Source organism: Clarias gariepinus, chromosome 21, assembly GCF_024256425.1.
Source record: "Clarias gariepinus isolate MV-2021 ecotype Netherlands chromosome 21, CGAR_prim_01v2, whole genome shotgun sequence".
Taxonomy (NCBI): Eukaryota; Metazoa; Chordata; class Actinopteri; order Siluriformes; family Clariidae; genus Clarias; species Clarias gariepinus.
In genome coordinates, this window is record NC_071120.1 from 27,621,112 (window position 1) to 27,728,864 (window position 107,753).

General features: G+C 39.1%; 4 protein-coding genes across 7 annotated transcripts; all 4 read left to right on the top strand.

Moving 5' to 3' along the window:
• Window positions 1–13,918: 13,918 nt before the first annotated feature.
• figla (folliculogenesis specific bHLH transcription factor) lies at window positions 13,919–21,157 on the top strand. The gene is made up of 5 exons (XM_053481422.1): window positions 13,919–14,179; window positions 18,301–18,450; window positions 18,545–18,634; window positions 19,617–19,766; window positions 20,894–21,157. The coding sequence occupies exons 1-5, from the start codon at window positions 13,955–13,957 to the stop codon at window positions 20,909–20,911; spliced, it is 633 nt and encodes a 210-aa protein (XP_053337397.1). The 5' UTR covers window positions 13,919–13,954; the 3' UTR covers window positions 20,912–21,157.
• A 2,156-nt stretch (window positions 21,158–23,313) lies between these two features.
• add2 (adducin 2 (beta)) lies at window positions 23,314–46,735 on the top strand. Of its 3 annotated transcripts, XM_053481072.1 has the most exons (15): window positions 23,314–23,560; window positions 29,508–29,764; window positions 33,564–33,696; window positions 35,350–35,501; window positions 36,285–36,365; window positions 36,727–36,876; window positions 38,746–38,889; window positions 38,965–39,063; window positions 39,150–39,326; window positions 39,518–39,760; window positions 40,361–40,477; window positions 41,359–41,445; window positions 42,774–42,900; window positions 44,381–44,476; window positions 45,788–46,735. In XM_053481072.1, the coding sequence occupies exons 2-15, from the start codon at window positions 29,612–29,614 to the stop codon at window positions 46,054–46,056; spliced, it is 2,028 nt and encodes a 675-aa protein (XP_053337047.1). In that variant the 5' UTR covers window positions 23,314–23,560; window positions 29,508–29,611; the 3' UTR covers window positions 46,057–46,735. The 3 variants fall into 3 exon arrangements, with proteins under 3 accessions (XP_053337047.1, XP_053337049.1, XP_053337050.1); XM_053481074.1 differs by lacking the exon at window positions 44,381–44,476; XM_053481075.1 differs by lacking the exons at window positions 23,314–23,560; window positions 29,508–29,764 and adding an exon at window positions 33,159–33,250.
• Window positions 46,736–48,679: 1,944 nt separating this feature from the next.
• Window positions 48,680–53,587, top strand: snrnp27 (small nuclear ribonucleoprotein 27 (U4/U6.U5)). Its single transcript, XM_053481076.1, has 6 exons — window positions 48,680–48,817; window positions 49,053–49,197; window positions 50,091–50,203; window positions 50,282–50,361; window positions 51,836–51,900; window positions 53,369–53,587. Exons 1-6 carry the CDS (start codon window positions 48,781–48,783, stop codon window positions 53,421–53,423), a joined length of 495 nt encoding a protein of 164 aa, XP_053337051.1. The 5' UTR covers window positions 48,680–48,780; the 3' UTR covers window positions 53,424–53,587.
• Window positions 53,588–54,441: 854 nt separating this feature from the next.
• On the top strand, window positions 54,442–96,622 carry mxd1 (MAX dimerization protein 1). 2 transcript variants are annotated; one of them, XM_053481290.1, is made up of 6 exons: window positions 54,442–55,361; window positions 56,062–56,161; window positions 73,172–73,201; window positions 88,991–89,105; window positions 90,744–90,903; window positions 92,711–96,622. In XM_053481290.1, the coding sequence occupies exons 1-6, from the start codon at window positions 55,295–55,297 to the stop codon at window positions 92,899–92,901; spliced, it is 663 nt and encodes a 220-aa protein (XP_053337265.1). In that variant the 5' UTR covers window positions 54,442–55,294; the 3' UTR covers window positions 92,902–96,622. The 2 variants fall into 2 exon arrangements, with proteins under 2 accessions (XP_053337265.1, XP_053337266.1); XM_053481291.1 differs by having other exon boundaries at window positions 92,714–96,622.
• The last annotated feature ends 11,131 nt before the right edge of the window (window positions 96,623–107,753 follow it).

The following is a 107,753-nucleotide window of genomic DNA, read 5'->3' on the forward strand; positions in this document are numbered from 1 at the left end:
TACATTTTTATATAAATACTGTACCTTTATGTATTACTTGTCTTTGTTTATTAAAAATATATTAAAGCAAAAAAAAAACTATAAACAGTTATTTTAATACAATAGCTGTCTTCTACAGAAATTATGTATTGTAGGCCTTCCTTTAAAAAAAATACACATTTAAAAATAATTTATAGATAGATAGATAGATAGATAGATAGATAGATAGAACTTTGGCATTGTATTGTACGGGTACTCAGCAACAAAATGCAGTTTAGCATCTATGAGAAGTGCAAATAGTAGTGTATATACACCTTAGGGCTAATACTGGCATTGTGTAACTTAAGGTGTAGGTTAATAAGTGTATGTATATAAACTCAATGTTGTTTAAATAGCGCTTTTAACAACGCTTTACATGATGGCCGGGAGGAGCAAGACTCAACATATAAATGCAGTAAATATAATGTAACAATAACGCTATTAAGTACAGATTAATAGAGTTGGCAGATGTATCACAGGTTATAGGGTGTCAGGTGTTTAATTGGGTTAATGGTGTAGTGTAGAGTTTAGCATTGTGATGGCCGGGGAAAAAAGCTTCTGGTTCTGGTGCAAATGTTATATGTTACTCTATTACTCTATTATCAGGGGTTCCTTTTAATATAATGCAGAACTAAATTATAGTCTTAGTGTATGGGTGTATACAGTAAGAACACACAGTGCTGTGTGTAATGTTCTGATGCTTGTCGTTTCTTCTTGACATTTACCGCAGTTATTGTCTCTCACCATCAATCTATGTGCGTCTTAGCACGTAGATAATAAGAAATAAAACGTTTCTAGTTGATCCCACACACGTGTCACATCACCCCGGGCCCTGCCGATGTAATGAAATAAAAACATACCCTATCTTAAACATATGAAATGTAGAACTTGGGCAGAATAAAACCGTAAGAAACCTTTAAATACTTAATATTGCTAAGAATGTAGTACACAACACCCCGTTTATTTCTTCATATTTTGCTTCCAAAGCTCCAGACTTTCTCATATGTTTCATGTAGTCTTGAGGAGCAGTTCTCCAGGCTTCCTGAGCAGTTCCAGAGGAATGTTTTTTTTGTTTGTTAAGCCAAACGAGCAGAAGAAATAGGTGCAGATGATGACAGATGATCAGGCCGGTGATTAGTGAACTGCTGACACTGAGTGCTGAGTGTTTGGAACAGACGAGAGGGGAAATGAGATCGCTGCTGAGGTTTGTTACATAAACTACCTATTTTAAAATAAGCTTTATAATATAATAATTATAATTATACTGTTATCTTTATCTGTATCTTTAGGCACTGTGCAGCCTGTCACAGAAAAAAACATTAACTTAATCTAAGTTAGTTAATTCATCATGAAAAAATAAGGGGGGTCAAGACTTTTGTACTTACATTTTTTTACAAATTGTATGTTTAGCAGATGTTGAGCAGAAATCAGTAGTAAATAAATACAAATAAAAAAATAAAGCAGACATACCTTCATATTAACTATCCAAGGATCTAAACTCTTATTTATGATAGCACTTTAAGCTAGCACCCAATTTCTCATTTATTAAATGTTTTCTGTAAATCGGCACATAATGAACTGTTCACAGTTTAAATGCAGAAACGTTCACGCTCGAGAAACAGGATCGAGACACACCGGGTATGTAAAGAGTCTGTGGATGTGGGAGTTATTTGAAGGAGTGGTCGTGATCATCCAGGGGTTGTGAACCCGTTCATGAGGGTGTGTTCAAGAATCACGGGAAGTGTCTAATCAGCAAAGAGCCATTCTGTACAAAAGCTGGAAGAACCTGACGGGTCGCATTTCACGACACGTCACATGGGACTGTACAAACAGTCCCTAATGTCAGCCTGATCGGGTGTACGGGTGAGGGTGGAAACGAAATAAAGCCCTATTCGGTTTATACTGAGGGCTGACGTGACTCCACAACTCTGAGGTGCTTTGAGCAGCCGCGATGGTGTTTCTCTCAATCCTTAAAAATCAGGTGTGCTGACTTATGTCATGATATCATCACACCTCTGTTTATTTAGTCAGATCTGAGCATGCGGAATCATCAACCTGACAGCCACAGAGCCTCTTAATATTCACATTCCTCAATTCCACAATGCTTAGTTTTCAAAGTCCTTTTGGAGATTTGCCTTTAAGTTTTTCCTCACTTTTATTTCCCACTAAATGATACAAAATAAATAAATCATTCCAAACAATCCGGTGAATTCATAGCTGTTGTCCAATTTACAGTGTTATTTTGTCCATAAAGGTCAATGAGTTCATCATAGTTATGATCCATATTTAATCACGACAGTGTTGAAGAATTCTCCTCCTTGTTCCTGATTCCGTCCTCCAGTTCCACTGGAATGCTGCCACCACCATGCTTAACAGCTGCTACAGTGTTCGTGGGATTGAAGAACACCTTTACTCCTCCAAACACATCTCTGGTCAAAAGTTTAATATAGATGGCTTTTTATTCGTCCATGTGGTCAAACTTTAGTCAAGCACACTTTAAATTCTCCCTGAGATGGCAATAGGAAGAAACCTTGAGAGGAACCAGACTCGACTAACCAATATATTATAACATGAATATGTGTAGTAACTACAGAATAACTTATACTAATATACAAAAAGAACAGTGCCAGATAAAGTTTATATATATATATATATATATATATATATATATATATATATATATAATAAGAGAGTCTAGAGATATATACACAAATCTACAGTTATAATTATATATTGTATACAATTTAATTATGTTTCACATGTATGATACGGTGCCCCTGGAGCAGGTAGGGCTAAAGACCTCAACAGTGGAAGTCTGGCAGTGCTGGGACTTGAACCCTTAACTTTCCGATCAGTCCAACCCACAGTCTTAACCGACTGAGCCACCACTAACACCATTATGAAGCAGGAGCTTCTTCCTTGGATGGCAGCCTTCCAGTTCCTGGTGATGTAAAACTATCTTGGCTTGACTGCAGACAGTGACACTGGTCTTCCAGCAGCTTCAAGTTCATAGCAGGCCTCCTGTGCCTTGGAGGTTCCTGAGATGTTCCTGACCATCCAAGGCCGTTTCCTCTCAGTTGACGGGGCAGACATTGGCAAAGTGCCTCCACCTAACAGGAACTTGTTCTTAACTACAATAGTTTGACCGGATCTTGAACTGAGCAACTGTTTTGAAATGGCTCTGAGGAATGTTCCTGACTTGTGTAAAACTACCTTTCTCAGTTCTATACTGAGCTCCTTGGACTTTCCCATTGGTCAATCCCATTAGTGCTGGCGCACACACACACACACACACTTTTAATGTTGCAAAGAGAAGCTACCAGCTAAAGTCTATCATTGTAAGCCCAATAATGCCATGCGTTGACCGCAACTGTACTGCATATAGTTAGATTTAGACTTTAGAAATCCCAACTGAAATAATTTGCAGTTCTTTCATTAAGAATCAACATAGATCAATTTAATAAAATTGTAGTCAATTATTTGTCACATGTACCTTACAGCACAGTGAAGTGATGTTTTTTATATATCCCAGTTAGAAAGCTGGGGTCAAAGGGCAGGGTCAGCCAGGTTACAGCACCCCTGGAGAAGATAGGCTTAAGAGCTCAACAGGTGCAACTTGACGGTGCTGGGGCTCAAACCCCTGACCTTCCGATCAGTAACCCAGCAACCCACAGCCTTAACCGTTTGAGTCACCACTGCCCCTGATTTACAATGTTACTTCGTTCATAAAGGTCATATGAATGTTCATATGAGTTCATCATAGTTGCGATCTATATTTAATCACAAAAAACCTCAACTGATCAAATTAATTTATGAAAATAGGATGGGAAAAAAAACAACTGAATTTATAAGATAGATATTATTTCCTTGTATTACTAGCATATTATTGCAAATTCAGCAATAACAAACGTGTCATTTAATATTTTTTTTTTTTTGGTTAATTTGAAAACCGCAACCATCTGCACCCTCTGTTGCTCAATCAGCTTGTTTGTGGATGTTTCGAAGGATGTAGTTTGCACATATACAGTATTTCTCGAAAATGCTTTGTGTTTGTGATTAGAAACCCGGCACTTTTTCGCAACCAAAGTTTCCTTCCCTTTTTCTATTAAAACTGATGCGGAGTGCGAACAGAGGGCGAGCAGCCAGACACTATGCCACGGAGCCAAACCCGGGTCCCAGGCGTGTGACATCCGCTGGTGGCTGATCCGTTCAGATTCCAAACCTACTGCTTTGCTTCCTGCAGTCCTCATGATGCTCTGGACTGAAATGTGAAGGCTTTTACAAAGTTTTTGCTTTTTAATAAGGAAAAAAAGACATTACAAAACTAAACAAAAAAACAAACAACGTTCATTTTGTTGCATATTTCCGGAGATAAATACGGAGAGGTGTTTTTATGGTGTTTTGGGCTCATCAGAAAGGAAACACTTTGTCAGATTTCACACCAGTAGCTGTGGATAATCTTACTGCTGGTGCTAGAAGTGATGCCTTTTCACTAGTCACTGGTGTGGAAAAAGTTAATCATATCTCCTGACATTAGTTTTCATTCTTGGTCACATTTACGGCTCAAGACAGGGCATGAGTGCAGACGTGCGGCTCGGCACATCGTCTATTCTGGCTTTAGTCCATCTTATGAGAGTCACTGACTTCAGTTTCCTGTACTCGGAAACCTTAACTTCGCAGCTTTTTTTTTTTTTTTTTTTGCGCAACACTACCTCTCCTCCTGATTTCAGATTACATCGAATTTTTATACAAAGAAAGTTTTAACGCACAGAACAACCAGAAGACTGTATATCTGACACAATGCCTTTTTGAAAACAGAAACATCAAGGCACATTTTCAGGCACATGATGTCAGCTAGCAGCTGATCCGATCAGATTCCAAACCTACTTCATGCCAGTTTCTAAAAGAACACCCACTTTTCCTGCAATCATCTCACCAAACTGAATGACCCGAGCCCACGATGCCAGATATTTCCAGACAGGAAATCTGTTTGAATCTTCTAGTTTATTCTGTGGTCGTTTCACTCACCTCCTCCTGTGTAGGTGGTACACGAACAGATCCAAAATAATTTGATTGTATACAAAAAAAATACATATATTGTATACTGTATACAAAAAAACTTTCTATTTTTGCTTTTCCCTTGTCGTGTTTATTGTTTCATTTAATAATTTGAGGGCTTTTTTTAAAAAGAAAAAAGAAAAAGAAAAGAAATTCACTTTCTTACTTTATCCAGTTGATTTTTTTTCTTTTTCTTTTACAATTTGTTTCTTTTTATATCATTGCTTCACTTGTATTGGTGGTGGGGTTCGAATAAAGTCCAGTACAAGATATTCAGAAAAATAAATTCTTTGGTAAATGTACCAAAAATTGGGCCGTTTTGAAATTTTTTTAGATGTAAACATTTTTCTTACTCAAGTTAAGAGAAAAAAGCAAATACTATTAAATCGACTGCATATGTGAAATTTAAAATAAGAAAATATACATTAAAAGGTTTCTAGCTTCATTTCAGCATAATACACTGATTTTCAAAACCAAAGAAAATAAAGCAAAAATATTAGCTAGTTATATATCTAGTCATTAGCAGGAAGAACTATTGTATTGACTCTGTATGTTAAAAAGAAGCATTGGCATGATGTACAGAAATGTCATTCTAGATAACATGTAACGCTAGCAGAAGTTGCCACAAGCAGAAGTTGTCGCAAGATTCATAGCACTTACTTGCTGCGATAAGAAGCAGGAATTCAGAAGATTATTTGCAAAAATTCTAGAACCAAGTTTGAAGGAAGGGACGAAGTGTCGAGAAAGAATTAAGCTGATGGGTGAATCATATGGTGGCATATCGTATCAAGGCTTGGGCTTGCAGCATTGATGCATCTGGAAACTTTTTATTGCTGATGGAACTCATGATAGAGCGGTAGAATGAATTCCGAAATCTACAGAAACATTCTGCAAACATACATGAGACTTGGGAGAAACTTTATCATGCAGCAAGACAACGACCCAAAACGCCATTAACACAACAAAAGGCCTATTCGGAGGGAGGGGGAGTGGAATGTTTTAGATCAGACTTAACGCAACTGAGCAGGATCTCATCTCTTGAAGCAGAGACTGAAGGGAGAAACCCCCCTCCCCCAAAAACACACAACAACTGAAAGAATCTGCACTACAAATTAAGGCCGCACCAGGTCGGTGATGTCACTGGGTCAACAGCTCGATGCAGTTACATTTACGGCAACTGTTCCAGTACTTTTGCACACCTATGAAAGTGGTGCCATGTTCTGAGTTGATCGTCACATATTCATGTGAATATCAGTAAATTAAATTTTGATCTAATCATCTCACGTTTGTCTTTTGATCTCAAACCCAAAGGGCGTCGGTCTAGAGCAAAAACAAAAGAATTGGCCTGGCTGTTCCAATATTTTTATGTAGCTCTGTTTTTGTTAATTGTCAGATCTAGGATTTCGTAACTATGTTGCAAAACCAGAAAAAAGACATGGGTGTGTGTGTGTGCAGGTGTGGTTGTGAAAATATATATAATTATAAAGAAATAATGAAGTAATATAAAACACCTTATCATTTTCAACTTTGATGCACTCTGTTCAACACCTGACTCATGATAAAAAAAAATTATAATGTTATTTGTATAACAGACATTCTCGAATATTTCTACAATAAAATTTTATGTATGATGTCTCAAAAGAAAGCTTTAGAAGAGAAAGGATGGAGGACTGTCTTTGTTTAATTTCCTATTATACTAACAAGTTAACATGAAGCAAGTTTAAATTAGGGCCTGGTTCAGATCCAATTGCTAGCCCAGATCCAAATTTTGGCATATCCAGTTTGAAATCAATTTTGAAATCAGATTGCTTTCATTTAGTTTAAACAGCACACTGAGTCTGAATTTGGCAAATCTGACCTGAACCTCATCCAGAGGTGGTTTGTAATCAGATTGAATCTAAAGACATGTCTCAGTCAGGGCGCTCTACCAACTCAAATCAGATTTCAAACTGTCCATCACTTCACTTAAAACCCGACCAGGAAGTTCGAATCCACACCTTTACATGGTATAGAACATGAATCCATGGTAGGTTATGTTAATGTGCTCTGTTTTAGGAGGTCTCGGTGGGTCTTTTTTCTGCTTTTGGTGCTATTACCGCGAATCATCTAAAAGCTGCAGCTAAATATTCCATAGGACTAAACTAACCAAGTTTTCAGAAAGATCGCCTAGCGTAAACCTATGTGTCACGGCATGCACCTGTGATGGGCATGCACCCAAATCAATATCGCTCCTCGCTCACTAGATAGGCAGCCTCCCCTATCTGCAGGTGTGCGAAGGAGTGGGGCTGAGTAGAGGAGCTGGGAAGAGCGGCTGAGAGCAGAGTCAGTGCGAGTGGGCAGAGGCAGGACCTGCTGTTCACGCGGGCCACTCTGAACGCTGTCCACCGCATGCCAGCGGGGCACTGCCCACCATACCTGCACGTGCACATTCTTTCCTTTCTTTCCCCCTTTTTGCTAAATAAATGACCCTTTTTCCTGTAAGACCTTGCCTCGTGTTCGTGCTTTATCGTGCCGCCCGTGCAACATGGGTCGAACCCATTACAATAGAAATGGAGAACAATAGTCCCTGGAAGGAGGAAAAAGTGAAATTAGCAAAGCGAGAGGGGATGGCCCAGAGTGTTATCACAGCAACCAATGCAGATAAGTTGACAATGTGTCAGATTTGGGCTGCTAGTCTAAACAGAGGCAAATTCAATCTGATCAGTTTTAAATAAACCTGTGGCCAGTCAGTCCTAAAGATCAGATTTGTGAAACAAGTGGGGTTTTCAGTATGAGTAAGGCCTGAGTTTTGATAGACACCTTAGACAGACACGTAGCTCCATTCCCTGTTAACGTTCACTTCATGCTAGTGTAAGTTACTTGTTGACCAGGTATCTATTTAAACCTAAGTTATAAGATTCAAGGGGTTGGTAAAAAAAATAAATAATTATTTTTAAGCATCAAATCATCAAGCAACATTATAACACAGTATAGTTTTGGGAAGTATAGAATCTCAGTTCTAAACCCCTACAAACCATTTCATCATACCTTATTTATACCAGTTACAATATTTTCAATTGCAACATAAGCACTGAATGAGCTAGCCTTAGCATATCTGTGAGTCCTTACTTTCAATTGCTTATGGTCAGTGACTGTGGCCTGCTAGACTTTCTAAGGTCACCCTGCTTACCTAAAGCAATAAGCGCTGCTCTGTTCAGAAGTATGTAATAAAATATATACCAGAAATAAAGTGCTTTGTTCTATTTTCTTTTACTCTGTGTCTGGCATGATCTTTGTAAGCTCCACATCTTTTCTTTACTTAATCCTCCATGACTCCTAAAGACTTTAATATCTTTTATGATGGGAAGACAAAAAAAATCTTCCAGACCTTAATTTCCACCCCAACCCCTTCAGTACTCCCCTTCTCCTTCACTAGTACATTTTTTTCCAACCTGGCATCAGAAGTGATCCAGCACATCATAACAATCTTCTGTTCATTGGATCCAATCCCTTCCACAATGCATCAGGACATCTCACAAGATCTCCTCCCCTTACCACAACTATCATCAACAATTCCATATAATCTAGTTACGTTCCTGTTGCATTTAAGAAGGCCAGGGTTACTCCTTTCTCCAAGAAACCCAACTTGGAAATGCAGCAGAGATCAGCAGGTCTCAATCACTTCTCTCTTTTCTGTCTAAAATGCTCAAATGCATTGTATACAATCAAATGTCTCTTTATCTTTCGCAGAACAACCTCAAAAAACCATTGCTAATAAATCAGCAAAGCTGTCATTTGTCCTTATGTTCCTGGACTTCTCAGGAGCATTTAACACGATAAACCACAAGATTCTCTTGTCAATCCTTGCAAGCCTTCGAATCTGTGGCATGGCATGGCAATGGTTTGCTTCCTAGCTAAAAGATTGTGGTGACATGGAGAGGATCCACATCTGCTCCATGTAGACTCTCCTCAGGCATCCCACAAGGTTCAGTACTTAGTCTACACTAAACAATACAATTATAAAATTATACAATTTCCCTTTAGGATTAATAAAGTTTTCTATCTATCTATCCATCTGTATATCCATCCATCCATCCATCTATCCATCTATCTATCTATCTACGGCCCCTGTGTGAAGGCTTACCCTGACATGGGTTTTCATACTATGAGGACGACAGTCAACGCATTCTCTCCTTTCCTCCCTCAAACGCTTATGTTTCCACAAAGATGTCAGCATGATAGCAGACTGATCTCATCTTAAGTGCCATCTGAAATTTCCCTTATTGTACATGAGCCTCAAATAACGAAACTGGACTCCATGTTAATTCAAAGACTTCCAGCCACCTACTGTAACACACAGTATGATGCAAAATAGTCCCTGCTATCCATTATCACCCAAGTAAAGATGGGTTCCCTGTTGAGTCTGGTTACTCTTGCTAAGTGTTCCTTCCTATTGCCATCTCAGGGAGTTGTTCCTTGCCACTGTCGCCCTCTGATGGCTCATCAGGGACAATCTGATAATTTTGATTTATACATATTTTTCACATTTTATACAAATTTCCATAATTTTCTTCCAATTGTGTAAAGCTGCTTCACGAGAATGACAATTGTTAAAAGCGCTACAGAAATTAAATTAAACTCAGGTGCTTGTTCAGGCAGCTGCATGATTTGTTTTCACCTTCCTAATTTCTCCAACAACACCCCACTACTCATCTCCCATCCATTGGCTTTCTGTAGCTGCCCGCAACAGACTGATGCTTGCCTACAAAACCAAAAACAGGCCAGCACTCACGTACCCTAAAGTACTAATCACACCCTGCTTTGCTCGACTGACCCCACCATTTCTTTGGGACCAAGGGACACATGCATAGGGTATTTGGGTTAACACCCATTCCAAAAAAAACTTGGTAACCTAGTGAACAAGTGTGTAAGAATGTATTCATTGATCGAAACTTCAAAGCACTTATGTAAGTCGCTCTGGATAAGGGTGTCTGACAAACGCTGTAAATGTAAAGTGTGACAATAATTTTTCTGACTGGTTGATAAAAAAAAGCTTCAAAGCCTTTGCTTTTAAAGAAGATAAGCCACAAGCATGCGGACCAAAGTATGTGGGAACAGTGATCCTTTGAAGTTGGGTATGCCTTTCGGGGTGAAATAGGGTGGCAGGTAAGAGGTTAATGCAAAACACCAATTAATCATCAGCCTGGAGGTGGGATAGGATTTCTTGAATCATGAAATATATTTCTGTCAGTTGAAATGATGAAATACAGATATGGTACTTTTTCCCCGAAACCACAAAGGGTGCCGATTTCTGAGAAATTCCCAGGAAGATGATTCACAGACAAAAAAATTGCTTCAATTTTAAATTATTACATGATAAATTTAGCTCCACTTTCACCACACGAAGTAAGAGGTTTAGTAGAGAACATTAGCTAGCTATGTAGCTGCATTTTAAGAGAAATTCACTAAGACTAAATAATTGCGCAAATAAGTTCTAGCGTCTGTTGTTATGGCTGCGCTAGCTTGATGTATAGAAGTAATGTCAGTATGCTAGCTAATATTCTGTAGATATACAGTAACTCAAGGGATAGGAGTGGGAATTCATTATATTTAGGAGTGCGTTTAAGTTAGTTATCCTTATTCCTGCTCTCTAACTTTAGCTAGCATGATTATAACTAGCTAATTTTAAATCGCTAGCTGTCACAATACGAAGCGTGGTAATAAATACAAACTAGCGCAGATATGTAGATTACAGAAATTGGTGAAAGAAATCATTCTTGACTTGGAAAGAATTTAAATCAATTCCATAAAACTGTTTAATGATAAAAAGTCACTTCAGGCTTAACGAACAAGTAACATAAAAAGATAACACTGGAGGAGCAAACTTTTTTTAACAAACTTTTAAACACTTTTAAACTCTTAAACGCAGCTTCTTTATGCCTTTTATCTTTAATAATCATTTAACATTTTTTCCCTAACACGATAATCCCACTTCTTATACGCACTAAAAATTTAAACACAAGACCAGATCTGTAAACCCTTCTAAAGGAAATATCTCAGTAAACCACGGCACACCAGGACGCATAGACGCTAAATGTAAAAGTGAAAAAAAAAAACAAGACTTTCTTTAGCTGATTAGCAACCTCTCTAGAAAAACGTTTCAGACATTTTCAAAATCATTTTTTTATGCAAAGTCAAAGCACATACCAGCCTCTAAGCAGTGCTTCATTAAAGTCCTGGCCTTGACAAGGGTGACTCCATGACGGCACTTTATGAATTCATGGACGACTTTACTTACTTATCAGGCATTCGTTTGATTCACGCTGTGAGATGAGTCATGATAAAAATGCATGTTATAATCACACAGCATGGGTAATCAGAAATCGTCAAAGATGTGCTAGCTGTGGCTTGTTAAGATGCTTAGCACCCAATTAATTTTTCCATCAGAGTTCACTGACACTTACTGCACCATTAATCTAGCCTGGTAAATGCTATACGGGCTACAATATATACATAATTATGCTGTTTATTCAGTTATGTTAAAGCATTTCTCTAAAGCGTTCGTCTGAAGTGATGTACAGTACCAGTACAGAGCTGTTTAACAACAAACAGTGATGTAAAAGAAGCATTTTCCACTTATTACTGTACCTTATACTGTACATAAAGATGGAGCCTTGCTTTTATCTTACATTCAGCATGATTTCTTTTTCCTTTACTCAAGACACAGCAGTACAAAAAGATGGCATTACAAGAAATCACACGATTGTGCAAACTATTTAAGGTTACTTAAATTAGCAGTGCTGTGAGGTTTATTGCCATGGTGAAGAGAATGTATAGAGATATTACGATCTTAATAAGGAGCACTGATGGTTAAAACGGTAAAGGCTCTGGGTTACTGATCAGAAGGTCGGGGGTTCAAGCTCTAGCCCCTGAGCAAAGCCTTTAACCCTCTCTGCTCCAAGGGGCGCTGTATCCTGCTCTCTGACCCCAGCTTCCAAACTGGGATATATGAAAAAAGGTTATTTTATTGAACTGTAAAGATAGTTAGATAGATAGATACTTTATTACTCCAGAAGAAAATTCCAGATATCCAGCAGCAATAGAGACAGTGACACGAAGACAGGTTTGAAGATGTGACTGCACACTGTACAGGTATATCTTACATATAGACAGTAGACACAGAGTAATGGGAGAAGAGACCAAAAGTTACTAGTGCAATGCTAAGAAAAAAAAGCTACAAGATAAATAAAAAGAATATAAATAATGCATATACAGTAAGTCACTAATAAACTTAAAAAGGCTTAAATTAATTATACTTACAAGTAAAATGCAGTGCAGCCATAATGTGCAGTTGTATTTATGTCAATATGACAACAGTGCAGATAGTAATAATTGTGCAAAGAACAGCATGAAAGTGACACTGACTATGCAAGTGTATGCGTTATGGCATAACCTGAATAGATATTTTAGCTTTCCTCCAGCTCATCAAAAAGTAAAGATGCACATGCTGTTTTAATTGAGATTTATGTAAGGAGTCTCCAGTGTCAGAGAGAGAGAGAGTATAGTGAGGGAGCGAATGCTTACAGCAGGTAGGATGAAAGTGAGAACAGGAACAAACTGGTTTCTACACAACAAACTGCTGTGGTATAAGTTTTGACATAGGAAAATAATTATTCATCGAACACCACATTGCTGACTGATTTTGTAAGAAATGTTCGCCTTATGAGTGTGGGCTGTTAGCAGGATAGATGAGTTGTTCAGCTGTGGACATCTAGTGGCGAAAACACCAAAGGGTGGATAGTTTTGGTTCTGAAATCTGATTGGCTGATTGTCTATTCGCGTTCTAATTCATCCCTCTCTCTCTCTTTCTCTGCACACACAACAGGATTTAAATTATTAAAACCGTTATACTAAACATTATATCCATCCATCCATTCATCCATCTAGGAACCTCTGTAGTCCAACTAGGGACCGTGGAGGCCAATGGTGACCACCGTGTTTATTCCCATTTTCACAAACATAGTAGAATGCCCTTATCCAGAGCAACTTTCATTTTCATCTCATTATACGTCTGTGCAGATGAAGGACCTTGCACAAGGGCCCAGCAGTGGCATCTTGGTGGGGTTTGAACCTCTGACCCTCTGATCAGGAGTTCATTGTCTAAATAACTACTGAACTACACCTTCCCCCTTTCACACATGGGCAATTTGGAAATGCCAGGTAGCCTAACGTGCATGTCTGTGGGACTGTGGGAGGAAACCAGAGTACCTGGAGGAAACCCACCAAGCACGGGGAGAACATGGAAACTCCAGACTGAAGATAGGAATGGAACATGGTCTTTGAGGTGTGAGGCCACCGTGCTGCCACTACGCCACCGTGCTGCCACTACGCCACCGTGCTGCCACTACGCCACCGTGCTGCCACTATGTCTGACTGTTATCACCCTGCATAGCTAATAATAAAAATAATCATATTTTTTTATTCTCGGTAAACTTTACTTTGTATGCCTTTATCACAATTATCTGTGTTTGAAAAAAAAAATCAGTGGCAAGACTAATCATAATTTTGCATCTTCAATAAATTAGTGTAAATACATAAATCATATGTTTTATTGGTCAAATGTTCAAACTATGATTAATATAGTATTTATCTATAAAAATCATGCTTTCACATTTTTTTAAACACTAAAGCAAAAATACTTTGTATATGCAAAATATCATAAAATCTCATTAAAATAAGCATGGTCAGGTGGAGGCTGATTAAGGGGCGGGGCTTAACACAGGTGCGCGCGAGTTTTGATTTTAGTTGCGACTCTGTGGAATTTTCTTCAGTGCGTTAAAACTTCAGCTAAACTTTTACACACAAAAAAACCCCTTATAATCGGAGTGTGTGTTGGAGGATGAGCGGCAGGAGGGTGAAGCTGGTGGGGGGGGTGATGATGAAGGTCCCCGACAAAGAGTTAATGAGCGACATTCTGCTGCGCGAGAGTACCGAACACTCACTTCCGGTGCACGTGAACATCGGCAAGCTGCTGCGGACCGAGGATGGACAGTATGTGGACATGGAGGACAGAGACGATGCCGCCAAGAGGAGACAGATAGCCAACGCCAAAGAGCGGCTCCGGGTTAGTGCATCGGTTATTAGAGAAAGAGTCGACTCTCTAAACCAACCGCCGAGAGTCGACTCTCTGAACCCAAGGCCGAGAGAGTCGACTCTCTGAACCCAAGGCCGAGAGAGTCGACTCTCTGAACCCAAGGCCGAGAGAGTCGACTCTCTGAACCCAAGGCCGAGAGAGTCGACTCTCTGAACCCAAGGCCGAGAGAGTCGACTCTCTGAACCCAAGGCCGAGAGAGTCGACTCTCTGAACCCAAGGCCGAGAGAGTCGACTCTCTGAACCCAAGGCCGAGAGAGTCGACTCTCTGAACCGAACACGGAGTTTTTGTTTTTTTTTTCGTATATCTTCGTATTGGCGGGGGGCAACTATAATGCAAATAGTAGTATGCATACAGTTATGAAGGGGTGCAAATAAGAATGTGTATATATAATTAGAAAAGGATTGACTCTTTGAACCGAACACTGAGAGTCTGCTCTTTCAGATCTTTTAGTAACAACTGTGCTGCAAATAATAGGGTATACATATATTTATAGGGGGGGGGTTGCAAATAGTAGTGTGTGTGTACTGAACATATACACACTAACTCTTCGAATGGCGTTATTGTGTGTGTGTGTGTGTGTGTGTGTATATATATATATATATATATATATACACACACTTATTTATTTATACACACACATTTATTTATTTATATATATATATATATATATATATATATATATATATATATATATATAGGGAGAATTGCAAACAATAGTGTAAATATTATTAGAGAAAGAGTCGATTCTTAGAACCAAACACTGTGAGTCGGCCCTTTTAGATGATATATAAATTCTAGGGAGTAAAAACTCCCTTTATGTCTCTATAATCCCCAGCTACACTAATGAACTTATCCCAGTGTTTTACTATTGCTTGGACACCATGAAGGTAGAAAGTTTTCTGAGTGCGCCGCGGCCATGATCGGACTGTCAGCTCTAGGTCTAAAACACCGGCCTCCCAGTAACCCCTTGAACGGCTTTTCCAAACCCATGAAAATGTCTGAGGTCAGGACTGTACAATAACTCCCAGCAGAGTCCCTGTACCGTGCAGGTGCTGCTGGGAATGATTGTATGTACAGTTTACACAGACAGATGCGTCTCCCCTGCAAGTGTGGGACAAATTATCTATCAGTTTCCAAGGACTCGCTGAATGTTGACAGGAATGAGCATTGAGCCACGCAGTGAGCTCTGAGCCACCTCGGTAGGGATCATCATACACGGACGTACTGCTTTCTTTAAACATTCACACCGTCAAATTGTTTTGAACTGCGGTCAAGAGTCTCATTACCGTACTGTGCTTGACGTCCTCGGTAAATGTCAATTTCTTTTATTCACCAGAAATTTTAACAAAAGTCCTGGTTTGACTTGAAAGCTCCTCGTAGAGGACATGATCTAAAGCCTACACGCCTCAGGATATTACTGAAAAAAATTTTTGTGAACATGTGGTCATTTTTAATCTGTTTTTTTAACCTTTATTTTCCATCATCTTAGGGATGTTTTCATGGACTACAGAACACTAAAAAATATAAAAATACAGAGAAATTCTTCCTTCCTGGTGTATGTAATGGAGTGAGAACAAAGCTAGAAAAATGAATTATTGATGCTTTGGCTTCGGCTGTCGGTTTAATAATGAACGACGCTGATTTACAAATGCATGAATGCTTCAGAAATTAAAGTGGAAAAGTTTCGTCAAGGTTTTCCCGAAGGAAAAATGGACATGCAATAAAGAGGTGATCTTTTAATCTCATTAAGCTGCTCTGTGCATTTCACACTTTGGAACAGATTAAAAATAGACTTTTCAGGGGTTTTTTGACCGGTCTGCGCTGACTGATTAATTCATTTCTTGATAACTGATTTAATTTTCTGTTTTTTTCTTCCTGTAATCCTTGTGGAATGTTTTAGCTCTGAAAGAAATCAAAGAAATGGTTTTATGATTTAAAATTAATTGGAAATTAATTGGAAACCTAAATTATTTAACCAGGAAAGATTAGTTAACACTGCACTTTTATGATATCAGTATTGCCAGTAGTATTTTCGAATGCAAATTAAATGGATATTTTCAATAACGTTAACTCCACAAACTTTATATTACAACAGGAAGCCCCGCCCACATAACTAAACGTCTTGCTCATGCTGATGGAATGAGTAGGCCACATGTAATGTGTTTTTCACAGAGAAAATGACACAAGGATGAAGAGACCACAAGGACGGTAAAAAGCGTGGAAGACACGGGACAACTTGCTTTTGAGGCGGTAAAATGTCATCATTTCTTTAATCCGACAGGTGGCGCACTCTGAACTATTTTACACATTTTTATCTAGTGTGGTAGGACTGAATTATTTGCTAAGGTTGTTTAGAAATACTAATTATGACAGAGATGTAACAGAGATGCGTGCTACTCATTAACAATGTAGCTTTGTGTTTAATTTAATTTGAAATTAAATGTTAAACTCCTCTTGTATGACTTCATGACTTTTGCAGTTAGTTTGTCCAATTTAAATCTTGTGCTTGGGTTTTAAGTAAGAAAACTAATGTTATAATAAACGCACTACGTTTAATTTTCATGTTAAAGTTTTTTAAAGGTTTAAAATTTTAACTAAATTGGGGGGAAATGTAATATTGAATCTGGATATTTATGAAATGGTGATACTTGACGTGTGATTAAATATAGAATTTAATCGAATAGGCACCAAGGTATCATGATATCGTATCGGGAGGCGACGGCTGATTCCTTCACTAAAGTGCAGATATGTTTTGAAAGGTCTAATTAATTTTTGCAGAGTATGGGGGGGGGGGGGGGGGGGGGGGGGGGGATATTCCCATGTGAAGAATCTTTTTCTGGTTGTTTGCGTCAGACATGTTTCTTTGACTTTGATTATGATGAGCCCTGGTCACATTAACTAAATATGCTTCTTTTTTTTTTTCTTTTTTCTTTGTCCCTGATATACTCATGACAAATTTGCATGTTCCAAAAATGTGTGTATGTATACAGCTCTGGGGGAAAAAACACTGCAAAATAATTAGTTTGTTTATTTTATTTATTTATTTTACTTCTTTCTTTATTTTTTTTTTTAACAGCTACATGTATTGGTGAGAAACAGTTTTGTTTTATTTTTTGTGAATTGCTGACTATTTCTCCTAAATTTAAAATATAACACTTGTTAATCAGAGTGTATATTTAAAGGAAATGACATCACAGCACATTAAAATAACCCAAGATCATGTGATATTTGCAGAGCTTTAATAAGTCACATAAAACAAAATGCAAATAATTTGTGAACAAATTGTCAGTGCTTTGCCTAAATCACATTAAGAAATCATTTCCATCAATGAGCAATCATCAATACCGTTTTTGGTGGAATAATCCTGATTTGCAGTTACAGCTTTCATGTGTTTTGGCTCCAGCAGTTTTTCACATTGCTGTTGGGGAACTTTATACCACTCTGTGCAAAAAAGCAAACAGCTCAGCTTTACTTCATGGACTCTCCATCTTCCTTTTAATGACATTCCAGAAGTTATCTGGACTAAACTGCAGGTTTTTTTTTTTTTGTTTTTTGTATTTTGTGGGGAGGTGGATGGGCAGTTATAAGCTATCAATAAGCATTTATTTTGAGTGTTATGTTATAAAAGAAAAATCTATATATTATAATCGTTACTTAAACATTCAGCTGTTAAAAAGATTCTACATTTTATTCTGGTTCTTGAAGTTGAAATAAAAGCTGAAAACATCTTCAAAGTGACCTTCAACTCAGCATATGTAAGAAAGTTTCATGTTTTTCTGAAGAATATCTCCATGTAACTGTCTAGTCGAAGGTCGCTTTGAGTTGTCGCATTCAGTTGTTTTATTCAGTGCTCATGTTTATTGTGTAGAATAAAATGCAATTAAAATGTCTAAGGTGATGTTTCGTGAGATTGGTTGTGTAACGAGTTTCTTTCTGCAGGAAAGTTCGCCGTCCTTGGGTTTAAGTGTATTTTTATCTGTGAGAAAGAGTTTGTGTGATAATGGAACCTGTTGGATTTGTGTGTGAGAGTGAGGGACAGGGAAATGTTTGGCCCTCGGTGTGATGTCCTGTCCTGTGGCGCCCTCTCCAGGTGCGGAGCCTGAACAGCATGTTCTCCTACCTGAGGCGGATCGTCCCAGTGATGCCCCGAGACCGCAAGCCCAGTAAAGTGGACATGCTGAAGGCAGCGACCGAGTACATCCGCCTGCTGTCCTCCGTCCTCAGCGACACCTCAGAACACGTGAGCACAGATCTCAGGGTCATCACAAACGTCACACACAGGTTCAGATTGCAGTATGATGATGATGATGATGATATTGAAACATTTCCTTTAGAGCAACACGGCTTCCAGTGAGCTTCTGGAGAACATGAGCAGCTGTTCCCACTCAGACGGCATGTGTGCTGACCTGTGGAGCGTGGACGACGTGAGTCTCATTTGTGTGTTGGTTGAAAAGGAAATACTTCTTTTACTTTAAAAAAAAAATTGGAAACCCCTAAAAAAAAAACTCTCTTGCTGTTCTTAAATTAGACTTAATATTCATTTTTAAGTCAAGTTGCCAGCTTCAGCTGTTTTGGAGAGATGATTTTAGATGTGCCCCAAAAATGGCAATTTTTCAGCGCTATACGGTCTTACTTCAAACTATTTAAATTATTCACATTTCTTTAAGTATCTATCCTAAAATTGTATCATGATTTTATAATAAAGCTTCTAGAAGTATATGACTTGATAAAATGAAGCATTCCGTGCAAAATTATGATTTTTTCCCCCCAAAATTACTAACGGTGGTTTTGTTAAATGGAAATGCTCCAAATTAGACACACCTCTTATGTTATAAAAACTATAGTTTATTTATTTTTTTAAAAAATTAATCTGACCACAGTTATTCATTAAAATTATTCATTAAAATTAAGTGCTTTGCATGAGAAATTATTTTTGTTAAAAGCATAAACAGCAAAAAATCTGTAGTGTCTGTAACCATGTCAGATTCATGCTGCATTATGTTAACAATTTTAGACTTTAAAATAATACGCTTTTTCAGATTTATGTCTTTTCATGTGAAGTCTAAAATGGAGTCTAAAGTTTTATCTGAATGTCAATTAAGATCATTAAAAGATTTTAATTCAAAAAAGTTACTGACATAAAAGGGCCTGAAATTGTATTTAGCAAATGTGTTTCTTTTTATCTGCTAAAAATATAAATGTGTATGTATTTACAAAAAAATGAAGCATGCATCGGATAAGAAGCATTAAGTATAACGAGAAATGGTGTTTTATGATCTTATCTGAAAAGACACTTTTTAGCACCAACACCATGTTTTGGCCGGTTGTCACATGGTCATATTTATTTACTTACATTCTAATGACACTAACAGATTGAATTTCTTTCTCTCCCACTTCGTCTCTCAGATGCTCGACTCTCTGTCCAATCCGTCTCTGTCAGTCACGTCCCCATCTGTCGACGCCGGTGCAGAAGCAGACGATATCGAGCTGAGCAACATGACCGTTCAGTGTGCCGTCCCCATCTACATCATCCAGGTCGGATCTGACCACACCCTGGTAAGGACGTACAGTCATGTGCGTACATGAACACGTGCCTGCCTGGTGTACTGCAGGAATCTTTCTTTACAATCATAGCGGTAAAATTAAAACCGTAAAAGTATCTGGCTGCCTATGAAATTATAATGTAGTTTTTAAGGAAACTTTTATAAATCTTTAATACACCTCCTATGAGGGGCGTTCGAGTCAAAGCAGGAATTTTGATTGTGGAGAATAACAGAGCCTGGTTCTGAGAGTAAAAACTCCCTTTGTGTCTCTACATAATCCCCTGATACACTAATGCACTTATCACAGTGTTTCACGAGTGCTTGGATAGAAAGTTTTTTCAGTACGCCGACGCTGTGATTGGAAACGCCGGCCTCCCAAGAACGGCCCAAACGTGTAATTGGCTTGGAGTGAGGTCAGGACTCTACAGGAGACGTGGCAATAACTCCCGCCCAAGTTCCTGTAATTCTCATCACTGGACTTTGCTGGTGCGTTGTAACCAGTCCCGGTTTGACTTGAACGCCCCTCATAGGATGCATATTAACTGACTTATAAAAGTTTCCTTAAAAACTACTTATTACAAAGTATTTTTTAGTATATAATTATATGAGGGCTGTTGAGAGCCAACCCCTGTTAAGAGGCTGGTGAGGGATCAATGGATTTTAGCTGCTCTAATGTAAGTAAAAACAAGAACTTGGATCGAAAACATTAAAATTATAATGGTTGTTGAATTGCTGCTGTATAAAAGGAATAGAACGCTTGACAATTATGTTGTTCTAAGGAAGTAACCATGGTAGGGTGGGAACAGAAATGCCGCTTCATCACTGCACACCAAAAACAATCATTAGATTGTTTATTACATCTAAGTATTTCGCCTGGATACTTTATTCACACACTGCAATAACATTAAGGATCCCTTTAGAAGCTCCCCGTCCCATCGTTTTCTATGAACAGACTTTGCGTCTTTGATCGATTTCAGGTTACATTATAGAATTGAGGTTTAAGGATTGATCATTGTCGGTTCAGGGGGGAAACTAAGGCCAATACGTCTTGCAAGCAGCAAGCTAATGTTACAATCTGTTTGTTTGAAATATTACACACGTCAGCATTTGATGAGGAATAACTGAATCTCTGCACTGCAGGTCTATGAGACGAGATGAGGACCAGTTTGACGTTTCCTTTCCCGCAGCATGAATTTGACCTTGAATGAAGAAGGATTGTGTTAACAGCTTCTGTTCATTTAAAGATTGATAATTTAATTTAAAATGTGAACAGTTGCTGAAATGTTTTTCTGTTTGTTGTAAAATTTGTTTAGGTGTAAGTGAGTTGTGAAGCTGTGTGTGCACTTTTTGTTTGTTGTTTGTTTATTTTTAATTGTGCACTTTCTAATAAAATACCTGTCAGCACACAGACTAACTTATTTCTAATAAATTAAGTGAGACAAAAGACAAACTGTAATACCTCTAACTCACCAGAAGGAGGTGTGTGAAATGTGAAAACAAAAAACAGTGTGGATGGGAAAAGTGTGTGTGTTTATGGATGTGTATATACATCAGCTTTATATACAATACTCAATGTACATCATACAGTTTAACATTAGGGATTAATTTACAGAATTTTATGATTTGATTTATTTTATCTGTTCCTAATTGTTTGTCTATTTTAAAAGAACAAATTAATGTGTATGTCAATTACTTGAATCGGACATTTCATAATGTGTTTATCCCTCAAGAAGCTGATGCACTTGGATGCACTTAAAGCATTATAAGCACTTGTAGCACTAAACTTCCTTTTCATGTCACATACATAGGTTCGTGTTCATACAGTGCCTTGCAAAAGTATTCATACCTCTTGAACCTTTCCGCATTTTGTCACATTACAACCGCCGACATCAATATATTTTATTGGGATTTTATATGATGGACCAACACAGTGGTACATCATTGTGAAGTGGAAGGAAAATCTGCATGTGGTGTGCATTTGTATTCCACCACCTTTACTCTGATACCCCTAACTAAAATCCAGTGGAACTAATTGCCTACAGAAGTAAATAGAGTCCTATTCTAATTAGTAAATAGAGTTCACCTGTGTGTCATTTAATCTCAGTATAAATACAGCTGTTCTGTAAAGCCCTCAGAGGTTTGTTAGAGCACACTAGTGAACAAACAGCATCATGAAGCCCAAGAAACACACCAGACAGGTCAGAGATAAAGTTATGGAGAAGTTTAAAGCTGGGTTAGGTTATTAAAAAATATCCCAAGCTATGAACATCTCATGGTGCGCTGGTTAACCCATCATCCAAAGATGGAATGAGTGCGGCAAAACTGCAAACCTACCAAAAAATGGACATTCACCTAAACTGACAGGTCGGGCGAGGAGAGCATTAATCGGAGAAGCAGACCAAGGTAACCCTAGGAGCTGCAAAGATCAGCAGCTCAGGTGGGAGAACCTGTCCACAGGACAACTATTATTAGTCATGCATGCCACAGGTCTGGTCTTTATGGAAGAGTGGTGAAGAGAAAGCCATAAGAAGTCCATTTTGCAGTTCCACTTGAACTGCTAAATACATCGGACAATGGATCGTGTACAATCGTTTCTGTGGCAGTTACTTATGCCAACTCAACGAGCCTCAAGGGGCTCGAATCAGGGACCTCCTGATTAGTAGTCCAACACTTTAACCACAGAGCTAGCCCCGCCCCCATAACAACTAATAACACATTGAAATCTGGTCAAAACTGCTACATTTTTGAGGCCCTGCAGTTATACAGAATTAACATGAGAAATATTTACTTAATGTAGGAGTATATTTAGAAAAGGTTTTGTACGGTGGCCCTAAAGTGCAAAACAAATGAACAAAACTGAAAACAACAAAACTAAAAAAAATAACAAAACCCAAAACAAAATAAGTTCAAAACCAAATTAACTAAATGGAAAACAAAATAACTAATTTAAAAACAAAATAGCAACCCCCCAAAAAAATAGCAACCAAAAACAAAATAACAAATTCAAAACCAAATTAACTAAATGGAAAACAAAATAACTAATTTAAAAACAAAATAACAAAACAAAATAGCAACCAAAAAACAAAATAACACATTCAAAACCAAATTAACTAAATGGAAAACAAAATAACTAATTTAAAAACAAAATAAAACAAAATAGCAACCAAAAAACAAAATAACACATTCAAAACCAAATTAACTAAATGGAAAACAAAATAACTAATTTAAAAACAAATTAACTAAATGGAAAACAAAATAACTAATCTAAAAACAAAATATCAAAACCCAAAACAAAATAAAAAAAAAAAAAAACTAATTTGTTATTTTGTTTGGGTTTTGTTGTTTTGTTTTTGTTATTTCGTTTTGCACTTCACGGCCACCGTAGTTTTGTTTAAAGAAGATTGTTTAAATATAGCATGCAAGAAAAAAATTGGTGCATTGTGGTTCAGGTGATTCAGATTTTCCCCAGTGAATCAATCAGTTGGGGTGAATCAGAATCGATTATGAGGAGTCGACTCAGTGAAGTGACTCGTAGAGGATGTTGAGTGATGATGTGAAGCTAAAGCTGAGGCGCGGCAGTGAGCTGGTCCACAGAGGGATGCGCGCGCGCTCGCTCTCTCTCTAAAGCATTAACGGGAAGAAGCTCGAGTCCCACCAGGAAGGGGGAGAACAGGGACTGGGGTTCGCTTCCTGGCTTTGATTGGGTTTGTGTTGTGTTTGGTGTGTTCGGTGCTCTGGGCTGCATGTGAGACCGAATTACACACACACACACACACAAAGGCCAAACCGGAGAGAGGATGCTGTAAGGTAAGATCCGCCTTTACTTCTCTGCCTTTCATTCTCTAACAGGAATAAAATGAATCCCTGGTGCTTATTAAAGATGATGGTTATTATGATGATATTTTTATTTCTAATTGTGATTATTATGAGGTTGAATTGTGAGTGTGTATGTTTGGGCACGGCCTTGTTTTTTTGTCTGTCTGTCCTGTGGATATAAACTAAACAATCAGATATTATAATATAGATCTATATTATTAATATTTATATTAATATTATTATCTATATTAATACACATGTTTTATATTCGTTTATTCGTCATACATACTTAGATTTTGGTATATTTATAATTCTAACCATATTGATGCAGTTTAGCTGGCATTAAGGGCACTGCAGGGGCATTTAATTTTAAGCACAGCCCTTGATACTTGGTATTGCTTTATACAAATCCATAATGGGCCTCGTCCCAAACCGAATACTATCCTCCCTTAGGCCCCTTAAATAGCTCTAGTGTGCAACTTCAGATCGTAACCATGGTGACCCAAGAGACCACTGATGACGTAATGTTTTGATAAACGAGTAACACATAGAACAGAAACAACAAATAGGTGCTAGTCCTTCTAATAGGTCATGGTACAGCGCGGATTGGGACGTGGCTTTCCCTGTGGTTTGGGACGAGCCCATACATCGCCGTTATAATGCTGAATAAACATCCGTTACCACAACGAGAAAAAAAAATCCGTTACAGCGAGTTAACCGTTAAACGTGTATTTAATTTAAATATTTTCAAATATTTGTTCCGCGCAAGGCGCGCGCGCGCGTTGTGCTGGTGCTGATGTTGGCATCAGCACGCGCCCTGACAGTTGCTAGGCAGCCGCGCGTGGGCCACGAAATCACCCTCGATTAGCCTCATGCTAACCAAATGAGGCCTGATTTGATTTATTGGATGTTTTAGCTTTTATTTAATTTGTGTTACATATTAAATTTCACACTGTGCTTCAGTAAGGGGGTGGGAAGAGTTATGGGGTATATACTTACAGTAGTGCACTCTGAAACACAGACTAACCCACCTTCAGAGGGTTACAGACAAACTGTGGGAATGAATTCATCGGGTCTGTGGTAAATTAATCTTTTGTGTATTAAAACGTGTTGCATGGAGAAGGAGGACGCAAAGCAGCTCAAACTACCAGCTTATAATGTACAAATTATTTTAAAACTTATATATAAACAAAATAAACCAGTGCAAAAGGAAATAAAGGCATTTTTTTTGACTGTTTGTTACCTGTAAAGAGGAAAGAGGTGCATTAGTTGAACAGAGGTTCCCATGGTGTTAAGTTCTCTGGAACAGTACTGATCATTGATTGGACCTTGGGGAACATGATCAGGATTTTCAGGGTTATTAGGAACAAAGATGTTTAGTGATTTTTGGGAACAGTGGTTATTATAGATTGGTCATTGGTTATCAGTAATTGATTGCTGGTGATCAGTGATTAGTTGCTGGAAACAGTCACGGTCAATAATTGGTCAATGATAATTAGATTAATGATATAGTAAACTCACAATTTATTAACAGTATCTTCTTTTGCATTCTATAATGAACTAGGGGTGTGGCCTATTGATTGACATGCTGCTATAACTAATCAGTGTCATCCAAAAACATTCAAAAAGACGAGGAAAAAATGTTGCAGAAGAGCAGGGTTGTGAGAAGGTCATATCTACAAAACTATAAAAGTCTAAACTTCAATTAAATAAGTTTAATTGCTTAACAGCTAAACTTATTCTTAAACTTCAAATTGTTCATGTGCATGAGCTAAAACGCTAAGTCTTAGTTACTTGTGTTTAAAATGGCGGGTCTCCGTCTCGCTCCTGGGAAGTGTACAGAGTAAAAGTGTTATAGAAACCTGACTCATGCAGAGAGATTCGTCTTTATTAGATTCCTTACAGTAAGTGCATGTAACCCAGCTGATGGAGTTCATGGTTGTGGTATGTTGTGTATTTAAGTGGTTTTGGTCTGGAAATAGATGCTGTGAGAAATATCATTGAGACAAGATTGACGAGAAGACCTGATGCTAGACATTGCGACAGGAACTGAAGTTGCTTTTCACCCAACAATGAAATGTTTTCCAATTGTTCCAACAGGTGGCCAGCTAATAGGATGTGAAGATAATGTTAATGTTGTACATGGCGCCATATGATAAATTTACAAATTAGTCATTTAGAGATGATAATATAACCTAAAGAAACCTTACCAGAATTCCAGCATATTCACTTTCAATTGTGCTTTATCTATTTATCCATTCATCCATCCATCCATTCATCCATCCATCTATTGTTAGTGACCATAAAACCAGTGGATGTAGCATGAGTACAGAAATTGGTACAAAATGGTAATCTAAGATCATAAAGAGCACTGATGTATCTTTAAAGTAACAAAGCATCTTTATATCTTGGATATCATGCTTTGATTTGCTTCACTTGTTCGTTTTGTTTCTGATATTATCTCGCACAAGAAACTGCTCTCTGATGCACTGATTTTCTCCCAGTTGCTTCTTCTTTTCTCTCCCCAACCAAGACGCCCACGCTGTTTGTTAGTCTGTCCTCAGGGAGACGTTGGGTGGTAGGCATGACGTCCCCCTCCTTGCAGGGTACACAGAGATGATTTGTGTGTGTGTGTGTGTGCGTGATGTGTAACCTTTTCCCATCTGTCTCATTTTCTAAAGTCTGTGAGATGAACGAGTGAATTAAGCAGTCGGAATTAATCGACTTGCTCGGTATGTTGTTGTTTTTAACCCCACTGCTGTTCAGCACAAACGTCTCTCACACTCTGTGAACAACACTCCATGTGGACTAAAATGTGTTGTTTTTACAGTGCAGTGAAAAAGTATTTGTATTCCGAAAAGTATATATTTTTTATATTTGTCACATTTAAATGATCATCAAACAAATGCTTATATTACACAAAGATAATCCGAGGTAAATACAAAATGCAGTTTTTAAATGATTTTATTTCTAAGGGAAAAAAATCTGTCCAAACCTACCTTGCCCTATGTGAAAAAGTGAATCATGAATGAACTGTGATTTTTTGGAAAGCCGAGTTAAATTTCACCTGCCACACCCTGGCCTGATTAACGCTAAACTTGCTGAATTGGGGGGGGGTGTATTTTTTGATGCCACTGTACTATAGAATAATAAAAAAGGAAATTACTGCAGTTTTATGAAAGCAGGTTGGATTTGATTTGCAGCCCGTGGAGCTTTAGGGGTGATTATAGGAGATCAGATCATCCTAAGCGTCAGTTATGCGATGATGCGTTCCCTCTAAAAGCGTTATAAAAGCGTGGGAAAGACTTCACATCCGGCCAGTCCGATCTTTTCCTTTTTAGCGGATCGATACTCTGCACACTTTCCTGCTCTCATGTACCGCTTTGTGGACAAGCAGGAAGTGCAAGAGTGTGGTAAAGCGTCACACTTAAGAATAAGGGGGCGTGGCTCTGGGTTAATGGCTCTCTGAAAGTCCGGATGTGCCTTAGAAGGGGTGTGGCCTAAAGTTTAAACAAGAAAATTTGTGTGGTTTTATCTAATAAATTACTTCCATATCAGGACGTATAACCGTACAATTATTACTGAAGTGCAAGATTGTCTTGGGGGATGAAGCTAATGCTAAACCGGTAACTTCAATTGTTTGTTAGCAGCATTAGCCTTATAGCTTTAACGTAAAGCTCTTTTCAGACACCAAAACATCAACTTTTTTTTTTCATTTCATCATCTGACAAGGGCAAACTTTTTACGATATAAGTTTAGGATTTTAATTGATCAGAAGATCCATTAGCTTTGCGGATTAGCAGTGCTGAAGGTAGCAGGTTCATATTAATTTGATCGTTCTTATACATTATTATTTCTATTAAAAGAGCTCATGCACAGGAATGTGCACAGCGGACGTAGTATTAAACAAAAACATGTTATGATTTATATAGTGTTTATGGAAGGAGTCTCCAGTTTCAGAGCTTTGTAACAGTTTTCAGGATTTCCTCATTTTATTGGTTTCTGTATTTGTTGTTGTTGGTACATTAACTTCAAGTGCTTATAGCGGATTTATGTTGTAATCTGTTCCCGACTCGAGTGCAGTGAGAGAACCTGCTGGCGACTGCAGACTGGCTCCAGTCGTTAAAGTTCTCCCCAGAGAGAGGCGAGTGCACGGAGCAGCTGAGCCCTCTCTGCAACAAAGACCATCATCATCATCATCATCATCACAGATTTGCAGTCAATAATCACAATCCGAGAAATCATAACATTTAATATGAAATTGCAGCTAGAGGTTTAGGGTGTTCTGCATACGATTTCACTTTGGCGACTCAAAGTCAGATCAGCACTCACTTGCTAAATGGACATAAGCTGCTGAAAGACTGGAGTCATCACTGGGCCTGTGGGTTTTATTGATTTATATATAAAATGTATCCTTTCCTGCTTTTTTTATTGGCATAATTTTATGACTATAGATTAGGATAAAAAGATGAAACATTATACCTGGAAGATCAAATGTCTTTGTTATAAGATATAATAAAATTAATAAAGTTAAGCTATGTTGTGCATTAATATTGGGGTATTAAGATATATAAGCTATTTAATTTATTAATTTCATTTAACATTCAAGAAAGTTAGTGAAGTTAATTAATTAATCTATTGGTTATTTACTTGGTTATTTATTTTGAATAGTAGACTAATCTATTGTTTTTTTTATTCTGTTTTTTTTCTGGTTGGATGATTAATCCTTTTATTAACTTTCCAGTAAATAATTACCATAACTTTAATGTTTAATCTTTTAACCTTTTTTCAAGCATTTTCGCATAAAAAATACTGTATTTGACAAAAAAAAAAAAAAAAAAAAACTTTTGTTAAGGATTAAACAGTCCAGAGGCCATGTGGGGCACCTATACAGTGACAGAAATTATTTAGAAAAAATCTTTTTATTAATAGAAAAACTTGCACACAGCTTAAAAACACAGAGTTTTCCTGTTAAAGCGTAACTAAAGGAAAGACATCACGTCAAAAAGAGACACGAGTAAAAACACAAGGCTTGGCGTGAACATGACCATGAGTTAAAGACTGGCTGCCAGTAGAGTGTGTGTGTGTGTTGACTGAGATCATTAGTGTTAGACAAGTGTGGGTGTGTGGGTGAAAAGTCTTATCTCTTCTCCACAGGATTGCCTGTAAACGCGTGCAAGCGTGTGGGTGTGTGTGTGTGTGTGTGTGTGTGTATGTGTGTATGTGTGTGTGTGCGTGTGTGTGTGTGTGTCAATTGTTTAGAAATGTTACCTACTCCATGTCACATTCTGATTTCTCTTTACATTTTTTTTTGGATTAAATCAATACCTGTACTACGTCAGTAAATTCAATAATTAATACTGTTTTTAAATATTTAATATACTATTTGCAGAATGATATTAATAAACAAACAGACAATTCCTGGGAAAATTGTGAAGCACAGATCCATGGCTTTGTCTGAGCACAATGGTGGAAAAAGGCTCCTGTTTAAGCCGTGGGGTTCTTGAGATATGGCCGCTCACCCTACTTGTGGTTTGAAGTTTAAATACAGTATGCTGTTTGTGAGGAATAAACACCTGGTGTTGTCCTGTTGAAAGAAACTAACCAGCGATAGCATGATGTGATAAAGCGGAGGACCTCCTGTTATTACCATGAAGTTGATTATTTTACTATATACTCTTAAAGAACAACACAAGGGGCAGGATTTAAAGATTACACGTCCCTGTTAATGAGCTGTCGCTATGGAAACGATAATGTATTAATATAAACCCACGTTACCGTCTGAGCCGCTGTTACAGAAAGTTAATAAACTGGGCCTGTGTCCTGACCCCAGTCCTGTGATTCTGCTCACGGTGGAGCCGTCAGTGTCTATAGAGTGGAATTACACTACAGATCAGGTTTCACTCATCACCACTGATCTCTTCTTCTCTTTCTCTAGCTGTGTGCTCCGGTCCCGCCCTGCGTCTCTCTCTCTCTCTCTCTCTCTCTCTCTTTGTCTCTCTCTTTCTCTCTCTCTCTCTCTCTCTGTCTCTGTAAGAGAAGATGAGCCGGTCTCCCACTCCTAAAGACATGTCGGCGCAGCACAGCCCGGTGGACGGAGAGTGCGTGGTGATGGACGCGGTTCAGTCGCCGCCGGAGCAGGTCACACCAACCAGCAGCTCAAAGACTCGCATCTCCAGCCTTCTGAAGAGCCCCGTGAGTGTGTGTGTGCGTGTGTGTGTATGTGCGTGTGAGAAAGAGGCTGTACAAAAAGTACACGTACTGTACATGCACACACAGTCATGTGAACGCTATCCTAATTTTACTCCTTACACCCTACTGACCCACTCCCATCCCTCTCTCCTTCTCTTTCTCTCCTTCCCTCTCATTAGGTTCCCAACGATATGATTAGCTCTACAGCTTAGCCATAATCTGTCCTGAATCACCTCTCACAGCTACACACACACACACACAGACACAGACACACACACATACACAGTGCATTAGAGAGAAATTGAGAACAGGAGTGCATTAGTAAGTGCAACAGATACAGGGGGAGATAGAGAGAGACAGATGGAGAGCAACACAGAGGGAGAGAGAGAGACAGAAAGAGCTTAGAAATGTGCATTAGGGCTAGAAAGTATATTAAACAGTCTGTCAGAGAGAGAGAGAGAGAATGGATAGTAAGAGTGACAGATAAAGGGTGTCAAAGAAGGATACAAGGAGAAACTGAAGCAAACTGTGTGTGTGTGTGTGTGTGTGTGTGTGTGTGTGTGTGTGTGTGTGTGTGTGTGTGTGAGAGAGAGAGAGAGAGAGAGAGAGAGTAAACACTTAGTAGAGAGATGATGCTATAAAGTTTCTACTGTAAGATCCTTCACAGGACCCAGAGACCCGGCATTAAGCCGCCTCAGTGTGTGCTTTTACGACTGTAACCGATCCTAATGCATAAAGTGGGATGTGTGGTAAAAAGAGGTTTTTAACATCGCACGGTTTTCCCGACAGGAACCCTCACACTGGATAAGCGATTTTAGTAAAGTTAGAATAATAACGTTTCATAACGTTAATAACGATTATGTTTTTCATGAACCAACAGAAGTGTGGAGCTTCATGCTGATTCACACGACATCCCTGGCTTTTTAAATATCCGGGTTTAGAATTTCAACGGACACAACAGCTTCCCACACACACACAGTGCGTGTACCTCATCTTACGCAGCTCTTAGTGATGTAATGTTTTATCTCATGTTCATTTTCTTTCCGAAATATTTTCATATTACCAAGTGTCTTAGCTCCTACATCACTCTACTGTAATACACTACATCACGTCCACTTACACGGAACACATCTCAGATGATTAGCGAGTTTTTGTACCACTTGGCTACTTGCTGATGTTGTTCTGTATTTTTTGTAATACTTATTCTTATACACACACGTTAGCTAGCATTATGTTCCCAAGTGGTCCAGGGATAAACATACCGTTATTTGCTGCAGCAGCTGAAGTTTGAGTCCATCAGTTTGGTATTAATATAGTTTTGAAGTCATTTTTGCAGCGTTGTGTTTGGGCCATTCGTTATCCCACCATATAGTCAACGTTGTTCTGATGTCATTTCATCAACGTGGTTCTAACTTTCAAAAACAACTCAATACCAACACTTTCCTAACGTCACCACAATGTTCTGTCAGATGAAGATTCCTCACAGATATTAATGCTGTACGAGCTTAGTGCCGTCACTAGTAAATATTTTAAAGACTGCTAATCAGACTCAATCTCACTTATTGACGTACTATTCAAGTGCAGTGGGTATGTCTGATCTGCTCTATATAAGATATCTGCAGTCTGATCTACGCTGTAAAAGTTTTGTGTTCTAATGTACTCTATACAATATACGATATCTGGGTTCTGATCGATGCTACACAAGATATCTGTGATCTGATCTCTATATAAGGTATCAGTGGTCTAATCTACTCTACATGAGACATCAACAGTCTGATCTATTCTATTTAAGATATCTGCAATCTGATCTACTCTGTGTAAGAGATCTGTGGTCTGATCTATTAAATATAAGATATCCGCCTTCTGATCTGTTCTATAAAATATATCTTTCTAACCTAATCTTTAAAAGACCTGGGTTCTGATCTGCTCCATAAAATATATACAGTGAGGTCAATAAGTATTTGATCATCCTGTGATTTTGCAAGTTCTCTTACTGAGAAATCATGGAGGGTCTACAGTTTTCAGCGTAGGTGCATTTCCACTGTGAGAGACAGAATCTAAAAAAGAAAAATCCGGAAATCACATTGTATGATTTTTAAACAAATTATTGGTGAATTACTGTGTCAAATAAGTATTGGATCACTTGCTTATCAGCCAGATTTCTGACCCTCAAAGACCTGCTTTTAAATAGTCCAGCTACACTCTGCTCATGATTCTAAATTAGTAGCACCTGTTTGAGGTCGTTAGCCGTCATAAAGACACCTGTGCACCCCACAATCAGCCAAAGTCTAAGTAGATACATGGGGTATCAATGATGCTAAGAATGGTGAAGAATCAGCCCAGAACTACACGGGAGGAGCTGGTCAATGTCGTGAAGAGAGCTGGGACCATCGTTTCCAAAGATACCATCAGTAATACACTAAGACGTCATGGTTTAAAATCTTTCATCGCATGGAAGGTTCCCCTGTTTAAGTCAGCCCATGTCCAAACTTGTCCAACCCATGTCCAAACTGCCCATGTGCAAAGCCCCGAAACCTGACAGATCTAGAGAAGATCTGTATGGAGGAGTGGGCCAAAATCCCTCCTGCAGTGTGTGCAAACCTGGTGAAGAACTACAGGAACCGTTTGACCTCTGTAATTGTTAACAAAGGCTTCTGTACCAAATATTAAAATTTTTTGATTCAAGTGATCAAATACTTATTTGACACAGTAATTCACAAATAAATAAATAAAAAAAATCATACAGTGTGATTTCTGGATTTTTCTTTTTAGATTCTGTCTCTCACAGTGGAAATGCACCTATGCTAAAAATTGTAGACCGTCCATGATTTCTAAGTAAGGGAACTTGCAAAATCACAGGGTGATCAAATACTTATTGACCTCACTGTATATGTGTTCTGATCTACTCTATATAAGTTGTCTGCGGTCTGACCTACTTTGTGTAAGCTATCCATGGTCAGATCTACCGTCTGTAAAATATATGTGGTCTGATCTACTCTATATGAGATATCTGTGGTCTGATCTACTCTATACAAGATATCATTGGGTTAGCTGTTAACTGTTTACTGTCGTCTAAACCTCTGGAGACATGTCTCACACATCAAACACATAAAAATGTCGGACTCCACTTCCCGTAATCAGGGCTGTCCCCTTTTACACAGATCTCATCTCGCCCCAGTGACCGCCACCGCTCCCGGCTTAGAGGCACAACAACAACAACCTCAAGTCTGTATCTGTGCCTTTTACACTGAATGCCAAGGCGCAATGATGGTGCAATATTCCCACCTTGAACAAGCTGTGTGAAAGAGATAGAGAAGGAGAGAGAGAGAGATAGTGTGTGTGTGTGAGAGAGAGAGAGAAAGAAAGAGAGAGAGAGAGTGTGGGAGGGAAATCAGTTATACTATCAGCATGTTGGCGTAGCTGTCGCTAGAGTGGAAAGAGAGGGAGAGAACTTTTATATGCAGGAATTACTGCAGGCTCTACTAAGAGGTACCCTGTGTGTGTGTGTGTGTGTGTGTGTGTGTCTTTGAATGTGTGTAGATAGATGAGGGTAAGTGTCAACTTGTTTGTGCTGTGTTTGTTGAGTATGTGTGTGTGTGTGTGTGTGTGTGTGTGTGTGTGTCTTTGAATGTGTGTAGATAGATGAGGGTAAGTGTCAACTTGTTTGTGTTGTGTTTGTTGAGTATGTGTGTGTGTGTGTGTGTGTGTGTTCTTTGCTAAAATAGTGGGTGTAATTTTTTTCTTTCTTTCTTTAGTGTATTTGCATTTGTGTTTATACACATGTGTGTGTGCGTGTGTGCAGTCGTTTCGTGAGGAGTTGGACATGCTGATTCAGGAGCAGATGAAGAAAGGCGGGAGCTCATCCAGTCTGTGGGCTCTCACGCAGATCGCTGACTTCATGGCCTCTCATGGCTCTCCTGCTGCACTGCCTTCCTGTGAGCAAAAGACACGCACACACACACACACACACACACACACACACACACAGTATATGTAGTGATTGTACTGTAAATACTGTATTAGTGTAAAAGTGAAGCCACAATGGCTCCGAGGCCATCTAGTGGCTGGTTGCGGTACAGTCGTTTAGTTTTACTCATTCACCTGTAACTGAACTGGAAGAGTCACTTTTCGTTAGTAGAAAGTTATGTATGTGCAAATTATTTTGTTGGGAATAGTATTCTGTCAGATTTTTTGGTTTGTTTGTATTTTTTTTTTGTTTATTACAAGTTTACTTGTTCTTAATACATTTACTCTCTCTTGTTTTCCTTCTTATAAATGTGTTTAGATGTGTTTAAAAGGGCGTGGTTGATGAAGTGATTAACAGTAGACACACACACACACACACACACACACGTACACGTACACACTTTCCGATATGTTGCTGAAGCTCTGCCCAGTTCAGTAGTAAAGCCCTCTCGTTAAAGTCCCTCAGTGGGAAGTTAATTGCCATTTTTCTGGAATATTCTGGAACATTCTAAAGTCTGAGCTAGCTTGTTTTGATACGATAACTAACAAACCAATGTGAGTGACGGAGTGACCACCTTCTGGTCTTGCTCTCCCTCATCTTCCTTTCGGTTTAAATCCTTTTTTACGAAAATACGAATTCTTTCTCATCCACTTTCTTTTAACAGTGTATTCACCCTTTCCAAATTCCCACTGGTCCCACTGGTCCTTCCCTAAAGGAGAGCGCTCCTCTAGCATTAGCTAGTTTTAACCAATGTTAGCTAAGACGAGCCGACATGGTCCAACACTAGCTAAAACTAGCTGACACTGGGCGTGTTTTAGAGGTCAGAATGAGAGGAAAATCATAAAGAGATGCAGTTTTTCTCCTCAGAAACTCTCTTGTGTTTGGTGTAAAAGATGACGCAGGTGCTTCCATTAGAATATTTTTAGGTGATAAATGCTAGTTTACATTAGCATTAACACTGCAGATTACCATAGAAGATTAGTGAGTGTTGCTCAGTCAGTCATAACTCAGTGCGCAGAAATCTTTCCCTGAGGAGGTAAATGAGTAAACCTGTGAGGAACTCGATTCTGACTGCAGTGCTGTAAGCGGTGTACACCTTACTGTAACGCTCGACTTCATGCTCTCAGCTAACCATTAGCATGACCTGTTTACTCTCATTCACACAACACCTTTCTCATTTACTTCACTCTCTCTTGATATCTTTATCGTTCTTTTTTTCTCTTATTCTTTTCTTAATCATTATCTCTCTCTCTCTCTCTCTCTCTCTCCTTGCTTCCTTATTTATTTTCATGTCTTTTGTTCTCTCGTTCCTTTCGTCCTGTTTCTCTGTACTATACTGTATCTAATCTAATTTTCCTGTCTTCTCTCTCTCTCTCTCTCTCCTTTCTAATTTTATCTCTTTATTCCTCTCTGTATTTATCTTTCCCTCCCCCTTTCTCTTTCTCTCTCTCTCTCTGTCTGCAATTTTTATTTCTCAGATTATCCCCCTCTCTTCGCTTGTAATCCATTCCTCCTTCTTCTCTCACTTCTTATTAAAACTTTTTTTACACACACCCTCTCTCTCTTTCACTCTCTCTCTCTCACTCGCTCTCTCTCACTCTCTCTCTCTCTCTCTCTCCAGCTATGACCATGGTAACGCCCATTAATGACCTGCATGGCTGGGATGGGGTTGCCATGGTGAAGGGGGAGCGGCTAATGCGCTGTAAGTTGGCGAGTGTTCACCGCCTGTTCGATCTGTATGGCTGGACTCAGCTCACTACGACCCGGCTCACGGTGCGCCCTACACTTATACACTACACCTTCACATTTACACACTACACCCTACACACTTAGACACTACATCCTAAACCCTACTCACTTGCACACTATCCCCTATGTCCTATAACCTGCACCCCACACACTTACACTCTACACATTTACTCACTATACCTGACACCCTACACACTTACACACTACATCTTACACTTTACACATTTACACACAATACACTACACCCTATACCCTACACATTTACACACTGCAATCTACACACTTACACATTACACCTTTTTCCGTCCACACTTACACACTATACCTTACACCCTACATACTACACTCTACACACTTACACATCATACCTCACACCCTGGACACTATACCCTACTTACTGCGCACTACACACTGTATCCTACATATACCCTAATCAGTATATCATGCTGAGTCCTATATCCTGCTCAGTACACTATAAACCCTACACCTTATACCCTACTCTTTAACCCATAGCACCCTACACACCACACTACACACAATACGTTACACACTTCACACTTAACCTTACACTCTACACCCCGCAGTACATACTTCCCGAGACACTATTCCTTACACACTAGACAGTCACCACATCCTAGCTCACAGTCCATCCTTCACACTGCAACCTGAGCCCTGTATAGAGGATGGATATATTCACAGACTTTTACTGACATCAAGTGACAGAACAGTCATGTAGGCAGCTATAGGAAACACTTCTCTAAAATGTACCATGTCTAAAATGTCTCTGGCTGTCTGCTCCGTCTGTAGATGCGTATCAGTAAAGAGCAGGAGCACTTCCTGGTTCTACCTGACGGCCTGACCTACGGCGAGGTCACCGCCTCTAACCTGGTGAGAGTCTTTATTTTATACAGAATGGAGGTCATGACGGTCACCAAGTAGATATGAATAAAAAAAATGATTCAATATTTATTTACTCCTAGGTTTCATTTTACTTGGCTGTTCTATTTTTAGTCTATTATTGGGCAGATTAATTTCAGCCGGGTCTGAATTATAGTTTCATTATAAGTGGAGATGTGGAGGATAAAATATGCATGAGCTCATTTTTAAGACATTGTCTCCTGTACACTGTAGTCTGGCTGTAATAGCTTCCAAAATTAAACTCGCCCTACACCAGAGTAGCTATATTTGGATCAATGAATGATGATGATGATGATGATGTGTGTGTGTGTGTGTGTGTGTGTGTGTGTAGGTGAAGGTGAATATCCTGGGTGATGTGATTGATCAGGGCAGCACTACATTAGGAGTGGACGTTTCTGCCTTCAGCCTGCACTCGGCCATTTACTCCGCCCGACCCGATGTCCGCTGCCTACTACACCTCCACACCCCGGCTACAGCTGCTGTACGACACACATGCGCACACACACACACACACACATAATAATAATAATAATAATAATAATAATATCTCAGTTTTATATAGCACCTTTCAAAATACCCAAGGTCGCTTTACAGTATGAGGCGTGTGTAATGTAAGCATATAAGTGGGGGGGGGGACTAGAGGCCAAGGGCCTCTGTGAAGAGATGTGTTTTGAGATACTTTTTGAACAGGGGTAGTGAGGGGGCACATTGGACATGAAGGGGTAGCTTCATTAGAGGCTCTGTCGCCAAAGGTCTTGAGTCTGCTGTGGGGGACGATCAGCTGGGTGTTGGGGTGGAGGAGGTCAGTAAGGTAGTTGGGAGCCAGTCCATGGAGAGCTTTGTAGGTGAGGAGGAGGACTTTGTAACTGATGCGGAATTTGATGGGGAGCCAGTGAAGCTGTTTGAGAATGGGAAGGATGTGGTGCCAGGGCCTAGTGCCTGTTAGAATCCGTGCAGCAGCATTCTGGACGTATTGCAGTCTATTCAGGGCTTTGTTTGGCAGACCTGACAAGATGGCATTGCAATAGTCCAGACAGGAGGAGATGAAAGAGTGGATGAGGGTCTCTCTTACTGAACAGAGAGTGAGGGCCTGAGTCTGGAGATATTCCTTAGGTGATAGAAGGCAGATTTGGTAATTCTTTTGATGTAAGACTGAAATGATAGAGTAGGATCCAGGATGATGCCCAGATTGCAGACTTCAGGGGATGGAGTCATGGAACAGCCATTCACATCTAGGTGGAGGTCCCCAACCTTCCTTAGTAGTGGTGCCTCTGCCACCACCATGAGCTCTGTTTTGCTGCTATTTAGTTTGAGAAGATTGGTGGTCATCCAGGTTTTAATATCTTGCAAGCAGTGGACAAGAGGCATTGGGGGGAGTTGGGCAGAGGGTTTGGTGCTGATGTACAGTTGTATGTCGTCAGCGTAACAATGAAAACTGAGTCCATGAGAGCGGATAATTTGTCCTAGAGGGAGCATGTATATGGTGAAGAGAAGGGGGCCAAGCACAGATCCCTGGGGGACCCCATGGTTGATTGTTGTTGTTGTGGAGTGTGAATCTTTCAGGGTGATGTATTGTTGCCGGTTTGATAAATACACACATATAAAAATAAAATTAGACTCATTTATACAAACTAATGCAAAGACACACAGACAAATTAAACGTTTTGATCGATGACTGACAATCAATATTCAAAAAGCAATATTCATTAAAATCAATATATAAAAAGTTAAATAAATTTTTATTATCATAAAGCACTATCTATCATTATCTAGTGATCTTTAGCAGACCACGCCTATGTCAGTCATCACTTGCTCAGGTTTTAATTTCCCTGATGTTAGGTTCAATGGCTTAACCCTAAACCATTCACTAACTACTTGTTTTTCATTTTTTCCCACCTGCATGTGGACGACTAATAATATCTAAACTGTATCTCCACCTGTATCTGAGCGTATCATTACGTCATGAAGAACGCCATTAGCTACCTGTAACTCTTGGCTGCGTCTCTAAGCAGATTTAACTATAATGGTAGAGTGCTAAAAATTATTTTAGAAAATATTGATGCGTTATTGTTATTATTGTTTTGCGGGTGCTAAGATAAAATTTCCGTCGTTGCAGCACTACAAGAAATAAACTCTTTAAACTAGCAAAATTATCTACACTGGCAAACAAAACAAGAATGGATCGGCATGTAAAGAAAGTGAGGTTTATGTTTGTTTTTTTTTAAGATAATGCTGACACGGATATCCTGCTCACGGCTACCAGTTTAGCTTCGCAGCATTAGCGTTAATTTGTGTAAAACCCCTCTACACATGAATCTTTAGCACCTGACCTGTGATCTGTTTAATCCAGGTGTCGGCCATGAAGTGCGGCCTCCTGTCGCTGTCCCATGAGGCTTTGCTGGTGGGCGACGTGGCGTATTACGACTACAACGGCGTGATGGAGGAGGAGGAGGACAGAGTGGACCTGCAGAAGAGTCTCGGGCCTACGTGCAAGGTGATAAACACTCAGTCATCATCATCGTTAGCACACGCACGCTCACAGACACACTAAAATGTAATGGGTTTTAAGGTTCTTGTCCTGAGGAACCACGGCTTCGTGGCTCTGGGAGAATCAGTAGAGGAGGCTTTCTACAGCATCTACCACATCCAGACAGCCTGTCAGATTCAGGTAGGAGTTCATACAAGTATTACTTTAGACTACATAGAGATGTGTGTGTGTGTGCGTGTAGGTAATAGAAATATGCGATGTTGTAGGTTTCAGCATTGTGCTGCGCCGGAGGAGAGGAGAACCTGATCATGCTGGACCGGACCGTGCACAGACCGATCTCCACTGGCACCGTGGGCTGGGCCGGGTCCACGTTCGGTCCCATGCACAAGACTCGGCTCGGAGAGCACGAGTTCGAGGCGCTCATGAGGACTCTCGACAACCTGGTCAGAGACTGCATATATTATTAGCACTAATATTATCATCATTTTTATTATTATTAATCCCACTAATAATTTAGCATCAGCACTAGCTTCCTTTAGTGCCGTGACAATACTACAAAGATCATTTGAAACACACATAGTGGATGTTGATGTGTCAGCTCTGTGCTGTAACCTGAGCTGACCCGTGTGTTCAGGGTTACCGAACAGGATACGCCTACCGCTTTCCCGTCCTCCTGGAGCGCTCCAGGACCCGCCGAGAGGTGGAGGTTCCCGCCACCGTCACCTCCTTCAGCTTCGACGCAGAGGGGAAGCGGGTGCAGACGCGACCTCAACCTCACACCCACAAACAGCAGCTGGAGAAAACGCGATGGCTGAACACTCCGAACACGTACCAAAAGGTCAACCAGGACCAGACGAGCCCCGGGCACCGCACCACGGTCAGAACAACACCGGCTTCCACGACACTCGGGCGCAATCATGTGGGATTCAGCGGTGTTTACTAGGGCTGGGTGCCGCGATAAAGATATTATATCAGTGTGTGTACAGGAATAAAGCATTTAACACCGCGAAGGAGGAAAAAATTAAGATCTAAGAAGCCGAGTTTGTTATAAAAATTAAACACGGGTATTAAACTCAAACATTTTATTAAATTAGATCATTCGCACCCAGCCGTAGTGTTCACTTACTGAAAGTATCTATCTTTCTATTATTTTTTTTCCTCCCACTGTTTCCCTCTCTCTCTTTCTAACTTGTAATGTCTGTCTGTCTCATATAATAATGATACCCAGTGCTTATTGGAAATACCTTTTTTCTCTCTCTCTTTCTCCCCCTCTCTCCACCTCTCTCTCTCTCCGTCCCTCTGCAATGCAGTGGAGATATTTCAGGATTATGAAACCGACTGCTGCAGTGTCTCTGCTGCCCTCTGGCTGATCCTCTCTCCCTGATCCTCTCTACCTGTTTAATAGTCATGATTTCATTATTCACCTCGTTTACTCATACACTTCACCTCTGACCCTGTTCGCTCCTCTCGCTTTCAGTGGCTGCGCACCGACGAGGTAGCTCAAACCGGAGGCACAGCCATCAAAATCGAGAACCCCAACCAGTTCGTTCCTCTCTTCACCAACCCTCAGGAGGTCCTGGAGACGAGGAATAAGGTACAGTGAGGTGACAGGTTTACATAACACAATTTTTAAAAAAGACACTTTAATATTCATTCACCTTTAACATGAACAACATTGAAAAGGTAACAAAGTAAACATAAAACACACAGAATTTAATGTGGAAATTAGTTCCTGTTCTCATGTTTTCCTGTTTTTGGTTTGAGCGCGCGCACTGGAGACCCATCTGAACGTTGAAAACTGACTAAGAAGTGAATTTTGAGTCATTTATTGGTTCCGTTGACTAGAGATACAACTTTTGTTTAATGTTTTATAATCAGGTAACATTAACAAGTGGAAGACTAAAAATCTCCCACAACGTACCTGGAGATGCACAGCGATAACAATCTCGCTCTATCCTCTGGAGATCGGATGCTGTAGCCTAGAGAGAGCTGATTGACCGAGTCCTCTCAGAGGGAGGCACTCTAATGTCCTTTACAGCCAATCACGGGTGTCTGTGAGCTCACACGTGTCAAGAGTAGAGAGTGCTGTCCTCCAAGTGTGTTACACCACTCCCTACGGTGAATGAGCGACAAGATCGAAATGATGCGGTCAGAGAAATAGCGTGATAGTCATCGTCCTCGCTGGTTGGTAGTCGTAGCCTTGATGGAGGCGTGGCCTATTGAGGGGTGGGAATTGGCTACAACTAAATTAGGGAAAAAATCTTAAGGAAATTATATATTTTTTTAATTATGAAAAAAAACCTAAACAATAACGTATTAGAACAAGCGCGTTAATATAAACCCTCGATTTGCATAAATAGCTTCTGCTCAGATGGGTTGGAGAATCTGAGCAGTGTTGTGGTGCAATTTATTTTAGCTCCCTGTAGAATTTGATAATACTCCTATATTCTTTTGTCTGTTTTGTCCTTGTTTCAGATCCGACAGCAGAACCGCCAGGACATGAAGACAGCAGGACCACAGTCTCAGTTATTAGCCAGCGTGATCACAGAGAACAGCCCACCGGTACTAAACCATCTAACATTCATGATGTAGGAGGCAGAATAGAACAGCCGTAGGTGTGTAGGAGCCGGTAGGAGCCTGGGGGCTGTTTTGAGTCATCAGCCAACCGGTCAGGTTTATCAGAAGGTGGGAGGAAACTGGAGAACCCACAAGCACAGAGAGAACACACACACACACACAAGCAGTTTCTTGTTTTGACATAACTCTGTATACACTTTTGTTACGTCCATTGATGGTGTGATTAATTATTCTCAGTATAATTCTCATTCAGTAAATCTTCCCTTATCATGTGTGAGTGGCTCCTGATCTCACACTCATGTTAACTCAATCAACGGTAACGTTAATGATTCTGGTTAGCAACGCTTTTCTCAATGGTGTCAATGGTATCTTCATATTTAATGATTGGGATTTAATGTAACCGATAATTATATTCACCTTTAGTTCATGTTATCTTTAGTGATGCAGATTTCAAACACATTTATCTTAACCAAGAGTTGAACATGTTCACAATCAATAATCAATTAATAATAAATGATAACAATTAAGGCGGCACGGTGGTGTAGTGGTTAGTACTGTCGCTGTGCACCTCCAGGGTCCAGGGTCGATTCCCGGCTCTGTGTGCATGGAGTTTGCATGTTCTCCCTGTGCTTGGTGGGTTTCCTCCGACAGTCTAACTGACCATAGTGTATGAATGAGTGTGTGTATGTGTGTATGTGTGTATGTGCCCTGCGATGGATTGGCACCCTGTCCAAGGTGTCCCCCTAAGCCTCCTGGTATAGGCTCCAGGCCCCCTGCGACCCAAAATACAGGATAAAGCGGGATAGACCATGAGTGGTAACAATTATTTGTTTTGCGGTTTAAGTTTTATTCGAACAGTTATTACTATAATAATAACTTGTAAATTAGTTATGTGAGACAAATTAATGAAGCCCAAAAAGCTTTTTAAAAAAAGAAGAAAGAAAAAAAAAGTGAAGCTTCTAAAAATACACTGCCTAATATTGACCATCGCCAGCGATAATCTGCATGTGAGAAATAAGACGCAAAACACAAACGAACAATTAATAATTCCTTAAATGGTTAAATTCTTTAATTAGATTTATCCATAAGCGATTAATAATTACCTTCCCTAATTATCTCAGGTGCATTCTGTGTACTGTTTATGCTCACGTTGACTTGATGAAGCATAGCGATTGTTCAGACTGAAGGACGGAGGGTGTCCCAGCTTTTATTACTAAAAGAGTCGCAACTTTCCAATAACAAATCTGACTTGGTTGTGTTTGTGTGTACATGTATGTGTGTGTTTATGCATGTGTGTGTGCATCTCACCACAGTCTCCAGAGAAGTTGGAGCCCCCTTCGACCCCTGAGCCGGAACCCCCGAATCCGTTCAATGAGCTGACGGATCAGGCGCTGGAGGATTATCGCAAAGAAGTCCAGCGCAAGCAGCTCACTGAGGATGGTACGACCTGTACACCACGGACGCCTCGTCATCCCACAACACACACTGCATGTTGCACATTGTTAGCCAAACCTGTCACTCGTTCACGCTAGCAAGCAACAAAACAAGAAGCAAACGTCGATTTTTTTTTTTATATGTTTGTCACTCAATTAGAGATTTTCTCGGTATTAAGCAAATTAGATAAGAATGATTGATTAATCAGCCTGATACTTTTGCACGTGATCACTTTCACAAAAATGACTTTTTAATTAATTTCTTTGTTTTATAAATGTGTAATTATTTTAGTTCTTTAAACAAATATAATATATGAAAACTTGTTGGGAGACACAAAATACATTTGTTTTTAAAGGATTATCTCATTTATTAGAAATAAAATGTTGTCCAATGCCAACTGGCCCAGTGTGAAAAAGTAATCACACCCTTGGGTTCACAAATTAACCAAATTTAGTTGATAATCAGCTTTTTTTTTTTTTTTTTTTTTTTTTTATAAATTTAGTCCTGTCCAATTCTTTTTTCGATTTTCTCCCCAATCTAGTCATGGCCAATTCCTCCCCGTCACCAGGGGGCTCCCACATTAAGGCTACCACAACCACTCAGTCGGGAGGGCGAAAGCTATCCCGTGTTTCCTCCGAACCACGTGACGCGAGCCGACCGCATCTTTTCGAACTGCTCGCTCACGCACCGTTAGGGGCGGAGTAACACACTCGGAGGAAAGCGCTAGCCGCCCCTTCCGCGTGCGCGAGCTTACAGACGCCCCTGATTGGCTGTAGAGCCGTGATTAATGCGGGAGCCCAAATACCTCTCATCCCGCCCCCCTGAGAGAGCCCGGCCAATCAGCTCTCTCTGTGCCTCCGGCTGTGAGAGGAAAACGGCATCACCCGGGGTTCGAACCAGCGATCTCCGGATGATAGGGCGAGCGCATTACCACTGCGCCACTCGGAGGCCCCGATAATCAGCTTTAAGGGATCCGTAAGGCTGGTCGTTTAAAGTTATGCTTTGTGTGTCTCCTGATCTTGTATTACATTCTGTGTGTGTGTGCAAAAACTGATTTATCAGGAGACAGGTTCTTAACTCTACTGTATATACACATAGTGTTACCGAGGGAAACTGTCTTTGGAAAGTTTGCTGAACTAGGGTTTACACGTCCTGGTTAGCTTGTTAGCGCCATTATTGTGGTACGAAACTAACAAACTTTAGACATCACACTTGTCTTAGCTGATCCGCTGAAGTAAATTGGAAATGATGCACTGTATATTTCATGTTTACAGCTGTGATGAATCTTAGTGTTAATCAATTCTGTTCCTGTTGAACTATAACTCGTTAACATTCCCGAATCATTAACTACTTTCTAATGTTAAGGTTTGCGAGCTTTACACACAGATCTCTGTCCTAACACACCCTCTGCCCTGTCTCACTATTTTAACTCACTAATTACTCTCCTAACTCTCCTTCCCGTCCCGTGTCACCCCCATGTCCTCAGTGTCAGGTGGGGAGGAGGTGATGAACGATACGGGGACTCCTCCCCCCGCTTCTTCTCCCACAAAAGTGCCCTCCCCCACCAAACCACCTGCCTCAGGTGAGCCCTCGCACCAGTACACCTCACCCTCACACCTCACACACCTTTTCAACACACTCACAGCATGCGCTTACTAATGACACTATGGATTAGGGGTTTCTAAATAATTTCAAATGTGGGCGGGGCTAGTGAGCTGATTGATCCTCATAATGATTCCAACTAGAAACCCTTTTCTATCGGACAGTGTCAAGGGTATCATCATATTTAATGTTTGGGTTTTAATTCGAATTTACCTTGAATTGATTTTTTATTCATGGTATCTTTGGGGTTGGAGATTTCACACGTTTAACTGAACATGTTAACAATTATTAAGCAATTAATAATTAATTATAATTATGTTTTCTTATTGTTAACAGTTATAACAATAAATTAGTTAAGTGAGACAAATTGATGAAGAAACAAAAAAAAGCAGCTGAAAATACACTGTCCAATATTGTGCGTTGCCAGATATAATTACGATGGCCCTGAAGTGCAAAACAAATTAACAAAACTGAAAACAAAATAACAAAACCCAAAACTAATTTGTTGTTTTGTTTTTGGTTTTGTTATTTTGTTTTTGAATTTATTTTGTTTTCAGTTTCGTTCATTTGTTTTGCACTTCACGGCCACCGTACAGTATACACGCTTATTACATACAGTGTAACATTGTGTTGGCTAATTTCCCCGGCATGTAAAAATTTAAAAACCTTTTTGGAGGTCAAACACTTGACACATGAACAAAGAGAAATACTTTCGTTTTTGGATCATGTGACGTGCCACCGTGTACTGATTTCATGTTGTGTCATGGTAAAAGACTTTTCATCCCGTTTTTACTAACAGAATTCAAAACCATTTTATTAACCAAACAAAAAGACAAGATGTTTTTTATTTTTTATTTTAAGCACTTCACAATCAGTTTTTTACTGTTTATCCAGAACGCTTTTTTCAGCCGTACGTTCAGCCGTAAATGTTCAGTGTTTGCTGAAAATGTCCTCGTAAAATGTTTCCACACTGATAGAAAAAGTAAAACAAATCCCCACCAAGTCTGTGTAGAAATTACAAAAATAGCTTGAGCATAAAAAATATTTTATAAATGTATAAATAACATTTTGTGTGTTGCATGGAATTTCCGCAATACTACAGCTCTGTCCTTTTGGCTCAGCTTAGTAGCTTCACCAAGAGAGAAAAAAAAACATTGCAACAAAACACTGAAATGTTTAATTCAAAGTTTCTCACTGATATGCAACGATATGCAATAAATCAGTCAATCAATCAATTATTCAATCGATAAACTACTCGTTTAACCCTTACACCACCTCTTCTTGGGGACAGAGATGGACGGGAAAACTACGGACGTCGTCCCGAACGGGAAGGAGGAGGACGCGAAGCAGCAGGAAGAACTGGAGAAAGGATTAAAAGCTCTCTCCACCAGTGACACATCAGAAAGCTCGGTGGTCCCGCCTACCGCCCTGCCCACCAAGCCTCCAGGCACCACCCCCGAGGGCTCGCCCTCCAAATCCCCGTTCAAGAAGAAGAAGAAGTTCAAAGCGCCGTCCTTCCTGAAGAAGAGCAAGAAGCAGAAGGAGAAGGCTGAGGCTTGAGCTCACACTCCAACACATTTATACTTACTTATACACACACACATACACACACATCTACCGTTCCAGTAACACAAACACTCGATTAAAACAGTGTGTATCCATCTGTTTGTCCATGAAGCATTTTCAGATGATTGTTTTTAACAAGCTAATTCTCACCATAATCTGACTAACCCCCTCTGACGTAACAAAAAATCGAGCTCTTCACACACATTTTAAACTTGTATCACACCTGTATCGCACGAGCAACGAGCAAGAACCCGGCATGAACTCAGCACTTTGTTGATTCGGATTGTTCACTGATAGTTATATTGCACAAGTGCTTGTATAATCCAATGATGTGTCAGTTTTACCGACTTCCTGTTCAGCCTTTCACACCTCACGTGATTATGAATAGAATAAACAATTAAAAAAAACACCAAATAAACATGACTTTGGCTTGTATATGCAAAGAAAAAAAAAGCCCAACTTTAAAACAGCACTCAGACATCCGGCTTTCTGAGTTTTATTTTATACAATCAACGATTTTTCTTTCGCAGTTGTAATTATTTTTATGATCAGTAACTCTGATTTAATTGCCTTTTGGTGTATGTGTGCTGGTCTGAGTCAGTGTCATGTTAGAATGTAAAGTGATAGCCTGAATGCTAGGTTGTACCAATCATTAAAAAATTGTTGAAAAGAATTTCAGCCTGCGCTATTGTGTGTTTTTTTTTTTTTTTTTGCTCTTTAGGGAATTCTGCTTAATGTCACATTCATTTATTTATTTCAGTATTTTTATTTGAAAGGTCCATGTTCAATATTAAACATAAATGCTGCCATTAGATGTATTGTATTAGTTTGGAGCATTAAAACATTAAAAGACCCTTACTGCATCAGAAGAATACTAATTAATACTAAAGAATATAATCACAATGAAAAGAAACAACACCAGACAAATAACCAAGAACAACAAGACATATTATACCATAAACTAATCAGAAAACAAAGTAGTAGTTTTGTTAAGAACTCAGTGTCACAAGCCCTTTAAATCTTCTGGAAATTCTTTATTCAGCTTAATTTTTTATTTTAACTCGTGAAGTCCCCTAAGTGACATCTAATGGATAAAGAGTTAACAGTCACCTCATAGAGGAGGAGCCAAGCAGTTTATAATTCTATACACAAGACACAAATTTGAATTTAATCTGAAATTCTCAAAGATGAGGAACCATGTTTCAGATAAAAGTCCAGATTAGACTCAAACAATAAATTAAGCAGCCGATCTCTCTTGTTTGTTTGTATTGTTTTATATCCCTCCTTAATGGGTCGTATTTTAGTTTTGAGTCAATGGGAACAAAACATTGGTCTATTCAATATAATGTATAAATCTGCTTTAATCTTATTTTCTGACATGATCCTAACATCAGAACAAGTGCTTTAGATTTGTTTTATTCTTATCATGGTTTCTCATTTGTTTTTGTTGTTGTTTTTCTGCAGAAAGAGTATTTATCAGAATACTTCACTATAATACTTCTCTAGTGTTTGAGTTTAATCTCATAATATTATTCAGTATTTATGCACACTGCTTGTAATAATAATATAAATAAATTTATATTCACCAATAAAAATACTGACGGTTTATACTTTCATTAAGATTCAAATATTGGCGCCCTGGTCTTCTTTTGACTTACTGTAGTCACTACAACAAAGGACATAACCATCATTTTTAAAGTTAGGGTAAATCTTCAGTCTTCATGAGTGAAAACAAACTGTAATAGAATTAAAATGGGGAAAATGTTACATTCATAATAGTTCTTATAATTATATACATTCGACAAATAGAAATTTTTATAATAATTATTATATGATGGAAACAAAAAATCCTACTGTAAAACAGCTGTTTTATTTATAATACTGTGCAAAAGCCTTGGGCACATACAAAAATATGGCATAAGCAAAATATGCTTTTGAAAACATTTTTACATGAAAGAAACTTCTATGCAGAGCAATAAAGAGTAATAAAATAAACAGTCAATATTTGAAGTGAAAACTCATTGCTTAAAATTAGGAGTGTTAGACACAGATTTGTGCAGTTTTATAAGTAAAACAGTTGTCAGGTTTTACTGAGCTTGCTGGGGAATATGAGTTCATCTGATAACTTTGTCAAACTCACACTTTTCTATTTTTATAGAATACCAGGAGTGTACGTTTTTTTTTTTTTTTTTTTCCATCAGAAAACTGGTCTGTCTTTATATTTATATTTCTTTCTTTACATTTTTGTTATTTATTTATTTATTTTTAAGTTATATATGGAAATTCTGAATGATTTTGTACATAATTATGCAACATGATAAACATATATAACAAAATTAGAACATCATATAATATGGTGCCTAAGACCTATAAACAGTTATATATATATACAACTTTTAAAAAATAAAACTGAACTAACTTTGGTTAAACAAAATAATTAAATGCAGATGTAAGTTTTTCCACTTATCATAAGTATGTAAATGTTCATATGAAGTAATTTGCTTTTAAAGCTATTATGTTCTTTTTTCGACTGAATGTCTCGATTTCAGGTAGGAACTGTTATCCCGGAACTAAGAAGCCGCGGTGTGCTGTTTCCCTTCGGAGGATGTTCTTTGTCGTGGAAAATGGCGTAGGGCGAACGTTTACATTGAGAAATTTCTACAAGCTTCTTTTCACTGCGGGCTGAAATAAACGGATTAAAATCTGTAATTGAAAACGATGGGGAGAAGCAGGAGCAGATCGCCTCCACGACGAGGTCGGGTAGCTTTTTATACTTATAATTGTTTATTCTATCTTAAAATTCTTCTCAGGTGGCTATCAGGAATAGCAGCTAGACGTTCGCGCACACTTAGATAAACAGATCGTTTGAAGTGCTAATGTAATGTGTATTTATTTAATGCGTTCGGGTTTTTAACATTATTTTAATATTAGTTGACATAATGTTTATACATTTAATGGTTTTGAGTTTTTAAACATTTTTGTTTCTGCAGAGAGACGCCGCTCGCGCTCGTCTTCCCGGGACCGAGAGCGCAGGCGCAGAGAGAGGGAACGTGAGCGAGAACGCTCGCGCTCGCGGTCTCGAGACCGCGACCGACGTAGGAGCCGCTCGCGCTCACCGCACAGGCGGCGATCCAGGTGAGAGACCATAGTCACGTGACATGATGCGCGACGTCGCCAAAGTCTAGGTCAGAAGTGTTTAAAATAAACTTAACAAACAGCGACAGTCACAACTGAGGCACATTTTAATTACTATTATTATTATAATAGTAATTATTATCTCATAATTCTCCTTAAAGCTGGGTTTTACACGTTATATAGTGGTTGGAATCAAAGGTTACCTTCTGATTCGATTCGATTAAAATTGCGTATCACGATTTTATAATAATCCGGATTTGATTTTACATTTCCATCTGATTACAATTTTAAACTCTTAAAGTTTAATGATGAAATAAAAATCAAGTGCAGCATTTAAGAATCCTAAGTAACTTCAAATACAAGAGTTTAAAATTGTTACTGAGCACCTCATATTTGTCATCCACTATAATTATGCCAAACATGGCAAATTATTCCCCCCCATCTCTAGGTCTAGACGTCACTGTCAGATACGACTCACATCAGATATTAGCTAACTAGAGAATAGTTTGACCAGGAGGAAAAAAGTGTCTTTCTTTTTATTGTCCCAGTCTACTCTGGTATCCAGAGAAACAAGGGGGGGAGGGGGAAAAAACTACAAAAGAAAAATCTTTATTGACTTATGACGTGGATGCGCACAAGTGTGGTGCTGGATAAAGACACTGGCAAAAGACACAAGTCTTGCTTTTCCATTAACATAGCCATGATTCAAATGCCAGACAGAAAAACAATAACGTTTAGTTTTAATCTCTGGCCCGGATTGTCATAACGATTTCCAAATATACTACAAATCTAAGATTTTGTTGAGGAGTATTTTACTGTAGGAAACATACACTTTATTACGTTTGTGTTATTTCTTTGCTAATTCAGCCGCATCTGTGCGTGTTTAAACGCAGGTCTCCGAGGCGACACCGTTCATCCTCGCCATCGCCGCTCAGGCAGAAGGACAGGCGAGAGGACGACCGCAAAGATTCAAAGGATAAGCCTGTGAAGGTCCATCAGATATCAGGTGGGTATGTGTGGGGGTGCTTGTTTAACAGACAACAGGAGATAAACAGGATGATGATGTATATTGTGTGTTTTGCAGCGGAGGACATGCAGGGTAAAACAGAAGAGGAAATCGAGATGATGAAGATGATGGGATTTGATTCCTTTGACTCCTCGAAGGTGAGAGCACGGCGTCACCGTGATGCACACGTGTGTCTGTTTGAGCTTAGTGTATATTATGTGCTTTGAGTAAGAAACATAATAAATATGTAAATCCCAATTAAATTATGAAAGTGTCTTCAGTAAGGTCTGCTCACTAAGGCGCAATGCTCTCGTTTGTTTTGAAACATTTAGATTAACAAAGTGAGGGAAAGAAATTATCAAAGAGTCATTGATCATCACTTGCTGGTGTCGACAAATCTCAACTTATTTGATTGTTAGATGTTTTATGCATTTATTTAGGAACGTGACGTCCCATACTTTAATATTTTTATATTTTTATTCCTCCTAAATAAGATATACTTTACATTAAATTGTGGCACTGCTGCATGCTATGGTACATACGCCATGGTTGAGGACAAAAATGCCCGGAGGCTGAGCTTATACTCTCATCTTTGAACCAACAGACAGACAAGTCGGCCATACAAATCAAATGTATACACACTCCAGGAAATGAAAAATAGTATGGTGTTTATTATTTTAATATAATTTAAAAAATAATATAATATTAACTTAAAATGTATAGCAATACATTTAGTATTAAAATATTTAAAGTTTGTGTATTAAAGGTTTTTCTTTTCCTGTAGTGTTTCTACTTTTTTTTTTTTTTTTTTTTTGGATTTGTATATATAATATGAAATGTCTTTTTGTTTTTTTTCTTTAGTATTACAATTACCTCATGTTGTTGGTTTACAGTTTTTCTGTCCGTTTGCAACTCTCAACTTTTTTTTTTGCAAGGACGTTTTCAGCTCCATGTGCACCTCAGTAGATTTGATGTGAAAATCAAACTGAGCATTGGACAGGCACTGGAAATGACGTTGCTAACGATGACCACATGATGGTGCCGTGAGACAAGATTTCCAGCCGGCTGTTGCGTTTCATCCATTTCCTCTGTCCTGCACCGAGTCACTGCGAACATCGAGGAGACGTGTTTCGGGGGGGGGTTGCTTAATTATACCGTTAACGTCATGGTGCGGCCTCACCTTACACTTTACTGAGATACTGTGAAGATCAGGACACTTCATAATTTTGTCAATGATAAATAAATTTTTTTTTTTTTTTTTATCCACACAGGTTTTTTTTCCTCTTTATGTACTTTAAAAGCAACACCTTTTGGTATAAAATTTGCTGTATATCATAAGAAACATCATGTATGAAAATGTCTTAATTATAATAACACTGATCTTCTCACTGTATCGCACAGCTCTGGTTAATCATACATACACTCGCACCATGGTGGTCTGTGTTTGTGTGTAAAATCTGTGATCGACCATGAGTCTGTGCTAAACACCACAAATGTGTGAGATCGTTTCACATCACTAGTTGTTTAACTCTTAACTTCTTTAATCTGATAAATAAACTCATGCTTCTATATAATACTTAATTAAGCATTGGTTTCATTAATTAATTAATTGATTTATTTATTTCTTTACAGGGCAAGAAGGTGGACGGTTCTGTTAATGCCCACGCCATCAACGTCACTCAGAAGCGGAAGTACAGGTACATGATTTTCTTTATAATACTCTATACTATATAACACATACTATTCCATTTATGTGCAAGAGTTTAAGTTTTGGCACCCCAACCCTAAAGCCTGTCCCCAAGGAAAGCAAACAAAGTGTAGATTTGCTACATGTTCATCTTCGTTCACACACTAACCTGCCCATCTCGTAAATCCAGATTACTGATTCACAAATTTTTTGTTACATTTTTTTTCTCCATTGGAAAGCATTCTGAAGTCGGGACTCTATTGATCCCGAATGATAAATTGCAGGAACGTGATTTGAGACACTGTTCATTTATACCCAGAGCACTCGCAAAACCTTTTTTGGCTGTCGAACGCACCGTATGCCAGTGATTGTAGACGCAGATGGAGGATGTGGTAAAGAATAATAATCCCGACAACAGGTGCACTAGGAGCACTGGGATATGTAGTGCACTTCTGTTCATGTACGAGGTGCGTTCGAGTCAAAGGAGGACTTTTGATTGTGCAGAATAACAAAAACTCTCAAAACAAACAAAATAATCTCTTGCTACACGAATGCACTTATCCCAGTGTTTCACTAGTGCATGGATAGAAAGTTTTCTCAGTACACCGATGCCATGATCAGACCACCTCGGCTGAGATGTCATTGACGTTCCTAAAAACATTTGCACCGTTCCAATGTTTTACTGCGGCTAAACGTGTCATCACCATACTGTACCTTAAAGTCTCCTGTAAATGACGCTTGCTTTTTCATCTTCGTTCATCAGGAACATCATTAAGTCCCAGTTTGACTTTAACACCCCTTGTCATTTAAACACAGTGTTTTAAAATACTATAAATACTAAGAAATAATAAAATTAACACTAACAAACATTACTGTAGTCTGTTCTGTCTAAAAGCATGACTACAATCCCATCTCAAAATCGTACGAGAAAAGGTTATAAGAAAATAAACATAACTAATGTCGGATGAAATGGTTGTACCAATTATTTGGAAAGCCATGATTACAGTAAATAAATGTATAATAATTATATATACATTATAAATAAAAATATACATGTGAAATGTAAAGTCTAGTTTAAATAAAATGGAGGTGTAGAAAAGGAAAAATCAGAATTGATGCACATCTGTCGGCTTTGGTTTAATTAAAAAACAGGTTTTGTTTAAATACTTTCCTGTGAAATAAATCTCAACACAATAAAAAAGCTCAAAATTTCTATAATTTGCCCCCTTTCACGCTCCCATGACGTGCCGAGACGTCTGCACAAGTTTTATTTGATTTTTTTTATCCATCTGCATGCTGCTGAAGAGATGCCGTGTTGTTTACTCGCTCTGTTAGCAGCAGCAGCTCCTCGTGCCAGCCGGCCAATCACATCCACAGTCATTTCCCAGCTCAGAGACAAAGGCTCTCATTGGCTGACAATGATGTAATATGTTGGTGCAGAGAGGAGACCAATGATGTAATCATATTTTCTTTCACAGGCAATATATGAACAGAAAAGGTGGCTTCAACAGACCTCTGGACTTCATCGCTTGATGGAAGATGGATCTCCAACTTTTTTCACTTTTTCTCTTCCATCATGTGTATATTTTAATTTTTGTTTGTGTTAATACTACATGCGTAAATATTGTTACTGTTATATATCCATAGTATACATACATGTACGGATTTCCTGACTTTGAATAAAATGTGGCAACTAATGCTTGCACCTTTTTTATTCTATAAATAATTCTGGTGTTTAATATACTGTAATTTTCTATATGATGTAGAACAAATCCACCCAGAGTCAGGTTTTATTATTTACATCCACACACACAGACACACTGCACTTTATCGAATCATTCCAGTTATTTTATTCTACTTTTAACATCAGTCACATATTAAATGATAACATTTATTGCTAATACATATTCCATATAAAGGTCCATCCAAGGATAGATTAAAATGTAAGCACTGAGCTGAAAACTTTATAGCACGATGTTACAGTTGTAGATAATGGACATCACATGAGAAGTCATGTTTCTGTAAAACAGCATGTGCAGAGGAGAGTGGGCGTAGCTACGATAGACTTCCGGGGGTGTTGCTGCTCTTCAACCAATCACACGCGAGCGTGCTCGTGCGAGGCGACCAATAGCGATCGAACCACAAAACGAAGCGTTTCCGACTAAAACTAACAGCAATAACTACACCATTCGTGTTTTAACCTTACGTTTGTTTTAAACCTTACCAAAATTATTTATTTTCCACCTCCATTCTACAGCGTTGATTAATAGGAAAGCGGACTTGTGGTCACGTGCGGCTCTGGTTTCTATGACAGGAGCTGCTGACCAATAGGGAACCCGCTTCCTGACTCGCGTCACCCAATAGCAGACCGTTTTGCGGTCGCGTTTCAAAATGATAACTAGTGAACTCGTTGAACAGAAGTTAACGTTACGTTGGTGCCTAGGTAGTGCGCGTGAATAGGGAACAAGGATGTGATTGAGACCGAACCGGCGGTGGAGCGAGGGGATAATATGACAGTCGCTTCGCTGCCGTCTCAGCTGCCCGAGAGAAGGAAAGAGAGAGATAAGAATTCAGCTAGCTGCGCTTTTTAAAATAAAACAATAATTATAACAATAAATGATTATTGATAATGCACCTTAGTGTTATTAGTTGATTTGAGTTTACGACTTGAGGATATTTTTGTGCACAGAGTCTGGCACTTTGTGTTTGTTTTTATTTTTTACTTTTCGAATCAACTAGCAGCTCAGTTATTGTTTATTTTTATATAAATATCTATAAAAATAATACACTTTAAGAGTGTAGAAGGGGAAAATCTTTAACAAGGATTTGCAATCTTTAACAAATTGAATACATTATTAACAATCCTGGGCTAAGCTGCTGCTGTCGGAGCTTGTTTTTGTTTTTGACAGCTTGGAGGATTTACAAGAAGAAGAAGGGAAAAAACACATTTATCTTTTTAAAAAAAAAACAAAAAAAAAACAGCAAAAACAAATTGTTTTTTATTTGCACCAAACTGTTTTTGTGCATTCGTTTTTTTTTTTGGCTGCTTGTTTTTGTTTTAGTTTTTTCCCCTTTTCTCAGTTTGTCTCTTAAAAAAGAAATAATAATAATACAAGCTCAAAAAGCTGGCTCACTGACTGTATATTTGTTTATATATATATATATATAAAATAACACTTTTTGCCCCATCAATGCTGTCATTGAGCTAGCTCTTGTTTTTTCCCCCTTTTTTTAGTTATTTTTTAAGAAATAAATATATTTATATATACATATGTTTTTCCTCCTTTAATCTACAAGGACGCGCGCGAGACAACCACAGCAACATTTGCCCATTACGTCATTTATTTTTATATAAATTTTTTTTCTTATCTTTTTTTTTTTTAATATTGCTGTTATTGTTGAACATGGCCGCCATCGGGATGGTGCAGATGTTGATCGAAGCTGCTGAGTATCTTGATCGTAGAGAAAGAGGTAAATAATACACTTGAAAGAAAATATATTGTTTATTATTACTTAAATGCATTGCATGCATTTTTTTTGGTTTGCGTGCATGCACGCGCTCTGTGTTCGCGTGCGTGCGCGCGTGTTCGTCTGCGTTTCCTAATGTAACCCTTTTATCTGAGATTGCAAAGCATAAGATTAATATATATATATTTTTGCATACATTTTGTTGTTGTTGTGGTTCATTTGCAAGTATCACGTGGTCCCCCCCCCCCCCTCGTTTTTTTCTGAGCTTTGCATGCATTCTCATGCATGCCACAATGTGTGTGTGTGTGTGTGTGTGTGCATGCTTTTTTGCTGGGATAATCGTGGGATTAAAATTTTTTTGAGTCCTGATGGAGGTTTTCCTAGCTCATCATCATTGTCCTCCGACTCTTTTTTTTTCTTCTCCCTCCTTCCTTCCTCTCCCTCCTCCTGGATGTGTTGTGGTTTGGGCTCTTGGGTTTACTCCAGTTCAGATGACATCATTGACCCAAAAGCTGTACATTTACCCTTTTTTTTCTTTCCTTATTTTTTATTTTTTTTAAGACAGACATTTCCCGTTTTTTGCACGACAGGATGCTTTTAGAGCATGCACATATTTTAATAATAATAATAGTAATTATTATTATTGCTACTATAATCATTAAAAGATCAGGTTATTTATTTGTCCATGTGTTTATTTTTGCAGAAGCAGAACACGGGTATGCCTCAATGTTACCGTTCACCAGCCACAAAGACAGGGACGGCTCCAAGAGGAAAAATAAAAGCAAGAAAAATTGCAGCAGCAGGTAAAACGTGTGACCTAGTTTCAGCCATTTGATGCTCATCCCACATACTCACATACTCATACATCCATAATACACATTAAACCTAAAAATTACTTTCACATTTTACATGTGCCGATTCTTAGGCACTAGATGTGTCTGCATATTTATACATGCATATTTATGCGTTAAACATTTCTCTGTTACAGATGCAATGAATATCCATATTCACTATACACTATACACTATGCACGTATACAAATAGTTGTGTACCAGATATGAAAACTAAATTTATTTATGCATTAACCATCGATGCACTATGCAGGTGCCAACTTTTATGCATTTAGACATGTATACATGAAATGTATATATGCACTAACCATGGATGCACTTGGCAGGTGCCAGTACTTATGCACTAGATGTCTGTACACTAAATGTACATAAGCATTAATCAAGGGTGCAGTTGGCAGGTGTCAATACTTATATGTCAGATATGTGTACTCGAAATAGTTATATGCACTAATCATTAATGTACTATGCGAGTGCCCATACTTAATCACTAAATATTTATGATCTAACCGTACTTGTAGGCTACAGATGCACGTTCAGGTGCCAACACTTGTGCATTTAGATATGTATACATGAAATTTATATATGCACTAACCACTGAGGCACTAGACAGGTGCCAATACTTATTCATCAAATATTTATGATCTTACCATACTTATAGACTATGGATGCATGTTCAGGTGCCAATACTTATGCACTTGGGTGTGTATACACAAAATGTACACATGCACTATCCATGGATGGACTAGGCAGGTGCCAATATTTATGTACGAAGAATGTAGCAGTCATAGTGCCAATACTTATACACTAGGTATATGTGTATTGATTGCTTTACACTTAACATGTAAACATTAGAAAGGTGCCAAAACATTTGCTTCGAAACAGAAAACTGGAACTTGACTGCAGGTAGGACTGAGGAAGGGGAGTCATTTGGGGAGTCATTTGGGGAGTCATTTGGGGAGTCGAAGCTTGCGTGATCACCGGGACTCTATCCAACACCATATCTGTATTTCTCCAAAATAACAACACATTTGTATAAACACTCACTTAACCCTCCCACACGAACTCCTGATCCTTCACTGCCATCTCTTTTTCCTTAACATACCCCTTCTGCTAACCGTGACATACGTGAGCCGTGTAAAAATACGGTTAGCACGGGCACGGCGTGTTGGGAGATCTCCTCAGGAAGCGCTGCAGCCGTGCTACTCCACCAATCAGCAGGATTTTACACCCTGTGTCTATTTCTGTCGACCGGCGGCACCCGAGCCAAGATTCAGTCTCAGTGCTCAGGAGGCAGATAAATGCGTCTCGAAATACACCTTCATTACTACGAGGGGCGTTCAGGTCCAACAGGGACTTGTGATGAAATTTCTTGTGATACGAAGGCGATTGACATTTCCAGAAGACTTCGAGTACAGTACGGTGATGAGACTCTGTCAAATGAGCCTCAGTAAAACATTTAAACCATGCGAACGTTTTAAAGAAGTTATTGCCACATCCCCTGTATGGTCCTGAATTCGTTTTAGGCCATTTCGACAAGGAGTTCCTGGGAGGCCGGTGTTTCAGACTGAATCAGACCGGCTCTGGCGTACTGAGAAGACTTTCTACCTTTTGACATTGAGATAAGTGCATTAGTGTAGCAGAGGACTACAGTATATAGACGGATCTCGGTTTATTGATGCGCAAAAAGTCAGCTAAAATCAGAAACTGGTCTTATTACTGAATCCATTATCATGATGAATTGTCACACTTCTTTGTGATGCGACGGTAGTGTTGCTATTCCTCCAGCACTGGTTTAAGATAAAAATTTAATACAGATTTTTATTTCTGATAGTTTGAGTTTTTTACATCATTAATTCAAATAAATGTATTTGTCCTGAACACAGTCTGATATGCAGGAACGCACTTAAATGACTGTCTGTGACCTAAACATTATAGATAAGATATAATAAAAGGATCGAAATATTTTTGCAATAAGAAAAAAGAACAAAATTGCACTTAGAAAAAGATTTTAATAAAATTTTATAGTATTTTATACAAATTTTATAAAATTATAAAATTATAAAATAAATTTTATACAAATAAAATTGTATAAGTAAAATCAGTATTATTGTGTTATTGTCTGTGATAAATTATCTTAACTAATTAAAAAAGACGTAGGTTAAGCAAGAAAGGATGTTTTAAATAAAAAGAAAGGAAGAAATGTAGGTAACGACAAATTTAGTAAGAAAGAAAGGTGAGGAATGAAAAAACTACAAAGACATTCATAAGAAATAAAAGGAAATGATAATGAGAAAGAAGGAAAAAGACAGAAAGAAGAATAAAGAAGGTAGTGAAGGAAAAAAAAGCAAAGAAATTCAATAATAAAAAAAAGGTAAACAAATAAATGAACAGTTTTATCACTATATGATGGCGTGTCTCATCCTGCAGCCTCAGAAGCTCTTTACTCGGCACAGATGATTTTTTTTTTGTCTGAAATGTCTTGTTTCTATGGAAACGTTGTGAACTTTGCTTTATTTTTACATCTTCTACTATTATCAGTGACGCTGGCTGAGGCCGCTGCCTCGATTAGTTCAGGTTTTTATGAAGTGCATGAGGAGACGCTGCCTCCCACGCCGAATCACCGCGCAGAGACGCCACTCGCTTTTCTCGCGCATGTGACCGTCTGCACCATGGAACAGTAACGCTGTAGCAATAATGTCATCGTGGACATCTGAGGATCCACTCGAAATGAGAGAGAGAGAGAAAGAGAGAGATTGTCTCATCATATTCCATTGTTAAACTGTTCAGTGATGCTGGTATTATTTATGGCAGCGAGGACGAGAAATGAAAAACATTTAAACAGTAAATCAAATCGATATCTGTACTCGGCCGTTTTTAATCCTTTTTATTTTCCTGGACGTCGATCAGAGGTCAAAGTCACAGAATTTCATTTAAAAGACAGGGGTTTTAAAGAAACGACTTATTAAACGTGTCACATCTGTGCACTCTGAATAAATGTGTAAAGATGAACGTATCATAGCGGTTTAAAACGTTTGAAGCGGTTTTATCGTCCTCCGCGAAAGCTGCGTCGAATTCTGGATTCCGGGTCCTGATCGGTCGGAAGATGATGAAGAAAATTCGTAAAGTAGCACAGCTGCACGTTACAGGGTTAGCAATAATCACGCCGCAGATATCCCTCGAAGGCTTCGATACAAGACGCAGATCTGGCAAGTTACTGGGTGCCAACCGCCGTAAAACAAGGAGAGCAAAAAGAAATACGTTCTCGTTTCTATGGCAACATAGGAGTCACGGACACCCTATCGATGTCCACTTTTCCCCCGCACTCTCAGACACGACGGATCAGCCACTAGATGGTCTGACGGTCTGAGCCACTAAACCGTGGCCTCGTCCTCAGAACTTATTATCATCCCGCGTTCAAGTGCGACTCGAGAGAAAGGCCGTGTGTCGTACTTCCGATTCATCACACACACACTCCCACGCTTCTCCTCCACCCCCACTCCTGTTAATTACTCAACCATCATTCACCACCACAGGACTCTGCACATCACGACCCCCCCCCCACCCCCATCGTCCTCGTCCTCTTTCCTTTTGAACAGGACCGAGCTGATTGTTCTGTTCATCGCCTCATTATGCAGCCTGTCATCCACACCAGCTTTGATTCTTTTTTTTTTTTTTTTTTGGGATTATGATTATCGTCGGTGCTAAACGTGAGCTGTTTTCAGGTCGTAGCTCGAACGAAGAAATCAACTCGGGTCAGAGACGCAGACGAGGCTGCGGCGTACGGACGTCGCGGTTTAGGACGCGGCAGGACCTTGAGCGGGAGCTAGGGGTCAGAGAGGTCGGCCATGTCACACATCGTGTCTCTTTTCAGTGTAAATGGAAGGAAAAGTTTCACTTCAGGCTTTAATATAATACATTTATTATTTTTCAACTGTAAACAAAATAGCGTGGTTTCTTTCCTTCTATCTGACGTGAGCCGTGTTAGCTTCGTTTCCCTGCAGCTTGCATTTAAAATACATCTTCATCCTGGAACATGTTCACGTCATTCTCGTCACACGCCGGCCCAAACTCGCAGAATTAACGCTACTACACGGGCCTTTAAAAGGCATTGTGGGTAATTTAGGAAATTGTCAACCAAATTGGCTGTGTGAGTGTTTATTTTTACGTCCAAGTCAAATCAAAAGGTGTGTGTACAAATGACATGCGGACAAGCTTCTGGTGTGTGTGTGTGTGTGTGTGTGAGACAGAAGATAACTGGATATAAATGTCGGATATGGGTAACCCCAGGGTCAGCGCTATTTATACTTATACGCAGCAGTGTTGGTTGTGGTCAAGAAGGAAAATCCTATCGTTGCAGGATGTAGTGTGTGTGTGTGTGTGTGTGTAAGAGAGAGAGAGAGTGAGCTTCATCAGCTTTCTGAAGCAAATCCAGATCGTCTTGATCTTCCAAACACTGAACCATATTTCTTCCCCAGCTATCGCACGTTGTCATGGCAACATCTTTGCGTTTCCCGTGGAACCTCCCTTGCCGCGTAGGGAGACCGCCTCAGAGATCCCTCAAGCTGAGGAGACCCTAACACGGCAGCCAGTTTATTTCTCGTTAGATTTGTGGTTTTTACACATTTTCTTACAAAAACAAAAAAAGTAGTCATTGGCGTGTGAAAACGTTCTAAAGTTTTTCATTAAATATCGTACAGCAGTCGGTCATTCTGGTGTAGTGGCGGACAAATTATATTTGGTATACCAGGGAGTATCAGGGGAGTCAGCAGGGACCCACTGATACCATATTATCACGATACTCAGGTGTCGAATCCGTTTGTCTTTCCTTTCTGTAAGTGTCGCGGTTTAATAAACGCCCAGATTTAATGTTTATTTTAGATTTTGTTCCAATTCTAAAGAAATAATTTAGTCCTAACGTACAAGATTTAGTGAAGACGCAGCACCACGTTAGCAAGAAGAAAAGGTTTCGGTTTGGTTTTTAAAGCAGTCGGTGCCGAGAAGAATCATAAATTAAAGTTAAGTGAGGTTTGAAGTTGATTTATTATATGTTTTTTTCTCATTTACATGTCTATTCTAAATGTTTGGATTGTTCTTATATGCAAAAATATGATTATAGTGTTGGAAATATTGGTAATATTGGTAATTATGGATGGAACGGATTATCAGCATTTACATTATTTCTTATGGGACAATGCGCTTCACAATACGGAATTATCTCTTTAACAACTCGGCTCCTGAGCAGATCATACTCGTATACTGAGGTACGGCTGTATTTCCCTGGAATATAATCAGAATTCTGTTTCTTTCTCTACTTTTAGTTCTATATCATTAAACAAACCGTGTGTATATTCAGTTCTGTATTTTTAACAGGTCTATCTGATACAAATCATGTATTGAAAATTTCAACAAACACCTCGAAACACCATGGTATAACATTTCTGGTGTCTCGTCCATCCTTCGAAAGAAAGACAGAACCAGTTATTTAGTGGCTACTGAGCTGAAGCCCGTCGGCGTGGTGATCTAATAAAAAGAAAACAGATTGCTTTGGTATTTTGTGGTTGTAGATTTGTTTGTACGGTGCACATTGTTTTGCGTAGCAGCAGGTCACACTGACATGTTTTTCCCTTGCAGTTTATTTTTTTGTGTTTTGTCCTGTTGCCGTGGTGATCGAGTATCCTCCACGTGCCCGAATGCCCGTCGGGTGCCAATGTTCGTGCCACGGGAGTTTACATAAGGCCAAAAGGTCACTTTCTATTACTGTTAGTATGTATTACATGATATTGTGTACGCTAATTAATGAAATCACTCAGTGTTACAGATTCATATAAAATATATTTGCTGGATATAAATACAAACTAGACACAAGCCCCACCCCTACTCTTTCCAGTGAACTGGTGCACTTATATGGCTGTGTATTTGCATAATGAAATATGATTGATTAGACTTTCCAGTACCAAGGAGGTTCGGATCTCGTCTTTGGTGTCTGTGTGTGGTTTCCTCTGGGTTCTCTGGTTTTGTCCGGCAGTGTGCGGTAGGCCGGGTAGTGTTTTGGCCTGGCACTCCATCCACAATGTCCCCCTCCCCCCACATTGTGTCCCGAGGGTGGGCTCCAAGCCCCGCATAAATGATTGATGGATTGAAGGAAAGGGACTGTTTTAAATAGTCTCAGGATTCGCACTGTTCTTCCGAGGAATCAGTGTATTAATGTAAAGTGAAGGCGTTTTTACCCGAGCGTTTTGGAGCACGGCCTACAGGTCGTCACCCTGAGAGAGCTCTCCGACATTTGCATCATGTGGTTTGCAAATCAGTGGCGTATATGAAAGTAACTACTGAGGGTTTGAGCTCGGGAGCGGTGGGATACGACTGATCCTCTGGGATCTGTCCGATCGAGCTGATCCAGTTTTAAACCCCTCAGCACTTCATCCTCATCCTCATCATTCCACTCAAGTCATCAGTATTGACTTCAGGTTCTAATCAGCTGGAGCCGTAATCAGCGTCCCCTCACAGCCGGATATTTTACATCCTTGCATTCTGCGCGTTTTAGATGAATTGGAGTCTAAGTAGCTTTTTGTTCCAGGGTGTTCCTGAAACCAGTGTAAATACCAGAGCTGAATAAAATACAGCGTCACCTCGGCATACGAATTTAATCCATTCCAGAGGCGAGTTCGTATCACAGTGCTCTCATGGGAAATAATGTAAATGCAGGTAATCCGTTCCAGCCAACTAAAAATATTACTAATATTAACAATTTCCAACACTGTAATCATATTTGTACATATAAAAACAATCAAAACGTAAAAAAAAACACATGGAAATAAAGTAAACTATGAAATGAATAGACAATAAACCTCACTTAACCCTTATTTATGATTCCTCTCGGCACCGACGGCTTTAAAAACCAAACTGAAAGCGGCTCCCTTTTCTTCTTGCTACCGTCCCTGATAACATTCTTGGGTCCCGTAGTGCTGCGTCTTCACTAAATCTTACACAAAAGGCAAAAAAAACACAAAAAATACGTAAACTCTCTTTGCTTGGCTTTCCACTGACACAAACTTTGACGGATGAGCGATTTAGCCAGCGTTTGTTCGCAGGCCGAGGTACCGTTGTATTTTCATTTTATACATTTTAAAACGTTTAAAACGATTGTCCTAATAAAGCGCTCTCTAATATTATATACTGTATGCCCCGCCCCCAGGGGCGTGGCTTGTGCTCCTCTAGCAGTAAACATGGTTAGTTTAAATGTTGTTTTGTTTTCCGTACAACATCCACTTTTTAGACCACAGCTTAGTTATGGAGTTTAAGGTTTTTTTTCTTTTCCTTTTATACCCCAGCGATTTTGTTTATTAGGTAAAAAAAAAAAAAAGCAGACCGAATGTTTGTGTGTGTTTATAGTTAACTTTTAACTATTAAGTCCGGTCGTCTTCTCAATTGTTCGAGCCGCTCTAAAGCGTCTCTCTTTCACCGTCACGTGTCAGACACCTTAACGTTAACACTCTACGTCTGGGTGTCACGGAGCGCTGATACTGGAGACTCCTTTCTGGAGCTAAATAGATTTTAAATAATATTAAATATCAACACGTTTGCGTTCGGCTCAGCGCTGCAGAGTGACAGCGTCTCATCCAGTCGGAGCAGCTGGTCGATCCAAAGCTAGTCGACTGACTGACAGAGTGTTGGCGCTAAGAAGCCTTCGGGAGAGTCTGAGAACCGCTGTCAGATTCGTTGTGTGTGTGTGTGTGTGTGTGTGTGTGAGTGAATCCTTCATCACAGGACTTGTACGATTCCTCCCGTCTCCATTCTCTTCCCTCACTCTCTCTCTCTCTCCGTGCGCCTCCCTTCTGCTTTGGCTTGTTACGTTTCCTCATGGCTTGTTGGGGGAAGGGTTGAGAGTGTTACACACAGTGTGTATGGCTATGTATGTGTGTGTGTGTATATGTGTGTGAGTCTTCCTTCCCTCCCCCTCCGTTCTGCATCGCTGCCAGCTCTGAGCAACGAGTACAGTTCCAGCTCCAGCATTACACATATGACAGATTTCCACCTACCTTACACGCACACGCACACACACACACACACACACACACACACACACACACACACACACAGCATCACATCCTTTCCAAAAGCTGCCAAGGATACTAATATCACTCTTCACTACGTGTCAGATGCAATGAACAGCTCTAGCGTTAGCGTTAGCATTATCCAGAGATTTTAATTGGAGGTATAAATTCCGCCATGATGAGGATACGGCGCAGTTGATACGCTAAAGACACGTATCGGCCAAGATCGTCACGCGCCACCTCGGATTTATCCTAAGGGTAATAAATTGGCAGATGAAGAAGAAAAAAAAAGGTTATTCTAAGGAGTCAGAACCTCTTTGAAGTTCCAGGAGATTTGAATATATATTCCCAGGTTGTTTTTTGTTTTTTTCCTTCTCGAACACGCACCAGATTTGTGCAAATTCTGACTCTTGCCCGGATGAACAGGTGGCTCACAGCACTACACTACAAGTCCCTGTCGTGCATCGAGGGTTGTTATGCTAGCGCTAGCTGCCTCAAACGCACACACACACACACACACACACACATACAGTATATATAAGAATGCAGCTGTTATGAGAGCGTAGGCATACAGGTGAGACGGTCCCTTTTACACTTCATTGCGTCCCTTAAAGCACATAACATGTCCGTCACGCTCTCTTCACCTCAAATCACTAACACACTGACGTGCACGTGTCTCACATCTGACGCAAAGGTAGAAAGAGACCAGAGACGGTGTTAAACGCTGTGTTTGGGTGTAAAAAGTGCCACAAGTGTCTCACTCAGGTGGAAATAATGACAAGGTGATGCAATTGTGATGTATCGATTAGTGATCCGCTGTCTTATGATTTCGAGAATAAAGTTAATTTCATGTTAATGTTTCGTGTTAATTTTTACCAATGTCATATAATATTGCAAAAAGAGTCGGATCAATCAAACACCCACGCTAGTCGAGAACGTACTGGTGAGGGAAAGAAACACTTCGCAGATACGCTTACCCATAATTCCTTTTTCAGATTGGCAACAGTAATACTAGAACGTTAGGATGAGGGCAACAGTTGCCACGGTAACATTCTGTGTGTTTTGAGCGCAAGGGGTATTATTAGACGAAGGGTCAATACAGGGGGCACCGAGGGTCACACGAGGAGACGGCGTAGGTGGGGGAGGGGCGGAGCCAGACGAGTAGACGAGTAACGCTTATATTTCTGTCTTTCCTCTCTCTGTCTGTCGCTTTAGTCTTTTTATTATCAATGAATTTATGTTATAATGTTTTGTTTATGATGTTTTTGTCCCTGAAAAAGCATAAAGGCACAAAAAAAAATTCTAGAAACAAATTTGTCTACAGCACAGATTTATTTTCCATACGCCACACACTGTGAGGGCCGTAGCTAAAAATCTTACGTACATTTTATACGTTCTGTAATCCATGAGTTCATAAACAAATTTAGAATAATTCTCGTATTATTATTATTAATAATTCTCGTTTCAACACCTGAACGTTATTTTTATTTTGTATAAACACCAGTAAATGATACAAGTGTTGCACATCAATAACGATCCGAACTTAGATTTTCATTTCTAAAAGTCTTCTCTAAATTAGTTTCATACTTCAAAGCAAAAAATCCCAGCGTAGTCTAGCCACGCTAGGTTAGCCATAAAATTGTCTTCCCTAGCGAGGAAGCTTGTATCTCATAGAGCACTGTTATTAGCATTAGCAGTGTGAATAAAAACATGTAGCCTAAACAACTACCCCAAACTCAAAATCTGCCCCATATGAACTTCATTTCACAATCCTGACTATCCACTGTTAAACGTTCTGTAATCATTACAGTCAACTCGTGAATTTTATATTAAGCAGAATAAAATTATTTGCAATTTACCTCAAGAGATGTTTTAGAATTGTTTCAAATGCTATTTATTACATCCAGAACATGGTACTGGTACTAAAAAGTGTCTTACTTAGATAAAAAAGTGAATTATTAGACAGGCTTTTATAACATTATTTTTCATTATACTTAACGCTTCTTATCTCCCGATCCATGCATCATTGTTTATAAATATTTATGCACATTTATTTTTTTTTATCAGATAAAAAGAAACTCATTTGCTAAATACAATTTCATGCCCTTTTATGTTTTAGTGTCTGTAACTTTTTTGAATTTAAATCTTTCAATGATCTTAATTAATGTTCAGATGAAATTTGGCCAATTTAGATTTCACATGAAAAGACATAAACATGGAAAAATCTATCATTCTAAAATGCAATATTGTTAAGATATTGCAACATGAATTTGACACGGTTACGGACACTACAGATTTTTTTTAACCAAAAACCAATTAAAGCAACAATTTTTACAGTTTATATGCTTCTAGAAGTTTACACCAATTTTAGTATCAATACTCATAAAGAAATATGAATAATTAGAAATAATAAATAATAATAATAAAAATGCACCTATACTGTGTGTTTGGCGGTAATTAAATAAAGACTGGCTGAGTAGAACAGGTAAAGCGATTCACTGGTATGCATCATGCATTAATAATACACGCAGGAGTAATATACAGTACAGGCCCACGTTGTTGTAATATGTTACTGTGTTATATTTCCACATAACTCCACATAGATCTCCATAAGATGACACTTTTAGCATCTTTATTAATGAGCAACACATCAGGCTTTTTAACTGCGAAAACACGTCACGTACGTTACAGCAGCTGTAGACTTATTTTCCTCACCAACTTCTAATTTATCTGTCTCTCTTTTTTGAAATTATTAAATTATAAATATTAACATTGTACATAATGTTGCAGAAAGTTCACGAGACATTACATTAGTGTGCGTTTCTTACTTACAGTACATTATAGTAGCTTATGTTGTTAAAAAGTGCTGAAACTGGAGACTCCTTCTACAAATGTTGCGTAGATGCCTAACGTAAAGCATCAGCATAACAACTACATTTCATACCACAAAAATACACATTGTTATTTGTTGTTAAACAATTTAACAGTATTTAATTGGTTAACTGTTAGTTGTAGGTCTTGCGCGGTACTAGTCTCTGTAAATGAGCTGTTACTAGAGAAAAGATAACGTTTAGGAAAGTTAATATAAACCTGTCGGATAAAACAAATAAAAATTGAAGCCTCTGTTCTGATTTGAAGATTCTAACAGCACTGATGTATAAAATCACTCGTAGGTTTGTTGCTGTTTCTGTATTATTTTAAATTCACACAGATATACCAAGCGTAAAGTGTACGGGGCGTGCATTTGCGGTTTGTATTATGGGATGTCATGGAGCCCCAGACAGCCGTGATAATAGCTGCAGAGAAACGCAACACCGGCAGCCATTTTATTTCCTGTAGCTTCCATTTGGAGCAACGTTTGAATTTGTTTGAGTTTTTTCCCCCCCTGTGCAGTTCTATGCAAATTAGTTGCGATGCAGGAGCCAGAGGATCAGCTCACGTGAGGCCAGATTGTGTGCACATGTGTATGTGTATGTGTGTGTGTGTGTGTGTGTGTGTGTTCCATTGCTAGATTGTTCCTATCTTTTCTTTCTCCCTCTGCTCTCACTTGCATGCAGCCATATAATGCACTGACTGAGGTGTGAAAACACATTTATCTCTTTGTAACAACCTAAAAAGATTTCAGGTCCTCATAAAGATAGGGCTGCGTCCGATGTCCCCGCAATCAACCGGTCCTCACAAAGACACGGTGTTTGTACTCATGTTATTGCATTAAAACAGTGACTAAGAAAAAAAATTATATGCATTGTTTAAGGTTAGAGATTATTAACATGTTAGTTAGTTAAAACAATTATTAGGTCAGGGGTCCTTACAAAGATAGATAGTGTGTGTGTGTGTGTGTGTGTGTGTGTGTGAAGTACAGTAAAATGTATAGAGTGATTGATGGACACCAGGTCACAGGTCCAGCACTTTCAGGGATTGCTTCTGGTTACTGCTGCTATATTTGTGTGTGTGTGTGTGTGTGTGTGTGTGTAAAGTGAGTACACTATGAGCGCTGTTATATTTCTTCAGAATTTAAACTTTCTTTCTTCTTACCAGGAATGATGGAGTTAAATATTTCCTTCTTTCTAAGAATTCACACCTTCTGCGTTCGTTAATTTTTTTAAAAAATGTATAATTAACTTTTTAATAGCACAATCATAGTGTAAGGTTTACTATAGTGTAACACACACACACACGGCATACTGTATGGCATTTATTGACCTTGAACAGTGTATGTTAGGAATGCCACTACAAGTGTTGTGTCTGCAACTTGTGCGAGCGCCGCTAGCTCCGCCCACAAGCAACATGGCGTCCTGTTTGTGAGCTTGATGCTGCAAAAAGGCATCAAAATATATTCTGTATACTGTCCTGATAAGCTGTTTTTCCTGATTCTTATACACTTTCATCAATTGTGTACAAACCGTTATTAATAACCATATTGTAAGCATGGGGACTTGTTTTTGTTAGATATCATTTAGCATTGATGGAAGGAGTCTCCAGTGTTAACGCTATCCAGTTGTTACAGTCGTGTTGTGCAGAGTAGTTTACGGGTTTCTTTGAACTATAACAAGCCGTTTTGTTTTGTTTTTCAAGTGAGAAAAAGAGTGAACGGAAGACCTGTTTATTGTTGTTATGACGTTGTACATAGGGCTAGCTTTTCTCTAGCTTGTCACGTTCCAGGACATGACATGTTGTCTAGCTATAAGTTGTTATACTGTGTAAAATTGTTGGTTATTAATACAGGAAACAATGTAATGGGTGATTTTGTGGACTATCACATCTCAGACCTGCGTTTCTACTAAGAAATAGTCAGATTTACGGTTATACCAGCCTGACATCGTGTTACAACTCGTGTTATTCCTGATAAGTTTGCTTATGCTAGCATTAACAAAAGCTAGCAAAGTACAAAAAGTTTTGTTGACGGTCAAATTAAACTTGTATGAAAGATTTATTTTTATACACATTGTAAACAACCTTGGCCACCATGGTGCTTGGAATTATAATTTCCGTGATGTCGCCTCATTTCCTCATCAAGGCTTCACATGAGCTAATAAAGTAATGGAACGACCGCCGTTATGATGTCATTGGGGGACAGAGGGTTGACAAGGGCACCTGAAAAACCATTTATCCGAGTAAACGGAGCTGTACGATTGCATGTAGGATTAAATCTTCAGGATAGCTCTCCCCGCTGCTGTACCTGTAGAGGAGCCTCGCAGCTATAAATAAAGGGACGCTTTGGTTCGCTGCCTGTTGGAATTTCTCTCTCATCACCGCGCTTGAGGGGAAAAAAAGAAATAGTTTCTCTCAAGAGGTCATACCAGCCTCAAGAACCTGCATAAAACGTACTGAAGTATTTTTAAATCCATGTTTCTGTGGATGTTCTCGCTTGACTAAAACCGACGCTACAGAATTCCAGTGTATATACGGATCATCAAACACAGAACCCGATCAAACCTTCGAGGTGATCATCATGCAAAGGGGCGTCAGATCGCTCTGTGTTAAAGCTCAAAGCGCAGGAAGAAGGCGCGTGATATTGTCGAAAGGGGGAACTTTCCACCTGTATCGTCCTGCTGACTGACTGGAATTTCCCATCTTGCGGCGAGACGTTATCTTAGAACGGGAAAATGAGCGCATTCGAAGAGATAACAATCGTCTGGAGTCCTGTCCTGTCATCACGTTCAAAAGAGCGTGCGTCCTAATCCTTTCATCTACTACATATAAAACTGCACGTGTAACGAAAACCAATGTATAAAGAATCAACTTGTCAGTTTTAGTAGAACGCGGTGTGGCGTCAGACCATTTTAGCTTTTTCACCAATCAGCAGTCGAGTGGGAAAAAAATCGACGCAGAGGACTAAGCGCCGAGAAAATCTTATTTTTGTTTGTTAATAAATGTACACAGATGAGCTAACTAATTAGCCAGTGCAGTCAAGGAGGCTGGAGCTGTTGTTGCCATGGTTACAGTGCGTAGGAGAGATGGTTTTTTGGGTGGGGTTGGGGGAGGGGGGTTGAAAGCCGTATTAGAGTGGATATTTTTGGATATTTTTTTAGTCCTGGAATGCAGCAGTGCCTCTCCTGATGGAACAATTATTACAACGAGTCCAACTACACAAGTGGCTTTACTGCTACATGTTACTCCTACTCGCAGATACACACAGACTGCAATTTTCTTGCCTTTTTCTAATTAAAACAAAACTCTTATTATAAAACTGTTATTACTCAAGTATTATTTCACCTCATTATGATTGTCTTTCTTTTGGACGACTATAATAGACAGCGGAAACGACATTTCTTTAACCTTTCATTTATGGGAAAAATCAACTTTATATTCATGCAAGTGGTGTTCAGGTCAAACCGGGAATGAAGGCATAAAAATGTGATTGACATTTACAGAAGGCTTCAAGCACAGCACAATGATGAGACTCTTAGCCGCAGTGAAACATTTAAACGATGCGAAACGTTTTAAAGTAGGTTATACATGATGATCTCTGAGCCCACTGTAGTCGTTCATATGAACACTCAGAGTGGAACGTCTGATCCTTAAAAAATTACGTTGCGGAAGAGATGCATCTGTGTGTGTGATCTCTATGGTACACACGCTCATTTAACATCACCACTCAGCTGGACGTTATTGCCACGTCCCCCGTACAGCCCTGACCTCGCTCCAAGACATTTCCACAAGGAGTTCCTGGGAGGCCAGCGTTTCAGCTGGAATCAGACAGACAGTCCGATCAGAACGTTATCGGAAAACTGTAAGAACTGTAAAAACATTTCTCTCAGTTAATTTTAGCAAACTATCATAAGCCTTGCGTTTTATTCCAGTCATTTAATGCTATTCTTAATGGTTCCCAAATTGTCAACTTTTACAGCTCTTATGCAGTGTGTAAAAACTTTCTCCAGTTTTTTTTTTATTGATAAGGTTTCTTCTACAAGGGCTCTTATTACATCCCCTGCATGTGACCCATCTATCTCCATTTCCGTTTCTAGCTCTGCTGTTTTTAACCAGTTTGAGCCTTTTCTCTTTCTTTTCTCTTAAAGATTTGTAATATTATGAAGCCTGCACGTTCTCCTGCTGATCCCATTCCTCCATATCTTTTTAAAGAGTTGGCTCCGTTTCTAGGTCCTATAGTCTTAAATATTATAAATAGCAGCTTGGGATCTGGGGTGGTACCCAGAAATTTTAAACATGAAGTGGTGCAGCCTTTGTAAAAAAAACTAATCTTGATCCGTCTGTGTTTTCTAATAACAGACTAATCTCTAAGCTACCATTTCTGTCTAAGATTCTGGAGAAAGTAGTATATACACAATCAATAAGTTATCTTAATGAGCATGAAATTCTTGAGGTCTTTCAGTCTGGTTTTAAGGCTCTTCACAGTCCTGAAACAGCTCTGTTAAGGGTTTTAATTGATATTTATTGTATTACCGATTCTGGTGATTCTGTGATTCTTCTGCTGCTTGACTTAACTTCTGCTTTTGATACAGTAGACCATGACATCCTTCTGTCACGCTTGGAACACTGGGTGGGAATTAGAGGGACAGCTCTAGACTGGTTTAGGTCCTATCTTATTTATAGAACATTTTCTGTTAGTCTTAAAGATTTTGAGTCCTCTTCAGCTTCTCTGACATACGGGGTCCCACATGGGTCTATCCTTGGACCCCTTCTGTTCTCTTTGGATTTGTTGCCGCTCGGCTATATCCTGAAAAAACATGCCATCTTCTTTCACTGCTATGCAGATGATAGTCATTCATCTTCCGTTAAAACAGAAGGAAGGCTACTGTGCTACTGTGTGATGTTATTTTAATTAAAAAACAATAATTATTGTTTAAAAAAAATAAACCTAAAAAAAAAAAAAACAACACCTTCTAACCAATCACAATCCAGAATTCAAGAGCACAGTGAAATCAAACGTAACGCTAACTCACATTCTAGCGACCAGTTACTCATTATTTTTAATCTACATTTCAGTATCCAGTAGCTTAAACGTTACTGTCGAAATGATTAGTTACTCGGCAGCTAAATCCTCATGTTATGCGTAAGAAAGCCACAGAATTGTTTTTTCCGGTGGTGTGAGACATAACGTCATCTAACACGCTCGCAACAAAACATCCGCTTTTATGGCTAATTATTACAACTTTGACAAAGTCAGAACCGTGTAATTACGGCAATCCCGACATGTCGAGTACACAGCACGCACGGTCAAGTAGCCGCTGGAATGCGATTGCTCAATTTCTTATCGCTGTCGTTTTGTAGGTTTAAACAGCAGAGCGTTGCCGTGGATACGTTGCATGGTGTTTTTTTTGTTTTTCACGGAAACGTTAATGTAATTTCCATTTGATCTTTTTAGCACCGTGAACAAACCACATGGATGTAAATCTGGAGTTCAAAAAACAAAACAAAAAAAAAATGGGTCTTTTTTTTTTCCGGAGAACAATACTTGTCATGCTGAACGAGAGCGGAGGAAAAAACACATCCAGCCAGCTTAGAGCGAGCCGGAATAAAAGACATCGCTAGGAATTCAATGTTAAACCTCAGAAGCATTCACACGGCCACTTAAACTGACATTCAGCTGTAATCCTCTTATTATGTAACGTATTGTGTTGAGGATTTTCACGCTACGTAGCCGGTTCTGGAACTAGCAGCCCCTTTTTAATTTTTTTTTATTTTGTTCTCCCACACACTCACACTCTCCCTCTTTCTTTCACACACATATCATCATCATTATGAACATCATCATCCACCTCCGCAGTGCACACTTCACACAAATCAGCCGTGAGCGCATCAGGACACTTCCGGAGAGCCTTTTATTTATTTATTTATTTATTTGTTTTTGTTATTTTAATGCACTCTGATTTTAACCACGCTCTTTCTCTCTCTCTCTCTCTCTCTCTCTCTCTCTCTCTCTTTCTCTCTCTCTCTCTTTCTGCAGGTCTACGCATAACGAGATGGAGAAGAACAGGTACGCCCACTTTACCCAGCAGTATCAGTCTGTCTCAGTTAAAGCAGGAACAGAATTAGTTAACCTTTAAGTGCAGACTTCAGTTCCATTTCCGTGATTAGTTTACTTTTTGCATGGCTTGGAGGGGAAGTGGCCAGCACCGTGGCCTCACACCTCTACGGTCGAGGGTGCGATTCCCGTCCTGGGTGTGTGTGTGTTCTCCCCTTGTTCTGTTGGGTTTCCTCCGGGTATTCCAGTTTCCTCCGACAGTTTCATCCAAAGTCATGCAGATTATTCTGATACTTGTTTACAAATTGCCCCTAGTGTGTGCGTACAGTATGTGATGGACTGGTAAAAACCCCTGATAGCTTCCAGCATAAACGCTATAGAAAATGAGTGAGTGAGTGAGTTTACCCTTTAGCCCTGCCCCTTTTGCCCACAGCTCCGCGCACATGAGCTACCTAGGGTTAGTCATGCTGCACGTGATAAGTGATACATATTTTCCTCAAAATCTACATTCTTACATACAGACACACATACATACAGCCTAAACCTCCAGTGAACTTTACACTTTAATCAGTAACTAAGTGTGTATGATATTTGATCACAATGTGATAGTATTAGCATAAGCATGAAAATTGGAGCATGTTATTAGAGACGGTCATGATGTCACATTCAAGCTGAGTAGAGATGTGAATCAACCCCCCAATTAGATATTATCCTGATACCTCTGTGTCGAATCGATTAATAATTTTACCACTTTATAAATCTCCCGATTCGATATTACACCCCCCCTATTTTGTTACAATTTTAAACCCCTAAAAAAGTTTCATGAGTAATTAACTAATTAACTATAGTTTGTTCCTTATACCAATTATAAAGTTTTCTCACTTAAAAAACCCAAGCGCAGCATTTAGACGCTACAAACTAACTTCAGATACAAGAGTTTAACATTGTTACTAAGCAGCGCGTATCTCTGTTACATCATCCACCAGGATTATTATTTCTAAACATTTGCTTACAAAGGCAAATAATTCACTCCTAGCACACGGGAGGAAAATCTGTGAATAGTTTTTTAGGAGTGTATCATCAGCAGGAGTGTAAAGAGAACTGTGACGGTTCACTGCCTGAAAAAGTTGAAAAACTCAACAGTGAGCGCGTGGTTTAAGCGGCTCCGAGCACGTGGACGCATCTATTTAGCGCTAATTAGCGCTTCCGGTGTTTTGAGACTGGTGTAAGTGTGTGTAAAGAGGCAGTTTGAGACTTATTCGCTCACAGAGTTTGGAGAAAAAGGCCAGATCGGAGGGTTTAAATGTGCGCGAATTTTAATAATGTAACGCCATAAAAATGCGCCATTTAGAAGCTTCTGCGCTCGGTACAGAATCATTTATATTTTAAGCTAATCAGCTGATCACCGGTCAGGGCCACTGAAAACCATCCGATTCTGCTCACTGACCAATTGAGCGTTCATCTTTATCATGATCGTGAAAATAGTTAAAAAATATATATTTTGGCGGCATGGTGGTGTACTGGTTAGCACTGTCGCCTTGCACCTTCAGAATCCGGGTTCGATTTCCAGCCATGTTCTCCCCGTGCTTGGTGGGTTTCCTCTGGGTACTCTGGTTTCCTCCCACAGTCCAAAGATATGGTTAGGTTGATTGGTGTTCCCAAATTGCCCTTAGTGTGTAAGTGAGTGTGCCCTGCGATGGATTGGCGCCCTGTCCAGGGTGTGCCCCGCCTCGTGCCCTAAGCCTCCTGGGTTCGGCTGCAGGTCCCCTGCGACCCTGAATACAGGATGAAACAGTAATGAGTAACATTTTGGAGTCAGTGTGGAGACACGTGAATCACACACAAAAGAATGGCGGTTCGTACCTGAATTGATTTTCCCATCTCTAAGGCTGAGTTATATAACCATCAACATGCAAACATCTGCCGATCTATAACACGCTGTGTGTTAACATGGCTAACATTGTAGGCCGTACAGGCGTTAGCCCGCGCTAAATACAGTTCTGTGCAGAGCATTTCCTTAACTAACTGTCTATGTGATAAAATGTATATCTGCGTTATTGTGATTGTTCACACAGTTCTATAGATCGGGTTTACATTAGTAACTCCGCACCCAGCTGCGTCTGTGGGTTCTGAGTTCACTCTGTTTTTTTTGTTGTTATTTATTTATTTTTTGCTTACAGTCTAATTATCTGGCTGCGCCGGCGCTCCTCGAGTTCAGACATGTTTATTTCAAATCTCTGGACAGGTTTAGGAGAAAGGGGCGGAGCTAGAAGACGTTACGGTGTGCCTGTAGAAGTAGGCACGTCGTGTAAACCAATATGAGCTCACGTGTTTTTTTTCCAGCCACGTCATACACACCTGTTGAAGTTTTTAAGCCTAAATCTTTATTTTTTTTTTATCATGCTTTATATGTTTTGCTGATTATTTCGACTAGTAAGAATTAACAAGTGATCTACTGTATTACACCTTTGACACCTTCACCAATATCACACTATATCAGGACGAGTTTATGTTTAGCAATGTGGTTCATCGTAATTATAATTTTCCATTTATTAATTGAATAATAACACGCGATAGGTTATCCGCACCGTCGTGAAAAACATCCTGTTAGTTCTCCTCACACCGGTTCTTACTCATCGAGGTGACCTTCTAACGTTTTGTGGTTCTTTGAGCTAAGCTAGGTCACGCACACCACACATGCACACATCACACACACACACACATATGCATGCATACACACAAATCCAGCTCAGCTTGCAGACGGCGTTGAATAATACATTTTCGCCGAGCTCAGCAGCGCGAGCACAAACAGGCCGCCTGAAACCGCTTTGAAAAAGCCGTAACGCCGTCGCGCCTCGGGTCTCAGACGGGCTCGGGCCGCTCCTCCCTCTGCAGACATCCAACACCGCAGGGTCCCACGGCTACACCGCACCGCTTCACTGTTCATGTTGTTTAAAGATCTCTGAATCGATCGAAAGTGGAGGGTTGAGAAAACGACAAAGTAAATAGCTGAGCGCTTCGGTACAGATCAGTAAGTGGGTCAAATATAAATATATATATAAACAAAGTGAAGGTAGGAGTGCGGTTGTAATTCTTTTGCTGTATAGAATGATTATAATTATTAAATCAGTTTAGAAACACAATCGTGTGATTACGCCTCATATTGGCTTTTCTGCTATAAATACTTGTACACACACTCAGGTTATAAATCAAAGCGAACGTGCAGTTTAATAAACAGTTCCTATGATGATCTATAATGTGCGGTTCTCCTTATGATGCTCACTTCCAGAAAAAAAATGTAATCCTCGCAGAAAGCCAGAGGTAATTAACAACAATGTGTTTTTCTAACAAAAGCAGCGATGCACGCCAAAAACACAACATCAGCTAGCTGAGATCTGACCTACTGTAGATATGATGTAGGGTTGGAAATTCTGCATTATTTCTTCACCAATAGGCGAACACGTTAGCGATCAATAATTGATGAATCGTTATTTATTAATGATAACCAGATGCACAATTCCAGCCTCGTAAACCTTCGATGAACATAAAACAGGTGATGCCTTGAACAGTCAGATTACGAAAGTGTTCTAGTAAAAATAAAGATGGCAGAAGTGGGTCGTGACCAGGCGAGTGAATCCGGTGTTCGTGAAAGGAATCACGCAAAACCCGACTCTAAATAATTTTATTTTATTTTATTTTATTTGTATACCGCTTTTTTATAGAGCTTTACAGAACATAAGAAACAAAAAACATTGATGTTAGACCTGAGGAAAAACTCCTTTAGATGGTTTAATCTTCTAAAGAGGAAGAAACCTTGAGAGGAACCGGACTTAAAAGGGAACCCGTCCTCATTTGGGCGACACTGGAGAGTGTGATTATAAATTATACTAAACACCGGAGGGGTGTGTGGGTTGGATAAGCTAAGCTAAGCTAAGCTAACATTAGATTAGTTTTGAATCTGGGTAAACTTGGGCTGTTTTACATAGAAGATTAAAGACAATCTGAGATTATTAAGATCGAGACGTATTTGTCTGCGTTTAAGTTTGTCTTAAACTTCTGTTAAACCTCTTCTGTTGATGGACGAAACGCGTAATTAGCGGAAACATCTGCTGGTTGAACAAGAAGTTAAAAGCCGCTAGACTTCTATTGGAAAATAAATGATAAATATAAGTATTTGTATGTGTTATGCGGTCTGTGTGTGTGTGTGTGTGTGTGTGTGTGTGCTGCCGAAACGTTCTCTTCCTATACGCTAGGCAGGTCATGCTAACCAGAGCATCCGCTAATCTGAAGTGTTTCTGCTATAACCTATATATAAAATGTAAAAAAATATTTTAAATATTTATCAGGTTATTCTTAGCAAGAAAAAAAACAAGATTATTTACAGTGAATGTTGTGGAACGGTAGAGCGTTAGAGCACTTACGCTAGAGCAGCTGCACGCGGTCTCTCAGTCACACGTCAGCCTCCGGCATGTTTTTGTTCCTCTGTCTTTAGGCTAATAAAACAAAACACACACACACACACACACGCACACGCATCTTGTCAGCCGTGAAACCTAAATTTTGAACACAGACGCCACGTTAACGTTTACACGCTTTGTTTTTTTATTTGTTTATTTATTTATGTTGTAATCTGCTTGTTATCAGTGGAAAGTCCTGCGCACACGTCCCTGTGAACGAGTCGTTGCTATAGAAACGATAGCGTATATAATTAAAACAAAACAACAACAAAAAAATAACGTTTTTATGTAAACCTGCGACAGTGCCGTTATAGAAAATGAATGAACACCTTGTGACCAAACGGACTCCACTGTGGATTAATGCCGATAGTGACGAAAAGACGAGTTTAAGGGATTTCACGCAGTGTGTGAGAGAAGAGCAGGCTTTTCGGCTGCTGTGTGAAACATGAACAATGCGTGTGTGTGTGTTTGTGTGTGTGCGTGTGTGTGTTCTTTTACTGCAGCGCTGCGTCGAATGATGTAACATCTCCTACACCTAGTGTAGAGAGAGAATCCCTCCGTTGTCCTCTAAGATCCAGCGCTCTTCACCGACCTTCCCCCGTCACGCATCCTGTAGCTGTTTACCACACACACACACACACACACAAACACACACACACACACCATTACACGCGAGCCGGGAGACAGGCAGAGAGAGCAGGGAGCTCTTTAACAATGACCTGAGAGGGTTGGCAAACAGCCAGCGTGTGTTTTCTGTGTTTGCAGAACGAAGGAGTCGCTCCAGGGAAGATCCTCGTTAAAATAACAAACGAAATGTAAAAAAAAAAAAAAATTGAGAGAGAGAGACAGGGGGAGGGTAAGAAAGAAGAGTAAAAGCAGGCGTCAATTTTTCCTTTTCTCAGTTATCTGTTCTCATCTCGACACCACGACGCCACCTGCGCTATAAGGGTTAAAACGATTCCCTGGAGGTCAGAGGGTCAGACGGGGTTAAAGAAAGTTTTACAGCACCAAGGGTCAAAGGTTACATACGAGCAGAGATCGAAGCATGATGTCCAACATGTCAACACCAAAGATGTGGAGTAAGAAACGCTCAGAACGCAAAGAGGATCCATTAATCAGGGTTCTTAAAACGCAGACTGAATGTAAACGCCAAAACATGTTGGAGCTGAAAAGTGTCTCAAGAAGTGAATTTACAGATCAGGATCAGATAACATCGTTTTTCATAACACTTCTTATCTCTTGATCTATGCTTTGTAAATATGCATACACATTTATACTTTTATCAGATAAAAAGAAACACATTTGCTAAATACAATTTCATGCCCTCTTATGTTTTTGCGTCCAACGTTTTTGAGTTCCGATCGTAATTGGGATTTCACATGAAAAAGTGTATTATTCTAAATGCAAAATTAAGATTGCAACATATCTTAGACATGGTTACAGACACTACACATTTTTTTTTTGCTATTTAAGCTTTTACCAAAAAAAGATTTTAAGCAACGATTCTATACAGATCATACACGCCTAGAAGAAATTTTACAGTAGAATCAGTACTCATAAAGAAAGTGAATAATTGCATTTTAAATCATTATTATTTGAAGTGAGACAGTGTAATGCTGAAATATTGCTCATATAAAATCATCTCTCCAAAATGGCTGAAGTTGGCAACTTTAATTTTTTAGAAAAGCGAGATCGGTCACTTCCATGTTGCATAAATTTCAGAAGTAGCTTCTTTGGCCCACACACATTTTCTTTATTATATGTATAACATAAATGTTTTTTAAAATCAGCACCAGTACAGTGTTTTGGCCAAAACTAGTCTGAGCAAATGATCAAAGATGAGCAAATGAAATGTTTTGTTTGTTTCTGAGAACTGAAGATCTCACAGCTGTGCTGATATTCAGTACAACAGCACAGCCTTGAATGTGATGTCGCTTTCCTAAGGGTTAAAAAGGGATTTGGGATTCAGACTTGTGCTAGTAGCTAGTTAGGAGACAGCGTGTTGTGTGTTCTTGCTAAACGCGCGTCTGTGACGGGTTGTTAATGTGGGTTTTGGCAGGAGTACTTTAACTAAACACTTAGTATAATTAACCACTGTAGAACATCTGGGACGCCGAGTGATGCATACAGTTAAACATCACAGTGCTGTTATGCTCTGATATCGGCACTTGTTGAATAATACGTCCAATCAGATTACTCGTTCAGAACTAACTGTTGTTGAATGATATGAAATTAAATAGAATTTCTTGATCAGACTCGGGACACAGTGTGTGTGTGTGTGTGTGTGTGTGTGTCTTTAAATATTTTACGCTGATGTTTTCTACACTTCCATGCCCAACATACGTTTTATTTAAAAGCGCTAAACGGTTCGCGTAGTGGTTTCATGGTTTATTTGAGGTTATTTCTTAGTTGTTTTTTGTTAAAGCCCTGCTTTTTGAAAGCATCTTCAAATGAGTTGTGGTGTCTATTGAAACTAGTAAACCCCGCCCACTTTATGCTCTCTGAGCCTGGTAACTGTGTGGCTAAATAAGACAGCTAGCATGAAGCGCTAGGTTTCTGTAGGACTGAAGAAGACGGCAGGGTGGTGAAAGACGCGCGGAGCGTCCACGTTATCTGTCCTTATCACGTTTTCTCGCTGCCGGTCAGACGCCAGGACTCGTCTGATTATAATTAGACCTTCAGTACACGCAGGCTAATGGGGGCGACGCCGTCATTTACAGTCCTGACTTTACCGTTTACACTCAGAGATAAGCACACGCAGGAGCCTGAGTGTGTGTGTGTGTGTGTGTTCACATTTGTTTAACAAATAGCAGAGCCCTTCTGGTCGTTATGTCACGGCGGTGCGAGCGAGCGAGCGAGCTCCAGGGTTGTGTAATCCAACCCCGCTGCCCTTTGGACCGGCTGAAAGAAGAGCGTCCTGCTACAGACCTGACCTCTGAGACGTGTGTGTGTGTGTGTGTGTGTGTACGTACGTTTACCCAGCTGAGACAGGATATATGTTGATCTTGTCTACTTGCTGTTTGCACAACACTGTCCTTAATAAGCAGAGCTCAATCTGTCTCTCTCTCTGTCTCTCTCAGTCTGTCTCTCTCTCTCTCTCTCTGTCTCTCTCTCTCAATCTGTCTCTCTCAATCTGTTTTTTATCTCTCTCTCTCAATCTGTCTCTTTCTCTCTGTCAATCTTTCTCTCTCTCTTTCTCTCTCCCTCCCTGAAGTTCAGTTCAGAAGAGCTTTATTGGCATGAATGTTAACAAAAGTATTACATTGTTGCCAAAGCCATTAGAAAACATTAATTACATTAATCTGAATTTATAAACCTATACAGTATAAACATTATAAACATATTAGATATGGAAGAATATCATATTAGGTAGACATAAACAAAACAACCACCTCCTCCCCCTACAAAAACAAATATATATATTTATATACATACACACACACACATATTTATATATACACACACATACATACACATATAAAAATAGATATATACTAATAATAAAAATATAATAAATAAATAAAATAACATGTATACATATATCCATATACATACATATAATGATAATAAAAGAAGATATAACATCAATATTAACAACAACTCTCTGTCTCTCTCTCTCTCTCAATCAATCTCTGTCTCCCTCTCTCAATCTGTCTCTCTCTCTGTCTCTCTCTCTTAATCTGTATCTATCTGTCTCTCTCTCTAAATCTGTCTGTCTCTCTCTGTCTCTTTCTCCCACACTATTTCTCCCACTCACTCTTTTTCTGTCCCTCTGTTCAAATAAATAAAGGGTACATACATATTACATTATATACAGATCTGTGTGTGTGTGTGTGTGTGTGTGTTATGTATACAGGCTCATGGCTCAGCGTGCTGCTTCAGTTTCATCTCAGGATTTATTTAACCCCTTTCTATTTTTAGACTTTTTTCACTTCCTTAAACACACACAGGCCCGCGGCTGATCAGATTTTCGCCCATCACGTTAACACAATCGGATACGTTGCTTTCGGTTACATCAGCACGCCTCTAACGTCTACGCTAAAGATGCTCCACCGCTTCAGCTCCAACAAGTCCGAGGAAGTTAAACACACACCTTTTAAACACGGTATAAGTCGTGTGTGTGTGTGTGTGAGAGAGAGAAAGAGAACGAATTACGCGATCATCATGATTGTAAATGATTTTGTCATTTTTCCGCAGTGTATTCAGACTGGACGATTTCGAGCTAAGCAAAGAAATCCGTAACCTGAAAGTTTTCCCCTCGAATTATTTCTGCAATTATTCTATAGGACGTTGATGAGACGACCATCGATTATAGTCGACGATCAGACGATTTCCTCTGCATTCCAAGCAGTCGATTGTGGAAAATTGCTCAAATTTAAATAGTTGAATTTAGAATCGAGAGGAGTGCTCATGCGTATACTGCACAATAACCTCACATGCTCATAACACGGTCGTGTAAAGACGCAGACGATCTCATGCCGTCCTGTTATACAATTTTCATAAAGAGTGTGATATACAAAGTCTGTCACTAGTGGTGATGATGATGCACTTCTGCTCTGACGCAGGTGTCGTGTTTTATCTGGGACTCAATCAATCAATCAATAACACTTATTAACAACTTAAAGTTGACCAAAGTGCTTTACATAACAAATAAAAAAGACAAAAAATAAGAAAAATAAAAATAAAATCAAAATTCAATTAAGAAAATTAAGACAATTAATAAACATTAAAACATAAAGCATGAAACTGAATATTAGGAATGTAGCTCATCAACATTAAGAATGTTCTGTAGATTAACATAGGATAAAAACAGAACATTAAGAATTATAAATGAAATAAACATATTATCTAACTACTATAAACTAAAAACTAGCGTAAATAAGTGCCTGTTAAATGTCTTAACTTATCGTTAACACCTTAAGGGCGGCACGGTGGTGTTTGCATGTTCTCCCTGTGCTTGGTGGGTTTCCTCCTGGTACTCCGGTTTCCTCCCACAGTCCACAGGCATGCAGGTTAGGCTAACTGGTGTCCCCAATTTGCCCGTAGTGTGTGAATGGGTGTGCCTCAAGTAAGCAGGTTTTGAAATATTTAAAACTACTAAAAAAATATATACTAAAAGTATTTAATAAATACTAAAACACTATGTAACTTCACTATCTATTTTTTCATGCCCTAAGTATCCTGGGATCGGCAAGTTTTGTTATAAAAACATTTTAAAATGGAAGTGTTTTTACAAGAATACATTACATATAAGACGCTTAAAAAGGCTGTGGAAGTGTAAAGTGGGGCAGTTTTGCAGAAGCTGCTTTTATTGCACTTACTGGAGATGACTAGACATCAGTAAGTCACCAGAACTACCTCGGTGAACATAACAGAACATCTAATCACTGACAAATGGTAGCTGCGATCACTCACTCTGGGCGTGTTAGAAACTGAAGAACAGTTTTGTTGAAGCACAAGCCAAGTTAAAATTCAGATAGCGGACATGGTCGTATTTAATTAATCGCGATTAATCGCAGACAATAACTAGATTTTTTCTTTAATCGATTGTCAACACTAGTTTTAACATTAATATATTCAGTAATAGGTGCTTATGCGAGTGACTGTAGAGGATTACATATGTATAGTGTACTCATTATAAACATTGTATTATGCGATTAACCTGATTTTTAATCGAACATTAATCGATGTTTTACTCATGATCAAATACAGAACGGTTTCCGACACCCATCACTAGTCAGTTTATTAGTATATTACACATTATAATTTTGGGAAAATGTCCGGTTAAGATTAATTTTAAATTATTTGTCACAGCACAGACTGAGGATTTTTTCACACATCCCAGTTAATTAAGAGCGCAGGGTCAGCCAGGATACAGATCAATGCTCAGGGCCTCAACATAGGCAGCTTCACGGTCTGTGCTGGGACTCGAACCCACAACCTTCCAATCAGTAACCTAGGAGCCGGCCTCGGGCCACCAGCCAATCACGCATGTCTGTGAGCACATGCAGGTGGGGAGAAAATATCTGGAGTGTGTTATTCCTTTGTTTTGCACTAGTCACAGGAAGGAGAATGAAACCTGAACTCACACCTGAATTCACAACCCGAGCGTTCGCTTCCGGGACGAAGCCGGCCTTTTTTATTTTAAAGCCCTTTAAAGTGTCAGTTTCCGGAATTACCGGTGAATCAAGATTTTAGATTGTATAGGAAAAAAATATCGGTGATGAAGTGTGTGTTTGTGTGTGTGTGTGTGTGTGTGTGAAAAAACCTGTTTGGTGTGAGGATTACTAGGAGGGTGCAGTGATCACTTTCCAAGGAAAAGGATGTGTCGCTTGGCTGTGATAATGAATATTTGTGTGTGTGTGTGTGTGTGTGTGTGTGTGTGTGTGTGTCAGAGAGAGATCACTGATGACCTTCAGAACATATATAGACTTTAATGAGGCGTCTCTGAACAAAAGCCTCACGTTTGTTGTTTTTTGTTCGACGGGTTTCGCTCTGAACTCTGGCGTGTGTCTGTATTTCTGTAGCGCAGCACAAAAATTCTTAGCCTGACTCTCTACACAACAGCGTCTGTCTCACACACACAGGAAGTTGAGTTGCTTCAGTGCAGAAAAATTAACCCTAGAGACAATTGTACTTCCTGTGCCAAAGTTTTGTTTTGTCAAATTTTATTATAGAGGCGATTTATTTTGCTGTATTATATTATAAGTACTTGTTTAAATTTGTTGTCATTGTTTCCATAGCAACATTTCATTCACTTTGTACTAAATATAAATCTACGTCCGTATTTCTATATTAGTAACAATGTTGGTTGTTAAGATCCCACCTATAAACCTATAAAATGCGATCGAGCTTGTTTGGTCGGACGTTCCGCGCAATCAAAGAACAGGTTTTTTTTTTTCAAAAACAAAGCCGTATTTATAGATATATGTGAGGCTTTACATAAGCCAGAGCTATAAATAAACGCAAAATAAATGTGTTAAAGTAAAAAAAAAAAACAGGCGAACCTTGAAGTCTTTTTAATATGCGGACGTTTCCAAACACCGTACTGAGGAATTAGGAGACGTACGCGCACATTAACACGTGAAAATGGCACAGAACGTTTCTTTTAATCAGAGTAGAGTTCATGTAGGAAAAGATGAATCAATCCTCCAGCTTTGTGAAAAACAAAAAAATTTGTAAATAATGTTTGAAGATTTTTAAAAGTTTCGAGAGAGGTTTGTTTTGCATTCGTTCATGGAAGGAGTCTCCAGTACGAGTCAGAAGGTAAAGCTGGACCTTTTCCCTTCTTCCTCAGAAGGTGTTACAAACCCGAGTATACAGTACAGTGTGCAGTGTGGTGTACTGCCCGTGTATATAAATATAATAATAATATATATTGTACTGTATATTTAAGTCTGCGGCAGCGCGAGCTGTGAGGGAGTTGACTCTGTCGCGGCTCCGCGCGTATGAACCCCGGCTCGTTATAAAGACCTGAAGCAGATGCTTCATTATAGTAATTTATGCCTTCACTTATTACAGGGACAGAACTATAATTTCACTCAGGCTTCCTCTCTGGGTTGTGATTATACGCCTGATTATACAACATATCAGCGTGTTTAACGTCGGCGGCGTTGTCAGCACGTGCGTCTTATGAAATCCCGCCACTTCCTCGGCTGGGCGGCTGTTTTAGGTTTGGAGCGACTTTCCGTTTAAGATCAATTTAGTTCCCGAGGGAATCTAATATGCAGGATTCACTTCACAGTCACAATCACTAGACATTATATACTGTAGGTGTCCAGCGTAGGAAAAAGGAATTCCCGGATTTTTTCCCACTCTTTTTTCATTCCACCCGATAACCATAAAACTGGTGTAAGCTTCTAGAAGCATATTGTTGATAACATTAACGCATTTCGTGCAAAATTATGGATTTTCTTTTTACCCCAAAAAATCTCACCAGCATCAGAAATCACCAATTAACAACCAGCACCTCGGATTAAGGCCGTTATGAAGCTTTACAGAGCAGAAGTAGCAGATAAACATCTCAATATCAACTGTTCAGAGGAGATTATTGCATAGAATTAAATAAAAATAAGGAAATAAGGAGGGAAAGACCATGGAATTAGAAGGTGTGTCCAAACTTTTGACTGGTTGTACGTGTATGTGTGTATAGTGGCAAGAAAAAAGAATGTTTTTATGGTTGTTCTCAATTAAGACATGGAAAATCTGATATTTTTGTTGTGTGTGTTATTATTTTAGCCACAGTATGTCTGTCTGTCTTGACTTAGATGAAGATCAGATCACAACTTAGTGCAAAAAAGCAGGAAATTCCAAAAGGTTCACATACTTTTTCTTGCCTCTGTATATAATTCCAGGTTACAATAATAAAAATAAATAGTTGGAATCACACATTCTCAATCTCGTGACTCATTGCTGAACTGAAACCAGCCTCGCACACAAACATGTGACTTCCAGTAAACAAGAGACTGCGATGGTCAAAAAAAAACAAAAAGGGGGAAAAAAAAGGATTGTGGAAGTTCAGCGTGCCAAGGCTTGTAGAAGAGAGCGCGCTCACACGAACAATACACAAAGATAGGATGCTTTTAATGCTTTTACTTCATATTTAATCATCCTCCAGATGTCCTGCAGAATCGAGTTTTTGAAAAACATAACACTGTTTTACTGCTTCCTGCCTTATAGATGTCCAGACTTTAAATCGTATAGCTCTTTAGGCGGGTCAGTAGAAAGTATTGGTGCGTCCTTCACAGTTCTAGAGTAAAAGTTAGAATAAATATGAACCAAAATTACCAAAATATGTATTTATTATCATGAAGATTTATTACACTGAACTCCAGCGCAGGCTGTGCTGTTATAGGAAAATAATCAACGGTGTGGAGGTACAGGATTTTGTCAAGTGTTTTGTTCCTCTTACACCACAGCATTTCACCAACGATTAGAGATTGTTCTGAAAAAAAAAAAAAAAAAGGCACCGTCTGTATTTATCTAACAAAACGTGTTTGGTAAGAGCTTTCCACTGGATAATTACTGCAGTGATTAATGATGAGGATTATTTTGTCTCTCAGTTGAGGAATGACACAGAAGTGCATCAGTCGCTCAGTTATTTACAAAAATATTTTTATGTATTTGTTCATCGACATATTTTTTTTCTTTTATATATATTTGTTCCCTGTTACATCTGTTTAGCGGCTCCGATTTACATTTCTAAGAATTTCTCCTTAAGACGTCAAAGACAAAGCGCTGACACTGGAGACTCCTTTCATAACGATTGCGCACCCCCTATGGTGCATTGTCTGAGCGGTTGCTATGGAAACCATAACGTATACATAAGCTATAGAATCCAGATTTTTTATGTTTGGAAAACTGCAGGTCACATGACAGGTTAATGATCGCTTAGACACGGTTTACTGACTGAAGTGTGTGTAAATTTGATTAATCAAATAATGTGTTGCTAAAACACACACACACACACACACACACACGTGATGCATGTCAAGTAGCGATATGACTTTAAATTCTCTTGTGTGGGTCATTTTTGTTGTATTTCCTGTTTATTTCCAGTAAATCAGTTCAGCATGGTCGATAATTCTCACTGTGAATTTTTCTATTCTCTCGTTTCACGTCTGTACTTTTCCCTTTTCTTTTTTTCTTTCTCTTTCTCTCTCCCGCTCTGTTTTTTTTTTAGGGTTTAATGCAGAGGCTCACAAAAAGCCGCCCACACGAAAAAATACCCACTGATGTTTTTCTGGAGCTGGAAAGTACACACACATGCGTGCACACACAATAGCTAAAAGCCAGGCAGGCTAGGTTGTGACCCACGCCTCTGTATGTGTGTATGTGTGTGTGTGTGTGCTTTGCTGGAGTGTGTGTGTGCTTTGCAGTTGCATAAGAGGTCACGTTGGAGCAGACACATGCCACGCCCTCAGCAGCTGGGAATGCTGTCGCAGTCGTGTTTAACCCTCCAGGAGTCCCGCGCGAGCCGCGTGTCGTGTCGAGAGGAAAACAGACGCGTTAGCTTTTCAACAGACTTCACCTGAAACTAACATGGATGCCACGCCTACTTTACCAAAACTGACAGAGAGACCACACCTCCCTTTATCAAATTTACTCATACACAACCCAGGCCTACTTCACTGAGATGAAGGAGGTGGGCGTGGCCTCTGTGTAGGTCACAGTAAATAAAAAGAGCTGTCAGACTGGGTATTTGGAGGTGCGGCCTGTGTGACTGACAGGTGTATAGGGTTTGTCTTAGATGAGGTAAGAAGAGGTCCAGTTTCTTCGTGGTCAGATTCAGTAAAAGCAGCCGTGGTCTCTGTCTTACAGTCAGTATAAGGGGGCGTGGCCAATTTCAGAATCTGTTAAGCAGGTGCAGACGTTTACAAAAACGAAAAGGTGTGGCCTTTGTGCGGGTCAGATTTAGGAGGCGTGGCTTTAGTGTGCATCAGATTTAGTGAAAGGAGGCGTGGCTTCAGTGTATGTCAGTTTTAGTTAAAGGAGGCGTGTCTTCAGTGAATGTCAGTTTGAGTTAAAGGAGGCGTGGCTTCAGTGTAAATCCGACTTGGTGAAAGGAGGCGTGGCTTCAGTGTAAGTAGATTTAGTAAAAGGAGGCGTGGCTTTAGTGTACATCAGACTTAGTGAAAGCAGGCGTGGCTTCAGTGTACGTCAGAGTTAGTGAAAGGAGGCGTGGCTTCAGCAGATTCAACGTCAAATTTAGTGAAAGGAGGCGTGGCTTCAGTGTACATCAGACTTAGTGAAAGGAGGCGTGGCCTCTGTGCATGTTAAATTACGTTTTGTTGTGTTTCTTTATATCCTCTGCTTTAAGTGACTTTGAATCTATAATTAGCAGCGCGACATCATGCACTCATCATGGCATTGTTTAAGAAACGCACCCTGCTTACACTCGCACAGCGCTGTTTACTAAAACAACATCCGCCTCAGTCATCCAAACCTGGATTTACAGACGCTGAGGTCATCCTATATATATATATAAACACACCGCGGTAATCCTACACACTGCTCTCTTGTGCTATTCGTCAATTTACTCGTCATGTCATCTCCTTATCCCTTGATTAGGGAATCCTAGTGAACTCTGTAATGGTGGGGTTTGGACTGATAATACAGTACATACGTCTGGTCTCAAACCTTCCTGCGGGGGAGAAAAGGTGAATTTAAGAGCGAGCGAGTGAACTCTGATTAAAGTGATTAGCAGGCCACACCCCCTTTAACCAACCACACTGCAGTACCTGAGGCATTGGAACAGGTGTGCATCATAAATGTGTACTACTTGTAATATGATTATTTAACTCTCTCTCTTTCTCTCTCTCTCTCTCTCTCTCTCTCCTTCCAGGCGGGCACATTTAAGGCTATGTTTGGAACGCTTGAAGTCCATGGTGCCTCTGGGACCAGACTCCAACCGGCACACCACCCTCAGCCTACTAACGAAGGCCAAGGATCACATCAAGGTGTGTGTGTGTGTGTGTGTGTGTGTTTGACTGTGACTGCTGACGTGATTTAAACAACTAGGAAGAAAACGATATAGACTGAACGCAGTACTATACAACACACTCATTAATAAGACTAACTCGATTTTATTTTTAACAATATCCTAATTACTTGTTTATCGAGAATGAACTGAGGTTATAAGTACAGTACATACAGATCAAAGGTGAACTGTTGATGTAGATAAACTTTATTATTAAAAAAATGCATAGTAACTTGTAAAATCTTACATTTAAAATTTTATTTCTTGAATCGCAATAAAATCGCTTGCATTATAATTCTTAAGTTTTAAACCCAAAATGTTTAAAACATACAGAGTAGACCTCAGTTATAAAATTTTTACGTTGTTGTTACAGCATTTTCACACGGATTTGCTTTAGTTTCAGTCCCGTTTGGTGTCAATCGACCGGAGTGTTTGTGCCTCCCAGCACCTCCAGCACTTAGTTACCTGGCTCGTGTGTCTCCGGAGCTTTAACAGAACCTGAACCTGGCCTGCTCAGGGACTCAGAGATCATGCGTCTTTCCTGCATCCCTGAACTTCCCTGTTTCACTCCTGTTCCAAACTTGCTATAGCTTTAAAGGTCCCGGTTACAGCAGAACCTCTGCATATGCATTTAATCCGTTCCAGCGGCGAGTTCTTAAAGCGAAGAAATAACGTCAATGCAGACAATCCGTTCCAGCTATCTAAAAATATCACCAATTTCCAACACTATAATCATATAAAAACAATCAAAACATTTTGAGAAGACACATAAATAAAGTAAAATATGAAATAAATAGACAACAAACCTCACTTAACCTTCAATTATGTTTCCTCTCGGCACTGGCTGCTTTAAAAACCAAACTGAAAGCGTCTTCCTTTTCTTCTTGCTACCGTCCCTGATAACATTCTTGCGAGCCATGGTGCTGCGTCTTCAGTAAATCTTACACACAATGCAAAAAAAGATTTATAAACATTTATCACAGAGCTCTAAACATCCCTAAAGTGTGTGAGTTAATGCCTAAGCCTAAATACGGCTCACAAGATGCATTTATTATTAATCCACCTCCAACTCCATTGGTTTCACCCCTTCTCCGAACGTGCTGTTTCAGTGTCTGTGTAAATGAACTACACTGCTGAGCCACGCGCCTCGTTTGTTCATCAGTTGTATGTACATTACTATAAAGAATACTACCATATACTCATTCTGTTATAGGAACGCTCATACAGCTCATCCTGACGTGTTAGCATTTCAGAAAGACGTCGTTTATTTATCTCATTTTATATTTTAATGCTTTCCAACACCTGTTTACATTTAATGCTCAGAAATGTACATGAAACATGTTCTCACTTACCTTACAGCAGCTGTAAACAGTCGTTCCTCTCAACAAGGATAAACACAGAGGTTTTAGCGAGAACCCGCCAAGCAAACGATTGTAAACTCTTTTATTCTGTAACTGTCACAGAGAGCCGAGACTGGAGACTCCTTCCAGTATCAGCGTCTGCGTCTACCATACGCACCGCGTGAATGAGCTGTTACTATGGAAACGATAATGTATCAGAGCAAGCACGTTGTGTTACTATTAACTGTAAATTATCATGTGTGTGTGTGTGTGTGTAGAGGTTGGAGGACAGCGAGAGGAAGGCACAGCACACAATAGATCAGCTGCAGCGGGAGCAGCGGCACCTGCGCAGACGGCTGGAGCAGCTGGGAGTGGAGCGCACGCGCATGGACAGCATGGGGTCCACCTTCTCCTCAGACAAATCCGACTCTGACCAAGGTATGTATACACACACACACACACACTCCACACTCCTCGACGCTCATGTTCTGTAATGAAGTGTGTTTTTATATATATATATCCGTGTTGCTCTCGTTTTCACACATGCCCCTCCTCCTCCTCCTCCTCCTCGTCCTCCTCCTGAACACCTCGCTGTACATCGTGCGTAGTGTGAACGTTGCACAGCTCCAGGGACGCCTGATTCACCACCACGCTCTGTGTGTTTATTCTCGTGTTTACTCTGAGCGTTCTGGCTTTGACTGATGTGATACAAATAAAATGCATTTTGGTCCAATTAAAGGAGAGAATCGGCGATACTGAGGACAGATGGTTTGATCATTCCTGAATAAATACACCTCTACTGTTCTCTACTACTCCACCTATTGGAAGGCTTCACCCACCATGTTTTGGATGCATGTTGAAGAGGCAGCGACATCAAGAACTAGGCTATCTGATCGATTCTATATATACAGTATATATATATATATATATATATATATATATATGTATATATATACACACTACCGCAAATTTCTGTTGTTTTTGTTTAGTGATTTATTTTCTACATTCTCCAACAATACTGGGGATTTCAAGGCTATAAAATAACACATATGGAATTAAGTAATTACGTAACAACCACAACAATACCATCTGTTAATTTTTAAGACATGAAGATCAGCTGTTCTGGAGCAGTTCCTACAAGAACAGTGTTGTGTCGAGTGTGTTTGTAAAAACCCATCAAGCTCCATGATGAAACTGGATCTCATGAAGACCTTCCCAGGAAAAGAAGACCAAAACTGAGCTCTGCTGCAGAGGAGAAGTTCATTTAGAGTCACCAGCCTCAGAAATCACCAATTAACAACCAGCACCTTCAAAGGAGATTATTGTGTATTTTGGATAAACGCCTTCAGTATTGTTTTACAGAAACGACCATGGAGTTAGAAAGTGGTGTGTGTTAATGGAGTTTGCTTGTTCTTGGCTTTCCTCTGGGTACTCCAGTTTTCTCCCAAAGACATGCAGATTAGGCTAATTGGCGTTCCCAATGGTAGTCTGAGTAAATGTTTACAGGAGGTCTTACCATCGTCATACAAAATAAGGGAAGAAATCCAGTGGTCACCACTGACCTCCACGGTCCCTGCTTGGACTACAGAAGTTCCTAGATGGTTTTATGGAATATCCCACTGGGATCACATTGCAAATCCATGTAGTGTTTTATTTCAACCTTACTGTTTTTTCTAAATCTTCTTATTAAAAAGTGGTGTTCTACACATCTACGTTTGGTACCGTTTGTACTTTTATCCTCCCACCTGTAAATGAAATGAAATTCTAATTTTATTTGTCACATACACAGGCATACGCACGTATGAAATGCTTATACGACCGACCGTGACCTAATACAGAAAGATCTCTGAACCACCACCGTGAACCGTTCCACCGTGAATATTAATGGTGTGGGTTAGCATGCTTTAATATCCTTTAGTACGCGTTTATAAAGTCCAAAATTATGAATCAACAAGCGATAATGGTTTGGGAGTCACTAAGCAATCTGTAACCTAAATGAGAAGTTGTTTTGAACTTCCCACCCTGCCCTGGGTGTATTTTATATAAGGAACCCGTTATCCAGTGAGCTTCGCTAGAGCTGATGTGTAGATTCAGGAAATTGGTAATGAAATCTTAACCGGGATGTAACCAACAGTCTTAAATTCACAGAAACTCAAAGAAATTTTTCCGTGTATAAATGCAGGTATAATCTAGGGCTGGCGTTATAACGATATAACATTGTTATCTTTGTGTATTTCTGCTACAGAAGAGCTGGACGTGGACGTGGACGTGGAGGGGACGGACTACCTGCTGGGCGATCTGGAGTGGAGCACCAGCAGCGTGAGCGACTCGGACGAGCGGGGCAGCCTAAGGAGCAGCTGCAGCGACGAGGGCTACTCCAGCCACGCCAGCCTGCGCCGCCTTGCCAACATTCAGGAGAAAACTCTAAGTCTATAAGAGCACAGCCACTCCCACCTGACCTCCATCTCCAACACCTCCAGCAGCTCCGCCCACTCACTCACTCACTCACTCGATCGATCTCCAGCGCCGGAGCGTGACGATGTGAAGCCGCCAGCCGACGTACGGAACGTTCCAGAATTGAAAGCACTCTGCGGCGACTCGTACGTACACCATCCAGACCAAAACGTAAAAGAATGTGGCCTCGCATATCCGCTCCTCTCACACCTTTTCTACCTTCACCGTCCGATCAGCCACAGAGGACGTCCGTCTAGTCGTCCAATCAGATCCTCCCTACCTCTCTCGCGTCCTTTTCATCTTCGTCGTCTGTTTCGTATCGTCACCAGAGAATGTTCCTCATGGCCGCGCCCGCCGCCTACGCCGACCCTCCTCCTACATCCTCTCCCCATCCACCAATCAGATCAGGACGTTCCGACACAGGGCTAGGTCACCTGACCTATCACAGCATGGAGTTTTGCACTTAAAAGCAGCTTCTCGGTGTAAGCCGGCCCCCTTCGCCGCAGATCCGAGAGCGACATAGAATACGGTTTTGTTTTTAGTTTGTTTTTGTTTTTTTTCCCGAGATCAGCGCCAGAAGGTCGGCTTTTACCAAAGATCACACAGCAGGAATGTTTTTTTCTTTTTCTTTTTTTAAAATCACAAAAAAAAATACAGCAACAATAAAGGTGTATCGTCGTCATCGTCGCCGTCATTGTCGTCATCGTGATCGTCTTCTCGCTCCTCTGCTCTCCAGAGGGATCGCAGCTACTCTAGTTCCAGTATCAGGTGTAGTCTTTAAGCTAGTCTTAAATTAAGATAATAATTTTCCTGCACTGTCCCAGCGTCCAACCCTTCACCCAAACCACCACCACCACCACCACCGAGCCCTGGGACGGTTACCTAGCAATGGTGCGATGTGACGTCATGTGATGTCATGTCATTCTCCACGGCAACCACTACTGCTAGTCGGCTCCTGCTGGTTTGGGGAGAACAGCGAGACTTTTTTTTTTTTTTTTCTCTGGCAGTCTACTACCAAGCCTCGTCTAGTTTAATACCGAGAGAACCGTTTGGTCCAGAAGCTCGGAGACGGCAGCAGGGTGTGTGTGTTTAGCGGTTGGGTTTATGATCTGTACACGTTTTAATGTCAAGCAGGGACACACACATATACAGACACAAAGACTTCGCGAATAACACGTTTCAGTGCTGTTGATGACGCGGCACCTTGAATTTTCTTTTCGTTTTTGTACACAGTATAAACTGTCGACGTGAGGATCGTATCGCAACGCAGCATGAGATTGTCGCGGGACTGATTTTGGGGGAGTGGGTGATGGAAAAGGGGGTGGGGGGGAGGGGGATGGTGTCCAATGAGAAATTTTCATCTGGGTCGTTCCTGCTCTTCCTCTCTGATCTAAAGACAGTGGCAAATACGTTTGTGTGTGTGTGTGTGTGTGTGTTTTGATGTTGTTTTTTTGTTGTTGTTTTTTTTTCAGTAAAAGAGGAAATAAGGAAGTAAGTACATTCCGCTACCGAACAGGAAGTCAGTTAGCATTATTATTATTGTTATAAAGAGTATAATAATAAGAATAATAAGGCACTCGGAATTATGGGAAGGCAAAAAAGGGCTTTGACCCAACAGGGCTGAAATAGTTTTTCTTTGTCCTTCTCCGACGAGACGCTGAAACTGTTTTATCTTTTCAACATTGTGTTTTATTTATATAGTTTTACAGAAATCTATTTATCCATTTAAACATCTATATGTATCACAAAGTATTTATTTAATCCAGATATATGTCACAAATAAATCTATTACATATTTTATATGTGTAAAATAAAAAAAAAAGAAAAGAAGAGTATATTTAAAAAGTCGTAGTGGATTTAGTTATCACAGTGGGTTATAGTTTTATTTTATTACTTTAATTCTAAGTGTTCTCTCTCTCTAACCGTGTAGTTTTATTTGCACAGATTATCTACATTGTATATGGACATGGAGTTAGAGCTCTATATTTGTGTACACCCTTAAACCAACTTGTGCTCTTATGGCTGTCTCGACGTGTTAGATTCTTTCTTTTTTTTTTTTTTTTTTCATTTGTTGAAATTTTTTTTTATCTAAACGTACAGTATATAGATTAGATCTACAAATATATGGAGAAAGAGAAATAAATGTGCGTGAAACGTAACAGAAAAAGTAAAGGAGTAAAGGGAAAGTAGTTTGTCAGGGAAACGTGTTAAACGTATGAGATGAGAGCGTGAAGCTCCTGAATGTAGACGTAGACTGTATTTATTTTTTAAAGAGCTCAAAGATGAGACAAAACCGCAAATAATAATAATAATAATATAAAAAACTTGAACGAAATGCACCAAAAAAAAGAAAGAAATAGACAACATTTTTAAAAAGAATATATATCTATATATATATCTATATATATGTAGGCTTGTTTAATATGTGGAATTTTTAATCACTTTACAAATAAGTCCCGCCTTCCCCGCCAAAAAAATAATAATAAAAAAAAAGTTTAAAAAGAAAGAGGAAAAAAATTAGTGTGATTGAGATGTGATTGTTAGACTGGGGAAAGGGGTTTGAGTTTGTGTTTATGTGTGTGTGTGTGTGTGTGTGTGTGTGGTCACTGTCTACAGATGGAGAGAAAGGGTTCCGGACAAGGGTTTAGTTTTTTTGGCGGTGTCGGGTTCTTTAAAGCTGTTTGTACGGATATGTCTTGTTTTTATTTGTTATGAGTAAAAAGTAAAAAAAAAAAAAGTCCATTTCCTTTCCAGTGTGTCTAAAGACTGTAATAATAGTGGTTCTACATACACACACACACACACACACTCTCTTAAACTTGCCCTGCCTTTCAATGACTCCTTTATCCTTGATTGTACTTTATTCGTGATGTGTGTGTGAGCGTTTTGTCTCTCTGCTCTCTTTCAACACCAGCGCAGAGAGAAAAACAAAACTCTGAAACATTCTGTGAAAACCTTTTTTTTTTTTTTTTTTAAAGAATAAGGGCGCGTTTGAGTAACGCAGGCTTTTACATCCATCTGTGCAGAAATTGCGAATCATAATCATTAGCTGAAATGCACAGGATTTGCACAAACGCCCTGCGTGGCTCGAGCGCGTCCCGGGTGCTGACACACACTCGTGGTTTTGCTCGAGAACAACCCCGCCCCTTTTGTTTTATTTATTTTTCATTTCCATTGTGCCACCTTCGACCCTGCAGCTAACGTCCAGGGGGCCGTGATGGATGTTTGCACTCCTTCAGTGAGTACAGGAGGTTGTGAACTCTTAATACCAAAATGGCTAAAGCCTTAATGACGTCCAGACGTACGGACATTTAAACAAAAAAAACAAACACAAACGTATGTACGATCTGTTTTGGAAAGTAAGCCCATCGCAATGTCATTCCCACTGATGGTGACTGTGTCTCAGGTGTGTTCTTCTACCAGACACACACTAAAAAAAAATTGCTACTGCCTCTCGGACAGCTACATGTCTGTTTTTTTTTTTGTTTGTTTCGTGTTCGATTTAAATTAAAATCTGACCCTTTTATGCTGTTACTTTGTTCAAAACAGCGACAAAAAAATAGAAAACCCGGGCAGTTTGGATGTCGAACGCTCAGTTGTGGTCAAAAAACTAATGGAGAATCAGAACATCAGCAACAATATGTACATGTGTTGAGTTTGTTACTCTTTGCTAGTAACATCTGAAATAAAAAACTAAGCAAAACACTACAAATTTGCTTGTTTGTTTTTTAATTAACAGAAGTGTGAAATGAAAATCAAGGGCTGACTTTGAGATAATTGACGTCCTAAAAATAATCTGATTTAAATAAACAATATATTACCATTATGATAGCTAAGTGCCAGCCAAAGTTATATCTACTATCTGGAGTTAACATACATATTACATTTACATTGAGGCATTTCGCAGTTGCTCTTATCCAGAGAGAAATACAAAAGTGCTTTGAATTTCCGTTATTGGATAGACCTTTAAACTGAGTTACTAGGTAACTAACTAAGTACCATCAATCACATTCAAACTGTTTGTAAGGTTTTTTCCCCCTTCCCTGATGTTGGGACCAGTCAAGCAGGCAGGGAGGAACCCTGAGTGTCTGAGGGAAGAAAAGAGAGAATGAGTTGGGTATCATCTGCATAACAATAGTATGAAAAGCCATGTGAGAATATGACCTTAACCAGAGACCAGGTATAGAGGGAGAACAGAAGAGGACCAACTACTGAGCCTTGTGGGACACCTGTTGGGATACGGTCAAAGCTGTAGTATTTGGTACTGTTAAATCCTGGAATCTGATTGGTCAGAAGGCACATATTAATTTTCTGACAAAGCACAGGATTGTATTAATGCAATGAGTTGTTTATGTAAGGAGTTTCTAGTTTCAAAGTTGTAACTTTCTTAACTGTTTCAGGACAGTTTCAGAGTTTATGCTTTTTCCATTTTTGGGGTAAATAATCTTTTAGAACTAACCGTTCTTGCAGACTTTCATCAAATGTTGCTATAAAAGGAAAACAAGTATCATTGCTGAACTGTTGTGAGGTATACGAATAAAACAGTTACGAACAGTATCTTCTCTACACTGCTTTGTTATTCATTATGTTATATAAGAATACATATATTTTGTCATGCAGTTCCCATGGTTACTAATCCGTTTAGATCTTTCATTATATAGAACCCCAGACATTTGGGCAGTTGTCTCTGATCTCATGCTGGCGATAATGGCACACACCACTGGGCTCGGCGCTGCAATCTGGACCCGGAAAGACAGCGAGCCTTAATCATGGCGCACTGGCACTAGGCAGATGAGGGGAAAGAGGGATGAGAGGGAGAGAAAAGAGAAAGGGATAGAGAGGTGGATGGGTTTGTAAAGCTGTCAATGTACCTAAGTGGTGAAAGGAGATGCCCTCTGTTGGCAATCAATAACCTGATGAGGGGAAAGATTGAGAGAACAATAAGAGCCTTTTACAAAGGGTTGACCGTTATCCTAAAACTATAGTGATAAGGTTTGCTTAGCCTTTTCCTGATCTCTTTGGCTCCTTCTTCACAGAGGTGTAACGACAGGACAGGTTTAATGGAACCTCCTGAAGGCCGACACAAAAGTCAATGATTTGCAAAACTGCTAGCATGTCGGACGTTTGCATGTTTATTTGCAAGTGTTGGTTTTCACAATGAAGAGAACTCACCTGTCTGGAAACCAGCAAAAGAAACAAGCAGAAAAGGAAGTGGAGGAGTGGGAAGTGAATAAAAAAAATCATTAGGATGAGTGGAATTGTTCAGATGTTCGCTGTGTATCCAATGCACATCTGGATGATTGAAAACATCATTTGCTAGATGGCAGATTAAACTGTAAAATGTTTTGTTAATTTATTCTCAATTAAACAGTTTTCTGCCTTTATCTAAGGCTCAAAACTAGAACTCCATTTACACCTAAAAATATATACGTGTGTAAAAAATCCAGAAGACCAGGATACAAAACCAGTATAAGTACATCATGTGCTTCAAGATGCACTACTATGAGTGTGTGGAGATTAATATTTGTCTATTTTTTATATTTTTAAAATTAGTTCGTAAAATGCAAACACAAATCAAAAGAGGCAGTTGTAGGTTTCTCTCATGTTCCAGTTTGAATGTCATGCTGTAGATCATAATGTAATGTAACTCTAGCCCAACACCATTGTGGCGAGAGAGCACCTAGCTGGAGCATGTAATGCTAATCACTTAGCTACCTTTCTTTGGTAGAATTGGATATTTTTAGACTTGATCTAGCACTACATCTAGCATAAATATATTGCGAATGCTTTCAGAGATATTTCCTTAAGAATCTTTATAAAGAAGACCATAATGGCCATAAAATAAGAGTTAAATAAGTAATATAACCTGTTTATCAGTAGTACTAGCTAAAGACATACCTAATACAATAAGGTACAAAAGGTAATAATTTCTGTCCCTCTTTAGCTGGGTTGCGTCGTTGTTTCATAGATTGAAGAAACCAATTTGAATAAAACCAAATAATGTAAATGTATTTAAGCGCAGAGAATGTATTGTCTCTGTATGTTTGAGGAGGGGGGGGGGGGTCTTTCTTGATATCAAGAAACAGTCTTTAAGAAATTTTTCTTATTTACGGAATTGCTAACCGTTGGATAGCTAGCTGGCTACTTAGCTGCCTGTACACGATGAAGGTTACCAAACATTTTCATTTCTGTTACCTCTTCAGCAGTGCTTTTTGTATCAAGGTCACGGCTTGAAGGTACATATTTGAATAAAAAACATAAAAATGTAAATGAATGTAAATGTGCATGGTCATGTGTGGCTGTGATTGCTAAAAGAAAAATCATGAGTATTTTTTAATACAATCAGAAAGGAGATTTTGTGAAACTTTGTACTATTGCAGACTTTTCATTACTGTAGCTAGCTATGAGACTGCTAGCATGTTGGCTGTGATAACATTGACTAATAATGTCGCTAATTTCATTTAATTTCATTACCTAATCACTTTGACCATCTCTAGCCGTATACAGTGTTTGACTCATTGTGGAGCAGCAATTTAACTTATAAAGTGCAAGTTAGTCAGTGATGTTATTAGCTAAAAATTGTCCTTTAGCACAATTTTTGTCCTTTTTTTAATTTAATACAGATATCTGTGCTTTGATGGCCTGGGTTTAATTCCCAAATGGAAGGGTTGCATCAGGAAAGTCATGCGGTGTAAAACCTGTGCCAAGTGTGCAGACCAGCCAACCCTCAACGGGAGCAGCCGAAAGACAACAACAGATATCTGTGCTTTTAAATGATGTAGCAATCTATCACACTGCATTATGGGATAAAGGCATGAAATTTCTGGTTTTAACAAATAGTCTTTTAGTCCATATAGTATGTGCTATAGATAATTATAATACACTACAGAACATACCATAATATACCATAGTATTACCATGGTATTTTTTTTAATTACAGAAATTACTATGGTAGGTAACAGAGTAACATTTACCTTGGATGTGTTGGGGAAACACTAAAAAGACTAACATTACACTGTAATTATACTTAGCATTGACCGTTAAGCAAACTTTTATAGGTTCCAACTAAATTTGCACTAACTGGACTTTATAGTGTGCCAGTGAAGGTACTTTGGAACCATGGTATTTCGTTGTTGTTGTTTTTTTTTGTAGAACAATGACTACCAAAGTTCAGCAGATATCTAATATGATACAGTATGTTCGTACATACTACACCATATTAGATGTTAGTGCATAGATACCTGCTGCACTTTGGTAGCCACTGTGGTACTCAGTAAGTACGATGGGATTCACCACAGTATTGTGTATTTACTTTTGGTTGGTTTCACAACAGGTAAAATGGCACTGCAGAGATTACTGTAGCAGGCCCAGTAAAAGTGGTATGGCACTTGGAGATACACCACAGTGCCACCAAGTTTTGGGAAATGGTACATAGTATATAAATATAGCTCATGGTACATAAACATTTATTGGTACATGTTCCATTATATAGTACTACAGTAGATAGAACTATGTTCCATATTGTATATCAGGAAATAAGTACCACGGTATCTATAGCAAGATACAATGTTTTATTGTAAAAGAGTGTATGACACTGTTTTTAAGGCTGACTTTTTAATACTGCATCTATTTTAAAAAATATATATTTTTATATATTTCAACTTTAAAATTAATGTGCCATCAGTAAGTTCTTGGGTTATCGTTATGAAACACATGGAAGTTAAATTACTTTACGTTTAAACCCACTTGAATTTAGTCATATTTAGTCAAAAACTATAAGAGTTTGCTTAGCGGTCAATGCTAAGTATAATTACAGTGTAATAAATGTATAAAGACTCACACTGAGTCTTTTTTTTTTTTGCGTTTTCCAAACAAATCTGAGGTAAATGTTACTCTGTGTAGATATTATCTTTGTTTCTATACATGATCTAATGGTTATGTACAAGCTTGCTAAATCTGTAGCTTAATTTCCAGTTAAAGAAAAGCTAGAGGTCTTTAAAAAAAATTTTTTTTTTAATGAACTTACATGTTTGTAAATAAAAAAAAATTAAAGGTCTTGACACAGTGTCTATCACTTACCACTTTAAACATTAGTTTGCTTAGCATGCAGTGCTAAGTATATAACCACAGTGTAATTTTAGCTATAAAGAGCCTTTTCTTAGCATCATAGCAACAAATCTGAGGTAAATTCTGAGGTTTCAGCCTTATTTACAGTCTTTTTTTTAATTCTATAAATGACTAATTTACTCTTTGTTAGCTTGTTGTATTAGCTTGCTTGCCTAATTTTCAGTTGAATATCTTTAATAAGCATTTTCTCACTCACTCATTGTCTATACCGCTTTACTCAGTAATCAGGGGGGACCTGGAGCCTATCGCAGGAGGCTTAGGGCATGAGGCAGGGTACACCCTGGATAGGGTGCCAATCCATCGCAGGTCACACACACATACATACACACTACGGGTAGTTTGGAAACGCCAATCAGCCTAACCTACATGTTTTTGGACTGTTGGAGGAAACCTACCAAACACGGGGAGAACATGCAAATTCCATGCACACAGAGCCAGGAATTGAGTCTGGCCGGGAATCGAACTCGGACCCTGGAGGTGCAAGGTGACAGTGCTAACTACTACACCACCGTGCCGCCCTAAACATTTTCTGTGTTGAGTTAAATAAACCAGAAACTTTGTCGATGTTTTGGAACTTAAGAACAAAGAAAGAGTTAGCTTTGTGGTCAATGCTAAGTATAATTACAGCACATGTGTAGTCAAAGCGAGTCTTTTCTAAGGTAAATGTTCACTTTTTATGGTCAAGTTGCCTTCTTGGTTATTATAAAGGACTATTGTTAGCTATGTTTCTAAACAAGTCATGTTAATTTCATTAAGTTAGACAGCTTTAACCAAATTCAGTGTCATTTTAGTTGTTCTTAGTTCTAAAGTCTTCTTTACCGTCATTAACTAAACATCAGAGGCGAACATTGAAACACTAGACAATTTTAACTTTTTTGCACTGTCACTTTAATTTACATTGTGTCTGTGTGAGAATGATTGTTAATGGCTATGTACTGTATTAGCAAAGTGGTCATACTGAGTCATCAGCTATCTTCTACTCTGGGTCTGTATTTCTCTGTTGCTTAGGAACTGTGGTCTTAAATATATTTTTTTATCAGGATTTTAAAAGCACTTTATATATTCCAGTGTTCGAGAAGCTTCTTAAAATTACAGATGGGTATTTTTTAGCATTTGAGACATGACCCCAGTTGCTTGCGGAGACTAAGGAGAGTCCTTCTGCTGGAATCAGTAGAGATAAGCAAGACCTGCTTTGGGTTTGAGTGTATGTATGTGTGTGGTGGTGGCAGTCAAAGTCAGTGTCTATTTAACCCCTTTATCCCATGATGGACAGATTAGTCAAATCCAGCAGCTTATCTTGCAACTGAGACCTTCACCTCACTGACCTTTAATCAGACACACAGAGGTTAATCAGGTAAAACGCTACGAACACAAATCAGGTCAGACTGGAAACACACATACAGATAATCGTGTGGATTATGACCTGAGCTGAGGACAAGTGTACAGTCAATTCGAAACAAAAACATATACACACACCTACCTACAGTACTGTACAAATAAACACAAACACACACCTGCCTACTGTACAAACAAACACATGTTGGCTGATGCAACTTCCCCAACTTACAGGTTACTAAACCTGAAATTTCAATTGCCTATAAATTTAGACCTTAATTAAAGGGAAAATTCATTTTATTGTGCAGTGCCTGCTGTTTCATTACAGAATCACTTTAGACACATGCATGCACTTTTACATAGGAACAGGAGAAATCTCTAAAATTTTGAAAAGAACATAAAGAAAAATTATAAGCAGACCCAGATGATACACAAGCCCAAGGAGCTGGAACAGAAATTTAACCAAATGATGAATTGTAATTCAACTGTAATTCAAGCCTTAGGATGAACTAGAGATTGATGCCTCTAAACTCCAAATTTTATTTTATAAGTAAGGGTGCTAAGGATGCTTTAAAGATGATGCTCACTCTCAGCTATTTTCTAATTGGCTCCTAAGTACCAAAAGAGAAAAAGGTGATATCTTGAGTTCAAATTCTGTCGACGTCACATCATTTGTATTTGGGACTCAAGAGAGAATTGTGAGCTTTTCGGTTGTGTTTCACTGCCCTGTGAGGCATCATGATATACAGTAGACGTGTGTTAGCCTTCAGTCTTTTAAGTTTATAGCTGGAAGAGCTGGTTGATGGGTAGGAGCCGACCACCACCAAATAGAACAGAATATGGTCAGAGAAATACAATAACAATAACATAAAATACATACACTCTTGATCTTTCACATTCTTATCGCGATTGAGGTTTATGTCTGAGAATCCAAGTAAAGCACCCCCTAGTGGCAGTGCACTGTTTCCCTGTACAAATTAAGCATCAAGTATTCAAATAGGTTGCATATCAGCAACCAGCACACACACACTTGTTTAACACTAATGTATTAATAACAGAAGGGATTGACTCATGTGCTACAAAAAGATAAAGGTATAAAGTGTGACATAGACATATGGCCCAACTCAAGCTGTCCATCAGATGGTGAACTCTGGGCCCCCTGCCTCCATGTCTCTCCGCCTGACAGGAAACAAGATGGAGGCTCCACCACGGGGCCATGCACGAGCAGATGGGGAGAGAAGAGAGGGGGAGGCAAAGATGTGTACCGCGGCCTATATGGTGCAAAACACTCGACCATAAATACAGAGCCGTCATACTAATGAAAACGTCAAGTTTACTTTTGAACATAAATAAATATTATTTTAACAATATGCTATACAATATGTTAGCAGTGTTTTAGCAAAAGTAAAAATAAGACTTAGCAAATACATTCCAAACCCCCCCCAAAAAAACATTTATTATGTCATGCCAGTCACTTTATTTTATATATATATATATATATATATATATATATATATATATATATATATATATATATATTTTTTTTTTTTTTTCTTACCAACAATTTTATTTATCCTTGCTGTTTGGTGCCTTAGCGTAGTGGCTACAGCATGATGTTAGTTGCATAACTACAGTAGCTATCATCAACTCAGTGTTTAACAGTTCTTAACCTTGTTACGGAAAAAAATAATTATCACAAGAAATATTTTACAAACACTAATGGACATTAACAATAACAGTGATAATGGAACCATAGATTATAAAATTCATGTACATGTCAACTCTGACTTCGTATATACAACTACGTCCATGTACTACACCAGAAAATTTTAGGATGACAGTTGATAGCAACAGTATTTTGCAAGTACTAAATTGATAAGAAATATATGTTGACAAAAATAATGGTTAGTTGGTAAGCAATTTGGATCCACGTGGACTCTATCGACTGCTTTACAACATAACAGCAGATTAACAAGTACTTCACTCACTGCAGGCTCAGTTTCTATTCTCGACCTCACCTGTGTAAGAGGAGCCTGGGAGAGGCCACTAGGTGTGTTTGAGTGTGTGTGTGTGTGTGTGTGTGTGTGTGTGCGTGTGAGGGACAGAAAGAGAGAGAGATAATAATATCTTTGACCTGGTTTAGTAGCCTTCATGCGCTTAATTGTGGTTTTCTGAGTCATGGATGTCCGCCCTCTTTTTGGAATGTGTGTGTGTGTGTGTGTGTGTTGGTATGTTGATGAGAAGAATATTATTAGAGACTTATGTGGATCAGTATGTCGAAGGCAAAAGGACACGTCATAGAGAGGCTAAACCACATCCCAGACAGCAAATTCTTCGCACTTGCATATCAATTATACATTTCCGGCACTTGATAGACGCCCCTATTCAGAATGATTACTTTTTTATTTAATTATACATCTAAGCAGTTAAGGGGTTAAGGGCCTCACTTAAAGAGCCCAACAGGGATAACATGGTCATTGTGGGGTTTGAACCTGGGACCTTCCAAACCATAGTCTAATGCCTTAACCACTTAACTACCTATAGTTCCATACAGTTGTTTATGCTTACACTTATCTATCATTAACACTTGTATTTATGTATAAGTGTTTATACATTTAAAATAAAGTTACATTCAGAAATGATTTCTTGTTACTTTCTGATGACTAGCTGGCTAGCATTAGCAATGAGGGTTGCGATACTGTTAGCTTGTGTTAGCTAGCTGGCTATCATTAACTATAAAAGTTATAACTGTTAATTATTATAACTTTTTTGTTACATAACTAATTATGTTGGTATTAGGAGTGGGAATCATTACTTTAAAAAAAAAAAAAAAATCTAAAAGTCCACTCACTGAAGATGATAAACATCTATATTAAACATGAAATTCTCTCAAATGTGTGGGACTAGCATAACTGATAAACCAGTTATAAAAAATAGTGATAGAACTAAAAATGATTGGTATTTATGAATGATTATATGTTCATGATATTGTAAGATAATGCCCACTGGTTTTAGCAGTGATGGTAGTTGAATAAAGAAACAAATTCCTTTAAAATTCTGTGTGGTTTGCTCTTTTATTACAAAACTAATTTATAGATAATTTGAATTATCTCAGAACTCAAGATGTGTTGTGTTACAGTAAGAACTGAAAATGCATATCATTTATTATTATGTCTTTAAAATTGTCCAGCAATCCCGGGTTATGAATCCCGCTAGGATGTGCAGTGATGTTTATAAACAGAGAAAATCCAATGATATAAAAAGAGCTTCCGCCGCTAGCTGAGCTCACAGACATTTAGAGAGAAATACACTTAATGGTTTATTACTATTACTATTTTATGATAATTTAATTACATCCAGCATATTAATATAAACTGATTACTATTGAAATAAAGCTAGCTGGTTATAGCTAATTTTCCAGGAAGGCTAGTTTTTCAGTGTTGATGCCAGTCTGTGTAGTTTTTCCCCCTTTGAGCTTCCTGTTCAACATTCATGTCTAAAATGTCATTAATGAGCATTAATTAATTAGCTGCTGGGATATCCACTTTATATCCACCAGATGTATTTGATCAATCAGGACATGTTTACTGTCTAGAACCTAGCTAAATGGCACAACAAACCAGCTACAAAATAAATGTTAGTATTTAAACACCTTCATACCCCATCTAGTGTTAATTGTAAGGAAGAACATCAGATTTTTTTCTTCATTTGTTTTTGGTCACATTCTGCCCCCTAGTGGCTAAATTTTAAAAGGATCTCTCTTCATTTCAACTCCAAAGATTACAAAGCATATTTTTATTTTTAGCTACAAATAAATACAGAACTAAAACACACGAAAAAATACATCACTAACAAAAGCTTTCAAGAATAATGTTGGAAAATATTACAACAGAGAAAATACAGAAGCCCTGTAGATGTTCTGAAATTGGATATAAAGTGAAGTTTATACCGAAGTCCTGTGGATTTCTGGATTCTGATTGGTCAGAAGATGCTAATTTTATTTTCTACAACAGCAGCACTGACAGTAGTATCATACTGATGCTAGGTGACTGAGTCAGCGTACCTCTGAAGATGTCGTGAGGTGTTTCTGGTATGCAGTGGTTAGTACCTACCAAAAATGCTCGGAGAAGAGACAACTGAAGAGCTGGAGACAAGGTCATGGGTGCCCAGGGATCACTGATGCATGTGGGGTATGAAGGCTAGTCTGTCTCGTCCAATCCCACAGAAGAGCTGCTGTAGCACTAACTGCTGTAGAAGTGAATGCTGACTCTGAAAGAAAGGTGTGAGAATGCACACAGTGCATCATACAGTAGTTTGCTGTGTATGCGGTCGCTTAGCTGCAGACCAGCGTCACCCAACAAAAGCTCCTGACCATGAAAGTGTCCTGGTCCGATGAATCACGTTTTCTTTTACGTCGTTTACATTGCCTTGCAAAAGTATTCATACCCCTTGAACTTTTCCACATTTTGTCATGTTACAACCACAAATGGACCTTTCGCTGCAATTACAGTCTTTTGGGGTATGTCTCCACTAGCTTTGCACATCTATTGTACTTGTCCATTGTATACATGTAAACATTGATGTTTAGGGTCCTTGTCCTACTGGAAGGTGAAACTCTTCCCCAGTCACAAGTCTTTTGCACACTCTAATAGGATTTCTTTTTAAGATTGCCCTGTATTTGGCTCCATCCATACAGCGTGTGTCGCTTACATACACCCTAAAAAATACTGGGGTTGTTTTTAACCCAGTTGCTGGGTACTGTAAATATTGGACCAACTACATGCTGGGTTCATTTAAATTTTTTAAATACTCAACCCAAATGCTGGGTCATATTTAACTATAATGCTGGGTTAATTCTACCACATAAATTGGTCAAGTGTTCTACCCAGATGTTGGTTCATTTTAACTGGAATGTTGGGTTAATTCTACCTCACGAATAGGGTATTGTTATATTCATGTTTTACAGTAAATCTTAAAAAAAAAAAAAAAAACTACTCATGTCTATTAAACAGTTAAATTACTTTGATATACTGGTCTATTACAAATAAAAAAACTTTCAAGTTTTGCAAACCATACATATATGCAATAAACAACATCCTATTAAATGTTCATAGAAAAAAAACATTTATTTTTCAAAAGCACAAGAACAGATAATCCACAGCGACATCATTACTATACTATTACTCACAAGAGCAGAATGGAGTCATTGCACAAATAGGCTGAGGCAGCTTCTACAGAGCAGGATCTCTCTGTGACATTAGATATCTTTTCTGCAGAACAAAACTATCCAGCCCTGGTCTCATTTTAACATACAAACACTGTCTATGACTTTTCAAGTAGGCCTCGCTATTTAATAGCAACATTACAAAAAG

Excerpts from the sequence above, each read along its gene's own strand:
- mxd1 (XM_053481290.1), top strand. The coding sequence starts at position 55,295 with ATGGCCGCCATCGGGATGGTGCAGATGTTGATCGAAGCTGCTGAGTAT. Across the intron at positions 56,162-73,171 it reads AAGAAAAATTGCAGCAGCAG|GTCTACGCATAACGAGATGG; the intron begins GTAAAACGTGTG and ends CTCTTTCTGCAG. Across the intron at positions 89,106-90,743 it reads AGGCCAAGGATCACATCAAG|AGGTTGGAGGACAGCGAGAG; the intron begins GTGTGTGTGTGT and ends GTGTGTGTGTAG.
- snrnp27 (XM_053481076.1), top strand. The coding sequence starts at position 48,781 with ATGGGGAGAAGCAGGAGCAGATCGCCTCCACGACGAG. Across the intron at positions 49,198-50,090 it reads CCGCACAGGCGGCGATCCAG|GTCTCCGAGGCGACACCGTT; the intron begins GTGAGAGACCAT and ends GTTTAAACGCAG. Across the intron at positions 50,204-50,281 it reads GAAGGTCCATCAGATATCAG|CGGAGGACATGCAGGGTAAA; the intron begins GTGGGTATGTGT and ends TGTGTTTTGCAG.
- figla (XM_053481422.1), top strand. The coding sequence starts at position 13,955 with ATGAGCGGCAGGAGGGTGAAGCTGGTGGGGGGGGTGATGATGAAGGTC. Across the intron at positions 14,180-18,300 it reads ACGCCAAAGAGCGGCTCCGG|GTGCGGAGCCTGAACAGCAT; the intron begins GTTAGTGCATCG and ends CGCCCTCTCCAG. Across the intron at positions 18,635-19,616 it reads ACCTGTGGAGCGTGGACGAC|ATGCTCGACTCTCTGTCCAA; the intron begins GTGAGTCTCATT and ends TTCGTCTCTCAG.
- add2 (XM_053481072.1), top strand. The coding sequence starts at position 29,612 with ATGAGCCGGTCTCCCACTCCTAAAGACATGTCGGCGCAGCACAGCCCG. Across the intron at positions 35,502-36,284 it reads TCACTACGACCCGGCTCACG|ATGCGTATCAGTAAAGAGCA; the intron begins GTGCGCCCTACA and ends CTCCGTCTGTAG. Across the intron at positions 42,901-44,380 it reads CAAGCAGCTCACTGAGGATG|TGTCAGGTGGGGAGGAGGTG; the intron begins GTACGACCTGTA and ends CCATGTCCTCAG.